The sequence below is a fragment of the Lygodium microphyllum genome, chromosome 16 (assembly GCF_053477565.2).
Source record: "Lygodium microphyllum isolate KBCC chromosome 16, Lygodium_microphyllum_v1.1.10, whole genome shotgun sequence".
NCBI classification, from domain to species: domain Eukaryota; kingdom Viridiplantae; phylum Streptophyta; class Polypodiopsida; order Schizaeales; family Lygodiaceae; genus Lygodium; species Lygodium microphyllum.
The window spans coordinates 46,454,739-46,592,298 of NC_141150.1; the positions used below are offsets into that span (position 1 = coordinate 46,454,739).

A 137,560-nucleotide genomic window follows, 5' to 3' on the forward strand; every position below is an offset into this window, starting at 1 on the left:
TTTGGAATGCGGTCAATGTGGCATTCCAGGTGGGCTATCCATGTTCTGCCACTAGCCAAGTTGCAACATTTTTCTACATCAAAGATTTGAATACGATGACTTTCTGAGACTCATTGATCTGACCATGGAAGTTGATAGTGTAAGGACATTAAACTAGCAAATGAAAGCATCCGAATCCTCGTGGGAACATCTAGAGAACTTTGGAAATGGAATGTTGGTTTGGTGGGCCATTCAGTTACAAACTGAAAATTGGGGAGGGTGTATAGGTGGGATAATAACTAGATGAGTAGAAGCAAAGAAACGACCCGCTAACTTTAATGGAGTAGTAGGAACGATTGATAGGAGTGTAGATTCACTTCCATTCTGAGGAGTGGAGTGCAAATGGCTCTTTTGCAATGACTGAGGAGATTACGGTGTGTAGAATGCATCATCATTGAGGATAGAGGGAGCCTCAGGAGATGGTGTCCTTTGGTGCTAATCAGCCCTAGACCATTGTGCCTCGAAACTGCATTGGGCAAACCTTGTGAACATGTACGCATTCAGCTTAGTACATGGAGGAACATTGATTGTGGGATCACTATGTGTAATTGACTCTAAGTATCATCACCACATGTTACAGTTGCAATCATACTCAAAGCTGACATAGGTGGACATCAACATCCTACTCTACAATTAGCATCCGAAGTACTGAGACTAACATCATCAAAACAATGGAGACAAAGACAAAGCACTTGAACAAAACTCCCAAGTGTATGTTGATATATGAAACCAATTCAAAAGTCTTAATAGAGAAAAAAATGATAGTAACTAGGTACACAAGGTTAATCACTGAAGGAACAACATCATCTCATAGACTCAAAGGCAAAAAAAAATACAAAAGGAGATGGCAATACTACTGCCAATACTCATATCTTAGGACATACAAAAGAGGGAACAACTCTACCACCATCATAGCACGCAAGATGCTTGTCAAAGGATTAGTTGAAAAAGGCCCAATAGGCACACAATGAACACCTAGACAAACCTAGAAAGATGAATGAATAGTGAACCCTTTGCTTGGGTAGGCCTCTCTCGTATATAGCCTATTTCCAATTGCAATATTCTCTCTATCCATGTGCCATGTCAATGGTCATAATTGTTGCTACACTCGTCTGTTCATTAATGCACTGCTGGCCACCTTACTTTAACCGCTACTAACTATTGCTACCCTTAACGCACCTCTAGCAAAAATGAGATTGCCATGAGTAATCTTCCAAGAAGAATCACCAAAAGTGACATGATAATGAGCATCATCCAACTATCTAGTGGAATTAAAGCGTTTGGGAACATGATATACATCATGCAAAACAAAAGTACTTGTGAAAAACTACAAGTAAACATTAGCAATGCCAATGATATCATATGCACAATCATCTCCTAGTCATGTAGAACTTCAAATGATACAGCATGTGTAAAACCAATTGCAATGTAGGGCTACATGAAAGGAAGCCCCCGAATGAAGTAACCAACACCAAGAGAATGAGGACTGATCATCAATCAACTATGTGCTAGTAAGTGAAGAAGCAACCAATATATAGTCAACCTTGGCATCTCTAGCAAGCACAAGTCTGCCACGTGTGATCTTCTAGGCAGAATCCCCAAAAGAGACATGAAACCCAGCATCATCAAGCTGCCCTACAGACATAAGACTGCGTGAAAGTGCAGGTACATGACGTACATCCCATAACATAAAAGTACTGCCAGTAGAGAACTGCAGACGTACATTCCCAGTGCCAACAATAGTAAGTGATCTGTCATCACCCAAGCGAACTAAGAATGTTTTCAAGTTGCCAATGAGTGCCAAGGGAGAGCTGAAGTAAAAAATAAATTTTTGCAGGCCTTCAAGCTAGCCCAAATAGGGCTAATGGGTATGTTACTGGTCCACGTGGCACTAATGGAGTGGAAGGAGAGCTCAAGTAGGGCCTAAAGAAGGCCTACACAAAGCCTTGTCAAGCCTAATTAGGCAGGAGCCAAGATACAAAATGGGGAAGCTCCAATGGTTGGCTGTCCCTTCCTATTGTACCCTGCAAACTGAAATAAACACTCAAAAGAATGCTTCAATACTACTAAAGGAATGCCATGAGGGTGCCCAAATAGGCCTCAGAAAGTCGAGGAGTGATCGCAGAGCTCGAAGGAGTCGAATATGGCTGCCAAGAGTGAAAACCAATGGTGTAGGTATTCGAATGAATGCTAAAGGAGTCAGAGACCAAGCTTGAATGCTCAAGCAACCGTGCTCTAATACCAGTTGAAAGGTGAGAAGGATCAAAGCTTGCTTGGAAGAGCTATGGCAGGAGAGCAAGAGCAAGAAAGAGAGAGAGATCAAATGGGAACTCCAACAGTCACAGTGTGTGACTGGGCCTTCGTTTATTCAAACTGTCACTAAAAGAATAAATAATAAAGTGACAGTGATGGACGTATGCCACCTGCAGTGTGCAATGGCAGGTATTGTCAATGTAGTAATACACAAGCGGCTAAGCGGAGGCGCCTTTACCCCCAACACTAATTGTGCATAAGATATCTCCAAGCAACAAATAGATCTAGTAAGATAGAACTAACTTACTACTCATGAACGTTGAGACAGCAAGCTCAACATGTGCCGATATTGATGATTAACCACCTGATTGAATGGGTCTAGTGGGAGTGATGTTGATGAGCAGATATTATGAGCAAAATTGTTAAATTAATAGGCTATTGAAATGCAAGTTTCAAGAGGCTTTGAAAACTTTAGAGACAAGGGGAGCTCTAGCAAAAAAGATGGATAATGGCAGAACAAAGGTTTTGGCAATTTGGGTATTTTTTATCATTATTGTGGCAATACAAGTCATATTGCAGACCAGCATTATGCTGCTAAGAAGGATGATATCCATGGTGGTAAATTTTTGCAAGGAAACTATGCATTGACTTCACAATATAATGAATACAAAAATGAGAGTATATTTGTTATATAGCATACGATGAATGCTATTACAAGAAAAGGAATATATGATGATGTATGGTATATTGATTCAGATGCATCTAATCATATGACTAGCCATGCTGAATGGTTTTGAGAGATGCAAGATTTACAAAATCCACGTTATATCCAAATGGGTGACGATTCATACCACCCAATTTCACACATTAGAAATGTTTCCTTGTCCTTGCATGATGGTCAAATGAAGAATCTATTAGATGTATTACATGTGCTATCCATCATAAAGGATTTAGTGTCTTTTGGTCAGATGGTAGAGCAAGGGCTATAGGTTTAATTTAATACAAAATGTTATTTTGTGGAAGATTTAAGGATAAGTACAAGTTGGTTGCAAAAGAAAGTAGAGTTGGTCGCATGTTCACTTTAGATATTGGAGTTCCTACTATGAATATTGTTATGTATGCTACATGCAAAGGAGTGGTTCTACACATTGAAATATGGCCCAAATGTATTGGACATGCAAATGTGCAAAGGTTGAAATTAATGCAGTCTAAAGGGCTAGTTATAGGGTTGTCTGCTTTTAGAGTTAGAGAATTTCATAAAGTGTGTGAAACATTTTAGTTTGGTAAGTAAGCAAAACAATATTTTTCACATGATAGAGATGTGAGTAGAAATATACTTGATGTTGTGCATACAAATGTTTGGAATCCTACACAAAATATATCTCTTGGTGGTAGCAAATATTTTGTCATGCTTATTTTGATTGTTCAAGAAACGTGTGGATGTATTTCATGAAGAAAAAGAGTGATGTGTTTGAGCACTTCAAAACTTTTAAGGCTACTATTAAAATAGTAACAAGCTTGAAAGCTAAGTAGTTGAGGTTAGATAGAGGGGGAGAGTACCTCTCTAATGAGTTCAATGACTTTATGAGGTCTCATGGGATAAAGAGACAGTTTACTTACAGGTATATCCCACAACAAAATGGGGTTGCAAAAAGGAAAAATAGGCATAGTACAGAAGAAACATTTTGAAGCTTACTTGGAGTTGTAGAGATATAGTTGAGCTTGAGGGGGAGTGTTGAGATGCTAAGCTCCACATGTGCAGACATTGATGATTGACTTTGTTAACCCTCAAACGAACAAAGTGGAAAATCTCAAAAATCTGAAGCAGAAGAAAATGCCAAGGCAAAAGCGAAACGAAAGGTGAAAGCGCACCAAGAAGAATCTGGAAACACAAGAAGTGCAGAAAAGTCCTAAATCAAGGAGAAAGGCACACAAGAGAAGCATAAGTTAATGCTCGTAAAGAGCATCAGGCTCTTACCCGTGCAAATTGTAAACGTAGATGAGCAGTAGAAAGGAAGCTAGGAAGATAAGAGGACAATGGGAAAAAGAGCCTACATGTTAAAAAGGGGATAAGGGGATGACCGCCCAAAAGGGATTTAGGGTTTTGTATATAAAGTTGAAAAGTGAATGAGAAGCTCATTCTTGTGTGTGGCCAAAAGTAGCTCTCCTCCTCCTCTTCTTCTTCTTCTTCTTCTTCTTCTTCTTCTTGCTAGCTTGAGCTTGTGCTTGAGAGAGGGAGTGTGAGAGTGTGAGGGAGTGAGTATGTGAGGGTGAGGGACCAGGGAGGAGAAGCTCTCCATCTTCTCCTCTCTTCTTCTCTTCTCTTCTCTTCTCTTCTCTTCTCTTCTCTTCTCTTGCTCGCGGCAATGGGGCTTGGAGCGTGGAGCTTGAGGATGGAGCTCAATTGAAGCTTTCACTTGGATCGTGGAGCTACTGGAGTGCTCGGGAGAGGAGGTAACTTGATCGGGCATGGAGGTAAGCTCACTACACCTGTAGAGATGTATGGTGCATCGGCTATGTGAGAGGTAGCCATTAGTGCTCGGCTTGGAACGCTTGAAGCAATAAGCGGTCCGTGGGTCTTGGCAGTTGAGCAAGAGCTCCCACATTTTGGTTACATTTCTGAGACCAACGGATTCAAGCCTTGAGCGCTTGCGCGCTTCGAATCGAGCATTGAAGTAGGGTTTCCCCGAATCGGTGCTTGAGGTAGATAGGTAGGAAGCAAGGGAGTTTGAAGAGGTATTCGATCTCCTTAGCAAGTAGGTTTTTGGTTTTTTGGATTTGGAAAAGCATGTTGGAGTAGTGTAGGTATTTTTCTTTGTGATTTGGATGCATTAGGGTAGGAAAAGACAAAGAAAAATAAGAAAAACAAGCATTGGGATTTCTGCTGTCATAACAGGGCAAGAGGGTTTGATTTGCTTACCGATTTGCATTTTGGAGTTTATTTGCTATTCCAGGTATATACAACTCTTCCCCTCCACCCATAGCTTTGATCTGGAGGTGTAGGAGATAGGCCATGATCTAAATCGTGTGATTCAAGTGATTTATTGTTGCACCGGCCAAAATCGCACTGCGTTTGGCCCGCTGTCCAAGTGATAGTGATTTTGGGCCGAGTCCCATAATTGGCCCTCGATGAACGAATCAACCATTCAGTCCTCAGCCCTACTGACTCGACCCAACCCCACTCGGACAAGTTGCCATTTGGCCCGGTTGAATTCACCATTTGGCCCTCGGCCCAACTGACTCGGCCTTCAGCCCACTCGGCTACTTGGCCCTCAAACACCCACACTCGGACTGGCCAAATTCAACATTCGAACTAGTTACATTCGGCCCTCAACCATTCGGATGGGCCGAATCAAGCATTTTGCCCCTGCAATTCGGACCCGTTGGGCCGAAATTGGATTTTTTTAAAATTTTTAACTGGTGGACCTTGAAACTGACCTAGAGACCACATAAAACCAAAAGCACATCATAGATCTATCACTGGGCTGAAATCTAGAGTAAATAGTTCAAAACTTGGCTACGAACGGTCCTTCAAAACGTAGCTGCGACCTGCTGGACCTCTCAAAGATGTGGCCAAGGAGATGGTGCATCTGACCAATCAACCTAGCAAGGCTGTCCAGCAGGTCGCAGCTACGTCCCATGAGGACACACCAGAGAAAGAGAAAGTTGAGGCCCAACCAAGCACATCAATGGCTAACCTAGTGCAGGGTCCTGAGTTGTTAAGGGATACACCTTCATTGACCAAGAAAAAAAGGAGAAAACAATGAAAAAAGTAGCAATTACAAGTGGTTGTGGACACCAAGAAGACGAAGACTAAGAGCACGGAAGGGCTTTGGAATAAAGCATCGAGTCCACACACTAAGGAACCCATTGCCATCTCTCCTAAGAGCGATGAAACCTCAGACACATCCGTGTGTTCTGATAAGTCAAAGCAACCATTACCATCAATGGTTGCTTGCAACACTCAATCCACTGACAATGGAACTCACATTGACCAATCAAGAGTGGATACAACACTACCACAACAGGGTGACAAGATTATACCAGTCACATTCAAGGAGGACCGTGACACAATAGCAATAAGGCCTCAGGAGAAACATGAAAACCTCAAGAATATGAGCAACCCTAGCATTGACCAATCTTGCTTCTCTAGGCCTAATCCCCAAGCCTAGGGAAACTCTCAAAACCTTGCATGAGATAGCAACCGAGCAAGCCTCATAGAACATAGAAGTGTCATAGAGTGCTTGACTGAGTGGGATGTTAAACACAAATTATTCTCATGGGTCTACGTCCTCGCATACATGGGCATATTCCTTAAGGAGCAGCTTGAGGAATACTTGCCATTTTCCCTATCCTGGGAGGAGCAAGAATATATTAATGAGCACTATGACAAGCTCCTACATGAATGCATGCAACTCATCTCTAACGAGGAGGCTGACGAACTGCGCTTAACTGTGACATTCAACGAAGAGCTTTGCCAACCAAATCTCTTAGAGATAGAGCAACTAAAGCAACAATTAGAGGGTCGAAGTCAATTTGAAAAACATTAGTTTGAAAATCGCGTTACAATGGCGGAACTAGGAGCCCAGATTATGACGATCTTAGAGGAGCGATTGGCCAAATGCCGGTCTCAAAGAGACCCAACCTACATGGCCCCAACTTCCTTTCGAGTACTGACAGCCATTCAGGGTATGGACTTAGGAAGAACTAGCCAAGAGAACTCACTAAGGAGGAGCTACATGTTGCAAGTAGACTCGGACAAGGTACCATGCTACTTGATATTGCAAAATATCTATTGATATTAAGTAAGCTACCACGAGTACTGGATGCATGTGCCACACTCCAGTACAATCCTGAGTTCTACAATTGGTTTGTATCCTCATGAAGTGACATGGGTTTATGAATGTGTATATAAATAAACAATGAGTTTTGTGACTGTGTATAGATAATACAAAAAAAAAACCAAAGCAAGCATACACACAAGCAATGATAATCAAGTGCAGGTGATATGCATCGAAGTCAACACCATGGGATTCAAGTAAGTGATGTCTGTTTGAGCTGCACCTGTTCATTATGGTTGAAGCATATGACTTGCATGTACTCTCATGAGTTGCCAAGTGAATGTAGGACGGCACAGGTCTCTGTATGAAAGCGTTTAATGTCCAAGTCACCACAAGACCACCGACCCCACAAAGAGCCATTACAGAGAAAGCAACAGAAATACCAAGAACAAGGAGCCATGATGGAAGCCCCGCTTGCTGGAAGAGAGAATCACCCCTACAAAAAACACACATTGCATTGGAGCATGATCCAAAGCATTGTCATCGACTACTCTCTCTTTCTTGGCCAGACTCTACATCTAGGGCAAGATTAAGGTGGCAAGCTCCTATAAAGGTGAAAGAGCAAGCAAAGTATGGCCTACTAGTGGAAATGAGGGGTTCTAGCTAGTGTGCATTCAAGTTTACCCTAAGCCTAAAAGACTCCATCATGGAGGAGCCAGTCGTAAAACAACTCTTGGACAGTGCAGTCTACAGAAGTATGTAGAGAAGGTCAGCAAGCTATCGATTACAGCAAGTGCGTAGAATTTCTGAGGAGCTTCAATGTCGAAAGAAACTGTGGCATGGTGATGGTAAGAAGAGGGGAAGAAGCTCATCAAGTAGAGGTGGAGCTGAGCCCTGCGATGGTGAAGAAGGCCTTGGGTTTATTAACCAACAGCAAAACTGAGAAACACCCAAGGAGGGATGTGTATAATATGCTCAGGGTAAGCCATCATCAAACCGAAAGCAAGAGGAAGACAAAGTTCACAAGGAACATCAGGACAACATGGAGAGAGCTACTAATAAAAAGGAGAATGACCAACCATCTCAACAGCAAGAGAGCAAGAGGACAATTCGTGAGCAACAAGGCTCAAAAATTGTCAAGTCACGTGGAAAGGAAAGATCACACTCTCAAAATCCCCATAAGAAGAACTCGATCCACCTCCAAAGAAAACAGAGAGCTACAAAGGGTGGAGGAGGAATTGAGGAGATTAGGAGAAGAGCGCAAGCAAAAATGAAAAGAGGAGAAGAACGACTAAGGCAAAAGGGAGGAGGAGATTACTCTAATGAAGATGGAATCAAAGATTTAGCTTACAAGCTAGCACATCGCTGTAATATGGACTCCATGCTATGACACCTAAGCCTAACACTGGCTTAGGATTAGAGGAGTAATAAGCTCCCATAATCCCAACTAGTTAAACCTCACAAGAACTCTTCTTGTTAGGGGTTTGGGGAGCCAAAATAGCAAATGCAGCCACCTCAACAAGAGCCACTAGAGTTGGTCCATGAAGAAGGGTGTAACTCTAAATCAGATCAATGAAAAAAAGAACGAGTGTAGGAACCAAGTCCCCTCCATGGCCACAACAAGTACACTCAAAAGAGAAAAGGGCTCCATGCCAAGCCATGCATTCCTTGGGTCAATCTCTTAGACCCCCTTGGAATGTAACAACTATAGAGTATCGGGATGATGTCTAGCGTGCCCCCTCCCAATGCATCTCCAAAATTAAAAATAAAATAAAATAAAATAAATAAATAAATAAAAGAAGAAGAGAAAGCGCAAGCAAACAAAGACTTCCACAAAGAAAAAGGAAAGAAACAATGAGCTTTTCCATGTATATCAAAGTGCCACAAACACTGCACCTAGGGGTCCTCAAGTTAGGCATGTCCTGTGGCCGTGGTCAGCCGGCTCCGTGCCTAACCCCCTAGCCCTTCCTATCCCCCCCACTTCACACTTAGGGAACATCAAGGGCAGGACACACCTAGGGAGTTTGTGCTCGCCTATGGTTAAATCTGTCTCCCTAAGTGACACCCACATCACCTCCCCTGTACACAAATTGGGTCCTCAAGTGTGGGACAACACCATAGGTTTTCCACCCCCCCAATTTTACTAGCACAGACACCATGCAACACTGCACAGTGAGGTAGAGGCACCCTCAGGTAGTACACTTCCTTTTTCTTTTTCAGGTATGCTCAACAATGGTGATCAACCGCCACCAACATTGAAGGCCCCTACTACCCGATCAAATCTAATCTCGGCGTCAATGAGCTCAATTCTCCTACATCGTGTTGACCAAAGCACAAATAAGGTCTCAAGAAGCCTTCAAGTATACTTCTCCTCAACATCGACAATCTTTTCCACTCCATTGAACCCTCGCTTCACCCACACAATTCTACAAGGAACTCGGCCAGCAATCTCCTAACTACATACTATCTATGTATGCACGTGCACTCACATAATATCTACACCACAATCTATACACAGTTTGGGCCCTCAAGTGCAAGACAATACTCTCAGCTTGCTTAGAGTTCGTCGATCTGTCTCCCAAACTAATCAAAGTATGTCTTGTACACGATAAGAAGACTAGCACTACCCCTAGGGAGAGACCACATATGCAACGTTTTCAATCGTAGGTACCGAAGACTCTCAACTAAGCCATATGGCTAGCTATGGTTCTAAACAACAAACTAATACCAATGACCCTCAATGTATTAAATGTAGCTACACTCATGAGTATGAGAAGTGTCCTAAACACAATGCATCCAATAACAATTCTTACGTGCTTGTTAGGCCTAATATCTTCACATGCATGGCCAAGGTTTTCACCATCAACCCAAATGATCATGAGCTAATCCCACTGCTTGTGTTAGGGTCAAATTAGTTGCAAAAAGGCTATCACCATCAACCTGGAAGATGATGAGCTAATCCACCTATCTATCTTAGGGTTAGAATAGTTGCAAAAATAGAGCACATTGTTGAAACTCTCATTCTTAAAGGAGCGTATTATAACATCCTTACCTATGATGATTGGACTCAAATTGGACAACTTTAACTTGTGCCTACAAAGGGCATAGTCAATCCTTATGAGGGATCCCCATACTCTCGCAAATACAAAATTCTACTTACCACCCTAGAGATGAAGAGATTGCCAACTTTGTTCTATGTGCTTCCCAATAAAGAAGATGTCGGAAAGTAAATTCTACTTGGAAGACCTTTCAAGCATGCAACTAAGTGTGATGTGGACTACAAAGCACATCAAATACACTTGAACCTACCTAATGTCAATATACTTATGGCTTTTAGCAAACGCAACCTTGTTGATGACCAAAGAAAGGGCAAGAAACCTAACTTTGATCCACAACAAAATCCTAAAGAGGGGAGTAAGGAAGACCTCAAAGAATTGCTAAAAGCACAAGCATAAAAGCAAGAGCCTATCAATAGCAAAGTCTGAGTAAGACAATGAAAACACTTAATAGCTCCAAAGTAGCTTCCAATATTGCCAAAAAGAAATTGCCACACAAAAATAGGTGAAGATCCTAGGAATACCACCACAAATACCAATAGAGAGCTAGCACAACATTGTGATGGGTCTCCAAAGCGTTGCTATGTGCTCAATGTTATTATAAAGGAAATTGATGGATTTGGTTATCCAAACTACTTGTGTCACTATCTTTTCCAACCAAAGCCCAAGCCACAACCCAGAACTCACTCAAAAGTAAGGAAACAAAGGAAAAAGCCAAAACAAAGCTCTAGGTCTAGGAGAGAAACCATGGGAGAAATTGAGCCAACTCAAATAGAAACTAGGAAGCCAAACTTTACTATCAGAGAAAGGAAACTTAGCTCAACATAATTGAAGCGCAATCGCTTGAGCTATTGCCAAATTTGAGGAGAGATTGATACTAGCAAAGGAGGAATCAACTTCAAAAGAGGGAGAAAGGTGCCATTGACATTGTGCCACTCCAATCAAGGAGGAATGCTCAAAGAAGGAGAAACTAGAACCATCTAGGAAAGACAAGCAACCACTAGAGGCTGTGACTAGCTTGCTTAAGAGTCCAAAGTCCCCTAAATTGTCTTCAACCAAGCAAAAAGAGGAAGCCCAATAGAAATAGCCTCATGTAGCTACTCAACCTAAGCAAATAAACCCGCAAAAGCTAGCCAAGGACACTATCATTGGGATAAGGATTTGGCCATATAGTCAACCTCAACTACCAAAAGTAGCTAGTCCATAAATGATGCCATTGCGTCTTCTAGACCTGAGCTTAGATTCCCATAGAAAAAACCCTTGGAAAAAACAAAACTTGTCACATCAACCAAAGAACAAGCCTCTGTTGGCTCATTACTACAAGTCAATATTAGCTTTGTAGAGTTGAGAGTGTAATGAGCCCAATGCCTCATAAAATGTCCTCATCACATATATAACCTCTTGAGCACTTAAAGCCTAAGCACAAGAAGAAATCTCTTGAGGAGATAGTTGAAGAGATAGTGCAACAAATTGATGAGACAAAAATGAAGTGTTTACTATAGCTAGATGATAAGCTCACATCGCTCACACGTGCATGCATGTACATTGATATTGGGAATTGTGACAAAAGAGCACATAAAGCTCTTAGAAAAGCCATTGATGTGGAAGAGCAAAAACACATTTTCTCTCATTACTTGATCATTGTTGCGGAAGTCATGAAAGGTATGACAAAAGCCATAGGTAGAGAGTAATGCTTAATTCCCTCATTCTACATTGCCCTTTGTGGGGCAAACAAAGAGAAACAAGAAGTAATGAAATGGAAAGGGAAAGGTTGAAGTACATATGAGTAGAAATTATATTCTCACTTTATTTTAGTAGGTAAAATTGGCAGTCGACTAATGACAATTGTTGAACAAAGAAAAGCTCTCTGGACCTCAATGCATGATCCCCTACATTCTTAAGAGGGCTATTAACTATCCATGGAGTTGAGCTTTTTACTACTATCCACCAACATCCCTTGTACGATAAACTTCTTATAAAGGAAGCTACATATGACTAGCAAGCTAGGAGCAAGAAGCATGGTAATTTGATGTCAATATATATATGTTAAAGGTAGCAAGAGTTAGCAGCCTTTAAAGCTAGGGCCACTAGCGTCACATTAATGAGTTGACGAGTGCAGGAGCAATCAAGACCTTTTGGCATGGCACATGGGTGGAGAGAATGTTGCAACAACAGGATCAAGCATCATGCTATATAAGGGAGGGAGGAGATCAAGGGTCACAGAGAGAGAGAGAGAGAGAGAGAGAGAGAGAGAGAGAGAGAGAGAGAGAGAGAGAGAGAGAGAGAGAGAGAGAGAGAGAGAGAGAGAGAGAGAGAGAGAGAGAGAGAGAGAGAGAGAGAGAGAGAGAGAGAGAGAGAGAGAGAGAGAGAGAGAGAGAGAGAGAGAGAGAGAGAGAGAGAGAGAGAGATTATCCAAGGAAAATTAGGATTCGAAGGTTCAAGGGCTCCCATGCTTGACTATTAGATCTTTTAGGTGTCTCTCCAACCAATCCTTTGACTAGCATCCTAAGTGCTATCTAATAACAAAGCTATTACTTGTATTGTCCTCAATCACAACATATGGCAGTAGTATTGCCATCATCTTTGCATTCATTGGTTGTCTTCAATTCATGAAGGTTCCCTCACTGATTGTCCTTGAGTATTGTGTCACCATTACTTGTGCCTTTGCTGAGACAATTGTATTATTTCATATAGCAATATACATTCAAGATTCTTCTATTGTTGAGTACATTTGGTATCTATTTTCATTATTGTAACTATGTCAAGCTTTACACAATGGATGTTAATTGTAGAGTAGGATGTCAATGTCCACTTGTGTTAGCTCTAAGTATGATTGCACTCCACTCCATGGCAATAGTGATTGGACTTGATTACACATGGTGACCATGATCATCGTTTCTCCACTCACTAAACTGAATGCATATGCAATTGCAAAGTTTGTCTAATGTAGTTTCGACTCTAGGGGCCAAGCATGACTGTCTAGGTTTGAGAAGTGCCAAATGATACCATCTCCTAAGGATTCTTCTATCCTCAGTGATGATGTATCTCAAGTGCAACAACCTTCTCCATATAGTATATGGGTATTGCCTTGTTTCTTGAGGAGCTTTAGAAAGACATCGAGGTGTCTCCAAACCTCCATCCTTATAAATGCAAGTCGCGGTGTGGTTGCAACATTTGTTGTTATCCCATACATCTCTCTTCAATACTCCCAAGTAATGCTCACTTGTTTTCATGTAGATTTCCTAAAAAGCGTCTAGCTTTTGAGCCTCCCATTGAGGCATCAGCCAAGGCATCTCTTGTTCCCCCTAAAAGTGTTGGATATTTTCTTAAGTGAACTTGACCTCCATGAAAACCCATTTTCAAGATTAATGCCTCACATTTTTCAATACACTCATCTGATAAAGACAAGGGCTTAATCAAGAATGCATAGTCAAGATGCAACCTAAGAAGTTTGTCAAATATTCTAATATCTGCATGCAAGTACAAATATGAACATTTCTAAGAGGATATCGAGAAGAGTTCAAATGTTTGATTACAAATCTTATTCAAGCAACAAAGGAAGCATGGGAGAAAATGATATCACGTTTTATCTAGTAATAGAGAATATTTAATCCAAGTTTTCTTTGGAAAATTTTCCAATGGTGTAAAATGATTGTTACTATCTTGTATTTGTAGCATATCCTTCATATCCATGGGCCTTACTTTGTGGAGGAGCAAGGTCCCCTAGCAAGCTATAGAGGCCAAGGCATGGAAAAATCTCACTATCAAGCATGTACAAGCTTTTTTTTAAAGCACAAGACATGGAGGAGTTATGAAAAGCAATGCTCTTGAGGAGCTATTCAATTGGGTTTTTTTGACGACAATTTCAAATAATGAATACTAAAAATGACAATGAAACTTGAGAATTCATAGTATTTTTCAAGATGGAAAAGTACAAAGCTAGCTCTCAAGAGCTTTTACATCTTCCTCCTCCTCGAGGATCTTTCCTCTATAATGTATAAAATTTCTTCTCTTGTAGCCAACCATGGATTTTATATTAGTTTGATTTGCTGCCAAAGCATAAGATGAGAGGACAAAAAAGTATCTTGCTCTCTAGAAGCAGAGAAACCAGGACCGCAACCAAAAATCCTTATTACTATTGTCTTCTCCAAAAAATCACCTTATGCACATTATATTGTAACCCAAAGAAACCAAGTAGCCTTGTAAGTGTCTTAATATATAGTATAGGCCATGTTTCTTCCTTTGAGAAAATGCTATGGAATACTAAGAAAACATGAGGATCAATCCTTGCCAAGTAATGGCTAAGTGCAATACCTTTCAATGAGCTACCACTAGCTCTTAACCCTTTCTCTCATCCCAAGAAGCTAGCAAATCTTCAATCTCCAACTGCAAAAAAGATGAATGTCAAATGAAAGTTGAAATCAAACATATCAATGTATCTTACAAAATTGGAGATAATAGTATCGGTTTTGGTATTCATCATTCTCTAGGTTAGTTGGATTCCATATATTAATTGATAATGATGTGCCTTTGGTATCTTACAATTCTTTAACATACTCCAACTACTCTCTTCCAAAATTAGAAATTCCAAGTCAGTTGTGAAGACGATTGAAATCCCCAACTCTTTCTCAACATCATTTGTCTTATTGAAACAAAGAGAAAGGGTATCCCTTGCATCAGTAAACTTGTCATCCTACAATTTCAGTGTCCAGTTGAAGTAACTATTCTTTCAATTGATTTTCGACATCAACTATGCCATTTGTAGCATTAAAAGCCTTTGCAATGATTGCTAAACAGTAATCCTCCCTAAGATTAAAGAGCATTTGGATGTCTGATAGTAGTATGTATTCCTTGTCCTTAATATGAAAAGTTGGAAGAGAAGAAACAATATAGAAAAAAGGGGAGTCAGACACAATATCTACATTTACATGGCTTTCTTCAATAATGGTCTCGGTTTTGAATTGGGCGACATCTAGTTTGTCAACAACATATGCTTCTTGTTGAGGGTCCAAAGATTCCTCTGCATCCTTCTCATTTGCCACCTCATCCAAAAGATAGAAGCTAGAAGATTTTGCTACCCCCAATTGTTGTTCATAAGATTTGATAGGATATTTAACAAGAGTATATTCAATGAATGTAGTTTCTTTTGACATAAGCCTGCATTTCCTAGAATGAGGAAAACAAAACACATATGGTGCATAAAACCTATTGAGAGAAGGAGCTCCACACTTCCTTTTGTGAACATTGACTTATTTGAAAGTGAGGTCCCAATAGGTATATGAACATATTCCTTTGTGTCCTTTTCAACCACAAGTAATGCTAGCCTTTCAAACTCAACAAACTCTTCCATAAATTTTTTTTGCAAGGATTCACCACATGGTCAATATCCCAATCAGGGTTGAAAATATCATTTGCAATTGTATAGTAAGATAACTCCATGCCATTCTGAAGAAGAAAGTCTAGGATCCTTTTCGAGGGAGAAACCTCTGTGATTTGAGATAATCCAAGGACCCTCAATAGTGACTTACCTTTGCTTGGAGATTTCTTAGGCATTTCCACACTTGTTATCTGTTGAGAAAGGAGAATAGTAGAGGGAATTTCAAGAGCAAAGGCAACACGATCTAAATCCCTTGACCTTGAAGGCAACCTTCTTTTTTTCCTCTTTGGTGTGCCCACATTTGGGGAGCCTTAAATATCTTTTGCATTAGACATTGTAGGGCCCATAATACGGCACGAGGAGGTTAACTCGACCACACGGAAAATGTGTCCTCTCTTTGTACTGTACAATGTTAATACAACATAAAAATAAACTCGTGCACCCTTGCTTTGTATCATCCTTCAACAATAAGTGAAATGAAAAAGTACATAAAATAATAAAGAAGACTTGCAAATAGCTCAAAAAGCCTAGGACAATTAAGATACAAAATCTAGAAAAAAAAAGAGCCTTGCCACTTGTATTTATAAAAAATTGAGGGGCCTTGGCATGTGGACGGCCACATCGATGAACGTGGCAAACCCTAGCCAATTATACAATGCCATGTATCATGAGCCACACCAAGCATATAAGATGTGCACTAGCTTATGTGGCTCATTTTGTTCACTCAACAAATGGCATGCTTGGTGAGTCATCCACGAATCGGCATGAAGAGTCCTCTTTCAAAACATCTGAACCTTCTCTCGTGTGATGTCCATGTGGTTAATGACCAACCCTATGATCTTACTAGAAAGTCCTCTCCTCCAAATTGCTAAGGTTCCAACCTCCCCTAGATCATCTAATAAGCCAACAAATCAAGCTAGACCCTCTTTTGCTCAAGGCAGCGAGCCTTCGAAGCCAAGGAGAAAAAGAAGATCTAGGTTTTACTATATGCAAAAGTGTTTTAATGAGATAAGGAAGGCCTAGAGAGCTACATAGCATGCCATTCCAAAGACGGCTTTTATCAGAGTTATGAATGATATTTTTGATAGATTATCAAGAGCGTTGAACGATTGAAACTAGCCTTTAAAAAAAATGATAACTTGTAGTGATTCTCTGTCTTTAAGAGGTAGCTAAAGATTTTGTTATCGACTTTATGAATGATGCTTATGTTGCTGCTACTCACGCTCATAGGATCACCTTGATGAACAAAGATTTTAGTATGATCAATAGAATCATGTATAGGATTGACAGGGTATTGAGGCCCTTGCCCCCACTACTAATAAAAAAGCCTTTGAGATCCTCAACATTCTCCCAAAATTGTCCAGGAAAGCCAAAGGTCGAGGATGTGATATACCTATACCCAACAAGGACCGCATCCCAGCAAGAGTTTGTCCAAGAAGAAAAAATGCAAGAGATCATAGAAACTAAAGATAATGTTTGCATGAGAAAAAATTTCCAAAAGGGTTAACATATACTTCTTTGTTGTATTTATTTCTTACTAACATTTTACAAAGGACATTGGAGTTTTATATATATCGACATACTCACCAAATAAATTATCCTCCATGAACTCTCTGAGTGGTATCCATGGGCAAGCAAAAATGTGCATTGAATGGAATGCTGGTTATATTTTGGTTAATTATTTATTTTATTTGATTGTCTATTTTAGTTACATGTTTCCATTTGTAGTGTTGCTAGGCTCATGACTACCTTCTTGGACACCACATATGAGGATATTGCTGATCCTAAAAATCATATAACTTTCTCCAACAAGAAGTACCATTTCAAAGTGATGCACATACTTGTGGATGGAGAGTGATTTCAAATGTCTGCATGTCAATAGATTCAAAGATACTCAACATAGATGGGGTGAATGTAAGTCTCTTTCATATAGTTTGTTTTTTGAGGGGCCCTTTTTCAATTTACTAACTTGTTACATTTTTTTTTGCAATGCCGAGATTACCCTGACTCATATATGTGGTGGATAAGGGAGCGGTGTATTGAGTTGATTTTGGATAGGGAACTCACACCAGTCAGTCTCAACTCCCCTCCACGAAAATCTTCAACTAAGAGTAAGGGCAAGGGCAATGGCGAGTCATCTAGAAAGACTAGTAAGGCGAACTCCAAAAAGAAAGGAATGCCAACACTTTCTCATATGAAGTTTCATCCATCTCCTTTTAAGCTTGAATAGAAGAGAGGACCTACCAAAGTCAAATTCTTCTAGAAACTAAAGAAAAAAGGCCCTGTGAGGAGACTAGAGATCTTTACAAGAAGTGAAGAAGAAGTTACAATGCCAAAGAATGAGAAGGTGCCGAAGATAGAATATTATAAATAGATGCAAACAAAGACTTGGAGGAATATCCTTTATTATTTTGCATCCTTGTATATTTTCACTTCAATTTTCTAACTCTTAATTTAATGAAAAAAATATATCCTATATAAATGTAATATTTATTTTCATATTTATGACTCAAAACTTACAATTATGGGAGGCAAACAACTCATATAAGATAAAGAGTGTTTAACTATTTTCCCAATTGTTTTATCATTGACTTTGAACTTATTGTCTAGTAGCTCCAAGGTATCCATTGTTTGTCATGTAATGTCAAAGACAAAGACAAGGATTGGGGGCATATAATACACCTCGTGGTATCACCCTTATGGTCATACTCTCTAGATTTCCAAAGCCTTCCTATAATGTTGTCTAGTTCCTCTTCTGTAAAATTTCTACTTAGTTGGCCAAGATATCTTTGTTCTTTGTAAATGTGCTATTTTGAAGCACGCCACAAAGATATGCAAGGGTACAAACCATAAGAGGTGTATTCTTCTTGAGATCCTTCAAGTTGTCATGAACTTTTAAATATCCTAACATACTTTGAATTTAAAACTGTGCATCGTTGCCTTATTACAAACCTCCCAATTTAGAGATGAAAGACTTGGCAATGGCAAATCCTTGATATGTCCATATGTACCTACTGTAGAGGGAGCCACATATTGAGCGTAATATATAAAAACCCTTCCCTCACTAAAAGAATCCATGGTATGATTGTCATAGATAATGTCTATGAAGATCTTATGAATCGCATGGAAGGTTCCACTTAAGCTTTCCATAGGTTACCATTTAGTACTTATTGATAGAAATGTATCTACAACTAAGAATTCGTTATTATTACTTTCTTTTAAAATTTTTTTACATATGTTATCAATTAAAGACTTACAATGTGTTTGTTGGAAAACACGTTCGTTTGGAGGCAAGTGCATATCTTTGGCCATGTAAATATGTTATACTTTGACAAACCACCCTTCAAGCATAATTTTGAAAGCAATGATATGTCCCTTCCAGTGATGTTTTATATCCTCTTGCTTTCTTCTTTTCACCTTGTGAGAGCCCTTGCAAAAGGGCAACATGGTAATCCAATCGTTTATGCTAAAGGTTTTTGGCTTCCAATTTTGGTCAGCTCCTTGGCTATAAACTGAGTGCAAGACTTTAGTAAACGAGAAGAGCACTTTTGGATGCTATATATAGATTGAATTCACAAAGAAAGAAGCTTATCGAGAAAGGTGAATGAACTAAAAAGAAATATTAAGAAGACTAATGAAAATATATTGGGCACCAAAAATAATACTGAAGCTCTCAACTTCCAAAAAATTCATTATTAACTTCACAACATCTTTATCATTTCATTTGTTAGATTTTATAAGTAAATAAGGACTTTGGGGCTACCAAAATATATCAGAATTTGGAGATTTTAGCTAAAAGGGAGGAGAGAATCATGAAGTGGACTCTACTATCTCCAAAAAAAAAGGAGACAAGAATACCATATTCTTGCACACGTGGCAAACTCTCTTTGGATTTTTTCTTAATCTCATGATAAATAAAAGTGTAATTTTTGGAATTGTTTTTGGTCCTAATGTACTACCAAGTTCACTATTCTCAATAGTAGAATTGGCCCAAATGCTCAAGCAAAAGATAAGATGTTGAATACGTTGTATGTTTAAGGCTTCAATAATCTGAAAAGTATTTGATTTTGATGACTTGGCATAGACCCATTCTATAAGAAAGTCCTTACATTAGAGTAGTTTTTGTCTAAAGAAGTGGTATGCGTGGTAGAGGGAGGAGGAGGTCGAGAAAAATTTAGACCATTCTCTAAACATTGTTTCTTCTGCATGCATGAAGGACATTGAAGATCACAATGTTTGGAAGCTCAAGCGCATGATGCTTTAAAAAGGCAAGGACACAAATGTCGGGAGCTAACATGGTGGAAATCAAGGAACTTAGTTGAAACCTAGCTTGAGACTGAGAGAATTAAAGGACATTGCAACGAAAATTGACAAGTGCCTACTCGTCTTAAGGAATTCAGTAGGCAATAAGATCATGTTTCTTGCTCATGTTTATGCCCAAGCTAATATTGGAATCCTACTTGAGAAATTCAAGGAATTCTTAGAATGCCCACTATCATGGGAAGAGTAGGAACACCTCAGTGAGCAATATAATGATCACATAGATGACATTCTAAAACTCATTTGTAAACAAGAAAGATAAGAAACATGGTTTGGTCCCCATATTCTTGTAATGGAGGAGGTTGAGAGGAGAGAGAGAATGAGCAGAAGGGAAACAAAGAGAGAAAGAAAAGGAGAGAGAGAGAGAGACTAGTAGAAGGGAGAGAGAAACAAAAATAAGAGAGAGAAGGTAAGGGAAGCCATGAAAGCTGAAGGAGAAGAAGATGAAGATAAAAGGGTGTTGGTATTAATTGATGATCCAAAAATAAAACTCCATACATCTTATATACGTGGCCTGTGTAACCAGTATTTTTTCCTATTTTCATTGGGTATTTATATTTTCCCTTCTTTACATTCCATCATCACTCAAATGTTTTTGTTCTAAAAAACAAAAGATAGGACTTATTTACAAGGTTTTTCCAAGCAATTGAAAGAGGCAAGGTACTACTCTATTTGGACAAGATTAAAGACTCTTGAGTCTTCAAAAATGTACATGGAAGTTGAAATGATAAGTTGAGAACCAAGTGCTATATATATATCAAGGCAAAGCTATAAAAATAATATCTTGATTAGCAACTCTTTAGTTAAGAGCATTTTTGATTGATAGTGACTATACTGCCCACTACAACCCCGCTATACTAAATTTGCAATGTCTTTTGATAGGTTAATCCAATTAGGGTGTATGATAACGTAAAAAAAAGCTCTCATCAAGAACTTTCAGCCCATATAACTTGTGCATCTTTGTCATTAGGTCAACATCAAATTTGGTCCAAAACAAAGGGCTATCTTGTGAAAAACAACAATGAAAGAGAGCTCATGAATTGACATCATCTTTATTCAATTAAGTCCCTTAAAGGTGCTGGATTGATTCTAGGGTAAGCATATCAGAGCTTTTTTTTTTTCAAAAGTGATCCTCTAGCCTCTAGGATCAAAAGGAAAAATAAGATAATCACCATTCATTGGATCAACACTCCAAAGGCCATAAACAAACAGAGCTAAAATCATGACTGTCCCATACAATGAATCTTCAATGACTACCATGATGTCATTCACTAGCTCTTCCATGAATAGAGTTGGAGCATATGAGGCCAAAATCACCATTGCATTTGCTACATCAACCAGGTGTTGCATATCCATAACCTCCACATTATTGGCTACCACTGGACATTCAAACTTAAGATTCTTGGACCGAAGGCTCTCCTTCTGATGAAACTACAATGAGATGGTCTCATCTTGGCTTGAAGCAGTCAAAGGGGATTGGGGTTCAGCCAACTCATTTTCTATTTGATCCTCCTCTTCATCAAGAAATGCAAGTACAAGTGTTAGTTTAACATTCTTTGCCCTACATGTGTATTTATAATCAACTTACATAGGCTTAACAAACCTATAGCATAAGCCTTGAGCAAGCATTTCTCTTATGTCGTCACTAGTGAGGTATCTACCATTAGTAGAATCATGCTACCTACAAGAATTTTGATTAAAAGCATATCCAAAAAAGGACTGATCATATGCATCATCATGATGTGTATATTGCTGCCCGTAAGAATATGCATGATCACAATATACATGATTCTCATAAGGTAGTGGTTGTCCACACTCATTGTTGTACAAATTTATGAATGGCTACTATGTATGTTGCTCCCCATGTACATACTCATATGCATGTGTATGTTGCTGCCCATGTACATTATAAGGCTGCCCAAATGACTCATGCTGCACATAGTAATGATCAAGATGTTAATCGTATTGATCACTGTATTGTTGGTAGTTATGCTACTCCCCATGTACATGCTCATTTATAGCATGCTACTACCCATGTACATAATGCCTCTATGCTCATGACCATAATGGGGCTCATAAGAATGTGCATAGCCATTAAATGAATGCCACTACTCATAATACACACAATCATCATATGCATGCTAACATAAGTATGAGCATACTACTACCTTTTCTCATTAGTCCCATACCAATGATGATGTTGTCCATAATTCACATGAGAATGCTCATATTACTACTGTTAATTATGTTCCTGATAATATTCATGATGTTCATGTCTATAATAGCGTTCATCATAATGTTCATGTTGCTGATCATATGGAATATGCCATTACTGATTATAACAATCCATACGAGATGGAAGTCTTGGCTCCACCCTTTTATTCGCAATTAGTTGGTTAACTAAAGCTACAAGATACCAATTTTAGCATGAAGTTGAAGGCAAGATTGAGAAGATGAGCAAGAACTATGGGCCATGATTGATTTTTTTGGATACAATATTGCCCCTTTGTTGGTGTGATGGAAGAACAAACTCTAACAATTAAAGATTTACCTCAAAAGTGTTGTAGTATGATCAAACAATGCCCGAAGACAAATCAACTCTACCATTGTGTTCACAATGGCTATCCCACAAAAATTTGATATTCAGCTCTTGATTTTATAGCTTTAGATTTGAAATGATGATTGCTAGACATTGCCTGAAATACATAGGCTATTCCTGTACTCCAACAATAGAGAAACTTTTAGAGTATAAGTCACAAGCTTCTCTTTTACTCCACCAATAGCAGCTTCCCCGATGCCATTGCTACCGTTCGAAAAAATCTCTTGTTCATGTGGTAGGTCAATATATGCATTACATGATTTCATATACAAGCTCAAATATCCATTTTATACTTGCAGATAAGATAGCTATTCATACTGCTCTTTTAATGAGCTCTCAACTATATTATATTTTGTCCCTTCTTGACTAAAGAAAAATTTGTGCTGAACAAAAGGCTAATCCTGAACAATTGAGCCATGATCAATTAGACTTTGCATTCTATGTAAATTCTTCATTAAGCCTTAGCATCTACTTGCTTAGCTCATGTAGCATGAGTTCTTCTAGACTAGTAAATAGTGAGCTGAAAACAGGCTTTATGTCAGCCTATTGCACTGAAAACATTCTAGGCAAAACTAGCTATCCACTTGACCTAATGGGATATTGGCATATCAATATGCTATTGAAGATGACATTGAGCTCAATATTGACATGGGGATTTCCCTTATTCATATGTATGGAACCTACGGTGCTGAGAAGAAGGCTCTTTCTATGTTAATCAAAAGGCCTCAAACCAATGGAATCACTTGGACAACTGTCATTACTATATGTGTCAAGCAAGGATGTATCTATACTGCTATTGATTTTTATAAGAGAATACAACTTCAAGTTCATTTGTTCACGATGAGCTTCAAACTAAAGTAATTGATTATGTTCTTCAAGGGAAAAAAAATCTAGGTTCCAATCAGAGAGGCCTATAGTGCGTACATTTGATATGGGCATTAAACATGACATATACATAAACTTTAGAATCTAATGATTGCTGTGCACATGGATGATATAGAGGCACTGCGTTGTAACATTGATTTCCTATATTCAAATTTGAGATTGTAAATACTCTTATGTGTGGCAATGATTGAATTTTAAATGTGTTTTTAAATTGGAAGAAACTCAAATGCCCCCCCTTTAGAAGCCCACAACGTCCCAAGTGCATGATGCTTAAAATTTCTTTCTCTTTACCCATTTATTTATTTGATCCTCAGTAATTAATTTCTAGAGTCCTTACTACAATTGATAGTAGTTTAAAAAATTTTAAAAATCATATAGCAAAGAGAGAAACATATGAAGGTAGATAGATTGAAAATAAACACCAACATCTAGAAGTGCAAAGGGATCCACTACAAACAATGAAATATACTTCAAAAATATTGGTAGTACTTGAAATATTGTCCTTAAATGGCATTTTATAGCTTAACGTGAAACTACTTTTTGTCATTTTCATTATAATTGCAATGACTCTACTTGCATTCCTTTCAAAGTTGTTGATTGGGTGGAATGACCTATTTAAAATTACATATTTGTCTAAACATCTCCTCTTCTTTGGCTGCACAAAACTTTGTAGGCGTGTCCTATCTATGGATAGATAGAATTTTGATATACAGAGAAGGGCCATCAAGATTGACCTAGCTTCATTTTGGCAAGCATCATGAGGCTAAAAGTAAAGAGAAACAAAACATAGTGCCCTAGATAGTCACACCCACCCCTTTTTTCTCAATCCCTACTCAAGTTTTGGGCTTCATGAAGAAACCTCATTGCTGCAATTTGAAAGCTTTTTCTAATATTTCCAAATGAGAAGAATCTATGATCAACATTAAACATGCATAGACTTCTAGTCTAGATATTGAAAGGATCTAAACTTTTAGAACACACATTTATGCAATGGTCTATGTGGAATTGATTGACAAGGAAATGATTAATGAAGATAGTGAAGTGTACACTTGAGCCACTTTGCATTGATGGTGATTTGTCAAGTGTACCTATAGGACTTGGGAACCAAAGGGGCTAATGACCACCTAGCAGGATCATGGACAAAAGCCTTCGCATCGACATTATATAGAATATGTCTTGGATTATAAGATATCACATGTCTATCAAACCACATGGGCAATATGTCAAGTGAATTCCCCACATGCATCTGTGTTTGGATACCTCCAAAACTCTATAAAGTGATGAAATGCTACCCTTTCATACATGACAACTATTAAGCACTCACATCTTGACTCATTGTTGTCTAATTAACATCTAACAAGTCACCATTGAAGCTTGGAGAGACCCTTTAGCCATCATTTGCACTAGTTTGGCATTTACTTTCTCTTATTTTATCTTGCACTTTTGTCATAATTATCTTCCACTATACAATGTTTTCTTCCACTTACAATATTTAAAGAAACCTTTTCCTAACCTAAGTTTGCTTGCAAATAAATCAACTTTCACATAAAGATTAATACTTTTATTTTTCATTTTTATTACTCTTTTTCATGTTATAGATCTTGTGCTATCTTATTTATGTTTGATTGCATATTTTACTTTTTGAGAAACTTGTTAACTAAAGGAAGGGAAATAGTGAAAGAAGCTAGAAGTTGGGTGACTAAAGCATAGGCACACCTCCAAGATGCAAAATTGATAGTGGAAAATGGATAGCACAACCTCGCAAGCATGAGCCCACCTTTATCCCCCACATAAAGTGGATCGGAGTGAAATCAAATGCCCAAAGTGCTTGATTGAGAGCAATGTGGCAATGCGACTCGACACCATTTGAGCTTTGAGAAATGGAGACAAAGCATTAGAAGGACAAGCATGAAGGGCTAGATGCTAATTTTCTCGCCACAATAACCTCAACACGAGTCTCCCTACCACTTGAATAACTACTAAAACAAAATCTTGCACTTTGAGAAGTAGTAAAGGAATGGATAGAAGGACCAATCCAACCAAAAATAAGAGTAACACAATGACACAAAGCTAAAACACGTATACTAAGCCTAAGCCTAAACCTTGTGTCAGGAACTCTGCAAGTTAATGCCTTTTGGAAAGGAGCGGAGAGGCATGCACTTCTCCCAATTGTAGCATCGAGTGACACAACCAAGAAATAAATAGTTGACATTGGGGTAGGAGTTAACATCCCCAATGACACAATTTTGCAAGCTTGGGGCAGTCCACTTGTCGAAACTACTCGCTTTAATGTCACATTGACCAAAAAACAAAAGTTAGACCTTTTTGGGTACTGAAGGATTGGCCAATTAAGATTATGGATATCCAATTCTCTATAAAATTTATTTTCATGAAGAGAGTTGATTACGATATTCTACTTCATAGAGCACAGTGAGGAATGCACATGCAATAGAAGAGTGGGACAATGGCATGATGTTCTTTGGCAATCACACATAACTATTGGACTTACAAACATCGTGTTTTTGTAACTAGTAGTACGATAAAAAGATTAATGTATGAATGGTTGACATAAAAATTTTCATTTCTTCCTATTCATACAAATTTGTTTGACAATTAAAAAGGTTAAAAACAAATCTTGTTCAATACAACTTTATTTCACATTAAAAAGGTTGAAAACAAGTCGCCTTCATATGTAACTAACTTTATAATTCTTTGGGAAGGAGGTGTTTGAATTTTGTAATCTAAGGTTATTCAATTTTTATATTTCAACATGCTCGACGAGAGAGAGAGAGAGAGAGAGAGAGAGAGAGAGAGAGAGAGAGAGAGAGAGAGAGAGAGAGAGAGAGAGAGAGAGAGAGAGAGAGAGAGAGAGAGAGAGAGAGAGAGAGAGAGAGAGAGAGAGAGAGAGAGAGAGAGAGAGAGAGAGAGAGAGAGAGAGAGAGAGAGAGAGAGAGAGAGAGAGAGAGAGAGGTTTTGGAATGTGACCAATTTGGAGAAAGAATTGCCAATTTTGTAACTAAAGTATTGAAAAACAACTAGTTTTCATCAAGAAAAACTTCAAATTCAACTAGTTTGCAAATTTCAAATGATAAAAATATATGACTAAAGGATGGTTTTTTGTGAACACGAACTCAAAGGTGGATCTATCCACATTGTGTTATAATATTAATGAGTATTTTGATCCTAGCTATGAACGGAGGTGCTTCCTATTATGTCAGTGAGATAACTTCCTCAAGAGCCATGTGTAGCAACTCTAAGGGGCCACCATCTTCAACAAGCACAACATCTCATGCACCATTATGTTGAAAGACAAAAGGTTCCCATTTCTCAAGCTTGGTGAGTTTGGAGACTATATTAGCTAAGGAAAACTTAGTCCCAACACCTACATTATTTTCTTCTAAGTTTGTAGAGTGTCTTAGCCAAAGGAACCTGCACTATTTTCTATCTAGTGTTCCACCATGTGTCCTTCCATCATAATGATCCATTTCATTATCTCTTGCTTGCAAGTTAAACTAGTACATCACCATCTCCACCATATTTAGTAAATGAGGACAATGATTTATTGAAGTAGTGATCAATAGAAGAGATGTTGCTAACGGCAATATCATCACAAACCAACCTCTACATCACTATCTGATGCTCTCATATTCTTCCTCGAGCACTCCATCACCCACCACCACTTGAAAGCTCTCAAGGTCTTCTACAAAAGATGGACACCTTCCATAAACAATGTTTACAATCCTAGATATGAGCCAAATATTGTCTTCCTTTACATATGCTAAGTGAACTTTGGGGTAATCAAAGGGACTTTGACTTATGGTTTGCCCCTCCCAAAATAGTACTTGTTGGGCATTCAATCCAGAATAAGAAGAGTACCGATTGGGCACTACTGTCAATACTTCTTATCATAAGACCCTAATGTTCAATACTTTCTATCACAATAATCCTATTTTAAAATGCATAATTCCCATTTGGAATGTAGAATTATGTAGGAACTTGTGAAGCAGGAATGGCCATCAACAAGAACAATAAACATTAAACATGGGTGAGAAGGTTTTGTATATCCCTTGGTGCACCAAACCAAGCTATTGTAACATAGTTACTTTGTCCAAGGATGATGTCCCCAACTTGCTATATTAGCCTTAATCAAGATATCCTTCAATTCTCATACAATGGCAATGAAACATTGTTGCAAGTTAACACTTTTCAAAGGATGGTTTGCTTTTGCAAGTTCTAACTTTTATCCCTTTCAATTAGTATATTTCCATACCATTGATCATAACAAACCGAGGTTTAATGCAAAGTGAATTGCAAATCACTTTTCTAGAAAAACTTAAAAATTTTTAATTTAAAAAAAAAACCTTTAACCCTTCAAAAATTGTAGTTATAAAAATGGCAAATGAATGTAATTTTATTCAAAAACCCATCCAAAATATTGAGTTAAAGGTTTTTGTATCAACTATCAAAAATGTTTTTCATGAACATTGGTCTATCAAGATTCTTTCTTGACTAGCATCCATTTGACTGCATGAGAGGCATGATGAAGGCAATTGTGAGACCTCCATATGATTATGTTACCTTCAATTCAAGAAGTTTTGTGACAACTCATTAAGGAACATTTTCATGGGAAATGCATTTAACATAATTAAAGTTCATCAAAATGTGATGGTCTAAATATGGAGAATGCGCTATTTATGAATCAAAATAGCAATCAAACCATGAAACAATAATATTACACTTAAAAAGTTATTAAAATACTAGGGATTCACACACACACACACACACACACACACACACACACACACACACACACACACACACACACACACACACACACATAGTATGCCATGGCTTTTTCTTTTGGAAATGTATGTAACTCCCTCCTCTTCGCAAAGGTAAGCTTTACTTTTTGTTTTTTGGTTATGTAATGTGCAACATCATTCTAGACTATACAAAACTTTGCCCATAAGCAAAAGAGCATATCAATCTTATGGTGGTACTTTTGTGGTCACCTCCTTGTGAGATGAGATTAACTATGCAAATATTTGTGCTACTAACCATTTACACGACGTACAAAGGTTACATTAAGCAACCATAAGAAAAAAGTATACCAAGACTACAAAGTTATGGTGCCCACAAATATTTGCATAATTGATAATCTCATCTCACAAGGAGGTGACCACAAAAGAGCATGTTTTTGTGGTCACCTCCTTGTTGTGAGATGAGATTATCAACTATGAAAATATTTGTGCTGGTAACCATTTACACTGTACAAAAGTTGCAGTAAGCAACCATAAGAAAAAATTATACCAAGGCTACAAAGTTATGGTACCTTCTTATAGAGAGATCTTTGTATTTTTGTAGACATGAGTATTCTTTATGATTGTTAGCATAATGGAAAGTCATAACATAATAGTGGATACTCTCAAACATGATGTTGCTTCTTAACAAGTTCGCATCACTCAAGCTCTTAGCAAAAAGCTTGAGCAAAGTGAGGCTAACTTGCCTCAAAGATGAAACTACAAAGAGCAAGTGGAAGGTGCTTTGCAAGTTGGCAAGTTGATATAATGATTGAATAGGGAAGATTTGTGTTTTGTTTCTTGAAAGATATGTTCAAGTTGGCAATGATGATTTTACTTAGATGGTTCAAAAAGCTATGCCACCTCTAGGAGAGTTGGGTTTTCTTGCATTTAATGATGCTCCAACATGAGCAAAGGTATTTTGGCTTTCACCTTTGAGGCAAACAAGGAAACAACAACCATGTATAGCCTTACCCCTAGGCATCAATGATCAAAATTTGCTTGACTCAATTGTTCCACCTATCTATAGACAAAAAGTCTAAATGGTTTCCAGGCTCACATCATGTTTTGTGTTTCTCATAATGATAATGTTCTTATGTGCTAACAATTATGTAGCATTACACATCTGCCTAACAAGAGAGGCCATGATGGAGAAAGTATCCAATATTTGCTAAAGAATTACCTAGAGGTCCATGTAGGTCTTCTTGTCCCTATGGATGGCTTAATGATAGACTATGAAAAGAAATTGAAGATAGGAACCCATAAGTACTTATTTCCTCCAAAGAATAGACTAGGGTCACAAGAGAGAAGTGGTAAGCATCTACTTTGAATACTTATGGCTATGCTAAAACTTATATTTAAGAATGCTTCATTAATCCAATTTATGTAAGTGTATTACAATATCTTGGTCTTTAGTTTTTGAAATTTATGAGTTCGTAAAATCATTGGCCTATCTTGGTCTTTATGTTTTAGCACAAAGTCTAAGTCATATTCTAAATATACAAAAGGTATTCACATGAATACATAAAGCTAGATAGGGAGGATTTGTATAAGAAGATGGTGGATAAAGCAACCATGACCCCTAATGCCACTTAACTTGGCCCACAAACTGCATGACTTCCTACACATTACTTGGAGCTTTAGCTTTTTGAACAGCTGCAATCTTTCTAGGATCAATACTCATGCCAAACATTGACTTAAAAGATATGACCTAACAACACACCCCTTTTGGCTACAAACATTGACTTAAAAGGATTTAAAGGCATGCCAAACATTCTGCATCTTTGAAAGCATAGTCTAAGGGGTTTTAAATGTTTTCTCTTGTTGCCCAACACACAAAAATCATCAATAAATACCCTCATAAAAGTTGTTAGATAAGGCTCAAATGTCTTATGAGCAGCTCCATGAAACTTAGGCGGTCCATTTTTCAACCCAAAGTTCATAACTATGCTAACATAAGCTCCCCACTCTATGATAAAATATGTCTTATCCATGTCTTCCGAATGCATCCTAATTTGATTGTATCCTGAAAACCCATCGAGAAAACTGTATATCTCATGACCTACCACATCATCTAGAAGAGAATCAGTAAAAGGAATCGAGAAAGGATTAGTAATAGTAGCTGCATTTAATGTCTTGTAATCCACACAAACTCTGATCTTCCCATTCTTCTTTGGCACTACAACAATAGGAGATAACCAAGTAACCTCATTGACTGGTTTAATGAACCCCACTCTCAAGAGCTTGTTAATTTCTTCCTTGACCTGTTTGGCATAGTTAGGATTCATTCTATACCTCTTCTGAACAATAGACATAGTATCTTTCTTCAAGTTTATCATGTGCTGACACACAGTTGGATCAAGTCCTTTCATATCTATATAATCCCATGCAAAAATATCTTGAAACTCTCTTCACAACTAAATTAGATCCTACTTGAAATTGTCCTCAACAAAAATACTGACCTTGATGGGTTTAAGCACTCCACCAATATTCAGGTTAAGCTCCTGAACCTCATCTTCAACAACTCTTGTAGATCTTCTCATTGTATGCTCATACCTTAATTCAGCCTGCACAATGGCTTTCTGCCCTTCATCATCCAGTACACCTGAACTGTCTATGAAACTGTCCATACCAGTTTGCTGTTTTTCAGGTCCTTGAAACTTCAGGATGAGTAGTGCCTTGGTCCTAAAATAATTTATCATGTTCATTCCCTGACCTCTCCTGAAATTCAAGATGCCCCTGACCTTCAGGAAGACCCTCTGATTGCTGTCCATACTGATTTTGACCTGCAGTTTTAACAGGTTGATGCTCCAAAAGTGCATTTCCAGTCACATTGGGATGCTCTTGATACCCTTGTATAATACCATCAATATTTATCTCAAAAACTGGAACCACAGAAGGATTTGCTTGAAGAAATAATTCCTCCTCATCATCTTCTACTTCATCTACAAGGTTAATAGTTTGAGCTACTACATGTCTAGCTGAACTTTTCAAGATAACCTTATTAATTGTAGATAACCTGATTCCTTGAGTCCTCTTGGAATACACACATAATCATTTCCCCAATTCTCCTTGAGTTTGGCCAATCTAAACCACGGTCTCCCCAAAAGCATTGCATAAGAGTCTCCAATTTTTGACATTCTCAGCACAACAAAGCTCACCCTGAACTTCAGACCAGTTACTAAAATTTGTTGATTCATTAAGATACCCAAAGGCTGTAACCTCCTTTGATCTGCCATGCGGACCTGAAATGGGGCTGGTAAAAGCTCCTCTTGCTTAGTTGCCAAATAAATATGTTTAGGAATTATATTAACTCCTGCACCTCCATCCAACAGGACATCATCATATTTTCTTCCTGCATACTCAACTTGAATGGTAGGTACTTGGTAATCCACAATCTCATGTTGAGTTGGTATGACCACTTGACAATCAGGAATTGCTTGATCTTGAATTGCTGTACTTTCAAGGATTTCCTGGTGCTTCTGCCTGATCTTTAGGAGTAACTTCTCCTTAAATCCTAGTATTAAATCCAAAATTTGCTCCAAGGTCAACTGCAAAGAACACTTGGACAAAGCTTGAAAAAGCTCTTCTGAACCTCCTTGCTGTAATTGTCCAACAATTATGCCATCAAGAAACTGATTCTGTTGTTCAGGAACATACTCTTGATGTTCAGGAAGTTGGTCCTGCAGTTCAAGCTGTTGTATGCCTGAAGTCCCTCCATCATCAACTTGATCAAATTCAAATTCTTCGGCAAGTTTTTGCAACTTTCTAACTTGTTTTGTTGCCTTTTTTCTTGTCTTTTCTTGTTCCTGCCAATCAAGCTTCTTACCAGCTTGGCTTCTAGTTAATGCTAATACCATTGGTTCCTCTTGACATTCCTCTACTTCAATACAATTAGAACAATCACAATTAACATGCATACTTACAGCAGTAGTGTTACCTGACACCTCCTTTGCCTCTTCATGAACCTTCTCTTGCCAAATTTCCATACAGCCAATAGTTCCTGTACCTTCAAGAGTCTGTCCTTTCTCATCTTGATTTGGTAACTCTATAAGGACTGCTGCAACTGGGGTAGGTGGATGATGTTGATGAGATGCTCTTGCAGGTCTTCTGTTATTGAGAGACCTTGCTACTACTGGCATTCCTCTCTGTCACATGCCTTACCCAAAGCTCACAGTGTAGTCCAACAAAGTGTCCTTGACCTCCACAATAGTGGCATGCTCCCGTTTGTGTAGTTTGCTGTTGTGCCTGAAAATTTCCCAAGGCTGTCTAGCTTACATTCTTCTAGGTCCTCTGAATGGTCTCTGTGGTATGATGTCTGGGGTAATCTGATTTACTTCAGTTGGTTGAATAGGTCTCGGTCTAACCTGCATCGCTGGCATCTGCTGTGCCATATTGACATTAGGATTATACCAGCAAGTCCTAGTTTCCTGGCCCTTTCTCTGGCATATCTCACAATGCTTTTCCTTCCTCTTACTTTCAGAAATATCCAAATCTTTTAACTTTTGTTTTATCATTTTATCTAACTTGATGTCCGCTAACTTCTTTCTATGTTTGTCCTTTGCTTTCTTCTTTTTAGTCTTGGCTGATCCTGATTTCTTCTTCTTCTTATGTCTCCTCCGGCTAGAATTATCTTAATAAGAGTCACTAGAATCATCATCAAAATCTGAATTGTAATCACTACCCTCATCATCACCATTTGTATCTGAATCTGATCCTGAATCTGCATCAGAATCTGAATCCGAAGAGTCCTCATCTTTACTGTTCTTAGATCTAGAGGTACCAAGTCTTTTTTCCACTCTCATAGTTACCCTGATCATTGTGTCCATTGTATCATTTTGGCCCATCTCAACATTGGCAATGGGATTCCGAATCTTACCTCTCAAGCCCTTCATAAAGTAGGTAATCTCCATTTCAACTGAAGATATATCATCAACATGCAACCTATTTAATAGATTCTTGAGCTTTTGGGCATAGTCCTCCACCAACATAGCTTTTTGCTTGATCTTCTTGATCTTTTTGAGAATGTCTCCCGGAGTTTTATCTTTATGGAACCTACCCAAAAATGATGTTTTTTAAAGCATCATATGAATTAAAGGCTACCATATCAAAACTGACAAACCAGTCCATAGCCTTTCCTTGGAAGGTGGCAGCAACCTGTTGCATGTTAACATGATCCCCGTACATTTGATTGAAACCACTCGCTATCCATCTGGTCTCAAATTATGCCACATGGCAATCAGTGTCTTCTTTCTTCTTGCCTGAAAATTTAGATGCACGAACCTTTGGATTAACCAACTGATTCGGATTCATTTTGGGTCTCTTCTTAGGCTTTCTTGGAGGTGGTAATGGATTAAAATTCAGAACCCTGTGAGATGGAATTCTAGCATTTCTTAACAAAAATGTTCTTTCAAGCATTGCATGCTATAGCCTCTCAAATGCTTGTCTAGGAGCATCCTACTAGTCAAGAAGTAATATTTCCTCATTAACTGACAAATTTAGAGTCTGATGAAGTGACAGGAGAATGATAGACTGTTGAGGTACTTGCAGAGATACCCCCTTCCAAAGAAGTTTGCACAGCATCAATAAATTGCTTCTCATCCACCTTGTCAAAACCTTCTAATCCACCCCTATCATCCATCCCTACAACCTGTTGTTGCTATCTTGCTAAAGCCTCCCCGATTTCTCGAGACCTACTCCTCGTAAGAATAGGATTGGATAAATATGGATAATTGTCTGACATAAATACTACCCATAGAATGCACCTTACCCAATCCCAATGCCATTAGTATTCTTGTCACTTGAATCTCTTAGGACCTAATTCTAGAACTGCACCTAAATCAAGAAATTATTTTACTGAACTTGATAGGGATCGCCAAAGTGTTATGGCCTTTCAACATGCCATAACAGCCACGAGACATCATTATACCTGAATACATAACAGTGCTGTAAAGGAACTTCTTGAATGTATTTCTAGCCATCAACACTACATTACGTTCAAGAAATACATTCAAACACAAAGCAAACATCATACTCAACAACATAGAATTGTTGTTCATCAATTGCGACACTATTTTCTATCACGATAATCATTATTGATTAAACAATTTGAAAGAGAATAACACCAACACTCAAGAGATAATCAAAAGATAATGAAATCAAACATCAACAACCATTTCCAGGCGCTGCACACAATCATATTCCATTCATGATCAAGAACCAACTGCTCAAATACAACTGCCTAACATTTTTAACTTGCGCCTTGACTTCCATACGACACATCATATGAAGTATAAGGGTTGTTTTACATATGTTGATCCAGAAGACTACATACATACTAACACTAAGATATGAAATAGTACTAATAATTCGATAAAGTTCAAGTCCTAACAAAGTGTTTCATATACGACAAGCTTTGTATAAATGAACCATGATTCTTTGTGCACTCTTATTCTTAGGTACATTTTGAAATGGATAGCCCCAAATTTTATGTAAAATAAAATTATACACCATCGTTTCTAAGTACATTCTAAAATGGATAGTTCAAATTTTTATGCAAAATGAATTTGAGTTACTTGTTTCTTTCGCGTAGATTCAAAGAAGGTGGTGCTTTGGAGCCTTCTTTAGGTAACTTATCAAGGGTCATTTAAAGTTGCACTCAGTAAGTACCCAAAATATGTGATGTATTGTCTAGTAACATTGTATGTTATAGTATGTCAAGTTTTTAACTATAAACTTGTGGCAAAGCAATTAAGGTTAGATGTATAGTAAATAAAGCATTCTCATTTGTGAATATGATGAAACATACATACATTGATCCTCCCCTTATTTGTCCCCACAAAAGGTCACATTTGTTATCGAGTTCTAGTATTTGCATCTACTCTCTTGAATGTAAGGCCCTTTATTTAATTGAAAAGATATTCTCCACTTCTGTTTCAATTCTAATATTGAAACTCTTGTTAAATGAGGATGTGGTCCCAAATATCATCAAGATTTAATTGTCTTAACACTACGTGCTCCAATCATAATAGATTTGCCAACATATGGTAATAGCATAGAGGACTTCATAGTTCTTAATGAGGACTCCTATTGAACAAGCTCTTAACAAGTTATATTAGACAAACCTAATAAAGGTGGATGCCTAACGCTATTATTTCACATATTTCCATTCAAAAAGATGCAAGCATGAGAGCAAAGAGATGGCAATTTGTTGCTATTTCTTAATTTCATAGAGCTTAGACATATTATTGAGTTCTCTTCTTGAGTTCTCCTGATCTAGCACATGTAATGATTATATGTAGAGGCTTCATACACAAATCTTGGTGTGTAATCTTCCCCATAGAGACTTGGGAGTCCAATGCTACCTCCAAGTGGTACAACTCTTCATAATGGGCTACACAAGGGGACCCGTAGAACAGGATAAAGCTCTCATCGACTTTTCTTGTCACTTACAATCAATTGAGCTTAATGCAAAAGACCACATGAAGATGCAATGTTTGAATCACAATTATCCATATTGCATACAAAATCTTTGGCTACTTTTGTTTAACAAAATGCCTATGAATCATGCCCTTGATGGTGTCTTAGCAACAATCAATTCATGAGTTCCATTGGCACCGCCCCTCTCAATGGCCAATGAAACTTCATCAACAATAGTGACCTTCCTAGTGCTCAAGCTTATTTACAAGCAATGTGCTTAAAGCTCTCAACAAGCACCTGCCATTCATGTAGTTATGAGCTTGGAGCACATGAGGAAACCAAGGAATCACTTCGATGGCAAATGTTCATGGATTGGCTTTTTTCTTTTCGGAAAGGTCAAAACTTAAGGGTTCAAAAGACTTGTACGGGAAACAAAAAACACTTTGAAAGAACATTTGCCGCACTTTGATATAAGTTTACCATAGCTTAAGCAAGGCTTAAAGAGATAAAGCTTCTCGCTTAAAGAGATAAAGCTAGTCATTCTCACTTTTCATACTTCTTCCTAAGCACTTCACTCACGCAACACACAAAAACATATGCTCCAGCTTTACTCACTCCTGCGACAGGCATGAACACCTTTACTCGTATTGTCTCTTCGTCCCCACAGCTGATTCTGAATGCGAATGCCATTCCATGCACGACTTGCTTTCAATACAAAAGTTGCATTGGCTTGGCAACGTTAAGCATTCTTGACCTTACAAATGATCACAACTTTTCTGCTTTCTAGAAAGGAATTTCTTGTTAATGGAGCCACCAATGCAAAAATGCATTTGCACGGCTCTTGTAATATACATATCACTTGATGGTATACCAGATAAAAATATCAAATGATACATACTAGAGAGAGTTGATGATTGAGTGTGATTTCAGAAGTATGTCCTGCAGAAGGATCTCTCTACTCAGATATATACACCATCCCTGCTTGCTAAAAGAATCAACAACCATTGGATGAGTCCAAAGAAGGTCAACTTTACATGGGTCATAAATAAAACCCACACTTTCGAGTATACCTACCTGACACTATCTTGAAAAAGAAAAGGCAGCAAAAGATATGGAAAAAACCTTCTTGACTAGGAGTAACATCCAAAACCTTAGACTTCGAGTGGCTTCCATGGTGGCCTTCACCTGGCCTGCAGTAGTAATGTGATGATGTCTGGCCCATGATCCGAAGATTTCCTTGATCGAAACTGCTTTCTACCCAATGCTTGTGACACTTCCCTGTATCCTCCATTCCAAACAATCTGCATATTTTGAAGAAATGAGAGAAAATTCCTCCAGAAAAGTCGAAACATGAAGACTTTGCAGGTGCTGTTGTTCGGAGATCTATGATATGCAAGTTCTTGAAATATTTCTAGTACAAAGACATGGATCATCATAGTAAGTTATAATAGAAAGACAGGTTTTCAGCAAGTTTAATAGGACTTCCTGAATCCGTTTCCAAATCACAGGTTATAGTGTGTCTCAGTTTTTTCCACCAACCTTTGAGGTTCTATTGGACCTGTGTGCTGGAGTAAACTCTTAGTTACTGTTCATATATAAATGTGCCAGTGAAAATGAAACCAGCCTACAGCCTGATCTATAGGGCAATGAACATAAGCTTACAGTGGACACACTATGCAATTCAACAAACAAACAAAAAAAGACAAAAACTTGAGAGCTAAAACACTCTCGCATAGTAGACAACACCAGAGTGGCCCTCAAGTTGAGCACCCCTTACAATATTTCTTTAATAGTAAATATAAGCCTTTACATGAACCACTAGAGCCACACATGCGATCAACACAACTATCACAAACCAATACTCTTTGTGCTAATGATTCCTTGCGTGCCCAACTCTTCAATAGATTAGATTTGCTCCAATTGCTCTGTCCTCAATCTTATGAGATGCTCTAAACACAAAAACACAATACTAATCGTACGACAACGCACAAACTAATAATACAAAACACAATCAGGGTTAGGGTAACTCAGAGACAATGAACATAGATAATAATGAAATGAATGACCACATACAATGCTCATGCAGCAAAGACACTACGCAAAGAGTGAATAATGTACAACAAACTCATGTATCTCAAGGATTAGGGTAGGAGTAATAATGAAATGAATGACTACTGAATATACAATGCTCATGCAGCAAAGACACTACGCAAAGAGTGAATAATGTGCCACAAACTCATGTATCTCAAGGACTAGGGTAGGAGTAATGAGCTGGAGAGTGTGTCGTATTCCGAATGGATCTTGAAACACAAAAAGGCAACCTCCGAATGTCGAACACTAGCAAATTTAGTCAAGGAAGGCTCGATCTAATGCAGGTAGGGCATCAAGCAAAGGATGCACGTCAGCTGCCCAGAGATCTACCAAGACTATAGAGGCGATGGTTATCTTACCAAGGGAGCCCAAGTGATCACCCCAAAGAGGCCAGGGCATCAAACCAAGGATGCTTGTCGGTTGCCTAGGGGCCCACTAAGTCCTACAAAGGCAGATGAAATCACCAATGGACTTTGGATTTTTTTAAAAAAAATAAAAGGCTTTTGGTTTGATTTGTTCAAAAGATTAAGCATTATGTGAATGTTTCAAATCAATTTTCGTCCCATTGAGTCATTGTGCCCCGAAGTACAAGAGAAGGATGGATAGCCCCACTACCTTCAAAAAAAGCAAAGCAATTCCGCACACTGATAGGATAAGTGCCTAAGGATACCTAAGGGTGTATGTGTGTGCCAATCATATGGAGAATGTATGGAGAGAAAGGCAATAAAAAAAAGGTGATGGTGAGCTTAGCAAGACAAGCAAAGCGAGCATGTAAGCCAATTGATTGCTTTGGTCAAAATGTCTGCACACTCTCTAGGCGAATAGTGCCTAGCTCAACCGGCTCTTTGCTGAAGTGGAAGTGGACTCCCACATGCCGCGTTTGAGGTATAATGATCGGGATGCCCACAAGGGCAATGGCACACTGGTTGTCGTAGTAGACAACTATAGAAGAGTCATAGGGGAACTGAAGTACAGCTAGCAAGCTCTTCAGATAGATAGCCTCAATGGTATCATTAAAGAGAGTCCTATACTCAGCCTCCACCATGGAAGCCGCCATGGTCTCCTGCTTATGGCTGGACCAAGAAATAGGAGTCGTTTCCAAGGTAAGAGATAACCGCAACGAGAACGCCAAGTGTTAGGAACTCCTGTCCGATCAAAATCGGTGTAACCTTGCATGTATAAACCATGTCCTAGGTGCTGAAAATTGTTGACTTACACTAACTCAGTATGCTAAATCTAGCCTAGTATGAATCAACCAAAGAAGCTTCCCTACAACAGATTGATAGGTATGTGTATCGAAGGGCTAACCTAGGATATCGTTCGACAGATGGACAGTGCGATCAAGAGCAGCCACATGTTGTATCTGATCCGTGCAATACTAGTCCACCAACTAAAGGGTGTATTTTTGCTGTGAGACAAATACTTTCGCCAAAACAAACTACCTCCATCCTCAAGAAATAAGATAATGGATCAAGGTCAATCAAACAAACAGGTAGAACAAGGCTTGGCATTAATTTCTGCTATGGCAGCAAAATCTGAGCCAATGATAAGTAAGCCATCGACGTATTGCAAGATATAGCTAGCTCTTGCACATGTAGTACACATATAGAGATTTGGATCGTAGGGGGTAGAATAGTATCCATGAGTCTATAAGAACTCATCCATTCTCTAGAACCAAGACCTTGGAGCTTGCTTGAGCCCATAAAGAGCTTTTCACAACGGGAAGCCTTGTCTAAACGGGCTGCAAAAGGAAACCTAGCTCCATATAGATTTTCTCCTCTAAATAACCATTTAGAAAGGAGCTTTGGACATCCATTTGGTATAGTGGCCAACTGTAGTCAGCGGCAAGCGCAACTAGCAAACCGAAAGATGTCATCCGAGCAATGGGTGCAAAGGTCTCCTCATAATCAATACCTTGCTTCTGATGAAAACCTTGCACTACAAGGTAAGCCTTGTACTTGTCTAGAGTTCCATCAGCCTTTAGCTTGGTCCTAAAAATCCACTTCGTCTTGATGACCTTCTTGAAACTAGGGCGATCCACCAAGGTCCAAGTCACATTCCGATCAATACTATCCAATTCCTTCTCCATGGACACACACCATAAAGGGTCCTAGAGAGCCTCCTGCGAACTGTCTGGCTCCGAATGTACAATGTAATTAGCCATAAAGTCTGAAGCATATGAAGCCTGAGGGGCAAGCCAAGCAAATCTTCTAGGGCCCTTTGGAGAGCAATCTGGTGGAAAAATCCTCGAATCCCGCATAGTCTATTGGTATCAGCGAGGTAAGGGGTCTCAAGAAGGGGGCTTGGGAGTGGAAGAATCTGCAAGGACACGAGGGAGCAGTAGACCTAGCTCAGAAGGCACAATGTCTGAAGATGTGGGTAGAGGTAAGGACTTAAAAGTCCGATGCATAAGATTGCACTATGTTCCTCTCATCAAAGATGGCATCCCTCCTAATGATCACCTTGTTTGCCTAAGGATCAAACAAAAGATAAGCTTTTGCTTCGAAAGAATAATCCACAAAGATCAATAGATCAACTCAGGGAGTGAGCTTTCCTATCTTGTCGTCAAGTGTGTGCATGTATGCATGACTCCCAAAGACTTTGAAGTAGAAAACAACAAGCCTCTCACTAAAGAATGCCTCATAGGGAGTCCCTGAGAAACTACTGCGGTCGGGCATCAGCTAAGGATGTACACTACAGTGCTAACAGCCTCAACCCATAGACGATCGGAAAGCTTTGCTATGAATAATAAAGGGCATGCCATGTTCAAAACTGTCCAGTTCCTACGCTCTACGACTCCATTCTGAGAAGGGAGTTGATAGAGGTGAGTTGGCAAGAAATGCCATGCTCCTGTAGAAACTCAGAAAACTTGTGGAAGATAAACTCACCACCGTTGTCACTTCTCATGATACCTATACGACATCCAGTCTACTTATGAACCAACATCACCCAAGCACTGAAATAGGTGAAAGTATCAAACTTGTGCTTGAGAAAGTATACCCACATATATCAAGAGAAATCATCCACTATCAAAAAGAAGTAAAGCGTGCCATTTAAAGCAACAGTGGGCGTCGGCCCACAAAGATCAATATGAATCAATCTCAATGGAGCCTCAGCTCGATGAGTGGACTGTTGTGGAAAGGGGGGGTGTTGTTTACCTAGCTGACATGGTTTACAAACCTCTCGAGATAGCTTCAAGCAAAGAATTGCATCAACCATCTGGTGACGTAACAACTCATAAAGAGAGCCGTATCCAAGATATTCTAAGCGATAATGCCAGAGACGCTCAGTGGTCGAAGACTCTTGTGCAGTGGCTAAAGCCTGTAAGTAATGAAACTCCGAGTTCTCGACTGTCTGCATGGTAAGAAAGCCAATCAGGTGATAGAGACCATTAGGCTGTGCCTTACCGCGAGCAATAACTAAACCAGTCTTGTCATCAAATCAATGACTTCGACTGCGGTCGACGTAAAGAAGATTGTTCACCCCCACTGACAAAGCTGCTCAATTAGAATGCATTTTCCCTAATGTCACCCCGAATCTTCAATGATTTGGTGACCCGAAACAAAAGGCAAATTAAGGGTTTTGGTTGGAATGTCTTGAGCAAGCAATTCCACACCCAAAATGACTGATTTCTGCAAACCCTAGGCATTGATATGTTGTAAACATCAAAACCATATTCTGATCCTATGTAAACCAAAGCTTCCACAGCTTGAGAAAGAAAGAAAGAAAGAAAGTTGCATTAACATCTACAAAAGGCCAAATCAACTTATAAGACCAAAATGTTACATCTCAGAAGTCCGGGAATTTCCCATGTCCCAAAAAGGCTATCTAATGCTATGACTAACTAAATAGAAAATAAACTCTCTTGCTATTTCGCAAAAGAATAGAAGTGTGCAACTTCTCTTGCTGCTACAACTCTCCAAACACAAGAATTAGGGAGAGAGAGAGACGAAATAGCCTAGATCAAGTTTCTAAATGAATAACCAAATGCTTCTAAATCCAATCTCGTTTTTTATTAAGTGCTAATTAATGTATTGGTATAGTCATAAGTGAGCTACTCATTAGACCGAGCTTAAGCAGCTAAGTTCATGGCTTGCTTTATAACTTAAATACCCAAAGTGAATTGTTTACTAGGCAACTCAAATCTAAGGTGCAACATTTCAATTTAATGAAAGTATCAATTGCACCTGGTTTCTTTTGCTCTGTCTTTGTACCACATTGCATGTACACGTGTCCACTATATGCCTTGATGTCAAATCTTTTACTGTTAGTGCAATACCATTGTACCAAGAGCTAGGGGTACCAAATTTCTTTCATTGCTAGTGCAATAGTCACTGTGCCAAGAGCTAGGGATACCAGAATTAAAGTTCATTTTAATTAAATTATTAAGCCCATTTGTCATTCTAACAGAAATGCTAGATTGCAAGGTCTCAAAATATCATGTGCTTCATTCCTATGAAGTTTATCAGCGCTAAACTTCAACACTCGTAGTCATAGACTCCCATTTTGGAGCTTATGTTCTAGTGTGTTTTAGCCTTGCATATAAAAAACGTATTACCAAATGGTGGTTCACTCTCATCTAGCCATTTCCTTGAAAGGGTGGTACAAGCTTGACATTGGGCCTGGCTAAGATAAAGAAGATGGGTCGCTAGTCATGGTGAAGGTGAAGGTGGGATATTGTCTTCCTCGCCAAGTCCATAATGCCTCCTTAGAGCCTCCAATGATGGAGAAGCTTGATAAGACATCGTGGGAGCCCAAGAAAAAGGTATCTAAGGCATTATAAATCAATTATGTGTCATTTGTGTACCTCACACAAAACCAAGCCTCCACAATATCTACAAGGCACTCTTTACAAGAGCACCGGCTTTGATACCATGTAAAGATATGCTAGGGTTTGCACTGAGCAAACACAAAATATACGGCCAAGACTAAAACACAAGGACTCAAACAATGACGTGCAAAACTTGAATCCTAGCTGCAAAACGCAAAATGTAAAACACAAAACTCAAAAAAGCAAAAAAACACAAACATAGACAGAGAAAGAAGAGAGCTCTAAAGTAAATGAATCAATGCAGTAAATGAATGTAAGAATGTACAAGATGCTCAAGGACAAACCTATCTAATAGCTAGTGACTCTCGTAGGAGTGGATTGAGGGAGGGGGAGGTGTCGAGGTATATTGTCCACCGAACCAAATCACGAGTGCAATAACCACTAGTCAAAGCAAAGGCTCATGAAGAAAAGTGCTAAAAACACAAAAACGACCTGATGTAGATGATGCAAGCTGATCATTGGCAATAGTGGGAGGCTCGGCAATAGCTATAGACTACACAGCAATAGTCTCTGAGGGCCTAGATAGCTAATGGAAGAGGGCTAATAAATGAGACCTGCAAGACAAGCGTAGGGATTGAATGGTGTGTTGTGCTAAGAATTGCTCTTAGCCACTCAAACAACCTCAAAACGTGCTTATTTTAGGCTTATTTTAGCCAAAACCCTAAAACGGGGAGTGGATTGAGAGAGCTAAGTGGGAGAGGATCTAGAACCCTAATTTTCTATAAATTGGTAGCCAACCCTCCACTCTTTTCTGAATCTCGTTTTTGCAGGTTTCAGGTGTTATTAGCTTGCTGCCCACACCCCGTTCGCGGAGGACATCTCAGCCCTTGCTGTCCATCACTGTTCCCTACAGTCTGGAGCCTGTTTCCAGCCCTCCACACGCTGATTGCTGCTGTTTTTGCCTGGCAACTGACTGTTGATCATCTGCATTGCTGTCGTACAGCTTGCTACATCAGCAAACTGCTGCGTTTGCAGGCCTCAGCCGCCGCCCTGACAGTTTTCTCTCTCCTACTGCAGTCGCTGCAGCTTTTCTCTCCTGCAAGCTATCTTGCCTGCGTTTTTAGTTTTTCTCTCTCCTCCAGCAGTCGCCACAGCTTTTCTCTCCTGCAGGCTGTCTTGCCTGCGTTTCTAGTTTTTCTCTCTCCTCCTGCAATCGCTGCAGTTTTCCTCTCTCCTTTAGGCTGTCCTGCCTGCGTTTTTAGCCTTTCTCTCTCCTCACTGTTGTTTGCATCAGATCTAGCTTCTCACTGCTACGTTTGCTGGTGTTCAACATCCGAAGGCTGCCTTGCTGCGATTCGGAATCCGTTCGGAGTACGACACACTCTCTTGCTCATTACCCCTGCCCTAATCCTTGAGATACAGGAGTTCGAGGTTCAGCATTCATTCACTCCATAGTGTGCTTACTGGATGAGCATCGTATTATTAGTAGTCATATCATTTCATTTATTAACTGTGTTCATTGTCTCTTAGTTACCCTAACCCTAACCCTAGCTGTGTTCTTTTATCAGTTTGTGCTTTGTCATACGGTTTCTGTTTATGCTTTTGTGTTAGGGTATTTTCTTTACATGGTATCAGAGCCTAGTACTCTCTGAGAAACCTAGGCCTTTGATCTGAGAGCTCTTCACAATTAGCAAGAACAACAGTAGGTTCAAATAACTTCAAACACATCAACACCGATTTTGTCTCCAGAATAGCCTATGCCGAGAATCGAGCGAGAGTGGGCCGGGGTCAACTTGCTCCACAAAGTTCCGACATGATGGAAGACACATCTGAGTGCATGGAAGAAAAGATAGGCAAGCCGACCTCTGAAGAATATAAACTGATCATGGCCTATCGACAAAAGAAGATTGAGGAGCTTGACTGAAGGATTACCCTTCAAGAAAAGCTTCTGAATGAAGGTATGTATGATTTTCACTCTTCAGATGTTGCGTGTAAGTCTGATGATGTTGCAGGGCCGTCGAGACCTCCATCAGGGATGGCCCCCCCTCTTGGAGAGCAAGATCCGGAGTATTTTCCATTTTTTCAAACCCTTCCATCCTCTCCGGTGCAAGGTATTTTTGATTCGTCTTTTGTGCCTTCTTCTTTTACCTCTTCAGTTTTGCAGTATACTAGTAGAGGTCATGTGGAAGAAAGAGTCCAGTCTATTGACTAAGGGAAAGGTTCTCTCGAGGACCAATTCTTGTATGTTAACACACGTCGCGGGGAGTATAAGAAAAAGTCAGGTACCTCTTCTTCTGCTCTTCCTTCTTTTCCATCTACTTCACATAATCAGAATGAATTTGGTATTCCTTTCACTTCATTACATGGTGCATCATCATCTTCACGGTTTCATTTTCAGTCTTTAAATGATAAAAATGAACAAAAAGAATCTGCACCTCATACACCTCACTTTCAAAACCCACCCATCCCACCACATTCTTTCGATGCTTCACCACTTCCATTTACACCATTTACATTTCCATTTCAGATACCTCATGTCACACCGCACATCACACCAGGGGGGTTATGGAAACATAGGCACATCCTTTAGGACCTCATGCTTCCCTCAACCAGGTGGTGTTCCACCTACCTCATACACACTTTCGGGATCATTGCAGCCTGGATATCCCACTCAGTCTCTCCCCAGTGTGGATCAATTGTCTCCACAGTTTGCCTCCATGGCATTGCCTAGTGGACCTTCTGGTCATACTGTTGTGTCCTAGCCTTACTTTGGACAAGGCTACCGTGTCCCAATGCCTCTACCTACACCGGCACCTTATGGAAACATTCATATTCCAGTGCCTCCATATCAATTGGCACTCATTGGACACTCACAGCCTTCTTTTGCTTACCCACCTCTTCCCCCTTTCTCTTTCTCTTATCAGACACACCCACCTCTATCATCTTTCCCACCATCATCTTACACCACCTACCGGACACCTCATGGTTCTACCTTATCTTCTGTCAAAAATGCATTTAATGACAAGACTCGTTTTAACGGGTCAAACTTTATTACTTGGTCGAATTTGATGAGACATGTCCTTGCCTCACAGAACCTATGGAATCTTGTGCAGGGGTTGGAACCTCAACCCGATCCCGCATTTGTTTCATACGAGGTCGTCCGCTCATGGAAGGCTAGGAATAACTCCGCCATTGTCGAGCTGACACAAGGCTTATTACCCGAGTTTCATTCTCAGCTTCAGCATTTTGACTTGGCATCAAAGCGATGGGCACACTTGACTGACCGCTATGCGGCTCGGGATAGGACCCGTCGTATTAATCTTGACCATGAGCTTCAGCTTTTCAAAATCACTGACCGGGGTGACTTGAAAGTCAAGTTGACTGAGTATCGGCGTCTCCTCGCTGAATTCTCCCCTACGGGGACTTCCAAGTCCTCTGACGATTAAGTCACATTGTTCCTGAATAAACTCCCCAAGAAATACTTCAATTTTGTGGAAGGAATAGTTTCAAAGCCTAGCACGCCTACATTCTATGAATTTGAGTGTCATCTGTTGCGTTACGCACAGTTATTCAATCAGTTTCATATGAATTCCTCTTCAAAGGGGACTCTTCTTGCTCATTCTCAGAAAGGGCAACAAGGGAAGGGCAAACCAAACCAAACCTCCACTCAGAATCAAAATCAAACTCCAAAGCTAAATCAATCTGGGGATTCTCAAGGAAACTCCCAATCACAACTTAAACCAGGGTGGTAGAATATACCTAAAAAGAATAGGTATTGTCAACATTGTCAAAAGACTGGCCATTTTGACAACGAGTGTCAATCAAAGGCACGAGGCACAGCACCAAAACCTAAGTCTCAAACCCCCGCCCCTCAGTCGAGCAACCCTTAGCAAGGGAGGTAAGGTGATGGCAAGGGGCAGTTTAAAGGTCAAACTCGCACTACCACCGCACAGCCATCTCAGTCGACAACGTTCTCAACTGCACAGGGCTTGTCTGACTGGTCTGTAGAGGCTCACATCGTCTTCGTAGAGAAATCCGATACGAGTCTTGTTCACATCTATGAGTTGCCTCCTAATGAGGTTACTGCAGAGGCCCACTCGTCACAGTCGAGCACTTCAGCTTCAATTTGGATTGTGAATAGTGGAGCTACATATCACATGACTCCTATAGAGGGCATTTTCCGTACTCGAGTCTCTGCAACAGTCGGGCGAGTCCGTGTAGGAAACAACTCCTCGGTCAAGATTTAGGCTTAAGGTTGCGTCAATTTGCTACTGACAAGGATCCGGATCTGGCTTCGCTGGACAATGTATATCATGTCCCTCAGCTTGGGGTGAACTTGTTATCTGTTCAAAAGCTTTGCTGATTGGGGCGAGCAGTTTTCTTTACAGTGACCACAGTCGAGGTCCTTGACTCTCAGACTGGTTTAGTGATTGCTTGCGGTGAGGCACAGCCTAATGGCCTATACCATATGACTCATTTTCTCACCGAGCCGACTGCCGAGGGCTCCATGTTCCATAGCTTCCAGGCCTTAGCAACATCTCGGGAGCCTACGCACAATAAGCGTCTTTGGCGTTTTCGCTTAGGGCATCTTCGTTATGACTCACTTTATGAGTTCTCACGCCATGAGCTGATTGAGGACCTTCCACGCCTGAAGCTAGCTCGAGATGTCTGTAAAGCCTATCAGCTCGGGAAGCACCACCGTACCCCATTTCCTTAGCAGTCTACAGATAGAGCTGAGGAGCCTCTTAGATTGATTCACATTGATCTTTGCAGGCCGACATCCACTGTCGCTTTGCATGGTACGCTGTACTTCTTTTTGATAGTGGATGATCATTCTCGATACATGCGGGTGTACTTCCTCAAGCATAAGTCAGATGCTTCCACATATTTTTCTGCTTGGGTGCTACTGGTTCATAACCAAACTGGTCGTCGTGTCGAGTGCATGAGGAGTGATAGCGATGATGAGTTTATCTCCTACAAGTTTTCCAAGTTTCTACAGAAGCATGGCATTTCTCGCCAGCTCACCTCTGCCAACTCCCCCTCTCAGAATGGAGTCGCAGAGCGTAGAAACCACATAGTCATGGAAATGGTACGCTCTATGCTGTTTGCAGCACAGCTTCCTGAGCGCCTTTTTGTCGAGGCTATTAACACTTTGGTGTACATCCTCAACCGGTGCTCAACTGCAGCTCTTTCTCAGAAGATCTCGTATGAGGCATTTTTTTGGCTTTCGGCCTCTTATTTTCCATTTCAGAGTCTTCGGGTGTCGTGCGTACACACACGCCTGATGACAAGATAAGTAAGCTTACCACTTTAGATCACACACGGCCAGTGGCCACGCCTCTTGATTCTACTGTCCACTTGTCGAAGGATACCTTAGGACAGCCCTTCGATGCACACCACTATCGTTTTGTTGTAGAAAAACTTCTTTGGTTAATTCACACTAGGCTAGATTTAGCTTACTCAGTTAGCATACTTAGTCAGTATTTCACAACACCTAGGACGTCACATTGGATTGCATGTCTTCGTGTGTTGCATTATTTGCGGTGTACTTTTTCTTATGGCTTGATATATAGTTCTGGTTTATATTTGTAGAGGTACACTAATTTTGATTCGGCGGGAGATCTTGACACCCGACGTTCCCATGGCGGCTACCTCTTTACCTTGGGCACGGCTTCCATTTCTTGGTCTAGCCGAAGGCAAGAGACCGTGGCGGCTTCCACGGCCAAGGCTGAGTACTGGGCTCTCTTCAATGGCATCTATCTAAGGAGTTTACTAGCGGCCCTTCATTTTCCATGTGACTCTCCCACAGTTGTCTATTGCGACAACCAGAGTGCCATTGCCCTTGCGAGCAATCCGATCATCACACCACGAACACGGCATGTGGGAGTCCACTTCCAATTTTCCAGAGAGCAGGTTGAGCTAGGTATTATTCGCCTAGAGTTTGTGCCTTCATCAGATAATTTTGCAGATATCTTGACCCAAGCGGTCAACCGGCCGGTTCTTCATCAATACCTGCTACCTAGGATTGGCTTGGGTACACCCTTCCTACTTCTTCAGCTTGACGGGAAAGGGTGCTTTCCCTTCCAGTTTGCGAGGGGGCGGCTTCTACTCTTGATCGTGACAGTGATGATGCTTACAGTTTTCAAACATCATATTTACTTATTCTTTTGTATCGTATTATGGGCATTTGTAACTTCATCCGCATTGTCAAGATGACCTGATTGTAAAAGGGCAGTTGGACAAGTGAACAATTGCCCTGTGAGGGCACAGTCCCAGTGGCACCGTTGCATAGCATATTGCATGAGCATAACATCTTGCATCTCCCTTTGCATTACCCCATGCATTGGCATTCTGTTCATGTAAACATGCATTTGTGCGCATTTATCCCTTTTCGGTCTTTTGGAGTAGTCGACTCTAGGATCCACCATATTCGTAGCATAACACATGGTAGTTCTCCTAACGGCAGTTTTCCTACCCTTGCTTGCTTGCTTGTTTTGCTTGTCTTGCTAAGCCCACCATCCTCTTTTTTGCCTTTCCACATATTCACCACATGATTGGCACATACACACTTTTTCTCATCCTTAGGCACTTATCCTAGTCAATGCGAGGGATTGGTCTGCTAGTTTTGTGCTTGACTTGGGTTTAAAACTCTCTTTATCTTTTCCTATCTATCACTTAATCGACCATTGCCCCTATATTACTTATGTATTTTCAAAACTTTTTGTTTTTTTAATCCATTGATTCCATTCGCCTCTGAAGGACTTGATAGGCCCTTGGGCTGCCGCCGAGCACCCTTCGTCCGATACCCTGGCCTCTCTGGGGTGATCACTTGGGCTCCCTTGGTAAAATAACCATCGCCTCTGTAGTCTTGGTAGGCCACTGGGCAGCCGACGTGCACCCTTTGTCTAATGCCCTGGCCGCTTTGGGGTGGGATGCCTCAGGGTAAATCAAAATTTAGGTTGGCCTACTTTTCTCGCCCTATTTTGGGCCTGAGAGGGGATGTTGTGCTAAGAATTGCTCTTAGCCACTTAAACAGCCCCAAAACATGCTTATTTTAGGCTTATTTTAGCCAAAACCCTAAAATGGGGAGCGGATCGAGAGAGTTAAGTGGGAGAGGATCTAGAATCCTAATTTTCTATAAATTGGCAACCAGCCCTCCACTCTTTTCCGAATCTCGTTTTTGTAGGTTTCAGGTGTTATCAGCTTGCTGCCCACACCTTGTTTGCGGAGGACATCTCAGCCCTTGCTGTCCATCACTGTTCCCTACAGTTTGGCGCCTATTTCCAGCCCTCCACATGCTGATTGCTGCTGTTTCTGCCTAGCGACTGACTGCTGATCATCTGCACTGCTGTAATACAACCTACCACATCAGCAAATTACTGCGTTTGTAGGGCCCAGCTGCCGCCCTGACAGTTTTTTCTCTCATGCTGCAGTCGCTGCAGTTTTTCTCTCCTGCAGGCTGTCCTGCCTGCGTTTTTAGTTTCTCTCTCCTGCTGCAGTCGCTGCAGTTTTTCTCTCTCCAACAGGCTGTCCTGCCTGTGTTTTTAGTCTTTCTCTCATCTGCTACCTACGTTTTGTCTTTCTCTCTCCTGCAAGCTGTCCTACCTGCGTTTTTAGTCTTTCTCTCACCTATTGCCTGCGTTTTTAGTCTTTCTCTCTCCTCATTGCTATTTGCATCAGATCCAGCTTCTCACTACTGCGTTTGCTAGTGTTCGACATCCGAAGGCTGCCTTGCTGCGATTCGGGATCCATTCGGAGTACGACACACTCTCCTGCTCATTACCCCTGCCCTGATCCTTGAGATACAGGAGTTCGAGGTTCAGTATTCATTCACTGCATAGTGTGTTTGCTGCATGAGCATCGTATTATGAGTAGTCATATCATTTCATTTATTAACTGTGTTCATTGTCTCTAAGTTACCCTAACCCTAACCCTAACTGTGTTCTTTTATCAATCTGTGCTTTGTCGTACGGTTTCTGTTTATGCTTCTGTGTTAGGGTATTTTCTTTACATGGCAGGCAGCTTGTCTATTTATAGATGTGGAAGGATCCTCCCAAATTGGGGTTTTGCATATGGGACACAAAAACTCTCTAGAACCACTCCCGTTTAATGAAACTTCTGGTAATTTGTTGTTTTGGGGCTGTTTTAAAGAGGCTATCTCTCACACAATCTACTTACATATAAATCCTAACAATGCATCAAGATATACCATTTACAAACAATAGAATCACTTAATGGTTGGGATGTAGTGAGCACAGTTACCTTACTTACCTCAATGCATTCCTAGTACCTTGATAAGCATCGCTCCATGATCCACATGCATTGCTCCAAGCTCGCATTCTTGCTTCCATTCTCAAGCACTTCATGGAGAAGTAGATCTTCGCATTGCATTCCTAGTGCCTTGATAGATATCACTCCATGATCCACATGCATTTCTCCAACCTCACATTCTTGCTTCCATTCTCAAGCACTTCATGGAGAAATAGAGCTTCTCATTGCATCTTCATCACTCTCAAACTTTAAATCTCACACACACACATACACTCAACTCACAACTCACCATATGGGAATGGAGAAGAAGGGGAGAAGAATGGTGGGATGTCTTCTATATCAACTTTCTTGCCTCCAAGGCTTGGAAGACTATTCTATGGGAGGAGCTTGCTCCACTTGTTTTAGAGCAGGAAGAGAAACTCAAAGAGATCGGTACCAATGGATCTAGCCTTACTAAGGCTTTTACTGTAAGTTCAATAGGGGACAACAAGAAGGACAAGAAGGCCAAGAACAAGAAGAAGAAGCAAGTTAAAACATTCGGAGTCTTCCTCAAACTTTAACAACGATTCAGAGAAGCCCAAATGTCCACACTATGAAAGGGGCACTCATCTCAAGGAGAAGGGTTGGAAGAAATACACTCGCCTTCATCCGCAAGCAAAGGATGGAGCTAAAACATCTAAAGCCCTTCTCTACTTCCTCACCAACTATTATACATGAGTTTGTGTTCCTTCACATTCATGCGATGGAGGAGCCTTCTTCTTCAGTCATCTCATCTTTAGTGAGGCCTTGGCTCATAGACAACAATGGAGCAAACCACTTTGCTGGAAGACCCTTCGTGAGAAGGTGTGCAGGATTATCATCTGTATGCACTTTGACAAGCTCAATGCTCTTACTATCAAGTACATTTCTAATGAAGTGGTACTTCTCCTGTATGTGCTTCGTCTTCACATGAAAGACGAGATTCTATGCTAGCATGATAGCACTCTGACTGTCACAATGGAGAATAGGTAACTCTGTAATGCCAAGCTCTCCCACCAGACGTGAAAGCCAATGCCTATTAGTGGTGTTGGTACTTTGTCATTATTGCATGACCATCCATCGAGCTCCATTTAGGAAATCCTATATGTTCCGGACTTGGGCTTCCCACTTCTCTCACTGCATGGCCTTACTTGACTCAGTACTCGAGTTGTCTGCACATAGTAGCCATCTTTATTAAGGATTCTTCTTCAAGAGCCACTTTAGTGATAGATTGGCAAGAGAGTGGGATTGAAATTTCATAGGTTTCATTGCCCTTTCACTGTACAGGGTCCTTTGTGGCAATCCTCCATAGCGGCACCACTTCCCATTTATGCACCATCTTTCCCACCGGTTCCACCCATCCCCCACCATCTCCTCTAGTGGTTCCCTCATACCTCCCATCCCTTTCAGAGAGGGATGATATAACTAATATGGCTATGGATTCCTGAGCCCCTTATGTTTGAGAGGGGGACTTCTAGGATCATGTATAAGGAGCCTCTTCATCAATGGACTTCATCCGCATTGGCATCCTTTTTGCTACCCTTGGAACCATTCCATCTTATTTAGCCTTCAGCCACATCTAGGATCTGAAAGGGGGTGTTAGCAATCATGTGTGTCTTGCACAATTACCTCTACCAGCGAGCCTCAATCTAAGACAAACGGGGATTTTAGGAGCACTCACACTCAATTTGTTATGTGTTTTAATATAGGAGCAGCTCTATTTAGAGTATGCATTTCTTTTCCAATCAATTTTAGGTGTGTTCACACTGGCTGAGGCTTACTTCTAGCCTTGCATTTCTTTTTCAATGGATTTGGACTACATTCACACTAATGAGATGGGGCAACCAGCATTCCTTTTAGGCAATAAAATTTTATTATTATTTTATTATTGTTTGTTAGTGGCTATTTATAGCCATTTCACAATGGTCGTCATTCACAAATTATCTTTTGTAGGTTTTAGGACACTCCAACAGTCAAGGATTCTCCTCTATCTTCCAAGGCTGCCTTCCATCATCAGCTTGATCCGGTGCTCTCGGTAATGCCTTGGGTTGCCTGCAAGGTCTAATCAGTCCTCTTTATATTTGGCATTCTTTTGGAGTTCACTACACATTTACTTCTTCCATTCTTTTCTTTCACTGTAGTCTTTCTCTTCCCATCTCCGTATTCATGTTTCCTCTTCCATTGCGCTCTCTCATAAGAGTAAGCAACATTCTAGAATGAGTGCTTGGGAAGACACACACACAGAGAAAGCACTTTGACTCTAGTAAAGGGCATTCTCGTGTGCTTGGCCTTGCGACATTCACTAGCCTCACCATTGATCTCATCAAGCACAATTTGAGAAGTAAAACTAGAGCCACTATGGAAGAGAAGGAATATCAGATATTAATATCTTTCTATACACCTGGTGATTATGATGGATATTGTTCAACAGAGGACTTGGGTTAATCCAATACAACATCTTGGCAAGAAGATAAAGATGATCCATTTCCAAACACACTTTCGGCCTTTACATAAGGACGGCTTCACGGTATGCTCAGCCAATATCAACACCCCATTTTCACACAGCATCAAACGCACCATAGGTCATACATACGTCTCCATACTAAGGATAGAGACATTAACATTTGAGGGCATACCCCTAGAGGACCTATTACATCCTTGGACATCCGGATAAGAGCTAGCAACACTCCAAGTCATTACCATATCCCAAGAGATGGCATCCCATACCATCAGCCCACACCATCCCAATGTATGGACATGTCAGTCTATGGGCCAAGAGTCCAAGAGTTGCGATTGCACAATCATGTGCACAATAGGACCCTAAGTATCCTTACTACATATGCACTAAGTCAGTTCGTAACCACTATGACCAATGCTACTAGCACCATCCGAATGTCCAAGGATGGAACACGACTTGCGTCACGTTAGTGTGATGGAGGCTGAGTTGAAGGAGCACTACATCTATAGTAGTGTGGTGTAATGATCAAGGGTGATACGATCGCCTATTTAGGGAGGATTTCGAGCTTTTACATCTAATCATGGAGTTCAAGGATGAGATATGTTTGTAGATGTCTCTTTTTTTCCATAATCAAGTGGCTTCCCTAGTGGTAAGCCACTTATTTTATTGACCCACTAACTTGGGTTCAAATCTCCCTTTTTCCTATAGTTATATTTAACGACCGTACGAAATGTAGGAGTTGAACCCAAGACCTTCTAGTCACCATGCATTCAACTTAACCACTTGAGCTACACCCGTTTGGTCTTTGTAGACCTCTCTCTCTCTCTCTCTCTCTCTCTCTCTCTCTCTCTCTCTCTCAAGTGGCTACCCTAGGGATAAGCCACTTGTTTTTATTTAACCCACTAACCTAGGTTCAATTCTCCCTTTTGTAACATTACTACTAAATGACCATGTGGGATATAGGAGTTGAACTGAAGACTTGGTCACCACCCTATTCAACTCAACCAACTAAGCTACACCCAACCAACTGAGCTACACCCATTGCTTTCGTAAAAGGTAATTGTATTAATTACGAAAAAAAGGTACAAGTTTACATGATTACAAGATACACGATGGCTCTAAGCCATCGTGTGTAAAATCTCAGTACTAAACAACTTTATAAAACATCTGGATACACTGCCCCATAGCACAACCATCACATACTTTGAGAGTTTACTGTTGCTGAGATCTACATGTAATCCAAGCAGTTGCATGTGGAGACCACCAGTTGCCCGGGGAGACAGCCAAATATGAAGCAGGAGCAACAGCCCTATCAGACCTACCATGTCACTTATCCCATCTAGAGGTGGAGACCAAGGACCACTAATCTGCAAATGCAACGTACTATAATATCCAAGGGAAATAACATTGCCTGCTCCAAGACGAAATTTGTCCACTTTCCCAGGTCATGGAGCTCTCATTAGAAATACAGATACAAAGAATCCTTGTGGAGGAGGCCAGCTTAATGTTCAGAAAGAGTTGTGACCACTTTCCCAGGTCATGGAGCTCTCATTAGAAATACAGATACAACGAATCCTTGTGGAGGAGGCCAGCTTAATGTTCAGAAAGAGTTGTGCCATGCTGTCTCTTAGGTGATAAGTAAGTCCTTTGGGTATGTATCTCATCTTTTGGTTTCAGCATATTCAATGCTTCCTGTAGTGTAAGTAGTCAACGGAGCCCAACTTAGCCATTGAAGTGAAAAAAATCTGGCAATGGAGAAGAACATAACTCAAAAACTTGTGCAACATCTTTGGCAAAATCCAACAATGTATTCAAGGGCTTTGTAGCTAAGCATGACCATACCATATGATAAATTGCCTCTTGACTATTGGAAAATCTTCAACGAATAGAGAACCCACACTGAAAGAGATCCATGAAAACACTCTTTGTTTCCAAGGAAACATAACTATTTCAGACAGTGGAAAGAGGCTTACTCCTATGCCATAACCGATGTGGGAGGGAGAAATGACCTGCCTTCAAGATGAAAGTATGCCCTACCTTCTGAATTGGAATAGTACATAGAAACACTTGTTGGAAACATACTCATATGGCCAAATGAACAGGACGTGGGAAATGAATGATTCCTTACTCGTATGAAATATGGAAAACATACTCGGTCCTTCTGAGATTTAAAAAATAGGATCCCAGAAAATAAAAATACAGTCCTCTTGCAAAAGCTTCTCTCATGCAAGGACAATGAAGTTTGAAAGATGAAATTTTGAAGTTTAAGGTTCCATAACTCTCTAAAAAATGTATATTTTCCTTGTTTATTTTGTATAAAATTAGGGATATGTAAAATTCAGCCCCAGGGGATGCATCATATTCCAACCGTACTTCCATAGTTCTATGCATTTCCCATGTGGAAAAAACTATGCAAATACTCCACATCTTTGACAGTTACCTTTAGTTTAACAAAGGAAAATAGGTAAAATGAACATACCGCGTGATGGAGATCCCATCTGCCAGCTTTCCAAAATGCCCTTTTTTGTGGCATTATTCTCAAGGTCTCACAGTCTATGAGGGTATTCCCATGTCTAATTTTGGGTGCCAACTTATCTAGTGCAACTTGTTTTGTAGCAGTATTTTCATAGTAAATAACACCTGCACACAAATATAGATGAAGAAGAAGATCACTGAGAATTGTGAAAACAACAACATAAAAGAAAACAGTCATTTGGCATGTCACTATCTCCATCAACCAAAGTTACCCTTGAGTTAGTCACAAAAGATTACACTGTTCATATCTGTTAACATCTTCAAAATACGGAACCCAGAACAGAAATGGTATACCGCTTTCTGAATGCACCCTTTTCACCCAGCTTTCCCAAATGAAGAGCTCTACTGCAGTATCAAGCTTTTCCAAATCATCCCTGCCACAAAGTTTTTGAAGTATAAGTAAGAGTGGACAAAAAATGACCCATTCAAGTTATCCATCAGTTTTAAGACAAGTCTAAAACTCCAAGTTTTACTTGAACTACTTCAGTGCTAGACAGTTTCCATACAGAAGAAAGCTTGATATTTGCCTGTGAAAATCTTGTGAAATGAAACAAACCAAATGTTTATCAAGCAAACTACACTCTAAGAGGCATTCAAAAGATTATTTACTCCAAAGCACCACCTGTGATCTTGCACATGCTTTATTTAACCAGAATGTACTTAGACACACACAAAGCCTCACCATTGCAACAATATGTCCATCTCTAGCAATTTACATTTGTCATGAAAATGTATTTAAACCAAAACTATATTGCCAAAAGAAAATAATGCATGCATAAACACAATAAAATGCAAACTTGATCCACACATTCTAACGCATCCCACACTCGCTTCTTCTATGAGCGCATTAATTTCTTGCTCACATGTATTGCTTGGTGCAAGGTAGTTTATGGATCATCTCTCTTTCCCTACCTCTTCCCCTGAATTTGTCCACCCCATTGAGGAAGCTTTGAAAGGAACAAAAAGAAAATTAATTGCTCATTGACTTCAAAAAAGCCTTCGACCTATTCACCAAATCTCGTTCTATGGCACATCAATAAGCATTCAACCTCCCACATGATGCAATATGGATAAACATGACACTATAGCAGTCAATCATTTGCAGAGTTTAGACCAAGTATCTTGCAGATGGGACCTTGAACAAGCCTGAGGCACGGCTTGTTGCCAAGGGATTTTCTCAGAGGGCAGGTTTGGATTATTTTGAGACTTTCGCACTGATAACTCGGATGTCCACTATTCAAGCTATTTTGGCTTTAGTCGCCTATCACTGTTGGGCCATTTATTAGATGGACATGAAGTCGGCCTATCTAAATGGCATATTGGAGGAGAAGATTTATGTCTCACAGCCTCTTGGTTTTCTTTTGCAGGGGAAGGTGGCCCATGTTTACAGGAGCAATCATGTGAGTCTCAATGTCCAAAATAGCTCCACCACCCATGCTTTCTGGGGTACAAACATAATACCAAGAAATCCAAAAAATTATTAGCCTGCCATTTTGTCAATCAATCATCACCTCGTTGTGAGCTCCATCAAAGTTTGATGGAGTCATTGGAGCTCCGAGGTGCACAAAGAGGGGGGTGTGTGTGCATGTGGTGGTTGGTGTGGGATATATGTTTTGGTCATTCTTAGCATAGCAGCTGCTCAAGGCTGTTATCATGGTAGAGAGAAGCGATCGCAATTCATCACCACGATCTTCCAGAAGTTAGAACAAATCATGTGCTTCTGGACTAGTTCATGCCAGAAAGCCTGATTGACTCAAAGGATAAAAATAAAGCATTAAAACGAGTAACATTTGAAGAAAAGTGTCACACTAAAAATGATACATAAAAAGAATAAAAACAATAACATTCAAAACGACCAAAACAAGACACTAAAGGCCCTTTCCCCGAAGGGGAAACATTTCAACCGGGAAAATGTGTTCCGACCCATCTCCTTACATTTCGGTGTTTTGAGTTCTCCCGAGAGGCAGTTCAGAGCATTCCACGTTTCTATGATTTTCACAAAAAAATGTGTGTGTTTGTGGGTGGTGTGTCCGTGGTGGGATAATATAATTGATAGAGGGAAGCACATCCTAGAGTTGGCAATGGAACATGTGAGTGGACACTAGTTTTCTTGCTAACATCGCACTCACTCATCTTAAGAGTTCACAACAGAGCGTGTCAATGACCACTAGTCAATTTGACAAGGCGTGTGCAATGGAATCTTTCTTGTATTGTCACAAGGCAACAATTCAAGCTAGATCCATCAGGTAGCACACCACATGTAGCATTAGCAAAACAGTCATTATTCAAGACCTCACCAACTAAGATAAGATGGATTAAGCAGCACCCAGCATGTAGCAAGCCAAAGTGTCACTATTATTAGTAACACCTATCAAAACGGCCCACATACCCTGACCAACCTTCAACACGACAAAACCCATCACCTTTCAACTTGCAAACTCCAAAGCAATGTTTGTAAACTAGAAACAAAGAAATTAAATCTAAAGTTCGAACATACCAATATCCATTTGGACGACGAGTTGTTTTTAGGCCCAAGGAATGTGCAACAAATAAAAATCCTCCTGCATCCTAGAGAAAAGACAAGTATAAAGAATAATAAATGTGTGCTTTGTGTGCATGTTGATGTCAACCTAAAGCCTACTATTAACACACGTTATAAGAAACTCATTATGAGCACAAAATCCATCTTTAGAAGCATCTTTAAAAAACAAAAGGGCATCATTTGTGTAGACATTTACATCAATAACTGATGTATAGATTTCATCATGTCTCCCTCCCTCCTTTCCTTTTTCCCCATCCTTAGTGACACACTTCAATCCTAGTATTACAACTCAAAATTGAATGGGCCAATAAAATAATCTAGAACTAAAATTGCCAGATCACAAGATGCTGATCTAGAAACTCTCACTATTGAAGTCAAGGTCACCACAAAGGTTGTTGAATGAATCAAACAAACAACCATCCACACATAAAATCTACAAATCACAAGATGCAGATCTGAAACCTGTGAAGATTTAAAACAAGGTCATCAATGATAGGTCACCAACATGCAGCGTGCGTGCGTGCGTGTGTGTGTGTGTATGTGTGTTATACAAGCATTTATGTCCTCATTCTAGGAACTATTCTTTGTAAAATAAATACAAACACCATTCATAAAAAAAGAATTGTATGTAGCATAAGCATATATACCCATACAACGCTCATATACAGGCATGCATGCATACATATATGCAGTTATATAAAAATACTATGTACACATGCACACACACACATGTACAAAATGTGTATATACATATAAGGGCCTGTTTCTATAAAGATACTACTACGCCTTGTTTGTGCGCATCCGTGAATGGTACATCTATTTATTTCAAGATACAAACAACACTTAACCAAATCATTATTATGGACCCAACGAGAGTCCTGTGCATACTTTCATACAATAATCAGCATCTATCTTCAAGACCAATATTCTTTAATTTCATCACTGTTTTCAACAAATTTCATTGCTATTCACCTCTTCTTCTTCTTCTTCTTCTTTTTTTCGGGGCCCGGGGGAGGTAGGGGAGGGGCGCGCCGGCCGTGTTTCATGCACACACACACACACACACACACACACAAAAAGATGGACATGTACATGTGAATCATGTATGTATTTATATATGTATTAAAGAAACATGAGATGAGGAATGGGAATGGGAATGAGAGACGGCCAAAGCCAGGGAAGGAGGAAGCAAAGTGGGACAGCATATAAAAAGCATGTTAAAGATGTCACTTAAGAGTAATTATTATTAGCATGCATGTGTGATTAAAGACTATATAAAAGGGAGCATTTTCAGGTTCCAAAACATGTGTGCATAATACCTTTATCACTATATTGGTGATGATATTGTTAGAATTTTCCAATTCTAGGCAATGCCCAATGTTTAAGTGAGTGGTATGGACACAACAAAGTTAGTAAGTTGTGTTCATTATCTCCAGAGTCAATTAAACTCTAGTTGAGTTAGGTTTAGGTCTAACTTACTTTAGACCTATTGTACTTTTCTTCATTCATTCTAGTACTTCAACTTTTACTGTGGGACTATTGCCCACTCTTGCTCACTATCTTGTGTTCATTGTCTCTCTCTCTCCCACCTCATATCCTACAATTGGTATCAAAGCCACACATGCAGGTTCCATCTTGTCATCACCAACCGACGCCAACCACTCAAGGTTTGTGTTATCACTAGCTCAACTCAGCCCACTCAACCAAGGAGGGAGAAAGATCCGCTAGTTTCGGAGAAGTTGTTGACTCATGTCTATCTTTGCTAAAAATGATGCTGTAAATGCAGGTTCGGATCTGAAAACGGCAAGTACAGCTGTACCTAATGATGGCTCAGCTGCCAAAAATGCAGGTACAACATTAATTACAATAAGTACATTAGGTTCAGCTGCTAAAACAAATTTTACATCAGCAAAGAAGGAAGAAACAACCAAAGAAAGACAGTGGGCAGCTGATAGACAGCATGCTCAATGTTTTGTTATGGTTTGTTCACACTTTAAAGAAGAATATTATGCAGATGATTGGCTAAAAATTGGCCAATTTTTTAGCACTATGACAAAGAAGGAAGATTGGACTAATGAAGAGTCCAAGAGAATCAAGAGAAAAGCTTATGGCTTTTTTCTTGAAGATGGCTACCTTTGGAGGCATGCGAAAAAGAAAGGAAGGGCGCCTGTTCGTGTCTTAGAAGACAAAAAGACTCAAAGACAGATCTTGCAAGAATTTCATGAAAGCCTATTGGCTGGTCATAGAGGCATATGGGGCACTTTTGCCAAAATAAAAGAGAAACTTTGGTGGCAAAACATGTATAAAGACATTGAGCATTTTGTTAAGTCTTGTCATGTTTGTCAAATGTACTCTATGGTTAAGCATAGATATGGGCTTCAGCCTACCTTTCCCTTATCCATTCACTATAGATGGGTTATTGATTTAGTAACCATGCCTACAGGAATTTGGAACATGAGATATCTAGTATTTGCTAGAGAAGATCTCACAAATCAAGTGGAAGAAAAAGCCTTGACAACAAAGTCTACTCAAACCGTTTGTAGATTTTTACTTGAAGAAGTATTTTGCAGGTATGGCTGTGTTGCCAAAGTAACTGCTGATAGAGGAGAATTGGATGCTGATGAGGCTCGCCATTTTTTTGCTCAATTGGGAATCAAGCTATCTCTTACATCAGCCTACAACCCTAAAGGCAATGGTAAGAGCGAAAGAGGTCATCAACCAATTCTTAAAGCTTTGGCAAAATCTTGCAAACGAAAGATGAGGGAATGGCCTAGAATGCTACCATTTGCATTATGGACTGATAGAACTACCCATAGTGCAATAACAGGTTATATGCTGGCTGAACTAATATATGGACAGCCACCTATTATGCCTATTGACAAGTCCATTGTCACAAGGAGTATCTTGCCTTGGGATGAAGGCATGAATAGAGAAGAGTTGCTAACTTTGCGCATAAGGCAACTTGAAAGAAGGCCAGAAGATGTCAAGACAGCCATTGAAAGGCTGAAAACAGCAAGATTAAAGAATAAGAAGAGGTTTGACAACAATCATCGACTTCGTCCAAGAGCTATTCAGGAGAATGATTGCGTACTTGTCTATGATAGCGGCCTGGACAATCAATATAGTGCTCATAGAAAGCTAGCCAAGCGATGGTTTGGACCATATGTAGTAAAAGTAGTACATGATAATGCTACTTATTCTTTGGCTGAAATGGATGGAACCATGGTAAAAGTACCAATAGCCGGTAAACGTATCAAGCTCTTCAAAAGGAAAGAATCTTCAACTTCTGAGCTTGATGACTTGGATATGAGCCATCTACTTGAAGACAAGCAAAAAGAAAAAGACTTAGAGGATGAAGATGAAGATATGTCAGAAGAAGACCCTCCTTAAACCTGTAATCTTGTGAAATGGCACGTGCCGGAGGATGTGCAGGTTAGGAGGGGGTGAATGTCAAAGAGTTTATTGTTCATAATATAAATCATGGGATTCTTATGAAAACAGGAAAACTTTACTAGGATTTATATGAGGAATTTTCATACATAACTCAGCCATTGTTACCCAACAACCAACTTAGATATCACTTAGTTACATAAGTTCATTTGTATTTGTCATACAATTTTCAGTTGTACCACAAATATTGATAAAAAATTAAGTCTATAAGAACCTATAACTTGATCAGCTGGAAGTAATTGACAGTCTGCAGGATAAATCATATTGATTCAAGTGGAAAATATGGTTAGAACTCAAGAAAAATGCCAAAAGTCCACTAGGTTCATGGGGAACCTGGAGTAATGAACTAAAGTGACCTGTAAGTGACCAAAGTATGTCAAAAAGTGAAGTGGGAGCTGAGCAGGATGCAGCCCGTATTTTTCGGCGCAAAATGCGGGCCTACATACCTGCAACAACTGGAGAAGACTGTGAGCTATGGTGCATGCTTTAGAGCATGCAAACTGAAGGCAAACTGGAGCTGAAGTTGAAGATACAAACAAGAAAGGTGAGAGCTCCTCTTACCCGTCCATTTGGTCTGACGAAAATGAATGGTATGACAGTCTATAAAAGGGGGAAATCTGAGAGAAAAGGATTCAGCATGCTCTTATGTACGTCTTCTCTCATTTTATTTACCTTATTCATGGTCCAATGAAGCCCGACTTGTACCCAAGTACTTGAGTACTTGAGTGACTTTGGGGCAAGCAAAGGGGGTGGATTTTGAAGGTGTATAGGCTGTTATGGGCTGAAAAAACCAGTCATAAGCAGGGCAGCCCACTGTTCTTGTCCATTTTGTTGAGCAAACAAGTGATCCATGTGGTTATAATAGAAAAAATTGACCTCTTATCATCAGGGCTTTACTCATTAATGATTAGAGGAGCTTATTCTTGAGTTTATGTACACTTTTTGAGCTTGATTATGGGCTGGAAATTTCTGTTTTAAAACAAGGCTGAAGTTAAATTTATGCTCCATTAATGCATTTCATGTACTATTGATCTATGTCTTGAATGTACTTGAGTCTACCGTCAAAATACTTGTTTCTTGGAGTTGTAATCCGTCTATGTACATGAGATAGAAGCCCTTTGAGCTTGCATTTGGTATATGCATTTGGATTAAAATCTGAGAATATCCTTTATGTAATGGCTTATTTTTCCCAAATGTATTTGCTGTAATCAAGTTAAAGGCATTCATTCCATTCATGTATGCTAAATACACAGAAAAAGCTTGATATCTTCTTCTTCAACTAAGTCATTTCCAAAACCCGAATCTTGTCAAACTCCATTCTTTTTCCCTTCTCCAAACCTTGAATCCCTCACTCTTCTTCTGCTCTAACCCCCGGTGGTAGACCTTCAACCCCTAACACGACGACAGTGGTGAACCCGACATGAAGGTCCGCTGCGGAAGAGGAAGTACAGTGGGAGAATCATCAAGTTCGGGAGGAGATGCTTTGCAACAGTTGGTTCGTCTGATGCAAGAAAGCCAACAACAACAATTGCAATTTTAGCAACAGTTGCAATTGCAACAACAACGGAGACAAGAAGAAGAGCGGAATGATGCCGCCGCCATTAAAGCTTTGGAAGCAGTTGGGCAAGAGCTCAAGCAATTTAATGGGCAAAATGTGTCCTCTTTTATCCGCCTCTATACTAACAAGATGGTCTTCTTCGGAGTCCCTCATCATGCCTGGAGCCGATATTTTGCCTGTTTGGCCGTGCATGGTCTCCAGGACCGAATTCATGGTCTTTTCCAAAAAGACGCGGGATGGTCCGCATTCAAGAAGGCTCTTCAAGAAGAATTTTTTCTTGAAGATTCTAGCCTTATGACAAAGAAAGTTTTCACTGAATGGATCGAAAGGCCCAATAAGGGTCTAACCACCACTGCTCTTCATCGCGAATTTGAAAGCAAATTTGCTCAACTAGATCCTGACGATCAACAAGGTATGGAAAGCCAGAAGATTGAATTATTTCTAAAGGCTGCAAATCCTTTCCTTCAAGAAAAGCTAACTGATTGACTTGAAGATCCTGACTCTGAGACGGGATTGAAGACTGCTTGGAGTGATATCACTGAAACAGTTAATATGATTGCTCGAAGAGAGCGGTTGCGCCTAAGATGGGAATCTACCCCTACACCAACTGAATCCATGAAGGAGCCTGTTCCTGTTTCTCGACCTCCTGTCTCTATGGCCGAGCAACCAAGAAATTATGTTGTTCCATCTCCAAAGAAGGATGTCATGGACGAGCTAATTAAAAGCATGCGGGATCTCCATCTTAATCTAACGGAGATTAATTCCAAAGTGGAAAGGCTTGATGTAAAAGTGAAAGAAAGGGGACGGTCAACTGCCTAAAGACCTATACGAGAAGGCTTCAAAAGACGTTGTATCTGGTGTGATAGCCTACAGCATGATAAGAGGGAGTGCGGTGCATTCCGTGAAGCTGAAGCACAAAAATTAGTCTTTTGGAAGGATAGTAAAATTCATGCAACCGAAACCATGCTTTCTCTTGAGCCAAATTTCGGTAACGATGGCATGAAGAAAAGATTGGAGGATTTGGCAACAAGAACAGCCTATGCAGCTGTTGATGCAGCAACCTATGGGCTGCAAATTGAGCCAACTAATGAAATTGTTAAAGCATGTAAAACTGATGCAAAATCTAAAGTGTGGATGCAGACCTTAGATCGCATGGAGCAAGGCAAGGCAACCAAAGATGATTTAACTATTGCCAGTCAATGCATCCGAGGAAGAACTGGATGGATCGAGCCAGCTGAATCATTTTCAACTTTTGCTCGGTTAGCTGAAATTAATAATCATGAAGCCATGATAGAGGAAAAGAGAAGAAGAGATGAAGATGTTGCCGGTCCTTCTTCTTCGGGGCCAACTAAATGCGTGACAAGAAGTAAACCAGATCAGCAGAAGGCTGCTGAAAATCCATCACCGCCAGAGCTTGATATGCGAGATGCTCCTCAAGCAAAGAAGACAGAAGGAAAAAGAAAAAGCAAACATCCCAGCTACAAGTTGTAGTCTGACATAGAGACTGCAACGGATCTTAAGTGGATCCTAGAAGAAAGGATTCTTGGAAGTAGAATTGAATTTACATTAGGTGAAATTCTCGGAATTGCAAAACGAGGATTTCATGATGTAATAATTGATGTAATTAAACGAAAAAGACAATACGTTGGTGAGGAAACTGAAGAATCCGTGCATGCTTTTTTGCAAGCACTTCATGTGTATTTGCAGGATGAAGAGAAGCTGAAAACTCAAGGGATTCGATTAGAGGCAATCAAAGAATTGATTGCAGCCATAGAAGCCAAAGATAAAGACATCTATAAAGCAGAAACTGAAGAAGCTATTATGGTGGGAACTTCTCAATCCAAAGTGCAGCCCATGCATAAGAAAGAAGCTCATCTTCACAACATGCAAGAAGAAAGTGATGCTCACTTTATTCCTAGTGGTCACTACTCCCGTACCCATTGGGCAAGGGCGACCACTGAAACCGTTGTTAAGATTGGAGAAAAAGAGACTCCATGCATTGCCCTTATAGACCATGGCTCGGAGATTAATGTCATGTCAAGAAGTCTTTACGAGAATGGCGGATGGCCCATTGATGTGGACCCAGGATGGCACATGAAAGCAGCCAATAACTCCTCTGGCGATCTTTATGCAGCATGCCCTTATGTACAAGTTACTATTGGTAATGTAAAAGATGAATTTCATTTCTTTGTTCAAGATTCCTGCAGCTATCCTATCATTCTTGGACAACCATTTATTTCTGAGTCTCGTTTAGAGACAAAGGCCCTTGATGATGGTTCATCATATGCTCGGATAAGAAGTAAGGATAATGACAAAGCTGTCCAATTCTTAACTGTATGTGTAAATCATCGCCGGAATAGAGATCGATTGAGAGATCATCCTGTTCCTCCTAATGCCCGAGAATTTAAGGGTTTTCGGGTAGCACTGCTATAAGTGGAGGCTATGGCAGTGCATCATGTTATAAAAAATTGCCTCCACATATAAAGGAGGCAAGGTCAAAAGCTGACTTGCAGGTTTTTACGGCCAATAGTGTGGGCTGTTATAAACAGTTTTCAGCCATGAATAGGACTGAAAGAAAGCATTTATGTCATGCGGAACAAGAACTGAAGCAAATTGATGTTTTGCCTAAAGATGAAGAAATTTCAGGGCTATTTTATGGGCTGATTTATAATGATACAATGGCAGAAATATATGCAATTGTTCATGTTGAAAATCAAGCTGAAAATCAGTCTATACAGGTATGCACACTGGATATGTATGACATAATTCAAGAATTTGCAGATCATGAAGCTTTTGGACAGCCAAACAAGGATGAGGTAAGAGTAGAAACAAAGTACAAGACACTTGATAAAAAGGTCAAGCCGGTGGCTACTCCTCTACCACCCGAAAGCGAAGGACTAGCAGAAAGGGTATCCAAACAGCCAAGCCTTCGTGATCCCAAAGATATTGGTCACCAATTTACAATAGAAAGTCTACAAGAGCTGAAAATTGGTGACAACTCTTTTCTCTTGCCAGCTGAAAAGCAAATCTTCATGCAGATGTTAAAGAATCATGGCAAAGCTTTTTCATTTCAGCCACATGAAATTGGCTGTGTGGATCCAAGTGTTGTGGCACCAATGGTGATTTTTACGGTCCCGCACGTTCCTTGGAATCTTAAACCAATTCCGGTACCAAGGGCTCACTTGCCTAAGTTATTGGAGCCTCTAAATGAAAAGATAAAAATGCGAATATTGGAGCCATCCTCAGCAACATATTCCAACCAATGGTTTACCGTGCCTAAGAAGAATGGATCTTTGCGATTCATTCAAGATTTACAGCCTGGCAATAAAGTCACTATCAGAAATGTTGGTTCGGGGACAATTGTTGATGAATTTGCTGAAGCTTTTACAGGTAGAGCAATTTATTCCATGGGAGATTTATATTCAGGCTCTGACCAATTTCAGCTTGCTTTGGAGAGCCGAGACATTACCACAATGAAGACGTCTCTTGGTTTATTCCGCATGTGTACTCTACCTCAAGGAGCTACGAATTCAGTAGCTCACATGATGAATGCCATGCATAAAGTGTTGAGAGATTATATTCCCCAATTAACTATTCATTTCCTTGATGATGTACCAATCAAGGGATGTGAAGTTCATGAGAAGAATGAAGAATTAAATGAACTTGGATGTCGCAAGTTTGTTTCCGATCATATTAATGATTGTGCTCAAATCTTGTCTAAATTAGAAAAAGTCCATCTTACTCTTTCAGGTGCTAAATCTGTTTTTAGAGTCGAAGAAGTTCTTGTGGTAGGGCATATGTGTGGTCCATATGGCCGAAAGCCTTCTCCAACCAAGATTGATGCTATCAGCAAAATGCGGGAAATATGCACAAATGTTTCGGAGGTGAGAAAATTTCTTGGTGCTTGTGTCTTCTACCTTATTTGGATCCCACATTTTGCTCATGTTACTGAAAATCTTTATCAACTGCTAAGAAAAGGCCAAAGGTTTATATGGGAAAAAGAACATACTCAAGCTATGCGAAAATTGAAGAGATTGCTGATTTCAGTCCCCACCTTAAAGAGGAAGGGCTAATTACTCTAATGGACAGCCTATTATACTCACAGTGGACACAAGTCCTATTGGAATAGGATGGACAGTCGGTCAAGACGACCTTGAAGGCAACAGATATGCAATTCGCTTTGGAGCGAAGGTTCTTAATGAACAACAAAGAAGGTATGCTCAAATTAAAAGAGAACTTTGGGGAGTAGTAACTGCATTGAAATGTGACCAGGAGTACTTCATGGGCGCACATGTAATAGTTGAAACAGATTGTCTTCCACTCTTGGGCATGATTGCCAACTGTTCCACTCCCGACATAGCTATGCTAAGATAGATAGCCTATATTAAATCCTTAAATCCTGATTTGAAACATATTGCAGAAAGAGATAATCCAGTTGCTGACATGCTTTCGCATGCCAGATATAAGGATGAAGAAGAGATGATGGATGAGGAAGAATCAGAGTCTATCTTTGCTAAAAATAATGCTGTAAATGCAGGTTCGGATCTGAAAACAGCAAGTACAGCTGTACCTAATGATGGCTCAGCTGTCAAAAATGCAGGTACAACATTAATTACAATAAGTACAACAGTTTCAACTGCTAAAACAAATTTTACATCAGCAAAGAAGGAAGAAACAACCAAAGAAAGACAGTGGGCAGCTAATAGACAGCATGCTCAATGTTTTGTTATGGTTTGTTCACACTTTAAAAAAGAATATTATGTAGATGATTGACTAAAAATTGACCAATTTTTTAGCACTATGACAAAGAAGGAAGATTGGACTAATGAAGAATTCAAGAGAATCAAGAGAAAAGCTTATGGCTTTTTTCTTAAAGATGGCTACCTTTGGAGGCATGCGAAAAAGAAAGGAAGGGCGTATGTTCGTGTCTTAGAAGACAAAAAGACTCAAAGACAGATCATGCAAGAATTTCATGAAAGCCTATTAGCTGGTCATAGAGGCATATGGGGCACTTTTGCCAAAATAAAAGAGAAATTTTGGTGGCAAAACATGTATAAAGACATTGAGCATTTTGTTAAGTCTTGTCATGTTTGTCAAATGTACTCTATGGTTAAGCATAGAGATGGGCTTCAGCCTACCTTTCCCTTATTCATTCACTATAGATGGGTTATTGATTTAGTAACCATGCCTACAGGAATTTGGAACATGAGATATCTAATACTTGCTAGAGAAGATCTCACAAATCAAGTGGAAGGAAAAGCCTTGACAACAAAGTCTACTCAAACCGTTTGTAGATTTTTACTTGAAGAAGTATTTTGCAGGTATGGCTGTGTTACCAAAGTAACTGCTGATAGAGGAGAATTGGATGCTGATGAGGCTCGCCATTTCTTTGCTCAATTGGGAATCAAGCTATCTCTTACATCAGCCTACAACCCTGAAGGCAATGGTAAGAGCGAAAGAGGTCATCAACCAATTCTTAAAGCTTTGGCAAAATCTTGCAAACGAAAGATGAGGGAATGGTCTAGAATGCTACCATTTGCATTATGGGCTGATAGAACTACCCATAGCGCAGTAACAGGTTATATGCCGGCTGAACTAATATATGGACAGCCACCTATTATGCCTATTGAGGAGTCCATTGTCACATGGAGTATCTTGCCTTGGGATGAAGGCATGAATAGAGAAGAGTTGCTGACTTTGCGCATAAGGCAACTTGAAAGAAGGCCAGAAGATGTCAAGACAGCCATTGAAAGGCTGAAAACAGCAAGATTAAAGAATAAGAAGAGGTTTGACAAGCATCATCGACTCCGTCCAAGAGCTATTCAAGAGAATGATTGGATACTTGTCTATGATAGCAGCCTGGACAATCAATATAGTGCTCATAGAAAGCTAGCCAAGTGATGGTTTGGACCATATGTAGTAAAAGTAGTACATGATAATGCTACTTATTCTTTGGCTGAAATGGATGGAACCATGGTAAAAGTACCAATAGCCAGTAAACGTATCGAGCTCTTCAAAAGGAGAGAATCTTCAACTTATGAGCTTGATGACTTGGATATGAGCCATCTACTTAAAGACAAGCAGGAAGAAGAAGACTTAGAGGATGAAGATGAAGATATGTCAGAAGAAGACCCTCCTTAAACCTGTAATCTTGTGAAATGGCACATGCCGGAGGATGTGCAGGTTAGGAGGGGGTGAATGTCAAAGAGTTTATTGTTCATAATATAAATCATGGGATTCTTATGAACACAGAAGAACTTTACTAGGATTTATATGAGGAATTTTCATACATAACTCAGCCATTGTTACCCAACAACCAACTTAGATATCACTTAGTTACATAAGTTCATTTGTATTTGTTATACAATTTTCAGTTGTACCACAAATATTGATAAAAAATTAAGTCTATAGGAATCTATAACTTGATCAGCTGGAAGTAATTGACAGTTTGCAGAATAAATCACATTGATTCAAGTGAAAAATATGGTTAGAACTCAAGAAAAATGCCAAAAGTTCACTAGGTTCATGGGAGACCTGGAGTAATGAACTAAAGTGACCTGTAAGTGACCAAAGTAGGTCAAAAAGTGAAGTGGGAGCTGAGCAGGATGCAGCCCGCATTTTTCGGTGCAAAATACGGGCTTGCATACCTGCAACAACTGGAGAAGACTGTGAGCTATGGTGCATGCTTTGGAGCATGCAAACTGAAGGCAAACTGGAGCTGAAGATGAAGATACAAACAAGAAAAGTGAGAGCTCCTCTTACCTGTCCATTTGGTCTGACGAAAATGAATGGTATGACAGTCTATAAAAGGGGGAAATCTGAGAGAAAAGGATTCAGCATGCTCTTATGTACGTCTTCTCTCATTTTATTTACCTTATTCATAGTCCAATGAAGCCCGACTTGTACCCACGTACTTGAGTGACTTTGGGGCAAGCAAAGGGGGAGGATTTTGAAGGTGTATGGGCTGTTATGGGTTGAAAAAACCAGTCATAAACAGGGCAGCCCACTGTTCTTGTCCATTTTGTTGAGCAAACAAGTGATCCATGTGGTTGTAATAGAAGAAATTGACCTCTTATCATCAGGGCTTTACTCATTAATGATTAGAGGAGCTTATTCTTGAGTTTATGTACACTTTTTGAGTTTGATTATGGGCTGGAAATTTCTGTTTTAAAACAGGGCTGAAGTTAAATTTTTGCTCCATCAATGCATTTCATGTACTATTGATCTATATCTTGAATGTACTTGAGTCTACCATCAAAATACTTGTTTCTTGGAGTTGTAATCCGTCTATGTATATGAGATAGAAGCCCTTTGACCTTGCATTTGGTATATGCATTTGGATTAAAATCTGAGAATATCCTTTATGTAATGGCTTATTTTTCCCAAATGTATTTGCTGTAATCAAGTTAAATGCATTCATTCCATTCATGTATGCTAAATACACAGAAAAAGCTTGATATCTTCTTATTCAACTAAGTCATTTCCAAAACCCGAATCTTGTCAAACTCCATTCTTTTTCCCTCCTCCAAACCTTGAATCCCACACTCTTCTTCTGCTCTAAGCCCCAGTGGTAGACCTTCAACCCCTAACACGACGACAAAGTGCCACTTCTGCAAGAGCAATTGCAAAGCCACCATGCTTGCTACCAGTCTACCTACCACCCCTATCGCGTGATGCCTTGTGGTGATGGTGGTTTAGGGGGGGTTAGGGGGGAGAGGGAGGGGGCGCACTATTGCCCTACCACGCTTGTGTAAAGCCACCACCTTTGTACTACACTACCACCTATAGTTGTGCTCGCACAACAAGCTGTTTTACCTACATTGCATACTCTTCCTATGTTGTGCATCTATGTTGTGCATCTCCTACACCTCTTGAACAACTTGCACCACTAGTTCAACATAGCCTGTCGAGTCTGAGCTACAAAGATGCCCTCCAATGCTACCCTGCCACTCAGCCACTTATCCAAGAGTTGCCCAAGGCCTACTCATCATTCTCAGCATGTCTCAGACTATCCACAACCACATCTCATACTCATTCAACATCTCTACATCAAATGTGGTGTTTTTGCCCGATTCCATGTCCTTTGCATGGATCACCACTGAAATCACCGACATTTAAATTTATCAATGTCTGCAGAAGAAATTAGGGGCTTTTGCTGAAATCGACTCCAATTGGTGCGAAATTTCAAGACTCATAACCAACATTGACAATGTGGTGTTTTTGCCTGATTCGAAATCCTTTGCATGGATCACTACTAAAATTGATGGCATTTAAAATGTTATCAATGTTTGCACAAGAAATTTGAGGCTTTTGCTGAAATCGACTCCGATTGGTGCAAAATTTCAAGACTCATCACCAACATTGATAATCAGCTGGAAGTACTTTAAAATTTCTGCAATTTCTCAAAAATTTAGGCAAATTTTTTTGGATCAAAGGCATACTATAGGTGGTGCTATAACATTAGATTGTTGTTTTGATTAGTTTGGGCATGGAGATTGAAGCATTGACAACCATTGTTTGGCTACACTAGTGATTCGACACTTGATACTTTTGGCCTAGCAAGTGTACTTGTCCTAAAGGGAATTTTGTCCATTGTACATCTCTTTCATGTTGAAAGTTTCGCTTATAGCTTCCATTCAGTTTTTGTTCAACAATGGCAAGGAATAACAATGATGTTCTTGGCATATTCAGCAGCGAGGACAAATTACATGGTACAAATTACTCCCTCTGGAGTTTCACGGTTCGAAATCTCCTTGTGGCCAAGAATCTTTGGGATTATGTCACAAGAGATGAAGTTCGAACTGCAGTGATTGCTCTTGGTACACCTTCCCCACAAGGGAGAGATAGAGGGTAGCCTATTACTACCCCCATTGTTGTTACACCTCAACACTTCTCACAATGCACAAGTTTTGTCATTGACAACTCTGACAGTGATAAGAGCTATCATGACTCACATCCAGTTTTGCAAAACCTCACATGTAGCTTGGGTTGTCCTAGAGAAAATGTTTGCAGCCAGGAATGAGGCCCTCATCTCCTTTTAGCAAAGAGAGTGGGCCAACACTCATAGAAATGAGGGTGATTCTATGACAAACCACATCACATAAACTGCTCCACATTGATAAGGTGATTGATGATAGTGAGATGGTGAACATCACCTTGAAATCTCTTCCAAAGTTGTACCTTTGGTTTCCATGCCTCATACTGTATGGAAGCAGACCTAGAAGAACATGGCCCAACATTTAGGTGATTCAGCCATGCTTTTGAGGTACAAAGGCAAAGGGAAAGGGAAGCAAAATGCAATCGGCCCAAAGATGATGTTGAGAAACCTTCAAACAAGGGGCAGCTATGATGTCGGAAGCCTTCAAACGAGGACAAATTGGAAACCAAAATCGATTTGAAATTGTAGATTCTTCAAACAAATATAGGGAGGAAGTATATGTCCAAAGCCTTTAAGGCTTATTTGTTGGACAATTGCATTGCACATCAGTCTACAGTGAGGATGACTCCTCAACAAAGAACTACACTCTTATGGAAACAACTAGATGCACATCCCTCTACAATGACAATGACTCCTTAACAAAATGGAGTAGTGGAATACAAGAACCACACTCTTATGGAAATGACTCGATGCATGTTGAAGAGCAAAGGGCTGGCTCATAGGTTTTGGCTTGAAGGCCTTACATGTACAAATCATGTTTTGAATCATGCTCCTACAAAAGCATTGAAGACAATCATACAGTATGAGGCATGGTTTGGCAAGAAGACAAGTGTGGATAACTTTCTTGCTTTTAGTTGTATTGCATAAGCACACGTACCCAAAGAACTCCATGGAAAGCTTGATGACAAGTAGTGAAAATGCATTTTTGTTGAATATAGCATGGACAGCAAAAGATATCCGTTGTATAACCCTTTCACATGCAAGGTTCTCACGAGTTTCTCTGAAAATTCAGCACATATGTATGCTAAATTTGAAATGCCCATATTAAACTCTTTGGATGCATTTGAGGATCTTCTTTTGTATGCTATTGGTTTTGAGGCAGATTATCATGAAGAAAATCAGCAATTACAGCATGTTGAGTCCACCCTACTTACCACAAATCAGCTCCCAAATAATGCAATTTCTCCTAGGGCAATGGATGAAGCAATTGTGCAAAGACAGCATTGCTATAGATCCGCCAAAACAGTCCCTAGATGGCTGTCACACTCTCTTAAAGAGAGTGGTATTGATGCTCCTTTGCCTCAATGTATACATTCAAGTGCTGAAAATGCAAGGGGGGCACATTTTGTTGATGCAAGCCATCTTATGGATGATGAGGAAGCATATACTTTTGCTAGTACTCTTTTGGATGAGGATGAACCTTTGGGAGGACTGCGTTTCACCCCCTTCACTATGCAGATTCCCTACAAGTGCTGCCACCTAATTCACACAGGGCACTGTAGTTATCTTTAGAGCTTCAGCTCTGCTGTATCAGCTCAATTCACTTAGCATGATTCAGCGATTCATCATTTATCTTCTTCTTCTTCTTCTTCTTCTTCTTCTTCTTCTGTGTTTTCTAAGTCTCTTCTCTCTCAGTGTTTGCCATACACACATTGTGTTTCTCCCCGAAACCCTATTGTCTCTCTAGTTTGCTTCCACAACAATCATATTTTGACCACCTTACAATACATCTAGACTACCATTTTCCAAAGCTCCCTTGAAAAGAGCTCATTAGCATCATCGAAATGGATAGTGTCACCAACATATGAAACATGAATGAACTTTTGATATTTGTAAATAACCTTACGAAAGATTTTTAATTAAAAATACTTCAACTTTGGTACCCCTAGCTCTCAACATGGTGAGCATTGCATTGTCAATGAGGGACATGAGCATTGAAAATGAGTGGGCAAAGTCAAGCCTTGTGGCAAAGGTAGGACCAAAGAGTGGGCTCAAAACCTTTGAAACAAGTTGCAAATAAGACACTCAACTGCCATCTAGTGTAAGTTGCAAATGCAACCCCTGATCGTTGTAGTAGTGTGAACAAAATCAAGTGGATTGGTGGAAATGCACTCTAATCTCCATGAATGTGCTGGAAATGAAGAAGGCTAAACTGCAAAAATGAATGATAGACCAAGAAAATGACAAAGCTCCCAAAGTCCTCATCTAACTCAGACTTGGCCCACAAGCATGAGATATGCACAGAAGAACACATAGAATAATATGCATGCTGGCACTACCTCTTAGATCTTGGGTGTGTAATAAGGTGAGAGAAGCAAAAAATCCAATGAAGCATCAAACCATGTGCATGTCGAAGTCTGTCAATGTAGATGTCCAAATAAGACCCCCCTCCAACCCACTACTAGGGATGGCTAAAACAAGCCAATGGGAGTGGAGAGGCTTGAAATGAGTCACACTACATATATCGAGTAAGGAATGGATAAGCCATGTTTGTCCAACTAGAAGATAGACCCTAATCTGCAGAGCAGAAATTAGAGTTTAGCAACAACCTTGGGAAGCATGCTTGAAATTGGAAGTTCAAAGCTTGGATTCAACAAGGCTGAAGCTATTTTCAGTCAAATTCAGGAGGAGGAACCAGCAAATCAATGAATTTGGGGCATTTTCCAACTTCATCAAAGCGGGTGAAGACCAATTGACTGCTTAAATCAAGGAGTAAATCAAATTGAAGACTTTATGGTCATTTTGGACAGCAAGGGGAGTTGGAATACTGAAAGGGATTGGGAGAATCCCATTGTACATCAACTTCTTCTTCAATTAAGTTAAAGAAATACCAAGAGGGGCGTCAGTTTTGGGGCCAACAAGGTGTCCATTGTCCAAGATAGTAAGTTAATTTGCATCTCAGTTTTGTAATAAATGTTGCTATTGTAACTAAGTTGTAATTAGGAAATTGCCACCCATCCATGGAAGGTAGGTTGGTTTCACATTGCACTAAAGAAGGGGAATGGAGCCGATAAAAGCCCAAGCTCCTAAAGACCTATTCAAAATATGGCTCTTGAGGCAACATCCTCAACAAAAAGGGCCTACTCTATAAAGACAACTCATGCCCCAAGATGGAAAAGGCCATGGACTGAGTGGAGATGGAAGCCCAAACCTAAAACATGGAGAACCTCCGCTACAAAACTTGAAGGATGATTGGGTAAAATCCACATGGTGCCAATACATTTGTACTCTCCTAGAAATGGAGATATTGGACTCAATCACACCTCGAAATCATGTCTCATAGCACCCTATTCATGAGCCAAGGCCTCTTCAAAGACAACATAGCCGAAGGCAACTCCTCCACTTGATGGATGTGAAAAAAATTGAATCATACATAATGGTTGAAGTTGTTGGATATCTCACACGCCTTACTTACGCCTACGCTCATATGGGAGTGTGCGGGTGATCACTAGGACACTGGGGCACTTTTTACTCTCGATAGGAGAGGTTTTTTCCCCCAGATTATGTGTACTATTTTGTATGTGCTTGTGGTGCACACTTACGGGCACTTACTGTGTTCGGGTGTGAACAGCCCCTTATAACCCTAAGGTATAAGGGTTATCATTTGTACTTTCATTTTACACTCTATTCAGTACTATTGCATTGGGTGTCGTGCTCAACTCTGTCTCTCACTCTCACACTGTCTACTGCACTTCAGCTGCACCTCGATCCTCTCCCATCTGACATTTGGTATCAGAGCTCAGCTCAGAGCAGTCTTCAGTCTGCAGTCTACAGCCCACTCCAGTTCAGCCAGCCCCCGCCAGTTCTGCCCCAGCCGCCTGTACCTGTGCGTGTCCTGCACAGCGTGCTATCTGTCCTGCACAGCGCGCCCTGCCCAGCGCGCCACCTGTACCTGCGTGCTGCCACCTCTGCCCAGCGTGTCCTCTGCCCTGTGTCTACCCAGCGTGCCCCTTCGCCTGTCAGTCTGCCTGCGCAGCCTCCCTGCGCTGAGCTAGACTGTGCCGTCAGCTCCAGCTGCCAGCGCGCCACCTGTTTCCACCACCCAGTCCTGGGTACCGCCTCCTCTGCCCAGCGCGCGCCCAGTCCTGCCTGCGCGTGTCACTGGACCTGCACGCCTGTACCTGTGCGTCAGTCCGACTGTACCCAGCAGTCATTATCTCGGGAATCGTGCCCGTCGTCAACACGCAGAGGTAACATTCTGCACTTTTCTTTTACACAGGAGTTCGTGCAACAGGTTCAGTTTTCAGCATTGGGAAACGTGCTGAACAGCAGGTTCAGTTTTCAGCATTGGGAAACGTGCTGTGTCTGTCTGTGACACATTGAATGCACATTTTGGGGCTTTTGTAACAGACATTTGTGACAGAAATTTTGGGCAGGAAATTTTGGGGCTTTTGATGTTTTAGTGCTGCTGAGCACTAATTGCACCTTGGGAAGCGTGCATCAGTGACAGTTTTTGTGACAGAGTACCCTTTGCACATTAATTGCAGACTTGTGTTTGCTGCAATTTCTGGAAATTTGCAGATTTCCAGCCCGTACTGCATTGACATTGCTCTATTGCCTTTTGGGAAATAATGGCAAATCAGGGAGGAGATGTATTCACCTATGTGTCCAAGGAAGACCGATTGGATGGGAACAATTATTCCCTTTGGTCTTTCATGATGAAGAATGTATTAGTGGCAAAAAATTTGTGGGATTATGTTAGTGGAGAGGAAGCACGACCGGGAGTTGTGGCTCCCGCTACTCCTCCTCCAGGAGGACGTGCAAGAGGGCAACCTCAGCCCCCTCCACCTAACCCCGCTCAGCCACTTCCCCCAAGAACTGCAGCTCAGAAAACTTGGGATACACGGGATGCACAGGCTATGTCGCTGATTGCATTGGCAGTTCAGCGTTCTATCATTCCTCATATTCGTTCAGCAGCTTCTTCACAAGAAGCTTGGTTGATATTGGAGCAGATGTTTGCAGGAAAGAATGAGACTCGCATCTCTTTCTTGAAGAAAGAGCTAGAGACTCTAAAGATGAATGAGGGTGATTCTATGCAGGATCATCTCAACAAAATTCAGGACTTGCGGGAGCAACTCATGAATGTGGATGAGTACTACTCAGATGCGCAGCTGATTTCTACGACATTGAATTCACTGGCTCCCTCTTACTTGGCTTTTCATACTGCCTTGAACCTCACTATGAGGATTTCGAAAGAGCCCATCACTTTCATTCAGCTTGTCAGTTTGCTTCTAGAGGAGGAACAAACTAGACGGAACAGTGGTGTGGATGGTATAGCCTCTGAGCAGGCTTTTATGTCAAGGCAGAAGGGTAAAAACAGCCAAGGGAAAAATGCTTCGCAGAGTTCTGGTAGTAGTAACACTTCACAGACAAGTCAGAAACAGGAGGGCACGCAAGCCAAGAAAGGAAAATGCCATTACTGCAAGAAGCCTGGCCACTACATCACTGAGTGCAGGAAGCGCATCGCCAAAGAGAAGAAGAAGGAGTCAGGGATGTCTGTTTCTGCAGCTCCTTCCACTGCTAGTGAGTCCGCGTCCTTTGTTGCAGACAGGGACTATTGTTTTTACACTTGCAGTTATGATGTCTCTTGGGCTGATAGAGCATTTAGCTCTACAGAAGATGCTGACACTTGGTTCTTTGACAGTGGTGCTTCACGGCATATCACATCTCGTAGAGATTTGTTTGCTTCTCTTGGTGCACCTCCCGTTGGGAAGTCTGTTCAGTGTGCTAATAATGCATCATACCCTGTTCGTGGTATTGGGGAGATTCAGCTTACAGCCATTGATGGCTCTATTCTCCGCCTACAGGATGCTTTGTATGTGCCTGGCATTAAGAAGAATCTGCTTTCCATTTCTTCTATGGCACGTTGTGGTTTGCAGGTCACCTTTGATGATGACCGTTGCATGGTCCGTGACAAGGAACACATGACATTGGTCTTGACAGGTTCTCTGTGTCATGGGTTATATGAGTTGGATGCTCTTTCGGTAGATCAGTCTGCATATTTGACATCCACTCTTACTCCTGCTATGTTACAGGCAGAGTTATGGCATGCTCGTTTGGGGCATGTAAACTATGGCAGCTTGATGCTATTACAGCGTACTCAGATGTTGGATGGATTACCTCTCTTGGAGAGACCTCCTGAGCATTTATGCGAGGGTTGCATTTTGGGGAAAATGCATCGTTTCTCTTTTCCCCGTGATGTTGCTTTTAGAGCAACAGCCAGATTGCAGCTTGTGCATTCGGATGTTTGTGGGCCCATGCAGACACAGTCATTGGGTGGTTGTTACTATTTTGTAACATTTATTGATGACTTTACACGTTTTTGCTGGGTCTACTGCTTGAAAAAGAAGTCAGAAGTGTATGATGCATTTTTGGCTTTCAGTGCACTTGTGGAAACTCAGTCTGGTTGCAAGATTAAGACTCTCCGTTCGGACCGAGGGGGGGAATACATGTCCTCTATGCTGAATTCTTATTTGCAGCAGAAGGGCATTATCCATCAGTACACTACTGCATATACTCCACAGCAGAATGGGGTAGCAGAGAGGAAAAATCGGTCACTCATGGAGATGGCCAGATGTATGCTGAAGGCAAAGAGTTTGCCTCATAGTTTTTGGATGGAAGCCGTCATGAGCGCTTGCCACATTTTGAACAGATGCCCTACCAAGGCCTTGAAAACCGTCACACCTTTTGAGGCTTGGCACAGCCGCAAACCTTCTGTTGGCCACTTCCGTACTTTTGGGTGTCTCGCATATGCCCATATTCCACAGGTACTTCGAAAGAAGTTGGACAACAAGGCTGTAAAATGCATCTTTATGGGATATAGCAGCGAAAGCAAAGGCTACAGACTCTATGATCCCGTGACCAAGAAGGTTTTTGTCAGCAGGGATGTTGTATTTGATGAAAAATCAGAATTATCCTTGGCTGGTTTTGATACATATCAGGCTGCCCGTGATGTCTTTGAAGGGCTGCTGCCCATCACATTTGGTGATTCAGCTGGTACTTCAGCAAATGAACCTAATGTTCAGCCAGCTGCTCCTATGGAACATGCAGTAAATCAGCACATTGCTGAAACTGAAATTCAGCAGGAACTTGTACACAGTCAGGAAGCAAGACAGGTGCCTAGATGGTACACGCAGACTATGAGAGATAGTCATTTGGAAACACCCTTGGCTGGTCGTACTCGAAGGCAAACTCGACTGCATGATTCAGCACATTCCATGGAGTTGGTTATGGCAGCATGTACTCATGATAATGAGGAGCCTGAATGTTTTGAGGATGCACGACATAGTGTGCATTGGATGGCAGCCATGCAAGCTGAATTGGATTCTATTCATAAGAATCATACTTGGGATTTGGTGTCTTTGCCAGTTGGCAAGCGTGCCATTGGTACGAAATGGGTCTACAAATTGAAAAGGAATGCAGATGGATCCATAGATAAGTACAAGGCACGGCTGGTAGCTAAAGGCTACGCACAGAAAAAGGGCATTGACTATGAGGAGACCTTTGCTCCTACCTCCCGTATGACGACCATTCGGTCTATAATTGCCTTGGCTGCACATTTTGGTTGGAAAGTGCATCAGCTGGATATAAAGACTGCATTCTTACATGGGGAACTTCAGGAAGAAGTGTATGTACAGCAGCCCATTGGTTTTGCAGTTGAAGGCTCAGAAAATTTAGTATGCAAGCTGAAAAAAGCTCTATATGGTTTGAAACAAGCTCCACGAGCTTGGTACGCAAAGATAGATGCCTTCTTGCTTAGTCAGGGGTTTGTAAACAGCCCATCTGAGTCTACCCTTTATGTACATAAAGAGGGGGGATCCATGCTGATTTTGTGTCTATATGTAGACGACCTTTTGCTCACTGGAACACGTGCTGATCAGATTTCAGCATTCAAAAATAATTTACAGCAAACTTTTGACATGTCTGACTTGGGTATTTTGCACTATTACTTGGGCATCCAGTTTGTGCATGATGCTAGAGGCATTGGATTATGTCAGTCAAGGTACATTGGGCAACTTCTTGAGAAGTTTGGCTTACAGGATTGCAAGCCAGTTTGTACACCCATGGAACCTGGGCTCAAACTGTCATTACATGATGACAGTGATTTGTTTGATATCCATACTTATGCTCCAGCAGTGGGATGTCTCATCTATCTATGCCACACTCGGCCAGACATACAGTTTGCCGTTTCAGTTTTGAGCAAGTACATGCATCAGCCTCGTATGTCGCATTGGCAAGCTGTGAAGCGTGTGTTTCGTTACTTGCAGGGTACTAGAGCTCTTGGATTGCTTTATGCCAAGGGGGGACCACTGCAGTTACATGCTTACAGTGACTCTGATTGGGCTGGTGATTTTGATACTCGTCACTCCACTAGTGGCAATTGTTTCTTTCTTGGCTCGTCATGCATTTCTTGGCTTAGCAAGAAACAATCCACTGTTGCCACGTCGTCATGTGAAGCTGAGTACAAGGCAGCCTTCACTACTGCAGTTGAGTGCGTATGGCTTAGACGCTTACTTGCTGATTTGGATGTATCTGTTACGGAGCCTACTCCTTTATATACTGACAGTCAGAGTGCCATTGCAGTGGCACGGAACCCTGTGTTTCATGCTCGCACGAAACACATAGAGATTCACTACCACTTTGTCAGAGAGAGGCTACATGCAGGTGATATCAGCCTTGTCTACTGTCCTACCACCAGCAATGTGGCAGACATCTTCACCAAAGCTCTTCCACGAGACAAATTTGAAGCATTTCGCGATGCTTTGAATTTGACGCCCTTTGGTGGCGGATGATCCTTGTACACTTGATCACTCTTCACTCCAGGGGGGTTTGTTGGATATCTCACACGCCTTACTTACGCCTACGCTCATATGGGAGTGTGCGGGTGATCACTAGGACACTGGGGCACTTTTTACTCTCGGTAGGAGAGGTTTTTTCCCCCAGATTATGTGTACTATTTTGTATGTGCTTGTGGTGCACACTTACGGGCACTTACTGTGTTCGGGTGTGAACAGCCCCTTATAACCCTAAGGTATAAGGGTTATCATTTGTACTTTCATTTTACACTCTATTCAGTACTATTGCATTGGGTGTCGTGCTCAACTCTGTCTCTCACTCTCACACTGTCTACTGCACTTCAGCTGCACCTCGATCCTCTCCCATCTGACAGAAGTATGTGGGTATGTAGAAGGAGGCTCCTTCTCTCCGTCCATCACATCAAGGCAAAGGTGAGAATACTTCTTTCAGCACTGCTCCTTAGATGTAAGAACTTCCCACAACATAGACACTTTGGAAGATCAAAATGTAAGGATGACTCCAATTTAGCCTTCTCTCTGTTCTCTTTTTCTATCCTTTCCATAATAATGGGTCAGCTGCAAAGGCTCAAATAATAGATCCTGCTGATCTTGATCCTACCTTTTGAGTCACACATCTTGCTCAAGGACGATGGGAACTAACTCCCTTCATGAGATGGTGTCCTGAACTCAAGAGGTGAGAAAACAAGTGTAAACCACATCATATTTCGACATTTGTGATGTGATCCTTCATGGTCCAGGAATTTGCAACAAAAAGCTATTGTAGTGTCATCTCAAGGATTACCCTATGGGCAATGTCCCAACCTAGTAGAGGAAATAAAATTCCATCCAAACCTTTAAGGCCTAGCAAATATGTCACGTATGGACAAGTACAAAGCCATAGCAGCTCATGAAGAGCAATTACCAGGCATGGGAATTGAACCTGTCCCATAAAGCTTCTAAATCCAATGCAGATCCTATCATAAGGAACACGGACTAGGAGGGTGACAAAGTTCCAAAGATCAAGAGTGTCTAAGACACACTTGATCTTGCATGACCACGTGGCTCAATTCAATAGAAAAAAAAGCTAGCCCTCAAGCTTTTTTTTTCCAAGAGTTGGAAAAGAGGGAGCACCTAAGCGAGCAGTGCCATGATGATCATCCACAGAATGATGTGGATGATGAAGAAAATGGTAATTATGAAGGGATTCTGGATGGAAGAGTGGCTGTCATGGCCTGAATCTCGATTCGTGTCATGATCTTTGTGGCCTTGCATTGATCCTCACAATTTTGGCGGTCTTAGCAATGATTCTCACGTCACATCATTGAAACACTGATCTGCACAGTCTCAATCGTCACTTCTATGGTCCTCACAGTCTCCTTGGCAGACCCTCTCCATGGATCTTGCCAATCATTCCAATCTGATGTTTTTATCCTTCAAACAGCTTGCAAAAAAGCAAGAAAATAAGCTGTGTTTCAATGGGGACTACCCTGCGCGGGGAATGGCTCTCTGTTCCTTTCTGTGTTTTGACCACAGCGGCCTGAAGAAGGCAAAATTGACCTGTAAAAAGGAGACACCAACCTACTGTTTGCTTCAGATGCTGTATTTTCAGGCCCGCTAGGTGGCTGTATGTAGTTGACCTGCTTTTGGGGCTTGAATGACAGCTGGAAAGGGGTAGCAAGGCTGCATTTTGCAGGATAGAGGCTGCTGAGATCTATGTTTTGGAGAGAACTGCCTATTGTTGCAGAAATCCACGTGGAAAAATAAAGAATACCTGCATTTTGATAACCCCAGCTGTAACTAAGGGCTGACGACAGCAGACACAGGATCCAAAACAGGTTGTGTGGCTGCAGGAGGTACATACACAGCAGATCAGTTTGAAAACACTGCAGTAGATGGGCTCTCTGTCTCTCAATTTGGTAGTGATACCATTTGAGAGCGCACAGTGGAAGAGGAACGCAGAGAGGAGGAAAGAACAGAGATGAAACACAACAGAACAGAAGGAAAACACTGATCTGAACACTGATGGACCAGCAATATGGCCGACTACTGGCTACAAATAGGGCATCCAGCTGCCACATGGCATGTGGCAAATGCATGCACTGATCATAAGTGTGCAGTGTGAACAAACTCAAGTGGACTAGTGCAAATACACTCTAATCTCTATCTAATGTGCTTGAAATGGAGAAGACTAACACATGAAAATGAATGACAAACTAGGACAGTAGCATGGCTCCCGAAGTCCTCGTCTAACTCAGACTGAGGCTCACAAGCAGGAAAGTATGCAGAAGGAGACGTTGAATAACATGTCTGCTCACATCATCTCCAGCAAGATAAACTTGGATTTGTGACAGTACTTTTATCAAACATGAATTTGCACCTAAAGTAAAGAATCACACAGTTGCATCCCTCTCTCCTCATTCACTCACATACATAAGAACTTTGTGCCAAATATCCCATTCTGAAAAAGCAATCTAACCATTTAGGCTCTAAACAACAAGAAAAATGGGAGGAAGAAGTACCAGCAAAATTTGATGGAAAGAAAGTTCTTGTCAAACCCACTTTCCTTGGCATCATTAAATTCTGGAGAGAAATCTTTCTACCAGACCCAAACCGGAATTCTAAATCTGAAGTTGCCCATCACATCGGATACTAATGCTCACTTGTTCTCTCCTTATATACAAGTATGTTACTAGCAAACTCTCATGTCTAGTGCAAACAAACCTGGCTCACATCTCAGAAGAAGCTTGATCAAGACATCTCAATTCAGGGGGGTGTCTCCCGTAAACACAACTACTCTTAAGTCTTGTGAGCTGCTGTGACAAAGAACTGTGTAAAAAGTGCAACCAAACTCTTGAAAGCACCAAGAGGCAATTTCAAGAGAACAGTTGTCCCTCCTTTCCTCATTAAGTAGAAGAGCTCCCTTAAAAAGAGTGGAGAGTGAACTTAAACGGATGACATTATCATCCCAGTCTTGTTAGTTTTACACAGGCTAACACAGCCGCATCATGAGGCCTAGTTGCATGCCACCAAAGGACTAAAAGACTAAATATGTATCCCAATAGAAGAAAGCATACGGCTGCCTCCCTCACATGGAGATGCTTTTAACTTCCCTCAGAAATAAAAATAAGAGTAGGAAAAAGATTTACTGTTTTAAACAAGACTGCTACCAAATCACTGGAATGGAAAAAATCAAGAGCAAGAATAGAAAAATATTTGCTTCTTTAAGTCAAACTACTGTCAAGCCATTGAAATAGATAAAATCAAGAGCAAGAATAGAATAAATATTTGCTTCTTTAAGTCAAACTACTGTCAAGCCATTGAAATAAATAAAAGAACTCACCTTGATCCGACGCACCAAGTCATACCTTCCTAATGCTAGCAACTGCTCACGGGTAGGCATGTATGTTTGTACATAATTTTCAATATCTGCATCTGAATTCCACCTTATCTTTTTATTTCCTAGGTACAAAAAAAACCACAAAATTGCCAATTACACATGTTATGTCACATTGCAATAATGGTGACTCTACTAAATATGCTATCCCTACACCTTCAGAAACATCATTTACAAACTAAAAAATCTCAACAGCAAGTTCGACTACAAACATAAAAGAGAAGAATATAATACAGCCAGTTATTATACACCATTGTCTAGAAGATCAATTTTTTAAATCCTCATCATGTGTGAGGCCCCTAAATATTTGGTGTTGAAGCTGACCACCAAGTGACAGCACCCCTAAAAATTTAGTGTTGAAGCTAGCCACTGAGTGACAACACCCTGATCCCTTCCATTGCTGGGACTATGAGGAATTTTAAGAGCCATCATGTACAACCATTATGCAACATTACAAGCACGACTACCAAGCAAGAAAAATCTCACCATACCCAATACTTGCTTTGTTCCCTAGCTCTTGGTTACATCCCTAGACATCTGGATGGGTGCTAGTAGCATTGGTCATAGTAGTCATGAAGTGACTTAGTGCGAATGCACTAAGGGCACTTCGGGTTTAGGGCAGCCAAAGTCCTATTTATAGGACTCAAGACCCTATTGTGCACATTCATTGTGTGATCACCACTCTTGGACTCTTGGCATGTTGGCCAACACATCCATACACCAAGATGGTGTAGGCTGGTGGTATGGGACACCAACCCTTGGAATGTGGTCGTGACCCACAGTGCTACTACCTCCCAAGCTTGGGGGTGAGCCCGTTTGGCTCTATGGCTGGGAGGTGAGTCTAATGCCCACTCCCTTTTATTGTGTGTGTGGCTTGCGTCGAGTCTCATGTGCAAGTTGGATCCTAGGGGGACATTTCACACTCTCACTAGCAACATCCTATACTACCCTACTCAATAGATCTACAAAGCCATCCAATATGCACCATCAGCAATGACCATCTTGTGAGCATCCAACAATTTTGTGCAATGCCATCATGTAGCATGTAAAAAAGCAAGTTGTTGCTCTCATACCAATAAAGCGCAAACAAAGATCCAATTTGCAGTCAACTTGCAAGACACAACACAAGCCACACCCACATTGAAAGAACCATAAAGGCGTGTGTTGAGCTACCCAAATTTTCCTTCTAAATTATCATACTTCTAGCATTTTTCTACCTCATTAAACAACTCCAACGAGGCATTTTTGCTTTTTGTGCAACACTCCAAGATTTTTTTGCCTCAACTTGTTCTGAATAGGGACTTATGTGCACACAACTTTTATTCATCATCCCTTGCACACCACTTTCATGCCTAATCCCATGTTCCACATTCTATGTCATCACCTTAAAGATCATCCTCAATCACTGGAGGGCAGCCTTGCATGTCCTTCAATATTTGCAGGGGACTTGATCCTATGGGATCATGTATGGAGAAGGGGTCACTCTTTCTGGCTAGAGTGATTCTGATTGGGCAGGTGATGTGGATTCAAGAATATCCACTACAAGTTATGCTTTCACCCTTGGCTTTGGTGTTGTCTCTTGGAGCAGCAAGAAGCAGCCTACTGTGGCACTTTCCTCTACAGAGGCTGAATATCGAGCCTTATGTTCAACCACTATGGAGGCAGTTTGGCTCCATCGGATGTTGGCAGAGATTGGCTTGTCACAATCTGAACCTATGGAGCTGTGCGTGGACAACCAGAGTGCCCTTGCTCTTACAAGGGACCTAGTGTTTCATGCACATACGAAGCACATTGAGGTTCAGTACCACTACATTCGGGAGCTTATCGTGGATTCGGAGCTGGTGGTGGCCTATTGTCCCATGGCGGACAATGTGGCAGATCTCTTCACGAAGCCTTTGACTCAAGCTTCTTTGCTTCATCACATTCGATTGTTAGGTCTTCAAGGTCTCCCAAGGTCTGAGAGGGGGTGTTAGCCTGTCTTCTTTCATTGCCAGTCTGTCATCTCCTGGTTGTGAACTCCTGACAGAATCTGGCAGGAGACAGAGGAGCTCTGGCATTTCTTGTGTTCGTTTGAGGGTGGTACTCAGCCCAAAATGGCCCTTTTGTGTGCAGTTGGCCCATATTTGGGCAGGTCGGCCAGTGTTGATGATGGGGGGCTATTTATAGCTGCCCCCCTGTCATTCTTCTTCACTTCTTCTGCAGATTCCAGCACACACTCCTCTGTTCCCACTCCGACATTAGTGCTGCCATTATCTCCAGCCTGATCTGGTGCCCTCACTGACGCTTCGGGCTGCGTGTAGGGACTGATCAGTCCACAGTTTTGTATTCAGCATTCATTGCAGTCCGTGCAGATTTTCTTCCTTCATTTTCTGCTTTCTCTCTCTCTTCCTCTGTGTTCGTGTTTCTTCTTCCGTTGCGCACTCTCACAGCTGCAAGTTTCCACTCATACTTCACGAGGTCATCCTTGGACATCTAAGATGGGCACCTGCAGCATTGGTCACAGATTTCATCATGAGTGACTTAGTGTGAACTTACTAAGAGCACTTCAAGATTAGGGCAATCAAGTCCTATCTATAGAACTCAAGGCCCATTGTGCGCATTCATTGTGTGCTCACTACACTTGGACTTAAGGCCCAATGGCATTCACATCCACACACTAGGAGGGTTTGGGCTGGTGGCATGGGATGCCACTCTTGGGATGTCAATGTGGGGCAGTACACTTCCAGCCCTAGGCTCAAGGGTGAGCCCATTTGATGCCTATCTTTAGAGGGGCTGATCTTGAGCCCTTCACTTTTCCATCGTCGCAAATAGAGCACAACCACCTACAACCTACCCCACCTACTTAGATTCCTCCAACACACACCTTTGACCCAACTACCCACCTACCCCTCCCTCTTCATTTGGTAGAACTATTCCTCATTTGTTAGACTCGGATAACCTCCAAAATAAGGGTGCATCAAGTGTCTGTAATTTTTTAGTTTTAGGACTATTTTAATGAGCTAATTAAGGTTTGATGTGTAATGCACTTTTCTTAGCTTAATAACCCCTCTCAAGCCCAAAACCAAAACCAAAAAGGGATTGCAAATTTAGCATCGCCCCATGTTCACCCTAAGGCATTCCATCCTAAGGCATCGATCAATGGGTGCATGTCACCTATCTAAGAATCCACCAAGACTACAAAGGTGACGGTTATCTACCAAGAACATCATGTTCACCCTGAGATGTCCCACCCTAAGGCATCGATCGATGGGTGCGCATTAGCATCTAAGAACCTACCAAGACTACAGAGGTGATGGCTATCTTATCACGTGAGTTCAAAGGGACCCCCAATGGGACCAAGGCATCAAACAAAGGATGCTCCTTCGCTGCCCAATGGCCTACCACAACTTGCAAAGGCAATGTTGAACCAACTTGAACTTCTTTTAAAATGGAGTTCTAGTGCCCATGGGGGGGGAATAAAGGGATGGTCAAATCCAACATCACATAATGGAAGACTATTCAACCACCCATCTAGGGTATCGGTGACAAAGAAAGGGGTGAAGAGGTATGGAGAACCACTGGTGGAGATAGCTCAGAATCCACTCAAGGATACTCTGCACAATGAGATGCAAAGATAATGCTACATGATGATAATGCCCATGCAACAAGGTGCAACTTGGACAATGTCTCTCATGGAAAAATTGTTCACTTGCCCAAGTGCCCTTTTACAAGGGTGATCATGGTCATGCAATGCAAAGGGTAGGTACAAGGAAAGGAGGCCAATGTTGAAGGCAATGCCTAAAACCTGTAAATACCAATTGAGAGTACAAACACTCTCTCGACTATGGATGTTGACGCCAAATTAGAAGATTTGGTGTCAAGCTTTGTATGGTGCCAAGAACTAAGATAAAATCACGGAGTATGATGATAAAGATAGACTTAACACCCCTTAGCCAAAAGAGCCAAAGGAGAATCAATCCTTGAAGTATGCAAAACATGCTTGTACTCGATCTTAGGAGAGGGCTCCTATGTTGACCAACTAGCATAGGCAAGCCCAAATCTCAACCTCAGGTGCTAGCTCCAATGCCAATCAAAATCGCCAAGATAGCACTCCACCATGCAAATGGATCTAGAGGATGGAGGGAGACCTGAAACTCCCCAACTAAAAGAGTGGGAAAGAGTCGTCCACCATAGTATGTGTACCCGTATTCAATCTTGAAACATGACTCCAATGTTGACCCAAGTGTCATACACACCACCACCAGAGTAGCAATCCACCCAATATGAAAAGAAACAAGCTAGGAGTGTACTAAATGATGGTTGAATGATAAAACTGTTGAGCTAAAATATGCATTGCGTGCTGAATTAGCCCATGGAACAGCCCCAAAAATGCTTGATTAATTAAAAACTCTAAAACGGGAAACGGTTCAAGAGAGTTAAACAGGGAGAGGTTTGAGGTCTCGAAACTTTCTATAAATAGGCAAGCTGCCCTCCATTCAACCCCCCGACATTGTCTACATCCATCTAACACCTAATTCCATCCTTCATTGTGCAGTCTACACCATCTACTGCTATAGTCTAGCCCCAACGGCTGATGTTGATCACTTGCCCTATTGCTGCTAGCTGCCACGTGGCAGTTCCTGCTGCATTTACACCTATTGGCTGTTGCCCTCCCTTGTCGACTACAAATATTACTGTGTTTTGCTCTACTTGCTGCCATACAGCCTACCACATCATGACTTGCACCTGTGTTGACTGTTTTTCGCTCTTCTCTACACATCTTGACACTGATCTACCACATCATCTACTGTGTTTACTCCTGTCCGATATCTTGGAGGCCGCCTTGCTACGTTTCAAGATCTATCAGGAGTGTGACACCTCCCCAACTCATTACCTCTACTCGGTCCTCTAGACACTCAAGTTTAGGGTACAATTTTCATTGCCTGTAGAGACTCAAGATGTGGAAACTCCAACAATCACAATGTGTGACCGGCCTTCCTTAAATGTCACTGAAATAATGAATAATGAAATGACAGTGATGGGCGCCTACGGCTTGCAATGTGCGGTTGTAGGTACTATCAATGTAGTAATACACGGGCAGCTAGGCACAGAAGCCTTTACCCCCAACAACCTCCCACTTAGAGGCGAATGTGCCTCGAGTGAAGAGGAAACAAGAAAAAAATGACAAAGTACAATGTGTACATAGAGTACAACAAGATGAGGAATAGAGGTCATCTCATCTTCCTAAGGAAGGCCACCATAACATATACGCATATCTGAAGTGCCCTTTAAGTATCTCATGATGCCCTTGTTGACGGCATCCCAATGCCGCCTGGTATAGCCATATAGCATGCCACAACTCCCACTGCAAAAGCTATGTCAAGACGAGTGGCTATTATGGCATACATCAAACTGCTCACTGCAAATGCATAAGGGATCTTGGCCATCTCGGCCTTCTGCTCATCAAACTGCAAACAATCGGCCTGGCTCACCTTCACATGAGAAGGCAAAAGACAAGCAATATGCTTAACATCCTGCATATGAAACCGCATAACATCCTGCATATGAAACCGCATAAGAACCTTCTGGATATACGTTCTGTGACAAGTAACGGTGTCCATGAGAGCGGTCACGCATAATGTGCATCCCAAGAATATATGAGGCATGTCCCATGTCTTTCATCTCAAAGCTCTTCTTGAGCTGACTTTTCACAGCATCCAGCTCATCAGGAGCTCTCCCAGCAATCAACATGTCATCCATATAAAGGTGCCAAATTCAAAAGGTTGCCATCACAAGCCTTCTTCATGTATAAATATGGATCCATATCACTACGTGTATATGTAAAGAAATACTCTGACACAGAAACACAAATAACAATCGTAGGACAAAGCACAGACTGATAAAAGAACACAGTTAGGGTTAGGCTAACTCAGAGACAATGAACACAAAAAATAACTGAAGTGATATAACTGCTGAATATACAATGCTCATGCAGCAAGCACACTATGCAATGAATGAATATTGAACCTCGAACTCTTGTATCTCAAGGATCAGGGCAAAGGTAATGGCAACCTCCCGATGTCGAACACCAGCAAACGCAGCAGTGAGAACCTCGATCTGATACAGACTGCAGTGAGGAGAGAAAAATACTAAAAAAGCAGGCTGCAGGAGAGAGAAAGACTAAAAACGCAAGCAGAACAACCTGCAAGAGAGAGAAAACTGCCACATGCACGTTGGACAGCCTGGCGACAAGCTGCAAAAGCTGAGCGACAATTGAAGGAGAGAGAAAATTGCCAAACGCAAGCTGCAAATGACGTGGCACGCAGTACGGCAACAGTTTTGTGCAAGAAGAACAGTCGCCTAGCTTGGATTAGCTCCAAACTGCAAGAAGAGGGCTGGAAATCAGGCGCCAACTAATGTAGACAGCAATGGATAGCTTCAGCTGAGATGTTCTCCGCGAACGGGGTGTGGGCAGCAAGCTGAAACTCCTGAAATCTGCAAAAACGAGATTGTAGCCTGAATGGAGGGTAGCATACTTATTTATAGAAAGTTTGGGCCCTCCCAAGTGGGTTTGTGCTTATGGGACACAGAAACTCTCTAGGATTGTGTTTCTTTTAGATAAACAGGGTTTCTTTATTAATTTAGCAAGTTTTGGGGCTCTTTGAGTGAAGCTAATGCATTTTTAGCTCAACACCCCCTTTCAGACCCAACAACGGTGCCACAAGAAAGATCTTTTACCCCAAGGCATCCCACCCCAAAGCAGCCAAAGCATTGGACAAAGGGTGCGCATTGGCTGCCCAATGACCTACTAAGACTACAGGGGTGATGGTTATCTTACCAAGGGAGCCCAAGTGATCACCCCATAGAGGACAGGGCATCAGACAAAGGGTGCACGTCAGCTGTCCCTAATCAAGAGGCGTGGCGACTGGCCGTGTCTAATCCGAAGTGTGTTGTTCCACTAACTGAAGTGCGTACTTCTACTGTGACACAAAAGCACATCCCCTAGAACAAACTACCTCCATCCCCAAAAAATAAGACAACAACACAGTAGTAGGCACGATCTCCAATGATGTGGAAGGAGGATTAGGATCAACATCTTGTGCAAAGGAGTACATAATATCCCTCTCGTCAAAAACAGCGTCCCTTCTAATGATCACCTTGTTTGTCCGAGAATCGAATAAACGATAGGCTTTTGCTTTAGAGGAATATCCAAAAAAATAAGGAGATCAACTTGGGGAGTGAACTTTCCTATCTTATCATCGGGCGTGTGTGTGTGTGTGAGTGTGTGTGTATAGACACGACACCCGAAGACTCTAAAGTGGAAAATGACAGGCAGAGAGCCAAAAAATGCCTCATACAAAGTCTTCTTAGAAAGAGTTGCAGTCGGGCATCGGTTGAGGATGTACACCAAAGTGTTAACAGCCTCAACCCAAAGGCGCTTAGGGAGCTCTGTTGCAAACAACATAAACAGCATATAGCGTGCCATTTCCATGACTATCTGGTTCCTACATTCTACGACTCCATTCTGAGAGGGGAGGTGAGTAGAGGTGAGCTTGCGCGAGATGCTGTGCTTCAATAGAAACTCGGAAAACTCGTGGGAGATAAACTCACCACTGCTATCACTCCTCATGCAACCAACACGACGCCCAATCTAGTTATGTACCAACAGCACCCACGCAAAAAAATATATGAAAGCATCTGACTTATCCTTGAGGAAGTACACCCACATGTATCTAGAATGATCATCCACTATCAAAAAGAAGTATAGCGCGCCATTCAAGGCAGCAATGGATGTCGACCCATAAAGATCAACATGAATCAATCTAAGAGGCTCCTTAGTATGATGTGTGGACTGCTGAGGGAATGAGATACGGTGCTGCTTTCCAAGCTGACAAGCTTTACAGACATCGCGAGCTAGCTTTAGGTGGGGAAGTCTCTCAACCAGCTGACAGCTGGATAACTCATAAAGCGAGCCATAACCAATATGCCCTAAGCGAAAGTGCCAAAGACGCTCATTGTTCGTAGGCTCCCGAGATGTGGCTAATACTTGAAAGCTATGGAACACAAACCCCTCGGACAGCTGGATAACTCATAAAGCGAGCCATAACCAATATGCCCTAAGCGAAAGTGCCAAAGACGCTCATTGTTCGTAAGCTCCCGAGATGTGGCTAATGCCTGAAAGCTATGGAACACAAACCCCTCGGCTGTCGACTTGGTCAAAAAGTAAGTCATGTGGTAAAGGCCATTAGGCTATGCCTCACCACAAGCAATCACTAAACTAGTCTGAGAGTCAAGGATCTCAACTATGGTCGCTGTAAAGAAAACTGCTTGCCCCAACAGGCAAAGCTGCTGAACAGATAACAAGTTCACCCCAATCTGGGGGACATTGTATACATTGTCCAGCGAAGCCAAATCCGAACCCTTGTCAGTGGAAAAACTGACACTACCTTGAGACTGAAACTTGATCGAGGAGTTGTTCCCTACTTGGACCAGCCCGGCTGCAGGGGCTCGGGTACGGAAAATGTCCTCTACAGGAGTCATATGATGTGTAGCTCCACTGTCCAGAATCCAAACAGGAGCTGAAGTGCTCGACTGTGACGAGTGGGCCTCTGCGATAACCTTGTTAGGAGGCAACTCACAGATGTGGACGAGACTCGCATCTAATGTCTTTATGGAGACAATGTGGGCCTCTGCAGACTAGTTAGACAAGCCCTCTGGAGTTGAGAACGTTGTCGACTAAGATGGCTGAGCGTTGACAGTATGAATCTAATCTTTAAACTGCCCCTTACCACCACCTTGCCTCCCCTGCTGGGGGTTGCCCGAACGAGAGGCGAGGATCTGAGACTTAGATTTAGGTGTTGTGTCTCTGGCCTTTGATTGACACTCATCGTCAAAATGACCAGTCTTTTGACAATGTTGGCAATACCTATTCTTTTTAGGTACACTCTGCCACCCTTGTTTGAGTTGTAACTAGGAGTTTCCTTGTGATTCCCCAGATTGATTTTGTTTTTTATTTTGAGTGGAGATTTGATTTTGTTTGCCCTTCCCTTGTTGCCCCTTCTGAGAATGAGCAACAAGAGCCCCCTCTGAGGAAAAGTTCATATGAAATTGATCGAACAATCATGCGTAACATAACAGCTAACACTCAAATTCATAGAAAGTAGGCATGGTAGGCTTTGAAACTATACCTTCCATAAAATTGAAGTATTTTCTTGGAAGTTTGTTCAGAAACAATGTGACTTGATCATCAGAGGACTTGGGAGTCCCTGTAGTGGAAAATTCGGCAAGTCGCCAATACTCGGCCAACTTGACTTTCAAGTCATCCCGCTCAGTGATTTTAAAGGGTTGGAGCTCATGGTTAAGATTTATACAAGGGGTCCTATCCCGAGCTGCATAGCGATCAGTCAAGTGTGCCCATCCTTCTGACACTGAGTCAAAATGCTGAAGCTGAGAATGAAACTCGGGCAATAAGCCCTGCATCAGCTCGACAATAGCGGAGGCATTCCTAGCCTTCCATGAGCGGATAACCTCGTATGGAACAAGTGCGGGATCGGGTTGGGGTTCCAACCCCTGCACAAGATCCCATAGGTTCTCGGAGTCAATGACATGTCTCATCAAGTTCGACCAAGCGGTAAAGTTTGACTCATTGAAATGATTCTTATCACTGAAAGCATACTTGGCAGAACATGAGGTGTTGGGAAAGTGGGATAAGATGGAGGTGAAGGGTAAGATGGTGGTGGTGGATGTGTCTGATAGAAAGAATGAGGGGGAAAAGATGAGTAGGCAGAAATAGATTGGGAGTGTCCAGTGAGTGCCGATTGATCTGGAGGCACTCGAACATGAATGTTTCCATAAGGTGCTGATAAAGGTGGAGGCACTGGGACACAAAAGCCATGTCCAAAGCTTGGCTGGGACACAATAGAATGACCATGAGGTCCACTAGGTAATATTATAGAGGCAAGCTGTGGTACCAACAGATCCACACTCGAGAGGGGAGAGACTGGGGGGGATACCCAGGTTACAATGATCTTGAAAGTGTGTGAGAAGTAGGTGAAACACCACCCGACTAAGGAAAGAATGAGGTCTTAAAGGCGGTGCCTATGTTTCCATAACCCCCCGGTGCGGTGTGATGTGCAATATGAGGTGTTTGATAGGGGAATGTAAATGGTGTAAAGATAAGTGGAGAAGCAGCGGAAGAATGTGGTAGGATGGGTGGGTTTTGAATTTGTGGTGTAAAAGATGCAGATGCATTTAGTTTATTTTTACAATTTAATGATTGAAAATGCAATGATAATGATGATGATGCACCATCCAATGTAAAAATAGGAACACCAAGTTCATTTTGATTTTGAGAAGAAAACTGAAAAGAATGAAGGGTAGAATAAGAGGTACCTAGATTTTTCTTATAATCCCCACGACGTGTGGTAACATACAAGAATTGGTCCTCAAGAGAACCTTTTCCGTAGTCAACTGATTGTTCTCTACCTTCCTCATGATTTCTACCAATATATTGCAAAGCAAAAGAGATAAAAGACCAAGGAACAAAAGACGAATCTAAACTACCTTGCACCGGAGTGATCGGAAGAGGATGAAATAATGGAACATACTCCGAATCTCTTTCTCTAACAAGGGGACCCATCCCTGAGGGAGGTCTTGACAGCCCTGCAATATCATCAAATTAATGCACAACATCTGAAGAGAGAAATTCATGCATACCTTCATAAAGTAGCTTCTCCTGAAGGGCAATCCTTCAATCAAGCTCCTCAATCTTCTTTTGTCTAAAGTCCATGATCACATGATATTCTTCAGTGGAAAGCTTGTAAAGCCTTTCTTCCGTGTTGTCAGAAGTATCTTCCACCATGTCAGAACTTTGTGGAGCAAGCTCTTCTGCCTACTCTCGCTCGGTTCTTGGCATAGGTTGTTTTGGAGACTGAATTGGTGTTGATGTGTTCGAAGTCATTTGAACCTATTGTTGTTCTTGCTTCTTGCAAAGAGCTTTCAAATCAAAGGCCTAGGTTTCTCAGAGAGTACTAGGCTCTGATACCATGTAAAGAAATACTCTGATACAGAAACACAACTAATAATCATACGACAAAGCACAGACTGATAAAAAAACACAGTTAAGGTTAGGATAACTCAGAGACAATGAACACAGAAAATAACTGAAGTGATATAACCGCTGAATATATAATGCTCATGTAGCAAACACACTATGCAGTGAATGAATACTGAACCTCGAACTCCTGTATCTCAAGGATCAAGGCAAGGGTAATAAGCTAGAGAGTGTGTCGTACTTTGAACGGATCCCGAATCGCAAGAAGTCAACCTCCGGATGTCGAACACCAACAAACGCAGTAGTGACAAGCTGAACCTGATACAGACAGCAGTGAGGAGAGAGAAAGACTAAAAATGCAAGCAGGACAGTCTGCAAGAGAGAGAAAACTGCCAAACGCACGTTGGACAGCCTGGCGACAAGCTACATAAGAGAAAATTGCCAAACGCAGGCTGCAAATGACATGGCAGGCAGTATGGCAATAATTCTATGAAGGAATAGCAGTCGCTTGGCTTGGATCACCTCCAAATTGCAAGAAGAGGGCTAGAAATCAGGCGCCAACTGATGTAGACAGCAATGTGTTGTGCTAAGAAATGCACTTAGCTACTTAAACAACCCCAAAACATGCTTATTTTAGGGTTATTTTAGCCAAAACCCTAAAATGGGAAGAGATCGAGAAAGTTAAGTGGGAGAGGATCTAGAACCCTAATTTTCGATAAATTGGCAGCCAGCCCTTCACTCTTTTACAATCTCGTTTTTGCTGTTTTCAGGTGTTACCAGCTTGCTGCCCACACCCCGATCACGGAGGACATCTCAGCCCTTGTTGTCCATCATTGTTCCCTACAGTCTGGCGCCTGTTTCCAGCTCTCCACACGGTGATTGCTGCTGTTTTTGCCTGGCAACTGATTGCTCTTCATCTGCATTGCTGTCGTACAGCCTGCCACGCCAGCAAACTGTTGCGTTTGCAGGCTCCAGCTGCCGCCCTGACAGTTTTCTCTCTCCTGTCTACAGTCACTGCAGTCTTTCTCTCTCCTGCATGCTGTCCTGCCTGCATTTTCAGTATTTCTCTCTCCTGTAGGCTCCGTTTTTAGTATTTCTCTCTCCTACAAGCTGTTCTGCCTGCGTTTTTAGTCTTTCTCTCTCCTACAAGCTCCGTTTTAGTCTTTCTCTCTCCTTGTTGTCTGCATCAAATCCAGCTTCTCACTACTGCGTTTGCTGATATTCGACATCCGGAGGCTGCCTTACTACGATTGGGATCCGTTCGGAGTACGACAAACTCTCCAGCTCATTACCCTTGCCCTGATTCTAGAGATATAAGAAGTTCAAGGTTCAGTATTCATCACTGCATAGTGTGTTTGCTACATGAGCATCGTATTATTAGTAGTCATATCATTTCATTTATTCACTGTGTTCATTGTCTCTGAGTTACCCTAACTGTGTTCTTTTATCAGTCTATGCTTTGTCGTACGATTTCTATTTATGCTTCTGTGTTAGGGTATTTTTCTCTACATGGTATCAGAGCCTGGTACTCTCTGAGAAACCTAGGCCTTTGATCTGAAAGCTCTTCGTAAGAAGCAAGAACAACAGTAGGTTCAAATGACTTCGAACACATTTACACCGATTCAATCTCCAAATCAACCTATGCCGAGAATCGAGCGAGAGTAGGCCGATCAGCTTGCTCCACAAAGTTCCGACATGGTGGGAGAAACATCTGAGTACATGGAAGAAAAGATAGGCAAGCTGACCTTTGAGGAATGTAAACTGATCATAGCCTATCGACAAAAGAAGATTGAGGAGCTCGACCGAAGGATTGCCCTTCAAGAAAAGCTTCTAAATGAAGGTATGCATGGATTTCACTCTTCAGATATTGCACGTAAGTCTGATGATGTTGCAGGGCCGTCGAGACCTCCATCAAGGATGGAACCCCCTCCTGGAGAGCAACATCCGGAGTATGTTCCATTTTTTCAGACTCTTCCATCCTCTCCGGTGCAAGGTACTTTTGATTCGTCTTTTGTGCCTTCTTCTTTTACCTCTTCTCTTTTGCAATATACTAGTAGAGATCATATGGAAGAAAAAGTCCAATCTATTGACTACGGAAAAGGTCCTCTAGAGAACCAATTCTTGTATGTTAACACACGTCGCGGGGATTATAAGAAAAAGCCAAGTAACTCTTCTTCTGTCCTTCCTTCTTTTCCGTCTACTTCACATAATCAGAATGAATTTGGTGTTCCTTTCACTTCATTACATGGTGTATCATCATCTTCACAGTTTTATTTTCAGTCTTTAAATGATAAAAATGAACAAAAAGAATCTGCACCTCATACACCTCACTTTCAAAACCCACCCATCCCACCACATTCTTCTGCTGCTTCACCACTTCCATTTACACCATTTACATTTCCATTTCAGACACCTCATGTCGCACCCCACATCACACCGGGGGGTTATGGAAACATAGGCACATCCTTTAGGACCTCATCCTTCCCTCAGCCGAGTGGTGTTCCACCTACCTCATACACACTTTCGGGATCATTGCAGCTTGGGTATCCCACTCAGTCTCTCCCGAGTGTGGATCAGTTGTCTCCATAGTTTGCCTCCCTGGCATTGCCTAGTGGACCTTCTGGTCATAATGCTGTGTCCCAGCCTTACTTTGGACAAGGCAATTGTGTCCCAGTGCCTCCACCTACACCGGCACCTTATGAAAACATTCATGTTCCAATGCCTCCGCATCAATCGGCACTCATTGGACACTCATAGCCTACTTCTGCCTACCCACCTCTTCCCCCTCCTTACTCTTATCAGACACTCTCACCTCCACCATCTTTCCCACCATCATCTTACTCCACCCACCCAACACCTCATGGTTCTAGCTCATCTTCTGCCAATAATGCATTTAATGACAAGACTCGTTTTAACGGGTCAAACTTTACTACTTGGTCGAATTTGATGAGACATGTCCTTGATTCACAGAACCTATGGGATCTAGTGCAAGGGTTGTAACCCCAACCCGATCCCGCATTTGTTCCATACGAGGTCGTCTGCTCATGGAAGGCTAGGAATGCCTCCGCTATTGTCGAGCTAATGCAGGGCTTATTGCCAGAGTTTCATTCTAAGCTTCAGCATTTTGACTTAGAATCAAAGTCATGGGTACACTTGACTGACCGCTATGCAGCTCGAGATAGGACCGGTCGTATTAATCTTGACCATGAGTTTCAGCTTTTCAAAATCACTGATCGGGATGACTTGAAAGTCAAGTTGGCTGAGTATTGGCGTCTTCTCACTGAATTCTCCACTACGGGGACTCCCAAGTCCTCTGCTGATCAGGTCACATTGTTCCTGAATAAACTACCCAAGAAATACTTCAATTTTGTGGAAGGAATAGTTTCAAAGCCTACCATGCCTACATTCTATGAATTTGAGTGTCAGCTGTTGCGTTACGCACGGTTGTTCGATCAGTTTCATATGAATTCCTCTTCAAAGGGGGCTCTACTTGCTCATTCTCAGAAAGGGTAACAAGGGAAGAGCAAACCAAACCAAACCTCCACTCAAAATCAAAATCAAACTCAAAAGCTAAATCAATCTAGAGATTCTCAAGGAAACTCCCAGTCACAACTCCAACCTGGTTGGCAGAATGTACCTAAAAAGAATAGATATTGTCAACATTGTCAAAAGGCTGGCCATTTTAACGACGAGTGCCGATCAAAGGCACGAGGCACAACACCAAAACCTAAGTCTCAGACCCCCGCCCCTCAATCCAGCAACCCCCAATAGGGGAGGCAGGGTGATGCCAAGGGGCAATTTAAAGGTCAGACTCACACTGCCACCGCACAGTCATCTGAGTCAACAACGTTCTCAACTCCAAAGGGCTTGTCTGACTGGTCTGCAGAGGCCCATATCGTTTCCATAGAGACATCAGATGCAAGTCTCGTCCACATCTGTGAGTTACCTCCCGACGAGGTTACTACAGAGGCCCACTCGTCACGGCCAAGCAGTTCAGCTCCAGTTTGGATTGTGTACAGTAAAGCTACACATCACATGACTCCTATAGAGAACATTTTCCGTACCCAAGCCCCTGCACCCAAGCGGGTCCGTGTAGGAAACAACTCCTCAGTCAAGATTAAGGCTCAAGGTTGCGTCAATTTTGCCACTGACAAGGGTCCACATCTGGCTTCGCTGGACAATGTATATCATGTCCCTCAGCTTGGGGTGAACTTGTTATCTGTTCAGCAGCTTTGCCGGTTGGGGCGAGCAATTTTCTTTACAGCGACCACAGTCCAGGTCCTTGACTCTTTGACTGGTTTAGTGATTGCTCGCGATGAGGCACAGCCTAATGGCCTATACCACATGACACACTTTCTGACCGAGTCGACCGCCAAAGGCTTCGTGTTCCATAGCTTCCAGGCCTTAGCCCCATCTCGGGAGCCTATGCACAATGAGCGTCTTTGGCATTTTCGCTTAGGGCATCTTGGTTATGACTCACTGTATGAGTTGTCATGCCATGAGCTGGTTGAGGGCCTTCCACGCCTGAAGCTAGCTCGAGATGTCTGTAAAGTCTGTCAGCTCGGGAAGCAGCACCGTACCCCATTTCCTCAGCAGTCTACACATAGAGCTAAGGAGCCTCTTAGACTAATTCACGTTGATCTTTGTGGGCCGACGTCCACTGCTCTTTGAACAGCACGCTGTACTTCTTTTTGATAGTGGATGATCATTCTCGATACATGTGGGTGTACTTCCTCAAGCATAAGTCAAATGCTTTCACATATTTTTTTGCTTGGGTACTGCTAGTTCATAACCAGACTAGTCGTCGTGTTGGGTGCATGAGGAGTAATAGCGGTCGTAAGGTTATCTCCCACGATTTTTCCGAGTTTCTAGAAAAGCATGGCATTTCTCGCCAGCTCACCTCTATCGACTCCCCCTCGCAGAATGGAGTCGTAGAGCGTAGGAACCGCACAGTCATGGAAATGGCACACTCTATGCTGTTCGCAGCAGAGCTTCATGAGCGCCTTTGGGTCGAGGCTATTAACACTTCGATGTACATCCTCAACCGGTGCCCGACTGCGGCTCTTCCTCAAAAGATCCCGTATGAGGCATTTTTTTGGCTCTTGGCCTGTTATTTCCCATTTCAAAGTCTTCTGGTGTCGTGCGTACACACACACGCCTGATGACAAGATAGGTAAGCTTAATCCCCGAGCTGATCTCCTTATTTTTGTGGGACATTCCTCTGAGGCGAAAGCCTATCGTTCTGTTGTAGGAAAACTTCTTTGGTTAATTCACACTAGGCCAGATGTAACTTACTCAGTTAGCATACTCAGTCGGTATTTCACAGCACCTAGGATGTCACATTGGATTGCATGTCTTCATGTGTTGCGTTATTTGCGGTGTACTTTTTCTTATGGCTTGACATATGGTTCTAGTTTATGTTTGCATGGATACACTAATTCTGATTGGGCAGGAGATCCTGACACCCGGCATTTCCATGGCGGCTACCTCTTTACCTTGGGCACGGCTCCAATTTCTTGGTCTAGCCGTAAGCAAGAGATGGTGGCAACTTCCACAGCCGAGACTGAGTACCGAGCTCTCTTCGATGGCACCACCGAGACCATCTATCTGAGGAGTTTACTGGCGGCGCTTCATTTTCCATGTGACTCTCCCACAGTTGTCTACTGTGACAACCAGAGTGCCATTGCCCTTGCGGACAATCCGATCATCACACCACGGACACGGCATGTGGAAGTCCACTTCCACTTTTCCAGAGAGCAGGTTGAGCTAGGCACTATTCGCCTAGAGTTTGTGCCTTCATCAGATAATTTTGCAGATATCTTGACCTAAGCGGTCAATCAACCAGTTCTTCAGTACCTGCTACCCAGGATCACCTTGGGTACACCCTCCCCTACTTCTTCAGCTTGACGGGGAGAGGGTACTTCCCTCTTGCTTTCCCTTTCAGTTTGAGAGGGGGCGGCTTCTACTCTTAATTGTGACAGTGATGATGCTTGCAATTTTAAAGACATTACATTCACTTATTCTTTTGTATTGTATTATGGGCATTTCTAACTTCATCCGCACTATGAGGATGACCTGATTGTAAAAGGGCACTTGGACAAGTGAATACTTCCCCTGCGAGGGCACTGTCCCAATGGCACCGTTGCATAGCATATTACATGAGCATGACATATTGCATCTCCCTTTGCATTACCCTATGCATTGGCATTCTGTTCATGTCAACATGCATCTGTGCACATTTATCCCTTTTCAATCTTTTGGAGTGGTCGACTCTAGGATCCACCATATTCGTAGCATAACACATGGCAGTTCTCCTAAAGGCAGTTTCCCTACCCTTCCTTGCTTGCTTGCTTTGCTTGTCTTGCTAAGCCGACCGTTTTTTTTTTGTGTCTCACATATTCAACACATGATTGGCACATACACTCACTTTTATCATCCTTAGGCACTTATCCTCGTCAGTGCGAGGGATTGGCTTGCTAGTTTTGTGAATAACTTGGGTTTAAAACTCTCTTTATCTTTTCCTATCTGTCACTTAATCGGCCGCTGCCCCTATATTACTTATGTATTTTCAAAACACTTTTCAAAAAAAAAAAACAAAACAAACAAGTCCATTGTTGATTCCATCCGCCTTTGTAGGCCTTGGTAGGCCCTTGGGCAGCCGACAAGCACCCTTGGTCCGATGCCCTGACATCTTTGGAGTGATCACTTGGGCTCCCTTGGTAAGATATCAATCGCCTCTGTAGTCTTGGTAGGCCACTGGGCAGCCAACGCGCACCTTTTGTCCGATGCCCTAGCTGCTTTGGGGTGGGACACCTTGGGGTAAATCAAAATTTAGGTTGGTCTACTTCTCTCGCCCTATTTTGAGCCTGAGATGGGGTGTTGTGCTAAGAAATGCAGTTAGCCACTTAAACAGCCCCAAGACATGCTTATTTTAGGCTTATTTTAGCCAAAACCCTAAAACGGGGAGCAGATCGAGAAAGTTAAGTGGAAGAGGATCTAGAACCCTAATTTTCTATAAATTGGCAACCAACCCTCCACTCTTTCACAATCTCATTTTTTGTAGATTTCAGGTATTACCAGCTTGCTGCCCACACCCCGGTCACGGAGGACATCTCAGCCCTTACTGTCCATCACTATTCCCTACAGTCTGGTGCCTATTTCCAGCCCTCCACACGCTGATTGTTGCTGTTTCTGTCTGGCAACTGACTGTTGTTCATCTACACTGCTGTCGTACAGCCTGCCACACTAGAAAACTACCGCGTTTGCATACTCCAGTTGCCGCCCTGACAGTTTTCTCTCTCCTGCTTGCAATCGTTGCAGTCTTTCTCTCTCCTATAGGCTGTCCCGCCTGCGTTTTCAGTATTTCTCTCTCCTACAGGCTCCGTTGTTAGTCTTTCTCTCTCCTGCAGGCTGTCCTGCCTACGTTTTCAATCTTTCTCTCTCCTGCAGACTCCGTTTTTAGTCTCTCTCCTCCAAGCTCCATTTTTAGTCTTTCTCTCTCCTCACTACTGTCTGCATCAAATCCAACTTCTCACTGTTGCGTTTGCTGGTGTTCGACATCCGGAGGCTGCCTTCCTGCGATTCGAGATCCATTCGGAGTACGACACTCTCTCTAGCTCATTACCCTTGCCTTGATCCTAGAGATACAGGAGTTCGAGGTTTAGTATTCATTCACTGCATAGTGTGTTTGTTGCAAGAGCATCGTATTATTAGTAGTCATATCATTTCATTTATTCATTGTGTTCATTGTCTCTAAGTTACTCTTGTCTGAGTGCAGCGGTGCGGAAGCGTAGGACTGAGAGAGAGAGAACGCAGAGAGAGAAGGGAGAGAAAGAGACAGTGGACGATGAAGATCTGCTGTATAAAGAATGCTGAATACAAAGATATGCAGATATATACACGGGCGCAGTGCGCTGGACTGCGTGTCTCCACCTCGACGATGCAACCTGCTGTCCACCTCGAAGTCCGCTGCAGTCTGCACTGTCTGCTGTCTGAAATCTGTGAACAGAGACAGAATCTGCGCGTCACCGGTCTGTAATCTGCGAGCAGAGATGTGTACCAGACTGCTGAAAGTGCCAGGTATAAATAGCCGAAAAACCGGGGGAAATAGGGCGCCAGAAATAGCCAGGCGGCTGCATTAAATGCAGCAGCCGACTGGCTGCTGCAGGTCGGACTGCCACGTGGCAGTCCGACTGTGCAGTCCGACTGCACCAGCTGCTGCCCCTGATCAGGCTATGACCTGATCTCTAACATCCCCTCTCAGAGCCTGGGCAGGGCAGAAGCCTGAGGGATCTGGAATGTCTCCGAAGTAGAGCCTGAGGAAGTGCCTTCGTAAACAAATCCGCAAGATTGTCCTCCGTCTTGCAATACTCCACAGTGATGGTCTCATCCAGAAGCGTTTCTCGGATGAAGTGGTACTGGATCTCGATGTGCTTCGTCCGGGCATGAAAAACAGGATTCCTTGCCAAGGCAATGCAACTCTCATTGTCACATCGCAGCAATGTAGGACGAGTCTGGGGGCACCCAAGCTCCTCCAATAATCTCCGAAGCCACACAACCTCGCATGTGGTGGAAGACGCGGCCCAATACTCCGCCTCAGTAGACGAAAGGGCTACCGTGGGCTGCTTCTTGCTACTCCATGAAATAACACCTGCACCCAAAGTAAAACAGTAACCTGTAGTAGACCGCCTGTGGTCCACATCACCGGCCCAATCCGAGTCGTTCCAATCTGCAAGTATAAGATCTGACCCATCTGTCCCTGCGGGGTAATGAATCCCTAAATCAGACGTCCCCCTCAGATACCGAAGTATCCTCTGAGCAGCCTGCCAATGCACCGTCTTAGGTTCACTCAAGAACCCTGCCAAGAGCCCAACAGCAAAACATAGATCAACCCTCGTGTTGAGAAGCCAAATCAAAGAACTGTCGATAGCGGGACGCATCCGCCAAAGGAGAAGCTGAATGGGAAGTGGCCTTCCAGTTCGGATCCATAGGAGTAGATAGGGCCCGACAATCCTCCATCTCAAAAGACACCAAGAGCTCCTGTACATATCTCTGTTGAGAGATAAAGATCCCCCTCTGAGACTGATAAATCTCATGGCCTAAAAAGAAATGGAGTAGACCCAAATCCGTCATCTCGAACGTCCGATGTAAAGCTGACTTCGTCTCCTGGACCTGCTGTGCAGCATCACCTGTGACAATCAAATCATCAACATATAAGACAAACAGCACACAACCATCCTCGGAAGTGTGAACATACAGCTGCGGATCGGCCTTGGACTGCCAATATCCCAACTGAGATTGGAGGAACGAATCAATCTTCTCGTTCCATGCACGCGGGGCCTGCTTGAGGCCATACAAGGCCTTCTTCAACCTATAGACTTTCCCATCTGAAGAACCAAAGCCAGGAGGCTGCTCAACATAGATCTCCTCCTTCAAATCACCATTGAGGAAGGCCGACTTCACATCCAACTGATAAACAGGCCATCTCCTATGACCAGCCAAAGCAAGAACAGCTCTAATGGTCGCCATACGAGCTGTGGGGGCAAAAGTGTCATGACAGTCAATCCCTGGGCGCTGTGCAAAACCTTTAGCAACAAGGCGAGCCTTGTGCTTATCCAAAGTACCATCGCTTAGGTATTTGGTCTTGAAGACCCACTTGACTCCTATCACCTTCTTCTTCGGGGGGCGAGGCACGAGTGACCAAGTGCCATTCCTCTCAATAGCCTCCAACTCAGCTTCCATAGCTTTCTTCCATGGTGCGGACTGTAAAGCCTCCTTCACAGAGGTGGGCTCTCGATCCTGCATAACACGGGTCATCAAACAATAGTTGGAGCAAACAAGCTCCGTAGAATGTGCCTGGTGCCTCCGTGACCGCCGCGGACCATCCTGCGGTCCCCACTCCTCAGGAACCCCCTCGATCCCTGAATCACGGAGTGTGTCACAGGCCCAGCGAGGAGGAGGCCGAACCTCCCCTCGTCTTTCTCCATCAGCAGAAGACTCTGGAATATCCACCGGCGGTAACTCCTCAGAGGTATCCGGTGGAACAGGAGACTCTGTGTCAGAAACAGAATCATAATCAAAAGGCACGGGCTCCAGTGGAACTGTCGAAGGAGCCCAACTCTCCCCTGGATCTCCAAGAACGGGATGCTCCTCACCCGTTGAAGTAGCCGGAACCTCCACAAACCGCACATCACGGCTAGTGTACACATCCCGCTTTACGGGATCATACAGTCGGTAGCCTTGGGACTGGGAGCTGTAGCCAACAAATACCTGTTTTCGGGAAGCTGCTTCAAATTTATCACGGTGAGCCTTGGGGATGTGAACATAGGCATCACACCCAAAGACCCGAAAGTAAGAAACATCTGGCTTCGTCCCAAAATAAGCCTCAAATGGGGTCATCCCTTCCACGGCCGAAGTAGGGGATCGATTAAGGATGTGGACTGCAGTAGCCACAGCCTCGGCCCACAGAACCTGAGGGGTCTGTCGGTGCTCCATCATGGTGCGCGCCATCTCGATCACACTGCGGTTCTTCCGTTCAAGAATACCATTCTCTTGAGGAGTATTGGTATTGGCAAACTCCTGGTGAATTCCTCTATCTGCACAAAACTGAGCAAACTCATTAGACACAAATTCACCTCCCTTGTCGGATCGCAAGGTCTTCAACTTCCGGCCTGATCGGTTCTCCTCAAAGAGAAGCCAATCCTTGAAGTGCGAGAAAGCTTCTGACTTTAGTGCCAAAAAGTAGGCCCATGTCATCCTGCTGTAGTCATCCACGATCAGCATGAAGTACGAGCTCCCACACAGGGACTCATTCCTCATAGGGCCACATAGATCCGTAGATACAAGCTCCATCGGTGAAGTAGACCGCCGCGAAGCTGTGTGGGGAATGGCATCCCGATGCTGCTTCCCCCGTATGCAGGAGACACATGGCTGCTGGCTCACCACTATATCCGGCAACCCTCGAACAAGCTGTCCACGTGACACCCTCCGAAGATAGTCATAGTTTAGGTGACCAAACCGAGCATGCCATAACTCTGATTGTGACTGAGAGGTAAGAAGAAGAGTAGAGAGGGCGGTGGAAGACTTTAGTTTGTAAATGCCATTCTCCTCATATCCACATGAGAGACCCTTCCTCGATCCACGATCAAGGACTCGCACTGTAGTACTGTCAAACTCCACCAAGAGACCAAGGGAGCAAATCTTATGAACTGAAAGGAGATGGTACCCTAATCCTGGTACATGCAAAACCTCTGAGGTATGGGTACCACCTCGTCCATCCGGAATAAGCTGCATCTTACCCCGACCTGCAACAGAAACTGAAGAGCTGTCTCCAATGAGAATCTGCCCACGCGAGGGTCGCAACTGGGCAACACCATCTGATGAAGGAGTCATGTGCCGTGAGGCACCACTATCAACAATCCACTCTCGAGCTTGGGGAGCCGTCATCGCAGCATCAGAAGCATTCGGTGAAGCGTCCTCAATGACAGCTAGATGAAGAAATGCAGCTGATGAGGGTGCAGCCACCGCTCCAGAATCCTTGGTGTCCTTCTTCTTGGTGTCCTTCGTGTCTTTGTCAGGGCAATCCTTCTTCCAATGGCCAGTCTTTCCACAAATATGGCATGTGGAGTCTTTGTCCTTGTCCTTCTCCTTGTCCACACTCGTTTCAGCCTTGTTCCAAGGCGCAGCCCTCCTGTCTGCCCTTAAACGCAAAAAACGCAAATTTGTGTCGCGATGGAAACTCCTCTTCAGGTTGATTCTGCGCTCAGTCAGCCCTCAAACACTGCTCTGATACCATGTCTGAGTGCAGCGGTGCGGAAGCGTAGGACTGAGAGAGAGAGAACACAGAGAGAGAAGGGAGAGAAAGAGGCAGTGGACGATGAAGATCTGCTGTATAAAGAATGCTGAATACAAAGATATGTAGATATATACACGGGCGCAGTGCGTTGGACTGCGTGTCTCCACCTCGACGATGCAACCTGCTGTCCACCTCGAAGTCCGCTGCAGTCTGCACTGTCTGCTGTCTGAAATCTGTGAACAGAGACAGAATCTACGCGTCACCGGTCTGTAATCTGCGAGCAGAGATGTGTACCAGACTGCTGAAAGTGCCAGGTATAAATAGCCGAAAAACCGGGGGAAATAGGGCACCAGAAATAGCCAGGCGGCTGCAGCCGACTGGCTGCTGCAGGTCGGAGTGCCACGTGGCAGTCCAACTGTGCAGTCCGACTGCCAGTCCGACTGCACTAGCCTGCTGCCCCTGATCAGGCTATGACCTGATCTCTAACAACTCTAACCCTAACCCTAACTATGTTCTTTTTATCAGTCTGTACTTTGTCGTACGGTTTCTGTTTATGTTTCTGTGTCAGGGTATTTTTCTTTACACATACATCTTGATCTTGACCTTCAAGCTTAATGCTCTTGCATTTAATCGGCCTAATGTAAGATTTCTGCACCAAATCCTATAAAATTTGGGTCTTCCAATAGCCATAATTACTGCCATCCAACTTTTCAATGTTGAAGATAGCACTGTCATTTGAATGACTAGCCATACTGCAAGAAAAAGAGGCACAATACAGACCAAATAGGCTGCTGTAATACCTGCAAACAGCCCCAATACGACTACCAAAACAAGCTGAAAACAAGAGGTATGGACTAGATAATGAGCTGTCCACAAACTATGACCAAAATAGCATCAAATTGAGGGGACTGCTCTCATAAATAATACAACAGTCTGCAATTACAGCATGCTGAAAATGAGGTATAGCAGTAAGAAATCTATGCCAAACAAGGGCAATCACTAATACAAAACAACCAGCAGTACAGGAGCAAAAGTTGGAGTAGCTCAAGCTCAACTACAAATAAAATCCGAAGCTCAATGTAACATCCAAGTGTCAAGTAAGCGGCTCCCACTAGAACAAAATTCAGATGCCATACGAGCAAACAAAGCTTACTACAGCAGTAAAAATGACAATAAAATTGAGCCAACTATGGGCTCAAATCAGTCCAAAAGCATTCCAATACATTGGCCAAACATTCCCCAAGTGTCCAACATCAAATGAGCATACCGGGAGCATCACATAAGCCAAGAGCATGACATTTCGCAAACAAATAGCATTTGGCCCTATTATGACAGCAGTGATATCTATGAGAAAACTGAGCTAAAAGAGTGCTCAAATCAGTCCAATAGCATCTCAAACCAATGACATATGATCCCCCAAGTATCCGGCAACAAAACATAGGTATATGGGCATCCAGGAAGCATATACAAGCTCCAAACATTGAAGATATGGCTGTCCCTGTTTTATGACAGCATGCTGCCCTATTTGCACTGTTAATAGCTAAAGCTCAATGACTCAAAACCAATGCTTAATATTAATGGTCAATGCCGGGAGGAGTGGTAAACAATGCCAAAGCCTTTGCCAATGCCGGGGAGTGGTTGAGCAAGCACACGTGCTTGAAAATGGCCACAGTTGAAAAAACGTTTTTGTATTTCCAACCCTGAGTACTGAGCTGAATAGTCCCTGAAATAAGCTTAATGTAGGCTCAAGAATGCCCTGAGATAGCCCCAATAGGTTCTATAATTCCTAGAGCAATGAGAGCTCAGTATGAACCTCAAGAGGTGGAGGTATGGCTGCCAATGGTGAAACCCTATTGTAGATAACTCAAATGAGAGCTAAAGCAATGCCGGATTGAGCTTGAGCTCACAAAAAGGAAGGCTCTGATACTAGTTCAAGGGAGAAGACCGACTGGAAGCATGAGCAAGCGGAAGAAGAGAGGTGTGAGCTATGGCGGATGGAGCAAGAGAACGAGATAGCAAGAGAGAGAGAGAGAGAGAGAGAGAGAGAGAGAGAGACTCAAGATGTGAGAGCCTTCCCTTTATTCAAATGTCACTGAAAGAATAAAGGATGAAGTGACAGTGATAGGCGCACGCCGCTCGAGTATGCAGGTGGGGTTACTGTCAATGTAGTAATATGCGGGTGGCTAGGCACAAGCGCCTTTACCCCCAACACTCAGTGTACTACAAATCCATAGCAATACAAGAAGTTAAAGAAATACCACAAGGGACACCAATTTTGGAGTCAATCAAGTGTCAATTGTCCAAGATTTTGGTGATAAAGTTTTATTACACATTTGTGAATTTATTTGCTTGTTGTAATTAGTGTTAAATCAAGTCAACTACCACCCTGTCCAAGAAGGAAGGCTGGTTTCAGTTTGACCTCCTCAACTTTACAAATAGCTCACTAACACTAACCGCCACCCTCAATAGATGCCTAACCCTACTTAGGTAAGGCTATGTAGAGTATGGGGATGCTAACAATGTTCTTGGCACAACGAAGCCAAGTAACTTGCTCTTGAAACGACAAACTGATTTCCTAGCACCACTACCATAGTGTCCCATTCACCTAATCAACATAGAAGACTATGTAGTCCTTTGATCTGGACACACAATCAGATCCTACAAATGAGAAGTTCAATAAATGATAGGAGTTATTACTTTTCCCAACATTAATTTTTAATCAAGAGAGAATGGATAAAAGCCATTCTGTAGATGTACAAGGTGCCAGAATCATGATTGATTCATCTAGAAGGCTATGTGCTTAACCCAATGCCCCTCCCCCCGCCCCCCCAACACACACACACACAAAAAAACCCCACCAAAAAAAGTATTCTTTGAGCAATAGGCTTGGGTCAGGTTGTAGGAGCCATCCTTGGCTCCAAATGTGAACACTGCACACTGGCTAAGCCAACTGATTTTGTGTTTATTTTCATGCAATGTAAATAGGAACTCTTTCCTTGGCAAAGGGACAGATGATGCTGGTAATAATATACTTGACAACCTTGAAAAGTAATTTATGAACTCAAAGAAACAAGGAATTGTTGAAATTCACATTGCAGCTACAAATGAAAGTTTCAGGTTGCACTTACTAGAAAATCTTTCCTTCAACAAGCTACCAAAATGCTTGCAGAACTGTTTAATTTCTGGATGCAGTCTTCTTATTGCTCCAGGCCTTTTAGCAAGCTCAAGAAGTCCATCAGGAGGCTGAAACGTTAAACGGAGTTATTTCTTACAAAGAGATACCTATTACATAAAAGCAAACCACATCAGCTGAACACATGAAAAAAGGTTAGAGCACACTAAATGACAAGATACCATCTCACATAAGCTTTCTCTACACTGCAACTAAAAGTAAGTTCAAAATGAGAAATAGGCAGATAAGCTTCCTGTAGCTTGCAACTAAAAAGCAAATTCACAAAGACAACTTAGGCTTGCAGATGATCTTCTCTATTCCCCACTTGTAATGTGCACCTACAAACTTAGAAGCAAATGAAATGCACCCGGCCATATAAACTAGCATCTCATTCTGAAAGGAAAGAATGCGGTGGCTAGTATGCATAAAGGACATGCTCTGAAGCAGCATTCAAAGCTTGCAAACTATTTACAATGCACAAATATAATACTTCAATCAGATGTGAACAGCCAAGCACACTAAACAAGATGCAGTATAACAGCTGTCAAAAACTATAGAAAGAGCTGCATGTGAAATTTGAGCGTCCAATGCTTCAGATATGTGTGGTAAAGAGCAGTTTATCAGCTGGTGTGAAAGAGCGAACTTTCATACAAGTGTACATAGTATTCAAATGTTGTCTTTCACCCAACTCCAGAGCATTCAATTAATATTTCCAAGTGATTGTTGAACATTGAATATCTTGAAAAGTAGATAGGGCCTTAGATTTTGTTTGCATAGACTAACTCACAAGTAAAAGCCCGCTGACAAAAAAATATCGGTAATCTAGAAAAGAAAGTTACTTATTGAATGACATAATGATAAAAATATAAAAAAAGGATGTCACCTCTTTAGTGACACTAAAAATAAATATAATGGTGGACTTCAAGGACATGCATCCCTGAGAAATGAACAGTGAACAAGATGAATCGGTAATGGATCTTGTGCTGACAATATGAATCTAGTACATGTATGCATCTTGTATGTCCCCATGGTGTGAGGTATTGGAGGCATAGATTCATGATGGGATAACCAAGAACATTATTGCAGAATCCTGCATCCGCAACACTACAAGTTCATTGATTCTGGTGTGCAACCAACGTCATCCATGGCACAAACAATATACATTGAATTTGAGCCTACCTAGCAGTAACAGTTTGGCACAAGTATCTTTCCACTAAAACACAACCTTGTAAACTAATTGCCATGAGCCCAATGGAAATGAACATCTCAGCATTGTTCTTATACAAGTATCTTTCCACTAAAACACAACCTTGTAAACTAACTGCCATGAGCCCAATGGAAATGAACATCTCAACATTGTTCTTATACAAGCAAGTCCCACAAGCATTTGTAAGAATGCTGTTATAACAAATGTACTTTATTAAACTTCATGCCTCCACCTGGTATAAGACCCAAAGAGTAGAACTTGCCCAAAAGACGAAAACAAAAAGATGGAAATATTCCTGTCTTCATAACAACATGGAATTTTTTTATTTCAATTTCTTTACTTGGCAATGCAAAGATTGAAACAATGTTCCTGCTATAGTTTCAATTAAGCAGCAGAAATCAGAAGTTATATCTACATTAGAGAATCTGGATCTGTTGGGGCTGAAATATGATACTTAATTCTGAATGTGCTATGTACCTTCATTATCAATCGCCTTCTTTTGTAGTCCACATGTTGCATAAATTCATCGACTATTGGTATTAGAATCTCTTCATCAATGTTCAGAGAATGTTCCAACCTTTTTCTGATAGAGCTCGTCGACTCTCCAGAATTCTCTAGGAATGGTTGGCACACTCTCAAGAGACATTCATGTGGTGATTCTTTATCATTCTGAGATCCTGCCCTTCCTATATGAATTATCTCGGCTACTTTGCCTACTTCACCCTTTCCTTCAACCTCCACAGTCCATCCATAAACATCAACAATTCCCCAAGCAACATCCAAGGCTGTTAAAAATCTTTCACCATTTCGAATTCTTCCCGTTTCTGCAGTAAAATTTCCAAAATCAGAAAGCTGCAATCATACAACCAACAATGCATTTCAATCTCTTATATAAGAGAATTACAGAACTTGACTCTTTTTCCAACAAATATCTTAGGAATTTTTGGTTTCTAGAATAGGTTCCATGTGACTTTTATTACTGAAACTGGTCAGAGGTCATGTTTTGACTTTACTTATGCTGAAGAATACAATACTTGGAAGCTGGAACATCCATTGAAGTAGAGTTGGTGAGTTTGTTGGGTGCAAAAGTGGCAGATATGTGTGAAGGTGACTCAAGAAGCTACCCTGCACTTAAACATAGTTGGACCAACCATGAGAGAAGAAACCTAGGTCTACCAATGGCTTGTGATGTCTGGATGTGCAAATCTAGGATCAGTACAAAAATGAAAGTTTGGCACACTGTTTTCATCCTTTTTCACACAGTCAACTATATCTTATCCAACCTCACAGTTTATAACCATATAGCCCCCTTATTTCTCACCTTGAACATCATTTGATAGCAGATTCAAATAGAACTGGAATAAAGAAAACATAAAAATTTTGTTCAGATCCATAAAATGTGAAAACCATCATGGAACACCTCACTGTGGGAGTTGATACATTAAATTTTTAATGTCAAAATTACCTGGTTGATTAAATTCCAATGCACGTCGCCTGCCCTGCATCAGTAGATGGACAACAGTGACCTCTCTTTTTTTTTTGGTAATGACTCTCTCTCTCTCTCTCTCTCTCTCTCTCTCTCTCTCTCTCTCTGTGTGCGCGTGCGCGTGTGTGAGAGCACTGAGAAGACGTTTGCATTGATGAAGTAATTTACAATGGGCCTTCTCAGCAGCCAAACAGAATCATAGACAGGTACCAAATACCAATAGAGCCAAAAGGTGACAAAATACAATGCTTCAAGGACAAGAGAAGGGGATCACAAAGTGGGCACAACAGGGGTTGTACGAATGATATCGAGCCATGGAGCAGCCACCTCTCCAAGCACTAGACCAGCCGAAACGATGGGAGTAATCTGCCATAATAGCAATTCTTGCAGCAGATGCCCAAGACCAAGTCAAAAATGAAAGCATTGCCAGTCTGCTAGATGTGCAAAAGACCAGTCCATTGCATGAATGAAAGAGACAAAGATGATGGGGCCGTAACATGGCCATGGACAGTACCTTGGCCAAAACCCAAGAATGGGTCACCATCTGCTAACGTGTCATCACAGTCCATACCCGGAAAATGCCCTAGATGAGGATATCTAGGAGTTCCCAAGGGTGGGCAATGTCATCCTACTAGGAGACTTCAATGCCAGGACAGCCTCCCATTAGAATTCTTTCTACGACACATCTGAGGAGATATTATGGGATCAGGATGTGGCAAAGTTACAAATAGAAAGGACCTCTCAAAATATGGGAGAAGTCACAGAGTATGGGAGATATCTTGTGGAGATCGGTATGGCACATGGACTAGCTATTCTTAATGGCCTAGCAAGATACCCCCTATTAGGAACCTTCACATATTACCCCCATTGGCGTGGTGCTAGAACAGTAGACCATGTACTTGCTCCACCAATGCCTACACCCTCTATCTAAGATCTCTCAATCTCACCACATCTCCTCGGAGTAGCAGCGGATCATGCTTACCTATCTTTCATTATGGATTTGTAGTTTACTGATGTATGACCCAACAGGTAGAGCTCATCAGACTACTACAGGGTGCAGACCTTGACATTCCACTACAGGAGCTTACTCAGCAGTTTAGTGAGGCTCTACATGTAGTAGCAGGAGTAGCCTTTCCACACTCAAGCCCTAAACAAAGAGCCTCCACTGCAGTGATACCTCACAATAGCTGGTATGATGATGAGTGTCACAAGACCAAAGCTCATCTACAGAGAGAGGCGGCATTGGGATCCACTACCCACAAGCAAGCATAGCTAATCGTCAAATGCCTCATACAGCAAAAGAAGAGAGCATTCTTAGCCCACCAAGAAGAGACTTATACCAACTGCTCTTGAGCCAAGACTTTAGAGAGGCTTGGCGGTCATTCAAAGAGCATTGTCCAGCCACGCCCATCATGTCCCCTGGTACATGTGAGCAATATGCAGCTAGTCTCTACACAGTAGTAGGTCAGTCTCCTCTCCCTAACCCACCAGAGCCCTACCCAGAGACGACCACCTTCTTTACAACAGGCACAGTCCATGAGGCTATTGACAGACTTAGCAAAGGTACAGCACACAACCACGATGGATTAGTAGCCGAGCACTTGATTCATGCTATTTGGTGGCAGAGTTTCTAGCTTATATGTTTAACAAAGCAATGTGTGGGCACCTCCCAAAGAGCTGGAGCACAAACACCATTGTACCTATCCTAAATTCAAGAGATCCCACTTTACCCAATAACTATCAGACTATTATGGTTGGACACACATTGGCTAAACTATATGACTCCATCCTTGAGCAAGAGTTGAGCAGATGGGCGGAGATGTGGAGGCTTAGAGCACAAGGACAAGCTGACTTTAGGAGAGGCTACTCTACATTGGATCACATCCTCACACTCAGAGCAATCATTGAGGAGGATAGGGCTCATGGCCGGTGGATTTATTGTAGTTTTGTGGATTTTCACAAAGCCTTCGACACAATGTCAAGAGACAAATTGATATACAGACTCCATGCTATGGGAATACCCGAGGAGCTTAGCTGGGGGATCTTGGCATTGTACGAGAGGGTTGTTGGCAGAGTACGGACACTTGAGGACCTTTCAACTCCTGTTCCCAAGGGGGAGAGAGAGAATCTCCACCCGCGAATACGCAGCATTGGGAGGCTTGGAGAGGATGTGCTCAGAGGTAGAGTTTCATGAACCCCATACTAAGATGTGGCTCTTTGATACACTGGTCACATCCACATTACTCTATGGAGTACAAGTATGGGGCCCTAGTCTGGATCATTGTAGCCAATCGGGTTGCACATATGATGGTTGGAGATCGATGGAGAGACCCCTTGTATAAATGATTTCCATGATGATTAAGATGTAAGGCCTCAGTACCACATGAGATCATCAGAGCTGAGCTAGCAACTACACCAGTTGTAGTGGAGACCCTCGCACGATCAATCATATATATACACTGACTATGGAATCTAACTAGACATAGATATGTATGGTTGGCTCTTAAATCCTCTCGACAATTTTCTAGGGAGGGTGACACTTCATGTTGGTATGCATAGATGTCAACTTGGTTTGAGTTACATGGCTTTAGCATGGACAAGCTACCCCCCTTCCAGTACTCCATTGATGCACCATTGCTTACCTTGAGCCACTCATAGATTGGCACGATTATTGAGATGGATCTTGTCAGAAGTGGTGCAACAATGGAAGCATAAACAACATGCTGAAATAAATTGTTGAAACACAAGACAAGAGAAAGAATAAACACAAATACAGATGAGAACTCAGATTTAAGCCCGAGAAACGGAATCCATATGGAACACAAGACAGCAGCATACAACAATGAGTCACTGGCTGTGTGGGCACCCTTGCACCGGCTCCTCTCTCCTCAGAAGAATCCACAAATGATGGCTAAAGTACAGAAGAGGAGGGACCCCAACAATATATAGGTATAAAATGGGGGGAGCATTAAATGCAGTCGGCCAGCATTTAATGTTGGTTGGCCAGCATTAAATGCTCCCTAGCCCTAAAAAGGGCACTAGAAAATGCCAAAAAAAATACTATAAAAAGGCCACAGCCTCTGCAGCATAGACTCACCCTGAGCTGACTAATCTGCTAACACCCTCTCTCAGATCAGGGGTGATCTGATACAACACAATAGTACAATGATGGGGTATCATAAACTATACAACATAGAACCACCAGTAGAACCATGGATATCCAAGCAGTGAGTAACCAACCCACCACCAAGATGCCTTCGAGAGTATCTAACGTCGATGTCGAGCATAACAGCACCACTTGAAAATAGAGAAGAATCATAGCAACTCTCTGTGTTATGTCACCTATGTCACTCAGGACATACAAGACCAATCTGCCAAACATGTCTCTGAACATGTGACCATGGAATCCCCGCCTTCGGCCAAAACCACCAAAGTGTCCCCTCATGTGAGCTCCATACGAAAGCCTCCCGCTCTCTGTTAAGTAACCAACCCAGCATGAACCTGGATGTCAATCCTAGCTCCAGGATTTGTACCTGCCAGACTTCGCACGATGCGTTAGGGATGTCCCTCTCTGGATCCTGTGCATCTGTATAGACATATAGATGAGGCACGGCTGCCCCATCTCACCACCCTCTCACACTCCCTCTCTGGCACTGGAAAGTCGTAAGGGATATCCGTATCACCACCACTAGAAAGCAGCCTCGATCCGAAGAAGAGGATCCCTTCCACACCTTGGACTTCGCCCTGGCTGGAGGATCAAGATCAGAATCTGATGCAGATGACTCGTTGGAGGAGTCGGCATCCCGCTTCATCTTCTGCTCCTGGTTCTTCCTAGAAGCTGCTAACTCTTTGCAGTCCTTCATTAAATGACCTTTCTTGCCACTGTGATAACACTGGGCCTTCGACTTCTTCATCTTCGAACCCCTCGCTGAAGCTGCAAAAGCCTCACCTGAACCTCCATAATGTGACAGAAGCCTCCCCTGTAGTCGCAAAGTAGCCTCATGCTCAAGTAGCATGGAGGGCATGTGAAGAAAACTAACAGGAGTCGTAGATGTCCGCACCCGTAAAGCATTCGCCACTCCATCGAATTCCCGAGGAAGCTTGTAGAATACCGTACCAACAAGATGTGCCTCTGATAGGGCAGACTGCATAGTACGAAGTTGGTCCTGGAGTTGGGTAACACGAAGTAGAAAGGATTGAATCATATCTTTGGATTCAAACTTTAGTTGCTGGAGTTGGCCATAGAGAGTAACGGCCTTCATGGTGGAAGGAGCCTCGTACATCAACTGTAACTTCGACCATACATCTGCAGTTGTTGGACAAGAGGTGACCGCCAGTAGGACTTCTTTGGAAATACACCGAAGTAAGGCTGAATAAGCATGGGCATCATCCGAATCCCAGGTAAGCACAGCCTCCTCATGGTTGTCTTCATCAAAACTAGATGGAACAGAAGAAGGTTGTTGAGGACGTGCCACAACTCCGTTAAACACGTACCATAACCGCTTCTAAATAAACCAAGCCTTCATCACCACACTCCAGGTGTATTAATCAGGTCCATGGAGCTTGTCATCAGTGGATGTGCATGGAGGAGCCATCTGGAGAGGATTTAGAAAAAAAGTAGAGAAAAGAAGGGATTGGGAGAGGGAACACAGCAAAACCACGAGCACAGACTGCAAAAAACAAGAGTTCACATGCAGGATAACCCAAAAACTGATCAAAAGAAGCCAAAATATGCTGCACAAAGTCAAAAAATCAGTTGAAATCTACTAAAAACAACAAAAACGGCCTATTCTGCCAGTCGCCCAACCCAAAATAGTGCTGTAAATAGCAAAATGCAGGCTGTACACTGCCTAAACAGGTGTAGGGAACTGTCGCCAGCAGCCTGATGAGGAAAACACAGGCAGCAGGAGGTGTTGGATAGGCAAGCGATGCATATGCTGATCAAAACGCAGAGTATGGAAGCCAAAATCTGGTTCGTAATCAGGTTGACAGCAGTCGCCAGGGCAGCAGAGGGGTAAATCAGTCCTGAAAACAGCAATTAAACACAGTAGAAACACAAAACCTGAAAAACCGATACCATGTCAGAAGTGGTGCAGCAGATGACAAACCAATAGTTCATAGGAACCATGGGCCTTGGGGGGTTTTGATACCATATTACTGTATACAAATGGTATAGTTCTCATCTCCAACACACCAAAGGGATTGCAATGTCATCTAGATGCACTACAAACTTTTGTCAAGATAGAGATCTCATGGTGAACCTTGGGAAAACCAAGGTTATGGTGTTGAACACCTCCACCCAATGGATTCGATTATCAATATCCCATTTCACATATAAAGAGGAGATGATGGAGATGGTCCAAATATATATTTACCTAGGGATTGCATTTTCAAGGCCGAGATTCACTCTAGGGAGAGCAACTAATAATAGATTGACACAAGGCTATGCGGCCCTACGGTGCATGGAGAGGCAGTGCACATGCATACAATTTCAAGAGCCTCAGACGAAGCTCTGGCTCTTCAACACATTGGTCACACTAGCATCTCTATATGGCGTCCCCAAATGGGGATTGAGTCTCTATTATATGAGGAGAGTCACACACGATCAGCCACTACTCAGCAGAGAGGAGATATATGATGGATGGGAGCAAATGGAGAAACCCCTAGTATTGATGATTTCATGGATGATCCAGAGTAAGCCCTCAATGCCACATGAGATCATCAGAGCAAAGATGGAAGCACCACTCTTAGTGACAGAGGCCCTCTTCCAGACAATGACCTTTCTACACAGGCTATAGACCTTACGTAGACAGAAATACTCCCAGCTCACTCTAGAGTTGTCTAGATAGCTAGTGTTACAAGGGGATATTGAGTCCTGGTATGCTCGGACCAAGGCATGGCTACAGCTATATGTCTAGACAGCTAGTTTTACAAGGGGTACTAAGTCCTGGTATGCTCGGACCAAGGCATAGCTACAACTATATGAATTACATATGGATCACCTCCGACCCCTACAATATAGCCTGGATTGTCCTCACATGGGGCTCAACTAAGAGGAGTTGAACTGCATCATCAATATGGACATATTTCAGCTCCAAAGCCAAACATGGGGGACACTATTGCTAAGGACCTGGGGACAAGATGGCTTTCTGCTAGAAGCATCTTCTATACATAACGGCTTTTTCATCCATCCATAATACATGAACATACACCTATTTCATGGAGTACAATGCACCATTGGCCAACTCCATACATCCTCACATTAGCTACGAATCAAGACAGGCAAGTGCGAAGCGGATTCCCTCCCCCCAAAGGACAAGATATGCAAGCTCTGTCAACTTAAGCCAAAAACAAAGGGGCACTATATATGCAGATGTGCAATGTACTATGAGATTAGAGGACACTTCCATTGCCTTTTTAGAGAGGGATTCAAACCATTATCCTGTGAGAGTGCGCAACGGAAGAGGAAATACGAACACGGAGGGAGAGAGAGAGAGAGAGAGCAGAAAATAAGGAAGAGAAATCTGCACTGACTGAAATGAATGCTGAATACACTGAAATGAACTGATCAGTCCCTGCACGCAGCCCACAGCGTCAGTGAGGGCACCAGATCAGGCTGATGACGATGGCAGCACCACCACGGGGGAGAAGGAGTGTCGGAATCTGCAAGAAGACAACTGACCAAGTGGGGAGGGGGGCTGCCAATAAATAGGCAACGGACAAACCCTAACCCTAACCCTAAAATGGGCGCAAACCCTAAAAGTGCCCTAAAATGGGCGCCCCACAACAGTGACCAAAAAGATGGCCGGGCAGCCAATGGCTGCCCACTAAAAGAGGCCAAAAAGAAATACACAACCTAAGACAGCCAGTCAAGAGTGACTAGCCTCCCCCATCATAACACATGACAGACATGTCAGAGCTCCTAATGTCCTCGTCTGACTCAGACTAAGGCTCACAGGCAGGAGATGACAAGGCATGACAAACATGACTGCTAACATATCCAAGGTGATGGATTTCCCAAATAAGAGATGTCTCAAGCTCTTCCTTCTAAGCTATGCTGACATTGAGATCAGCTCTTCGAACTTGAGAGCAAGCACCTAGAGACACATTAGCATATGCTCACAAAATTCTATAAAGCTTCGACCACTCCCTCTACCATAGAGCCCCCATTTGACTGATCGGTGGCCCCACCCTAGAGAGTCACATTGAACAGAGCTATTGAGAGATGCAAAGCTTGCTGTCCACACCTCCACAAGAGGCATCATCTATAGATGCAAAGGATATTACATCGTCATCAAGGAGCCTTAACTCCTCGCTTCAACCTCTCTATGCTAGACAAACCCATGAGATATATCTTGGGATGAGAGTACCCCCCAAAGAAGTTCCACATTGTGTTTGGTCTAGACATTATCTTATGCTCATCCCCTATGTATTGTCTATTCTTCATATAGTTAGTCGTAGCATTAGATGACAACTATTTTTGGGACTCTGGAAAATTCCTGACACCTAACATTTTGGTCTCATAGGCCAATTTGGCATTGGCCCTTTGTAGCCGCTAATATAACTTTCTTTCTTTCTCTCTCTCTTTTTTCTCTCTAATCTATGGTGCCAATATGATCCTCTCATAGTCTCATAGGTATTTGGCTTTAACATTATCTATCTATCTATTGTCCCAATGTGATCTTCACGTCGCATCATTAGGCCTTTGGCTTTTTAACATTATGTATCTGTCTATGGTACCAATGTGACCTTTTCACACACACGCACACACTCTCTCTCTCTCTCTCTCTCTCTCTCTCTCTCTCTCTCTCTCCAAAATTTTTCAAAATCTGAAAAAAACGATGCTTGCCTTATCTCGTGCAGCATCGAGCAAGAACACTTGAGCCTCTGAGATATCTTGTTTGAGCTGATCTCTGACGGCACTCTTGGAGGGCTTCAGAACGGTCGATGAGCAGGAAGGGGAGGCGAGACAAGTGAAGCGGCAGCTCCTCTGACGAAAAAGCAAAGCGTGGTACAACGGAGATGCAAAGGCAGACTTGCAGCAGAGACCGAAGGTTTGGCTATGGCGATGAAGCAAGCCGTGAATTTCCATGTCTAGGGCGCAGCGATAATGGAGAGCAGAAAGACGAGGCGAATCATTTCCGTTCGTAATTTCATTTCGCTTGGTTATCTCCCAGAAAATGATGACAGGAAGCCACGGCAACCTTCCATGGACGCCTGAAATCTCGCTCCGTTCGCTCGCTCTCTCCTAAACCTTCGCAACTTGGCAAAATCTCTTCCCCAAGATTTTTCATTATAATATATCCACGTGTATTTGACAAATCCTACACATGTATCTGGATTCTCTATGTGTATGTATGATATACTAGGCGCTCCGCACCTAGACTCGCCACCGACCCCCGCATTCTCTTTCTTTTTTGTGGGGGAGGTGGGGGGCTGCCACATGGCACCCGCCCCCCACCTCTCCTTAACTAATAATATAGATCTGTGTGTTTGTGTGTGTGAGTGTACCACACAATCCTACGCCGTTCACAAACATTTCTTGAAGCCAATACAAAAACCTTTAACCCTAATAATTTACATGTCTTTTAGTATAGCCTATAAGTTTTTAATCGTATTTTAATTTGAATAAGTCTGGATTTTGAATTTCAAATGCCTTCTCTTCAAAAATGTCAAGGTTTTTTTCCAAATTCAATTATTCGCATGACATTAAACCACGCCTTTCCAAGAACACCTGGTGAGTTAAGACTCTAAAAGTGTTATTTCCCATGGAACACTATTGTGCATGGAAGAGAAGAGTGAAAAGGGTATGGAAATTAACTCTATCAATAAGACTCAACATGCTAGCATGGAGAATTCTCATGAATACGCTCTTAGTGAAATCAAGGCTCAAACATCAACCAGTTTCTCCCATGTGCATGTTTTAGAAGAAGGAAGAAGATTTAATGCATATTTTTTGGTCATGCCCTGAAGTGAAAGTGGTCAAGTAGATATATGAAAGGTGTTGAAATAGGTAGCCTAGCATGTGTCTCTAAACTCTAAACAAGTTCTATTTGTTGGTGATCAAGGCAAATTTAATGAAGAGGAAGTAAAATACTAGTAAATTATTAAAACATTGGCTTTAAGGGAATTCAAGAAATGCAATGGTGTTTGGAAGGTGCAAAATAGATTTGGAATCCTATTTATGGTGTGAAGTGTTTTCAAGAAGCACTTGCTCCTATGAAATGCCTAAGCACAATGCTTTAAAATAAGTGGAGCAAATTTGCTAAAGAAAGCCTTGTAATTTTATTTCTCCAACCTACCCTCACTAATTTGTGACTTTCCTATGGAAGCTGTATATATCACGCTCAATACTTAATATAAATCTCTCATATTTTCACATTTTTTAAAAGACTCTAAGAATGCTAACATTCACTGCATTAGACTTGAGTGTGTTACTGAAATTTAAATCACAATTCAAGAAAAAAGAATGCATTTGATCTTAGAGTTAGTCCTAATTTATGAAAAAGCCTTGTCAACATCAATTTGAAAATGAAAGGTGTGTCTTCCAATTTAGATCATTTTGGTTAGAATTTGCAAAAATAAAAAGAAAAGATTGCTCGATTTGTAAAAGTCCTACTCAATTAAGATGAGAAGGGTTCATGTATGGCTCAATGAAAAATATTTCCAAAACCCTAATTGTTTTTCGTCCATGGCATGAAGTCCTATCCACATGTAAGTTAAAGTACTTGGAGGACCCCACCCAAATCAAGTGTGGTGGCAAGCAGGATCAAGGAGAGAGAAAGCTAAGGAACAAAACCCCAATACTACTAGAGCAATAAGACGGTCTAGTTCACCAATTACCCTTATTTTTTAGGATAGTTTTACAAGTTCCAACATGCAAATTTAGAGAGGAGATGCACCATCCATCCACATCGACTTTATGCAAGTAAAGTTTACAAGATTAAGTAACAGCATGCAAAATGAATAATCCTCACATCATAAAATATTTTAGAGTTCTAAAATAAAATATTTTCTTATATCAACGTTCAAGTGCATGTCACACAAATCATAAACCAAGAATTACAACTAAATAATATGCACCTAGAGAACAAAAAATAAAAAAAGATAAGTACAATCAATCAATATTGTCGCTTGTGTTCTCCCTTAGACTTAATTAGACACATTTCTATAATGAATCATGATATAAATTCAATTGTTGGGTCTATTTATCATGTAGATTTGTAATTAGGATTGCAAAATTTTACCAAACATGAAATTATAATTGGAAAAAGTATGTTTGTATGATATACTCTATTTTTAATCTATTATCTTTGCCACATTATAAAACAAAACTCCATAGATATTCAAAATACACAAGTGTCTATACACACATAATCCACTGTATGAATGAACACTTGAGCTTCATACGTGCATGCAAGGAACATTGGCCACTTCATCAACAACTGTAAGAAGTTGGGAATAGTTAGAATGTTGATAATATGCCATGTCTGTGTGACATGGCATATTATCAACATTCTAACTATTCCCAACTTCTAGTACCTACAGGACTGAAACAGGGTAAAACAGGGAATTTACAGGTTACTCACAGGGTATTTACAAGTGGATACAGGTACATCCTTCATTGTTGAAGCACAGGTGCAGGTACTACAGGGTACCCACAGGTCCTATATACCCCTTTGCAGGGTTTGGTAGCCATTTGAGGTTACTTTCTTGTATTACAGGGTCAAAACAGGGCACTTACAGGTCTAGACAGGGTGCACGACTGGACAGTTCAGACTCTGAAATTTAGCTATAGAATTTTCTGTCCTGAACCTGTTATAGCGTGCTATAGCTCATCTTGAAGAGGCCATTGTTAGCTTCGATTCGCACAAAAAAGTTCTGAAATCGGAGTTTCCTAGCCAAAGTTATAGCCATTTTACTGACAGGGGGTACTGCAGGACTGGAGCAAATGATTTTATCTCATGGTCAAACGAAGTCTACCGTTGATAAGTTGATGGATTCAACTAATAAGTTGATGGATTCAACTACCCAAACCAAGGCTTCCATTGATAAATTAGTAGAATCTAATGCTCAACTTATGGCACAATTTTCTCAATTAATGCAGTCATAAATGGGATCAAGAGAAGCCAATGAGAAGGCTTGTTCAAACAGTGGCCCTTCAGTCCCACTTCAGCCATCCAACCAAAATGGTCATGGAGATGGAATCATTGGAAGAAGAGGCATTCCAAATAGTCAGTATGAAATAGGAGAAGCTTCAAAAAGGCATGATGACTATTTGGGCAGTTTGAATGGAGCTAATACTCAAGCTTTTGGACTGCATACTCAGAATTCTAAGGGTGCTTTACCAACAGGAAGATTACATGGTAATTCTCAGCCACCTGTTGGAAGATTTCAGTCTCAATTGGGAGGTTCTGTACTTAGAAATCCTGATCAGCCAGTTTTGGGACAGCAACCCTTTCATGATAGAGAATTCAAGGACAAAATTGTTTTATCCAAATTCAATGGCCAGTCATCTTCACCATCAGAATTAGAGGAATGGACCTCTAAGATAGAGTCCTATTTTGACATATTCCCTAAAACTGATGATATGAAGATACACTTTGCTTCATTGCACTTAGAAGGATTTGTCCACACTTGGTGGAGGTATATCAAGAAAGAGAATGTACTTATTGAGAATTGGAAAGCTTTCAAGGCACTTATGGCTGAAGTCTTTGTTTCGCCTCTTGAAAAAGAGAAGCTAGAATGAAGATGGTATGGTTTGGAACAAAGGGGCCTAAGTGTAAGAGAATATACAAACCAATTCCTCAACTTGACCATGTATGTGGAAAGTATCAATGATGAGGCCAAGTTACACAAGTTTATGTATGGTTTAGAACCATCCTTGTCAGCTGATGTTATGGCGCAGAATCCTACTTCACTTTTCAAGGCTATTGAGCTTGCAGAGCGCTATGCAAGAAAGTATAGGAAAGAGTCTTCATTTCAGCCAAGTTATGGACAGCCAAGGACTGTTTTAAAGCAAGGGCAAGTTGGTAACATTTATGGCAGCAATCATATGCCTAGTGGGAGTCTACGAGTACCAACTTATCCTCCATTTAATGCTTCTAGGCTTCAAAGCAATTTCAGGACAGCAAACAGTCCAAAGGTTGAATTTAAGCAGGGTGACAATAAGCCTAAGTCCACTTCAGCCAATACAAATTCCAAAAATATTCCCATGGATCTTTACAAGGAAAGAAAGGACAAAGGCTTATGCTTCAAGTGTGGAGAAAAGTATACTCCTGACCATGCTTCAAAGTGTGTATACAAAAATGCCAAGCCAAAGTTTCAGAGTATGCTAGTTCTTGAGGACTTTGAAAATGACATAGATGAAGCTAATGCAGTGACAATCAATGCTGAAAATGAAGATTTTGAGGATGATGGTGGACAGGAGTACTTTTATGATCCATCTGACTCTTTTCCTTTTGATCCAGGCGGAGATATTCCATTTGATCCTGGTAGATTTTGTAATGAGTTGCCTGTTGCCACTAATTTTTCTATCTCTATGGATGCTTGGACGGGATCTAAGAGCCCTAATACACTTCGTATGAAGGGAAGCATATGTGGAAAGCCAGTGTTCATCTTGATAGATAGTGGCAGTACTCACAGTTTTGTCAATAAATCTATTATGTACAAGTTGAATTGTGTTCCCACCGACTTACAGCAGCCCATTCGAGTACAAGTGGCTAATGGTGAAGAGGAAATCAGCACACAGATTTGCCCACAGGTTTCTTTCCAGATGGTTGAAAATTTTGAAGTCAAAGTAAACCTGATCACTTTGGAAATGGGCCCCATAGATATTGTACTTGGTTGTGATTGGTTGATAGCCTTAGGCAGGATTACTATGGATTTCTCACAGTTATATATGGAGTTTTTCTCCAATGGACAGCTCATCCATTTACAGGGAATCCCTAGTAGATCTCATTTTCAGCTTATCACCATTCAACAACTCAAGAAAGAGTACAAGAAGCGCTCACAGATATTTGTTTTGCATTTGAACAAAGAAACACAGGATCAGCCTAATAATTCAGCAAACCATCTAGCCTTGACAGCTCTTCTTGAGGAGTATAGGGATTTATTTGAAGTACCTACTTCATTGCCTCCTAAGAGAGTGGTGGATCACCCCATTGATTTGGAACCCAACTCAAAGACAATCAATAAGCCACCTTACAGACTATTAAAATGTGAACGAGAGGAAGTAGCCAAGCAAATCAAAGAGCTTCTTGAAATGGGATTCATTGAACCAAGTTCTTCACCTTATGCATCCCCAGTCCTGTTAGTCAAAAAGAAAGATGGATCTTTCAGAATGTGCATTGACTACAGGGATCTCAATAAGATAACAGTGAAGAACAGGTATCCTATACCCAGGATTGATGATTTGCTTGATGAGCTTAAGGGGGCTCGATTCTTCACGAAGATTGATTTGAGATCAGGGTATCATCAGATTCGCATGAGAGAGGGTGATGAAGTCAAGACTGCTTTTAGGACTGATCGTGGGCTCTACCATTTCTTGGTGATGCCATTTGGGCTTACAAACGCTCCAGCTACCTTTCAAAGCCTGATGAATAAGATTTTACAACCTTTCCTCTTTCAGTTTGTCTTGGTGTTCTTTGACGACATTTTGATCTATAGCAAGACTTTACAGGATCATTTGTCACATATGAGGAAGGTTTTTGATGTGTTGAGACATCATAGGCTTTTTGCTAAGGAGAAGAAGTGTTCTTTTATGCAGACTGAAGTGGAATACTTAGGACATATAGTCAGTGAAAAAGGAATACAGGCTGATCCCAAGAAGGTGCAATGCATAAGAGATTGGCCAACGCCTACTACTACTACCTCTCTTAGAGGATTTCTTGGTCTATCTTCATTCTATCGCCGATTTATAAAGCATTATGCGGCAATTGCAGCTCCTTTGACTGATAGGTTGAAGAAAGAGGCTTTCTTTTGGGATGCTCTTGTAGATAGCAGCTTCAACCAGTTAAAGGAATTACTTACTTCTGCTCCTATCCTTGTATGCCCGGATTTCTCCAAATAGTTTACTATACAGTGTGATGCTAGTGGCCGTGGCATTGGGGCTGTTTTGCTTCAGGAGCATGGGGTAATTGCATTTGAAAGCCGTAAGCTTACAGATAAGAAGATGGCCATGAATGTTTATGACCAGGAAATATTGGCTATCCTGCATGCAATCAAGAAATGGCACCATTACTTATATGGCAGCCGATTCAGAGTACATAGTGATCATCGGGTACTCAAGTATTTCCTTACTCAGTCAAATCTCACTCCAAAGCAACGACGATGGGTAGCAACATTACAAAATTATGACTTTGACATCACTCATACAAGGGGAAAAGATAACATAGTGGTTGATTCTCTTTCTCGTATGTGGGCCTGCAAAGTATCAGCCATGACAGAACTACATAGTGATTGGATTGAAGAACTACAAGAGGCCTATCTCTTAGATGAGGAATTCAGCCAAATCTTTCAGAAATTACAGCAAGGTCTTATGGAAGAAAACTCGCATTACCAGCTTAAAAATGGTCTTATTTGGTGGAAGGGCAAGATTGTTATTCCCTCTACTTCTTCTTTCAAGCGGAAAATTATGGAGGAGTTACATTCTTCGCCTTTAGCTGGACATTTGGGAGTTTTCAAGACTTATGACAGGATCAGCAAGAGCTTTTATTGGAAAGGACTGTGGAAAGATGTCAAGGACTTCGTTATGAAGTGTATGCCTTGTCAGCAAAATAAGGATAGCACCCATAAGCCAGGAGGTTTGTTGCAGCCATTGCCTATTCCTACGGGTAAATGGACTCATATTACTATGGACTTTATCACTGGTTTACCTACTACCAAGAAGGGGTGGAATAGTATTTATGTGGTGGTTGACAGACTCACCAAAGCAGCTCATTTTATCCCAACAAAAATTCAGTTTACTGCTTCTCAAGTGGCCAACCAGTTTATGGAGCATATTTTCAGATTACATGGATTACCGCAGGTGATTGTCCATGATAGGGACTCAAAGTTTATGAGTAACTTTTGGCAAGCGGTATTTACATCTATGGGTACTAAGTTGGCTCCATCTACGGCTTATCATCCCCAAACTGATGGACAGACAGAGAGAGTTAATAAATGGTTGGAGACTTATCTTCGCCATTTTTGCTATGATGTCCAAACCTCATGGGATTCTTGGTTACACCTGGCTGAGTTTGCTTATAACAATTCCACTCATGCGAGTATAGGAGTTTCACCCTTTGAGGCTTTGTATGGTTACAAGGTGCCCTTACCCACAGTCATCTTTAATGAAAAGATCAACCCTCATGGGAAGGAAGAGTTGGAAAGAATGCAGACCCTTCTTTAGCAATGCAAGGTGAATCTAAGGAAGGCTCAAGATCAGATGAAGATGTATGCTGATGAGAAGAGGAGACCTTTAGAGTTTCAAGAAGGAGAGCTGGTTTTGTTGAAGGTGTCCAAATCCAAGTACTCTACATTGAAAGATGGATCCAGTAATAAGCTTGCCCACAGATTTTATGGCCCTTACAGGATCCTTAAGCGGATTGGAGATTTGGCATAATGACTAGAGCTTCCCTCTTCTACAAAGATTCATAATGTCTTCCATGTTAGTCAGCTCAAGCCCTATTATGGTGATCCATTGGATATAGTTGATGAGCTGCCACCTATTGATGAAGATGGTCTTGTTCAGTACATCCCAGAGGCTGTTATAGGTCAGCGCGAAAAGAAGCTTCGATCATGTTCTATTGTGGAATATTTGATTAAATGGAGAGGCTTACCCTCTGAAGAGGCTTCTTGGAGACCTGATTCAATATTGGATGAGTATCCATACTTGAGGGATACATTGGTGGCTGAAGCCTTTTGCTTATGGAGCTAGTATTGATGCAGATTGGTTCAGGACATCGCGCTTTTTAGAACAGTTTTTATCGTGCTTCATTTTCAGAATTAAGCTATCTACATGACTTAAAGTACTCTTCAAGAGCTTCGTTTTGATATGTGGTACATCTTATTTGAACACTTCTATCAAAAGTTATGGCAGATTTGGTCCAGCAGGGACTGTTTATTCAGCAAGCTGTCTGCTTTCTTCTGGAACTATTTGTTGAAGACTCTATGGCTCCATTTGCTTCTGAAGTACTTCAAGTCATGTATATAGTTGGGTCCTCTTTCCGTTCTTCAAATTCAGCCCTTGTAATGGTCATTCTTCATTCATTTCCCATTTGTAAAGCTGTAAAACAGAGTAGTACTCTGTTCTATCCATCTCTTCTTTAGCTCTTTCTAGGTTTGTTTTTGAGGACAAAAACTTTTGGGAAGGGATGGATTGTAAGAAGTTGGGAATAGTTAGAATGTTGATAATATGCCATGTCACACAGACATTGGTATATAAGGAGAGAAGTTGTAATTTTTCACATCTTTTGACATATCAATACAATTACAATCTTTCTCTCCCTTCTTATTCACAGATTCTATGGCTTCCTCATCTTTCCTATCTTTCTCTCTCCAAATCTAGTCTTTCTCTCTCCTCGTCACTCTTATTCTCTCTCTCTCTGCAGTCTTTCTCTCTCCTCTGCAGTCTTTCTCACTCCTCTTTCTCTCTCCCTGGTTCTCTCTCTGACAACAACTTGATGCAAAGTGGCATTGCAAGGGAAGCAAAGTTGTCATGCTCCTCTTGTAAATTGATTTACAATCGGTGTCACTCAATTCACATACAAGGGCTACTACATTACTACATGGCACCTCAAAGGGGAGTAGGTGTATATAAGAAACCATCTATATGGTATTAGGAGAACTTATATGATTTTTCAAAATGCAATTAAAAAGTCATTTCTCTAAATGTAACTCTTTAAATTTATCCATCTTTTGTCAAATAAAATAATATTTATGTTGATCTCATGTGGTACACTTATTACTTGAGCTACATTCCATGAGTATAGCATAAAGTTACCACATATCATCTTACTCATTTTGCAACTAATAATTTGTTCAAAGTGGAGCAAAGTTGCGTGTATGTTTTAAAGCTTCCTAAATGTATGACACATTCTATGGAGGCAAAGTGGAGCAAAGTTGCATGTATGTTTTAAAGCTACCTAAATGTATGACACATTCTATGGAGGCAAAGGAACATTGATAGCCTTCCCCCCCACCCCCCCCCCCTTCCCCCCCCCCCCCCCCCAAAAAAAAAAATCTATATTGAAATGATCCAATACCTTGCCAATTATTCCTTGTGCAACAAATAGAGTATCTTCTTGTCTCAATCTTGCATAATGCACATATCAAGAATACTACTAGCATTCCCCAAGTCCTTCATATCAAAGGTTTAGTGCAATCTTTTCTTTAAATCATCCACATCCATAATGGAATTTCCAACAATTAACATGTCATCCACATATAGAATAAAGATCATAAGGCTACCATCCATGGTCTCCCTCTCATATAGGTAGTAATCGATCTCACTCCTAATGTACTGTGGAGACTACATAAAGGCATTGAACTTATGATATCATTCCATGGGAGCTTGTTTTAAACCATATAAGCTCTTATGCAGCTTGCACACCAACTTCTCCTTGCCTTCCACAACAAACCCCTTGGGCTCCTACATATAAGTATCCTCACACAAATCACCATTCAAAACAGTGATCTTTACATCCATTTGAACCAACTCCATATTCTCTCCTAGCAACCAAAGCAAGCATCATACAAAGGGTGGTCATGTTGACTACTAGTGAAAAGATATCATCAAATTCTATCCCCTTCTCCTACTTAAATCCTTTGACCACTGGCAATCTTGCCTTATATGTAGGCAAGGCATCAAATGGAGATAGCTTCAACTTGAATGCATAGCCCTCTTCCACTTATGTGACTGTCATCACTAGCCATAACATCTAGATAACAAGAAGACTTGCCATAATCTATGACCATGATATGGTCCAGACATGGAGTGTATCTATCTAGTGGTCTAGAAACATGTTGGGTCTTCAGTCTTTCTATGACAATATTGTGCTCTTGGATTTCCCACATATTGTCTTGCTCTCTCTTGCTTGAACCTCCATAGCTCATGCATCCCATTCCCTACTTGTACTCTCACCTCTTGCTCCACATTTCAATTGGTATTAGAGCTTGTATTCAAGAAACTTCATTGACATGCATTCTCAATTTTCATGGCAGCCACTCAATGAGGTATGCATCAGTCTCGTTGCTTTCCATTTCACCCTTTCCAGCACTGATCATGACTCTCCAAGGATTGCTTTGAGCCTTACCAAGTGGTCATTGAGCTTAGCCATCAAAGCATTCCATACTGCTATGAGTACTAATCCTCTTAAAGATAGCTTTAAATGCTCTGATATAGAGAGTGTTTTGTCTACATAAGAAGTAAATAGGGAGAATATTGATGTTGCCTACATCTTTTAAGCACTTGCAATTAGAGGTAGACATGATGATAAAGGGATTATCTATCGTGGTAGAGACTCACAACCCAACAAGGGAAATTCTAACTCTTGTGTGTAGTCGCGAAGTAAGTCTCATGGTCCTAAGTCCTCTCTTGTTGTCATTATTGCATATAGCAGGGTCACATAAGTCCACAATACCATAAAATGTGCAATGGTAGGTGTGAAAAAGATAAATGAAAAGTGTAGGATAATGCCAAGCCTTTTGACGATTGTAGCATTGTTTAGTCCACTATTAAGATTGAGGAGATAAATGCCTTGGAGTACAGTTTAGATGATTATATACTTATTACTTCTTAACTTGATGCTACTCAGTTGCTTGATGTTCAATCTGCTTACTCTCAAAATTGGCTTCTTGATTTGGGGGCCTCATTTCATGTTACCTTCCATTGTCATTGGTTTTATACCTACCACATTGTCCTTGGTTCAATTAGACCGGGTGATGATCACATACATGATATTGTTGACATAGGTGATGTGAGACTATAGATTGGTATTGGTGATCCATTTGTTTTGTATGATATATGTCATAACTCATCTTTGACTAAAAGCCTTATCTCAGTTGGATAGTTGGATGATGACAAGTATCATGTATCTTTTGGTGACTCTGCATGGAAGATTACATGTGGCAATCTCATTTTTGCTAAAGGTTCCAGGGTTGGTAGCCTATATCCCTTTCTTGTATATGGATCTATCAATCATGTTTTGGTCGTGATTGATCTTCCACATGTATCTCTTTGGCATCGTCGTCTTGGACATATGTTCCTTAAAGGAATAAAATACTTAACTCATTTTTAGTATTTACTGCCTCTTGGCTACTCATGTTTTGATTCATGTAGCCATTGTTTATATGGCTACCAGAGTCATAACTCACATAGAATGTTTGGTTCTACATGTATGGGTGAGCCATTGGCTCTTGTGCATTAGGATATTTGTGGTCCCATACCCTATTATACATTAGGTGGTGCAAAGTGCTTTGTTACATTCATTGATGATTATTTACAAAAAGGTCTGGGTCTATTCCATAAAGTAGAAGTAAAAAGTATTGCCTACGTTTCAATGCTTTCATGCTATGGTTGAGAACCACTCTAGGCATCAATTGAAATGCCTACAATCTAACAATGGAGGTGAATATAACTCTAAGGCATTCAAGCAATTTTTTAATGAAAGGTGTATTAACCACTTGTTGACTATCCCTTACATCTCACCTAAGAATTGTGTTGTAGAGCATATGAATAGGAGTATTTAGAAAAGAGTTTGTAGGATGCCTAGTCAGAAAAGCTTACCACAACATTTTTGTGTTGAGGGAGTTAATTCTATAGTTCATTTGATTTTTAATAGATTTCCATGCACTATTCTCAGTGATAGAGTTGCAAAGGAAGTATGGTCTAGTAAACCTCCCTCGCATGCACACTTGCAAGTCTTTAGATGTGATGCTTTCTACCATATTTCCAAAGACAAACATAACAAGTTGGATTCCAAGTCTATCAAATGCATCTTTCTTGGATATGGTGATGTAGGTGAGATGGACTATCGCCTTTGGGATCCACAAGCTCGAAAGGTTATAGATAGCCATGAAGTTGTCTTTCAAGAGGAAAAGAAGCAAAAGAGACTAAAGCAAGTGGTTGAGGTATAAAGGATGATCATATAGGAGGAGTCTCCTATTACAATACAAATAGCCTCAATTAGACAGTCTATAGTTTTTGATGAGGTAGTGGCCCAAGATCCGCCTATTGTGTAGAATCATGATATTAGACAAAGAGGATAGGTAGTACAAGCCGCATAGTCGATTTTGAGATGCTCTACTAAAGCCTCACATCCTTGTGATCACTTTGATCCCTTTATGTATTATGTCTTGGTGACAAATTCTGAGGAGCCCCTTACTTATGAGTAGGCTATGTGGAGAGGTAATAGTCATTCTTTGGAGAGGGCCATGCAGTCTTAGTTTAATTCCTTCTAGAAAAATCATATATCAGACTTGGTTTTTTTGCTAGACAGTAAAAATGCATTGCCATGCATTTTTCTAAGCTAGTATACAAGGCTTGTTTGGTTCCAAAGGGTCTTAAATAGGAAAAGGGAGTTCACCTTGATGAGATATTCTCCCTTGTGATCAATATGACTACCTTGCACTTGGTTTTGGCCTTGGTTTCACTGTTAGATCTAGAGCTTTATCAAGTGGATGTAAAAATGGCTTTCTTACATGGGAACTTACATGAGGTCATTTATTTACTGTAACCTCAAGGATTTATTGAAAAGGGTAGGGAATACCTAGTGTGCAAGTTTAGAAAGATTCTCTATGAACTCAAGCAGACACCTAGGGAATGGTACCACAACTTTGATGCTTTTATGTATCTGTAGGATTATTCCCGTGCCATTATGGATCCATGTCTTTACGTGAAGAAGGCCCATGATGGTAGCCTTATCATTTTGGTGCTATATGTTAAAGATATGATGATTTTTGGGAGTATTCATATTGACCTGGATGCTTTGAACACTTAGCTTAAGAAGAGCTTTGAGATGAAGGATATGGGGCATGTCTCTCACATACTAGGCATGCACATTACATGCAATCACTATAAGAGACTTCTCTACTTATTCTACTTGAGCAATCCTATATGCAAGGTGGTAATCCTATTGGTTATTCATTACCTTCTCGTGTGAAGGTTAGTAAGGCAAATTGTCCCGAGTCAGATTAATGAGAAGGTTGAGATGGCCAAGTTGCTGTATGTATATGTAGTGGGTAGCTTGATGTATGCCATGATAGCCATTAGACTTGACATGGGAGTTGTGGCTCGTTATATGGCGATATTTGACACATGTCTTTGGGATTCCATGAAGAGTATCATGAGATACCTTAAATGCAATGCAGATATGTGCATTATTTACGATGGTTGTGATACTAGAGTTGTGGGCTATATGGACTATGATTATGCAGGAGATGCAGATAGTAGGAAGTCCACCTCTAGCTATGTCTTTACTTTTGTTGGAGTGTTATTTCTTGGATGTCCAAGCTGCAAAAATGCATGGTTTTTTTTACTGCTTAGACTGAGTACATTGTAGCCATTGAGGCTTGCAAGGAGGCACTATGGTTATGCCATCTGGTTGCAGACCATATTATGACTTCTTACATTGCATTTAGACTCTATGAGTGCCATCCAATTGGCACATAATATAGTGTTTCATATGAAGACCAAGCAAATTGAGGTCTGTTATCACTTAATCTAAGAAGTGACTAATGACAAGTAGATAGAGCTTGTCAAGATCTCGATTGATAAGAATCCAATAGATCTACTCACTAAAATTCTCCCACTGGAATGATGTGCCTTCCTTAAGAAGTTGATGGGTATAGGCCGAGATGATGTTTGTTCCTTATCATGTTGTACTTATATGTACACATTATACTTTGTCACTTTCTTCTTATTCTCTCCTCAGGCACATTCACCTTTAAGTGGGAGGTCTTTGGGGTTAAAGGCTGCCTATGTCAACGCCTATATTTACTTTGTACATAGTGCCCACACATATGTATAATATAGGTTGCGACCACTTATCATGGTCACTTTATTCTTTATTCTTTGTATAAAAATAGAATAAGTGAAGGCAGGTCAACATTGTGACTTTTGGATTTCCCACATATTGTCTTGCTCTCTCTTTCTTGAAATTCTATAGCTCTTGTATCCTCTTACTTCTACTTGTGCTCTCACATCTTGCTCCACTTTTCAAAACCCTTGTAGCCTTACGTAAAACTTGCTCAAGAGGAGCATTTGGTTGTCCCATCTATCTATCGTATAAAACATGAGACTATTCACCATCTTGTGGCACTCCCAGCTCAGTATTTGTTGGCTACCCAAGCCCTACATCATGTTGAACAAGTCATGCAATCTACTCATGTGTTGGTTGCCCATCCTCTTGAAACACTACTTTATGGATCTCAACCATTTTAATCAGTTGCTTATGCATTTTATCCTCATTAAAGATGACATCATGGCTACGTACTACCTTCTTTGATTCAAGATCCCACAGGCAATAGGTTGTTTCACCTAATTCTTCATAGCAAATAAAAAATCCATTTCTTAGACTTAGATCAATATCACTTCGCTTGTCCTTAATTATATGATTAATGATTCATAGCCAAAAACATACAAGTGATCATAACTAGGTCTCTTATTAGACCATAATTCCTTTGGTATCTTGCCATCCAATGGCTTGCTAGGAGATCCATTGATTAAATGCATTGTTGTCTTTATAGCTTTAGCCCAAAATCCATTTGTGAGACCATATATTAGAGAGCGTACTATAGACTCTTTTCAGAATGGTCCTATTCATATTCTTAGCCACACCATTTTGAGCAAGATTCTTAAGAGGTGTCAACTCTCTCTTGAATACCACAACTTACATAAAAGTTTATAAATGCATGTGAGGTATACTCTCCATCATTATCAGTTTCCAAGTATTGAAGCTTCTTGCATGATTGATTCTCTATAAATATCAAAAACTTTTGAAATGTATTCAAGACATTACTCTTCTTATTATGAAGAGAACAAGGCCAAATGTTTCTTATGGCATCATCTATAAAAGTGTGACAAAGTAAATGCTCCACCCAATGAAACCATGTGCATTAGTCCACACAAATCACTATGAACTAGATCAAAACATTTTAATCTTTCGCTCCCATTACCACTTTTGTGTGACATTTTCATTTTCTTTTCAAAGAGACAATGTTCATTAAAAATAAGATAAAGTAAAATTTAGACTAGGAAGATAGTTCAAACATCAAAAGCTATCATTCTAGTGACTAACATATGGCCCAAATGGTAATTCCATAAAGAAATAGATGGATGTTTAGTTGCGATAGCTACAACATGGTCTTTAACACCAAAACATACAAAGGGTACAAAGTACATGATTTTGGCCTTTTGGCCACAAAAAGAAATTCCTTGTAAATCTTCCACACATGATCACCAAGGATCACTCTATAACCACAATCATCAGGCTATCTTGTACAGGTCTAGCTTTTTTTCAAATGTGGAATATGTTGTACATTCCACATGACAAAAGAATAACAATTTGGTAATGATAAGTGTGTATTGCTAATGCCAATAATGTTGCATGTATAGTTGTTTCCAAGATGGATGCATTCTATTTTTCCAACATCATAAGTAGAGGACCACTCCCTATGTGGAGTAACACGAGATGATGCTCTAAAATCCATAAGTTGATTTTAAGATATGCCATTATCCATGGCAACAAAAAATGCATCATTAAAAGAGGATACAAACAAGGCATCACCATCATCACTGCTACATCCATTAGTCTCCTTAATTTTTATCTTTGCTTTTCTCTTTGCTATCGTCCTCACTTGCCTTTTTGCTTATTCTTCTACTTCTAGAAATCCTTTTTTATGTGTCTTTTCTTGTTATAGAAGCAACATTTTACATCCTTTTTGCTACGTGACTTGCTTGCTCATTTACATCTCTCATAAGAGCTTTTCCTGGCATTTGATCTTCCTCTCACCATAAGTATACTAGAGCTCTTTGATCTTGCACTATTCTTTCTATTCACCTCCTTAGTGAGCAAGTTGTTTTCAACGTTAGCACTTGTAAGACCACTTGTAAAGGTGTAGAGTTACTAATGGCAATCTTGAAAGTATCTTAGCTCTTAGACAAGGTGATTAGCAAGAATATAGTTTTCACTAAATCATGAAATACAATATTTTGAGATGTCAGTTGGGTGAAAATAGCATTAAACTAATTTATGTGATTAGACATCAAAGCCCCATCCATGTGGAGATCAATGACTCTTTTTAGCCAATAAACCTGCAAGGCTACACTTTCTTTTTCATAGAGGTCACCAAGATTTTTCCATACACCATATGTACCTATCGCGTTTTTCATATCAAAATACTTCAATTTTGAGAGTGTCAATATAACAGTAGAGAGTGCTAGCTCATCTATTTTCTCCCATACATTTGCATTCATGTCCTTAAACTTAAATCCCACTACATTTGATCGGTTTTAACTACTTCTTTCAAACCAATACAT

General features: G+C 41.5%; 1 protein-coding gene across 4 annotated transcripts; it reads right to left on the reverse strand.

Moving 5' to 3' along the window:
* Nucleotides 1-36,232: 36,232 nt before the first annotated feature.
* Nucleotides 36,233-121,326, reverse strand: LOC148022776 (uncharacterized). 4 transcript variants are annotated; one of them, XR_015693543.1, is made up of 10 exons: nt 120,890-121,326; nt 113,020-113,053; nt 112,032-112,378; nt 110,304-110,418; nt 84,296-84,414; nt 58,170-58,240; nt 55,967-56,046; nt 55,617-55,777; nt 36,651-36,829; nt 36,233-36,513 (listed from the first exon to the last, which is right to left on the reverse strand). XR_015693543.1 is itself a non-coding variant. In XM_087695711.1 (10 exons), exons 1-10 carry the CDS (start codon nt 120,904-120,906, stop codon nt 36,710-36,712), a joined length of 1,098 nt encoding a protein of 365 aa, XP_087551837.1. In that variant the 5' UTR covers nt 120,907-121,055; the 3' UTR covers nt 36,233-36,709. The 4 variants fall into 4 exon arrangements, 3 of the variants coding, with proteins under 3 accessions (XP_087551837.1, XP_087551836.1, XP_087551838.1); XM_087695711.1 differs by adding an exon at nt 112,876-112,909 and having other exon boundaries at nt 36,233-36,829; nt 120,890-121,055; XM_087695710.1 differs by having other exon boundaries at nt 36,233-36,829.
* Between the last annotated feature and the right edge of the window lie 16,234 nt (nt 121,327-137,560).

Bases quoted from the DNA above. Each gene is read 5' to 3' on its own strand.
- LOC148022776 (XM_087695710.1), bottom strand. From the start codon at position 121,132: ATGGAAATTCACGGCTTGCTTCATCGCCATAGCCAAACCTTCGGTCTC. The intron at 113,054-120,889 runs GCAAGCATCGTT...CTACTGATGCAG, and splicing joins TCGATGCTGCACGAGATAAG to GGCAGGCGACGTGCATTGGA. The intron at 58,241-84,295 runs GTGAGTTCTTTT...TCTTTTCTCTAG, and splicing joins ACTTGGTGCGTCGGATCAAG to GATGCAGGAGGATTTTTATT.